Here is a 144,179-nt window from a genome sequence, read left to right on the forward strand (position 1 = left end):
GAAGGACAATATACAGAAATTTGACTGAGGGGCTCAATTGAGCCTATGTGCAGATTGTTTGTCTACATTAGTAGAAAAGAACACAGAAATTAGAGGTCTTAAAACTCCTCCTTGCAAAGCAAAGGTAATGGCTTAAGTTCTCCATCCAAGTGTCTTGTAGAAGCTGAAAGTCTGTTTAAGACCGGATGTAAACATGTGGCATACTTAGGGAACCTGTGAGGTGTATCATTGCACACTCATTTCCTGCCTCCTGGCCTTTCCTTTTCTGCCTCTCTTCTCTGATTGGTACCTGGTCCCAAGGCTTCTAGAAAAAAACAAAAAACAAAAACAAAAACAAAAAAAAATCCCACACAAACGACTCTGTTAAAAGTTACCACATGGACAGAAGATAAAAATCTCTATATTCATCTATTTCCCCAGAGCCTAGAGAGATAGCTCAGTTGGTAACTGCTTGCCTTGCAAACATAATGTACCCACATTAAAAAAAAATGTTGCTAGAGAGACAGAGACAGGTAGATGTATGGGGTTTGCCTGTCAGCCAGCCTAGCCTATTTGGTAGGTTCCAAGTTAGTGAAAGGTCCTGCACCCATCCCCCAAAGGTACACAATGCCCGAACAACATCTATGACTGTCCTTGGCCTTATACTTTATACCTGCAGGTGTACAAACACGAGAGAGAGAGAGAGAGAGAGAGAGAGAGAGAGAGAGAGAGAGAGAGAGAGAGCCTACTCACCCAATCAGATAATTATATCACACTGTTGTTCATTACAGTCATGTCAACCTTTGTCTTTGGTAAGCTCCAGTTGATGGGATGAGCAGACACACGCACCTTGGGTAGATCAAGCATGGTTGAATTAGCCAAAGACTCTAAAAAAAAAAAAAAAATCAACACAATTATAGCATACCTCAGAGAAGAGCAGATTCATCCCCAAAAGTTGGAGGTTCAATCTTCTGAAATTCTTACTACAAAGTTCATATTGACCGTGGACGTGACTGTGTAGAGATTTCAACCAGTCCTCCTGGAGGCAGGAACCTTAGACTTGCGTAACAAGACTGGAAGAGCTCTCCATGAAGATTCATCCTAATCTCTGTCCAGCTCCTCACTGCAGCCAGGAGCTCTCACTAAACCCACCTTTGCACGTCAGAACTAAATGAAGATCAGCAAAATTAACGTATACAAAAATGATTTATTCTGAGCTTTCTGTGCTGAGAGGTAGCCAACGTTGCTTGCATTTGGGCAGAAATTCAAAGGCAGAGGTAAGAGTGGAAAAATAGAAGCTTAAATTATCCCCTGACTGGGGATTGTTAGCATAGGGTGATGCAGACAGGCTAGGACAAAATGAAGCCCTGGCTAGGTGGGATCATTTATTATATGGGGCATTATGTGGCTTCTGAGACTGTCACTGGAGGGAGTATGCAGCCTCCAGTAAGTCTGACTAATAATAGACTGTCTTTTCCCAGGCTGGTAGATTCCCTGAGCAGATTGGTACAGATTGTGGTCGCCAGTTCTACTGTTATATGTGATCTGACCATTGTTCATTTGCATACCCAGTGTTTCAATACAACAGTATGGTTGCAAGGGTACTGTAAAGCCAGGCATGGGCAGTCACATCCATTACCCTTGACCTTACAGACTGCCGCATCCTACTTCAAATAATTTCTTAGACTTAGGCCAGCAGAGCCAGAATAGGTGTTTCCTCAAAGTGCCTGGGAATCACACAACCAAATCTTTAAGTCTGATGTAAAATTTTCTGCAATTGGAGAAATAGATTGAGCCAGAAAAGCAAAAAACAAAACAAAACAAAACAAAACAAAACAAAAAAACAAGTGGTCACTGTTATTTCTACCAAACCACCTTCATGGCCCTCCTATTTTATCTGCAAACCTTAATCTTTGAGACTGCTCTTACTGTGTTCAGGTTCAGGATTGCATCATCCAAATAAAGCTATTAATGCCACTACAGTGATGAGTTGGGCAACTTGCTGAAGGGCTCGATGACATAATGTTCCTACAGGCAAACTGCCCTTATAGAGGACACTATGTGCAGAGCTCAGAGGTAATTCTGGGAATTGTGGAGGTGCTGCTTACATTCTGGGTGTGGGAGTTTATATTTGAAGGATGCTGAAGTCCCTTGAAGGGAAATGAGCCAGTCATTCTCCCTTAGGGTTTGTTAGAACAGGAAGAGATTGTCAATACTGAATTGATTTTCACACATAGTTTGAAACCATCCCTCTTCGATGGCTCTCAGCAACTTTCTCTTGAATAATAAATAAGTGAGTAAACTTTGGAAGTCCTGTCTTCCCATTCAGGTAGAAACACGTCTTCTTGCATCACCTGGGGTCATTTCCTTTCTCCCTGAGATGCCCAAGATAGTCTATGAATTCCATGCCTCAAATAATTTCAAATGAGAATGAAGGCAAACTAGTTTGAACTCAGTCTAGTTAGGTGTCTGTGATATGCCTTCTTCTCAGGACTGCCATCTTCCATAACGTCAAGGAGAACATTTCACTCTTGGTCAATGAATAGGGAACTGTATTATCTTTAGATAATGCTCAAACAACTTCACAAGAGCTATGAAGAAAACAAAACAAAAATATGATGAATATTTTTATTGGTGAAAAGTATAGTGGAGATTAGGCTGAAGTGAGAAGACAGAAAGAAAAGATTATATAAGAGGAGAAAAATAGTTTCATTCTATAAAATATGAATTACAATAACCAAAATAAACAGTTTAATTTCCTTTTATAAAAAGAAATCATTAATCAAATTCTTTCTGTGAATGAACCTCATTCTAAAGAAATCTAGAAGGTTAAATCTAAAAAGGTAAATTTAATACTTAGGGTGGTGATGTCTGCCTGTAATCCCAGCACCAAGGAGGCTGAGGCAGGAGGATTGAGACTAGAGACCATCCTGGGCTACAGGGCATGGTCCTCTCTCAAAAAGCAAACAACAACAACAACAAAAGCAAACAAACCTATGAACACCAAGAGCAAAAGATAAGCAAAAAATACTCCTCCAAACTGAGTAGATATTGTGTGTTAATGTAAAACAAGAAAATTCAGGGTCAAAGCAAATAAAACAGAGCATAGGCTTAAAATCAAAATGCCTCCTGGCAAAGAGGAGAAAGGAAAGGGACTCGCTCACATGGTTGGAGAAAGTAAATTCTTCCAGCCCTCTTCTATTTCAGACACAAAAAGCTCGCCTGGTAGCATACATACTCCTCTTTGCAATGTGATTTCTGCTCACTAGGCATGGCTTCTACACTGCAGGATACAATTCATCATCTTTAGGGATTGCTTTTCCTAAATGATACTTCTAAAAATGTCACTTCTTTTAATTTTTTTATTACTGCAAAACACATTACCATGCATGCAAGGAGCTTCACCAAAACATTTATTAATTCAGTGTTTTGTAAACTGGGACTCTGGCCGGGCTTGGATGGGTTTTCTGGCTAAGGTCTTATAAATCTCATATCAAGGCGTCTTGCTGAATCATCTTCTAATTTGGATGCTGGGAGGTGGGGGGAATCATGGATAGTGGTTGAATTCATTTCCTTGCAGTTGTAGGACAGACACCCTCATTTTCTAGCTAGTAGTCAGCCTTCTGAACCCTTCTTTCAGACTTGGCTTAACCCTTTCATCTTCAGTGCTGGCTAATGCACCTTAAACTCCTCCTCTGGTTTCTTGTGCCACAGCCAAGGAAACTGTTTTCCTGGTAAGACTGGGATGCCTGTGTAATCTCTATTTTGATGAACTCAAAGTCAAACAATTGGTGCTCTTAATCACATCAGAAAAATCTCCTTTGTCGTGTGTGAGGTGAACTAACTAACCATCATCATCGTATCATCCTCATGTTCCCCTAGATTCGGGTACGAAATCTAAAGGTGATTCTGTAGATTTTTAGGAGCCTCCCTGATCCATCAACTAGAGGCTGAAACAGAGAAACTGGTCCTGAAGACGTCAGGCCTGGGATTCATGTGTGCTTAAGTCAGCGGTATCTCTGGAATTCCGAGTTGCATACCGCACTGCATAGATCTGAGAATACCTCTGTTTGCCCTAAGGAGATGGATTGACTCAATGTTCTCTTCTTTGTTGTCAAGAGTGTACTTTGCCCAGTCACCGCCCTCAGTAGAACTTTATCTAGATATTATTGGTATTTCTTGAAGAATTCCTAGACCTAACATTAAAGCAATTGCAGGCATGGGGGAGACTTTTATTTTCTTTGGGGTTTTTTCCTTCTCATCCAGGATCAGGAAGTTTTCCAGCTTCCTATCTGAGCCCTTAAACCCCATGGGCAATACAGAGGCAGCTTCTGGCTCAAATGCACACTTGTCTTCCTAAACAGCCAGGAATCTGGACAGTCAGTCCCTTATCCTATCTTCCAGCATGAGCATCTGTGGGCCGGGCTTGTTGGGAAAAGGAAAAATATCCACCTTCACCAGTAGCAAAAAGGCACCCAATTCCTCCCCCTCCTACTAAACTTCTTACTCAAGGTAAGAGGATTGAAGAACAGGAGGAACAAAACAGCCTCAGCATTGTTTCTTGAATTTTCTGGACTTCTTCCTAAGAACTGTTAACACAGTTAAATTGTCTCACCCTTGCTACTGGCAAGCAACAAGCTTCCAGAAATCAAAGCCACCCTGGGGAGAAAAAGGAGAAATGGAAGGCTCTTTAGACCATTGGTGACAGCGGATATTTAGTCTTTAAATAATTAAAGATATACCATTTGTACGATATTAAGGAAGGCTCTAATCTACATTTATGTTAGAGCATGTCATTACTATTTTACAAAATTAAATTTTTATCATGATAGCGATGGACGTTTCTGCCAAGAAATTTTACTTATTGGGTAGATTAGATATTAAAATAAGGGAAATGATGAATTATGGAATACTAGATGCTGAATATTTAATAAATCAATCCCACGTTGCTAGTGTAAGTTTCTGAAAGAATGCCTGTTGCATCCTAACACTGAATCAATGCTAGTTAATGACAATGGCCTGAGGACAAGTCGATGCCTAACTGGTTCACAGTCCAAGTTAGAAGCTCAGAGGAACCATGCTCAGATTTAAAATCATTCTAAGATAGACTGCTGTAGCTGAACTGCTGGTAATTTTCCTTTTAGAGGAAAGGAAAGAAGATTGACACATTTGCCAGTTGATTCTTTAGTAGTTCCTGGGCCCTAAAATTTCGCTCTAGATCATAGGATTTTTTTTATAGGTCCAGTTGTTTTTCTTTCACGTTTTTATATAACTTTGAATGGTCCCAGTTTTCTCCTGCTCCCCTTGTTCCCCTTCTTCCTCTTCCTCCACTTCTTCTGCGTGCTGCGAAATGATTCTGACTCCCAAATATTTGTACTGCCTCTAACAGGAGGAAGAGGAGGGAAAGAAAACAAAGAGACAGCATGGGCGGGGAATAAATGAAGGGATGAAGAAAACAAGGAATAGGATGTTGAAAAAAGCGAGAAACAAGAAGAGGGAAAGTCAAGAAAGGATGAGGGAGAGAGATAAGAAGGAAGGGGTTGAAGAGATGGAGAGGATCAGAGTGAATAAGAATGTGTTATTTTGAGATAGCAGCTGGGCTCCAACATTTTTACGTCTGATAAGGAATGCATACATGAGTATGTGGTTCATGATGGGAGGCCCTTGTGTTTGGAGAACAGCAATAGAAATGCTATGTAATCCTTGATTAAGCCAGTAATTCTTAGTTCATCAATTATGAGCATGATACAATGTAAGTACAGTTTTAAATTTATTTAAACTAGATTGACATATAGATGAATAAATGAATTTTTAGCCATCTTAAATGCTTGTCTCTTAGCTTTGATAGAGAGAGATTTGATAGGGGCTGGAGAGATGGCTCAGGGGTTAAGAACACTGGCTGCTTTTCCAGAGGACCCAAGTTCAGTGCCCAGCACTCACCATTCTCAGCTGTCTTTAACTCCATTTCCAGGGAAAGGGAGGGGGAGGGGGAAGGAGAGAGAGAGAGAGAGAGAGAGAGAGAGAGAGAGAGAGAGAGGGAGAGAGAGAGAGAGGAGTGTGTGGTGCTGATAGTGCATGCTGTGGCCTTGGAAGATCCTGAGATAGGGCTCTCCTGGGAACTAAGCACAAGCCCCTGGCTATTAGCTAGGATGGGAATGGAAGGATGAGAAGGTGGACCTCTTTCCCATGTATGTAACTGATGTGGAAAGAGCAATCTTAATTATGGGTGGGAACTATTTCTGTCTGTCTGTCTGTCTGTCTGTCTGTCTGTCTCTCTGTGTGTGTGTGTGTGTGTGTGTGTGTGCTGTTTTCCTAGACTGTATAAAACACAGAGGGTAACCTCATGCTTACATTCTTTGCTCTCTGGGATGATGGATGTGATGTAAGCAGATTCCTTAAGTTTTTGTTGCTGTGACTTCCCTGTTATGATGACTGTGACCTGGAACTGTGAGCAGAAATAAACTAAGTGGCTCCTGTCAGGGTGTTTTATCACATCAGTGGGAAGGAACCTAAGACACACTAATTAGTTTTTCCTTGGTTGAAGTTTGCTGTCCCAGTCAATTCTTCCTAGCGGAAGTTTCAGGGGTCTGAAATTTAGGGCTGGGGTGTAGCATGCTTGCCTGGGAGGCCCTGAATTTGATCTTCAGCATGTGCAGAGGGCTGAAGAGGGACTAGTGTACACAGAAGGAGGTACTTTAAGCAGCAGCCTTTGTTGGTATGATGCTGTTTGAGGTAAACTGGAGAAACTAGCGTATTTTGATGACCTGTGACTTCACATTTGTAAACCACTGTAGGCCTCTGCCTGCAAACCATCAAGTTTATTTACAGTCGGAAAGAATTCTGCTGATGGGGAACCTCCTTCAGTCAATGGCCTTTGAGAGGCTGGAGGGCGTGGCTTGGGTACCAAAGAGATGTGGGGCACCTAAAAGCTCTCTCTCTCTCTCTCTCTCTGCTCCCTGCTCTTACACCCGGATGCTGATTTTTGTTCCTGTTCCCCATTGTGATCTGTGAGTCCCCCCTTAAATAAAGAACCCCTTATTATCCCCTATTGAAGCTAGTGTGGGATCACTTCATCTTGCGTGTTCCCCTTCATCTGGCACGACCTCCTTCATTCTGTATGAGTTCCAAACCAAACCATCATCACTGATCACACACAAAACCTCCCTAACAGTTTTCTGATTAAGATTGTTACATTTTGTGTTAAATATGGTTAGAGGTCTTGTCTCAATGGTGCCATTTTGTGATCCTGCATGAGAAGAGACACTTTATAGAACCGGTATGGTTGCACCTTCTTTTTGAGCCTTTTGTAAGGCATTCTGGGAAAGGGAGAAAAAGGAAAACATGATCAAAAGATATTCATCAGAAAGACCTATGGTTTGAAATTTCTCTTGAAAATGGTGTCTTTAGAGAGCTACACACGTTAGATCAACATATTTTTTTTCACACAATAAAGGCAAAGCCCAGTTTCAATAATAATAGCAGTAGTTGAAATTGAAGGGTGAACGCCTGTAATGTGTTCCATCACAAAGACCCGCAAAGCACTGTTCTGTCCTATTTTGTTGATAAATCAAGAAATCAGAATTCTACATAATGTGCTGGTATATATGAGGAGAGAGTAATATAGCTGCACACAAAGACGCATCTCAGCACAAGATGCAGGAAAACATTTAGCAGACAACGAGGACAATATGGCTTAGGAAGGCTAATATAAACAAGAAAAAAATATGGGGCTGGAAAGATCGCTTAGAGGGTAAGAATGAGTACTGTCTGCAAGAACTCCAGCTCCCGAGGATCTTCTGACTCTGTTCCTTGAGCACCTGAATTCATGTGCACCTACCTCCCCCAATTCACACACATATAGTTAAAACTAAGCTAAATCTTTATTTAAAAAGATTATAATAAAAAGCATAATCACTATCTCAAATGGGCAAGTCATTTTGGCTTGAAGAACTCCTAAATCAAACCTGAGTCTGTTTTACTTAACATTTCTATGCTGGACACCTTCCGAACCTCCACCAGAACCCACCAGGCTTCCCTCCTCAACACCTCTTCAACCTTTGCAGCCATCTGCTGCAGAAAGAGTGTGTTTCTGGGTATCTTCCACTCTTGAGTCAAATATTCTGCTGAGACTTGTCATGCTGGCTGCATGCATGTTACCACCATTTGAAACATAAGTAAAATAAACATAAAACTATGGTAGTAATAAGGTGTGGTCTGAGTATGAAAATCCACCATAGGATCATGTGTTTGAACATGCTATTTGAATGCTGAATCACCAGCAAGTAGCAGTATTTGAGAAGGATTAGGAGGTGTAGTCTTGTTGGGAGTAGGTGTGGCCTTGTTAAAGGAAGTGTGTGACAGGAGATGAGTTTTGAAGTTCCAAAAGCCCACAGCTGGCCCAGTCTCACTCTCTTTGCCTCTCTCTCTGCCTATGGGTCAGTATGTAGAACAGTCAGCTACTTCTCCAGTACCATGTCAGCCTGCATGCCACCATGACTCCCACCGTGATGATAATAGACTGACCTCTGAAACTGTAAGTGACTCCCCAACAAAATGCTTTCTTTTATGAAAGCTGTCTTGGTCATGATGTCACTTCATAGAACACTGACCAAGATGCTGGAGAGTTCTGTGTTGCATGAGTCAGTCGAAGAAAGAAGTCGTCTCAAGATGAATTTGCAGGCCTGTGTGGCAGCAGGGAGGTCCAGCCTCTGACGGGCTGAACCTAGAACAGCTGTACAAAGGCGCATTTCTTGATTTGTTACACAAAGTTGTGTTTCGGATAAAGCATTTCCTCTCACCAAGGTTCCTAATCTAATCTATATGTCTCTCTAAAGGAAAGTGTCACGTGCCCTGCCACTTTAGTCCATATTGTGTACATGTGCAGTAGGCAGTGATCCAAGACCTTCAGCTGTGCCAGAAGCATTCTGTGACCATAACCATGCCAAGGCTGTAATGCCCCCGAGAAAGCAACTCTGCACATCGTGCATTTCCCACTGGGAAGACCCAACACAGTAACGACAAGAATTAGCGCCGTCACAGAATGTCAGAAGTTATAAAGGAAGAAATCGTGGTGGTTCTCTGGGAGCTGAATTCCGGGTTCTAACCGCCTAGAAATAGTTTGGCCTCCTAGTGTTCCGAAGGGATTAAGTTCCTCCTCTGCTCCTCCCCTCCCCCACACCGCGCCGGTCCACCCCTGTGCTGTTCGTCATTGGAAGAAGGCGGTGCTCAGCATTTGGGACTGGAACCGGGCCTTTGGCTGCTCAAACTGTTCATTTCATTTGCTGAATGCTCTACTGTTTGCCAGGCAATAGCGGGAGGGCATATTCTAGGACTGGGGTTTTCTCTTGATCTCTTATAGTCAAACTTAACTGTGAGCAGAGGTGTGGTGGTAACACATGGACTTTCAAAACGGCTACCACCGCTATTTCACCTTAACGGATTCTCTGCACTCCCTGCCCTTTCTCCCTTTGCTCAGGTTAGGCTAGCGAGCTAGTGCAACTACAAATCCTTAGCAGGCAGCCCTCCTTCCAAAGTCTGTGCGGACTGTCACTCTCAATGCATCCTGGGAAATGTAATTTAACCAGCAATCAGAAGCCGGAATCAGGTTACTAACAGGGAAGAAACCCCACCTTTCATTGGCTCCTCCTTCTCTATGACCCCTCCTAGGTTGCTTAGGAGACGAGAGACACAGAATCTTGGTCCTTGTTACGCAGAATTGTACCAGTGCTGAGGGAAGTTCAGTCTGCTCTCAACTTGGGCGCAGGTATGGGGACCTTCAAGAGCACCTGTCAGGATTGTTTCGACCGTAAAGAGCAGTGGTATGAGATTGGACCCACGGACTTGCTGGAACGCAAAGGCTCCCTAACCCTCCGCTCTCATCACAAGAAATACTCGAAGCCAGTGCTGGTGTATTCCTGGTGAGCCAAACATTCGCCTCTGTCCAGGGGTCCTAGGGAGGGAGGAGAGAAGGAGGTGGACGAAAAGTAACAGAGAAACAGGAAGCAATAGGGGAGAAGAGAGAATGGGAAAGAGGAGAAGAATATCAAAGAACAGGAGTGTGAAGAGATAAGAAAGATGAACAAGAGAAAAGTGGCACAGAGAAGGGCGGGGAAACAGACCTTCCACGGAACAGTGACCATACCAAAGCGAGCTAGAACCCTCCAGGACTGCTCCCCAGCACACACCAGGACCTGCCCCAGTCAGTACTTTGGCTAAGAGAGAGTTTAGTTGTCTGTCTACACAGTGGAAAGGAATGAGAGTCATTTAATAGGCTTGAAAATCACCCCCTTGACCCAGTGCTTATGTGTAAAGGGAAGTCCTATTAGGAAGTCAGGCCCACTGGCAAGAGGCAAAGGTTCCTGCAAGGACCTGTGCGGCCAGTGCTTGAGGAGGTGGACATAATTGAGAGCAGCCCCTTAGCAACCCACAGGTTATCATTCATGAAGACACTTCCAGCCAGAGGTAGCAACGTTTAGTCTTTTCTTGGGTTAGGCTACTGTAATTTGGCATATACAGTGCTTTTCTCTTTTACTTACTTGATTACACTTAGTTCACATAAAGATACAGGGTTGTGTGTTCTCCTGGAAAACTGAAAGGCCTGGAGAACTTCCCTTTAAGTCCATCGTCCTCTGAAGATGGGGCTCTCAAGACTCCAAGCATTTGACCTTCTTCTGTGCTTTGGGAATTATGCACAGACTAATGCATTTCTGTCTCTGTCTCTCTTTCTCCTCTCTCATTAAAGTGCCCAATAGCTACAATGTCAGCCCTGGAGAAAGGTGGGTATGTTCTCTGGGGGGGGGAGTGGGAGTTTGAATGTAATTGTCCCCCATAGGGAGTGGCACTAGTAGCTGTGGCTTTCCTGTAGTAGAGTAGGAAGTGTGTCACTGTCGGGGGGGGGGGGCTTTGAGGACTCATTTGCTCAAGCTTCACTCAGGGTGACACTCAGTTGACTTTCTGTTGCCTATAAGATATAAAACTCTCAGCTACCTCTTCAGCATCATGTCTGCCGGCATGCCACCATGTCCCACCATGTCCCACCATGTCCCACCATGTCCCACCATGATGATAACAGACTGAACCTCTGAACTATCCATTCACAGTAATTGAACCCTAAGATGGGGCGCTGAGTCAAGTCTCTTACAGTAATTACTTTTGGGATATTTGTAATATTGGGGGGAAGTGGGAAGACAGACATGGAAAGGGGTCACAGGTACTGTCGACTTGATGCTTTTGTCTTTGAAGAGAGATGAATGGTTTTGACTCTAGGCCTGGGTGGACACAACCATTTCCGCACTGTTTGCGACACCTGCCATTTCTGTTCTGCAGACCCTTTGAAGGCCTGTCTACTCACTACGTTTCCAAAGCCCACTCCTTCTTCTTTTATTTCTCATTCCAAACTATACTTTCTGCCTGCACGAAACGCAGCGTGAGAGATTCTATAGGCACAAAATTCAAAGCTACCCAGGGAAACAGTCTCTTTTTCAAAAATAGTTTCTTATGGAAACAGACTTCTTCACCTTGGTAGCGTTCTTGCTTATGGCAGGGGTGGAGTCCTAAGTATTGTCTTTTGGCTTTGCACATATCCTACTTCATGACCCTTAAGCAAAACACTTAACTCTTCCATGGACCTGTTATACCACGAGGATTTGGATCATAATAGACATTGCTTCTGTAAGTTATTGATGAGAAAGGGCATCAAGACAGCACTTCCGCTCCTTTCTGCATTACTGTTGCCTTGAAGTTAGCTTGCAAGCAGCGTGGATATCAATAGCAGAGCAGAGATGTGAAAGGAATGGGGCCTGGTGAGAAAGAAGCCCGGGGAGGACTCTATGAATCCCAGCCATTCCTGAGCATGCATAGAGAATTCCTGTGTTCTCAAGGGAGAAGAATTAAAATCAGCTCAGCAAGTATGAATGTGTCATACACTTTGCTACATATCAGGATGCAGAAAGGGAGACAAAGATCATTGAGATAATTTTTGCAAAGCACTTTGTCCTCCTTAGGGTTTCTTTTGCTAAGAGGAAAAACCATGACCAACGAAACTTGGGGGAGGAAAGGGTTTATTTGGCTTACATTTCCACATTCTGTATCTCCATCACTGAAAGAAGTCAGGACAGGAACTCCAAAAGGGCAAGATCCTGGAGGCAGGAACTGATGTAGAGGCCACAGAGGAGTGCTCTTACTGAATCGCTCCTCATGGCTGCTCAGTCCTCTTTCTTGTAGAACCCAGGACCACCAGCCTAAGGATGGCACCACCCACAATGGACTGGACCCTCCCACAACAATCACTACTTAAGAAAATGCCCTACAGGCTTGTGTACAGCCTGATCTTAGGGAGGCGGTTCTCAATTGAGACTCCTTCCTCTCTGAGTATTATACCTTGTGTCAAGTTGACATAAAATTAGCCAGTACACACGTATGTCTAGAACAGAATAATCAACACTATGTATTATAGCACAAGAAAAAAATCCGTTAGATGAACTTGGGCTCTAGATTTTAATGACAGCCCTGTGGCTAGGTGACAAGTGATTTGATAGGTCCAGGACCAATTCCGCTATTGTAGAATAGTGGTTTTAGGATTGTTGTATGAGCATAGTAGGTGAAACATCCATTAATATTAAACCTGGCATACAGTTAGCATATATATATATATATATATATATATATATATGGACATTGTTGGTGTTCTCAATGGATATTACAGGCTAATGCAGGACTTCCTGTGTTTTTTTTGTGTGTGTATAAATTGACCTACTTGATGATGATTATTTATGAATCAGAATTGTACTCGAGACAGCCCTCTTGTTACGTTCACATGCGCAGAGAGGCCAAACGGTTCAGTGTTTTTTCCCAATGTGTATGTTCACAATTAAGGTGAAATAAGGCAAAAAGCTGCCTTCTTTTTCCTCTCACAGATGTCGGTCTTGTGGTCTGCTTTACGCTACCTTGTCTCTTTTGCATTTCTGTGCTTTTTGTTGATGTTATTGCTAGCATGCCCACAGATACCAGGATGAAGTGCTGCCTGGTGTCTCTAAGCATGAGGAGGCTGTGTATGATGGGTCTTTTAAAGAAAACATGTGTTAGACAAGTTTCGTTGGTGTGTAAGCTCTAGTGTTGACGGTGGCAAGTTCAATATTGATGAAGCACCCACATATATCAAATAAGATGCCTTTAAACAGGTGGACAAAGGGGCTTGGGATGTAAGTTAGTAGTAGAGTGCTTGTCTTGTAAGTGGGAGGCCCTAGCCTCCATCCTCAAGTCACAAGAAGACAAATAGGAACACATATAAAAAAGGCTATACATTGTGTCCAGGAGGCCACAGAAACCAGAGCCTGTTTTCTCTGTGAGAGATGCCTGAGTGTTTTGAGACCTCTTTAGAGCATGCACTATGAGACTCTTCTGTAAAAACTCAGAAAGTGTAGCATCTTCTGAAGCTGGCCACACCCTGCTGCCTTTTCACAAAACCAGCCTGTCATTTAATACCTATGTTAGCCAGGCAGCATAATGTTGAGTGTACACTTACGAATGAACAAGGTCAGCAAACCCAGGATTGTTAGCTTTTGATTGCCTCATTTTATGACACATTTAAACTTTCCTTAAACTATATTTAGTAGTGGTTTTTAAGTTCAATCATTAAACATCTAAGGTCTATGTTTACCTCTTTGGCGACCTCTCTCCATGAAGTTCCATCAGGTTCCTTTAATACTTGCAAGTACAAATGAAGTGTGTAACTGGGGGAAATTCTGATTAACTCTTCATTGCGGTTTAAACTCGGATTTTTCCTGCAGCTCTCTCTTTGGCATGTAATAGAAGTCTGTTTGACCTCACTGAACATATTGAAAATACCTGTATGGGAGATACGGTAAAGGATGGGAGCGGATGGGTACCTCTAGTCCATTGTTAGCCCATGACATTGCCCGAGAGCATCTCCTCGCAGCTAGAGTGCTCATAGATAGAGCCCCTCAGCCTTGTCCTAACCTGCTGTTTTTGAGTTAAGAAATGCCTTCTTTGGAAGTCACCTTTTCTCATTCCTTTCAGTAGATTTATGGAACCGTATCGTAAGATGTTTCCATTAGAAATTGTGAGCTGAGGGAAAATTAACTCCTGGAATCTCTTCCCACTCATTGGAAAAATAAGAAACTGAAGAAAATTATACTTACTTTTAATAAATTCTCTCATGTGAGATGAGTATGTTCATTCATTCATTCATTTTCTTCTGTTCCTTGGCCAAATTGACAATTTGTAACAAATGATAATAATTTAAGGGGAAAAAAATTCATCCAGATCTCCATGGAGACAGATCCTGCTTCCGTCTCCATGGCAATATCTAGTTTTAAGGGCTCAGATTAATTTTATGCATTTGTAATTTTAATTGTTTTTCTTTCTTACCTAAACCACAGACTAAACCACAGACTAAAGATCCTGAGAGTTATACTTTCCCCATGCCATGCCCCTACCTCATAATAGGAAGAAAATGAAAAAGGGGAGAAGGGGAACATCCTCGTTTTAAAGATTTTTTTTTTTTACCAAAGCTAATTTGGGTATAGATAATAAATTAGAGGTAACAGGAAAATTACTATTTCTCTGACACTCTGAGCCCTTTGTACCACTTCGTTCCTGGAGCACGGAGTACCTGTGTATGTAAGGCCCTGCCCTGAAGGCGGAGAGCCATTCCAAAGCACCAGGCCATGATTGTGTGCTTAAATAGAAAACAGAATGCCCCAGATTCCTTCATTTAATGTGCCACTCTTTTTGTGTTTAATCAGTGATGTCCATGGGTGTTGACCTGGAAGAGTTTAGAGTCCTCACAACACTCAGAGCCAAACCAGAGTTACATAAAGCTTCGCCGGCCAACAGTCTCCCACCGCTGCATTTCTGTAACACACGAGGATAAAAAGCAGAGAGAAAAAGCCCTTCCTAACCATGGGCTCCAGCTCGTGTGTCACTGAAACCCACAAGGGCCTCCTCTTCCACGGTGCCTCCAACTTTAAGACAGGTCCAACACCTCAAGAAGAAGCTTATTAACCTTTTCCATGCATGAAGTATATAATTCGAATTCTAGTAAGGAGACATTAAAGGGGCTTTTTGGTCACTGGTACAGACTGAGAAGATCAAGCTCTGGAACATGTGATAAGAACACAGTGAGCGATCACTACATGTTTAATACATAAATTAACAAAGTATTGTGAGACATTCACCTAATTAGACATGGGTTTAAGTCATTTGTAAGTCTTGATTAACCAGTCAGCGACTACATTGGTGTCTGGGACCCCAAGTGTAATCTGGACCCTCTTTCATGGTGAGCTTTAAGAACAAAAAGCACATCCCAGGTTGACACATTAGCAAGAAGAGTTAGCCAGAAGTGAGACTACAGAAGCCTAAAAGCAAGGTTAGCACATTTGGGGACTTTCTCAGAACTATGGACTTGGGTGGATTGGGTTTTAATTCATGTTTTGGCAAGTGTTGCTTCTTATGTGTTGTGTTCCCAGAACTGAATGGTACTTCCATCATGGTGCCAGTTGTGCTAAGGCCTGGGGGCCTGTTACAAAAGGAGCAGGTAGAGGGGAGACAGATGGAAACTCAAACAAGGAATGCTAGCGTTTTAGCATTTTTTTTTAAAAAAAACATGTTTTTATAACCCTATAGGGTTATATGTTTAAGTGTTTGCTTCCCAGAACTCTTTGGGAAGGATCAGAAAGTATAAACTTGTTGTGGGGTAGATTTTGAGGTTTCAAAAGGTCCAGTCTCGCTCTCATTGCTACGTACTTGTGGATAAGATTTATGTTCTCAGGCACTGCTCCCATGCCAAGCCTGTCTGTCTGCTGCCATACTCTCTACCACGATGGTCACATACTCACCTGCTGAAACTGTAAGCAAACCCCTAATCAATGCTTGCTTTTGCATGTTATCTAGGTCATGGTGTCTCTTCACAGCAATAGAAAAGCACCTGATACAAGCCATATATCATTGCTGTAACTTTTTATAACTCTTCCAAAACTCTTCTTTTGAAAAAACTTACCAGAATGTTCTCCTTCCTGAGATAAAGAATAGCAGCCAAACTTTCAATAAATCTGTCCTGCTTAGATCATTGTTGGAGTGTTAGCCTCCTGAGTCATCTAGTTTTGTAAGATCCCGAGGTAAGAGCTAGAGCAGAGCACAAACCCTTAATAAAATGAGTTGATCTTCCTAGTTAATCCAGTTCAATAGGATAAAACTGAAACATGTTGGTCACTTTCCATATAAGTGAATTTGGAAGAACATCACGCACCAAATTTCTGTGATGGTTAACTCTCTAATAATGATTAGATATAGAATCAGCTACAAAGCATGCCCTAGACTGGGCGTGGCTGTCAGGGCTTTTTCAGAGAGTTTTGAGGAAGGGGGAAAAGACAGATCCTGACTTTGAGCCATACCATTTTGTGGGTTGGGGATGGGATGGAATAAAAAGGAAGTGAGCAAAATGCTGGTATTCCTTCTGCTGTCTTCTGATTGTCACACTATGGCTAATTGTCCCGGTTCTTGTGGCCATGTCTTCCCCATCCTGCTGGATCATATCTTCCTAGTTATGGTGATCATGTCTTCTCCATCTTGCTGGACCATATCCTCCCAGTTCTTGTGACCATGTCTTCCAACTCTGCTGGACCGTATCTTTTTCATGGTAGATACCAAAATAAATGTTTCTGGCTTTAAGTTGATTTTTGTCCTGTCTTTTATCACATAGACAAATAAGTAATACAGTGGAGGAGAATTAAAAGATCAGGGGCTGAACTTGTTCCAGTCTCGGTTGCAATACCTGATACACCATCAGGGACTGTTGGATCCTAAGGAGATTTTGAGTTGAGATAAGGACAAGCACTTATACTGTAAAGAACTATTTTTATTTCTTATAAATGTTCTGATTATATCACATGTGCATTTATTATAATGTAGACTGAGGACATGGAAATGAATTAACTATCTAGAGGGTAGGAAAACATAAAATTTGCATACTGGTGGGTACGGTGGCACATGCCTGCAATCCCAGCACCTGGCATTCTGAGGCAGGAAGATCCTGTATGAGTTTGTCGTCATCTCTCTGGGCTACATACAGGGACAACTGGTTCAAAAAAGAAAGTGAAAATTTGCATATGATCCAGATGCATTTGATAAAATTTGTTTTCTACAATTGATCCTCATAACGTTTCAGTGGTTGGCTATTACAGAAGAATTTGAACATGCTGGTGAATGCTCATTTCTACCTTTCTAACTTTAAATGGCTTGTTTTCGGTTAAAATAGTCAATTTCAGAACAGGGCCCACTCTTCCTGGTCCTTCCTCCCCCACATTTTCCTTCCTTCCATTCCATTTGTGTGTGGCAAGGGAGGAGGGTTGGGTGACAGTTGGTGGTGGAGGTGGATTTGCCTTCCAGAACTGTGTAGCCATCCTTGTCCTTGTTCTCCCCATTCTTGTCCCACTCTTCTGCATGCTGCTGCTGGGTTTACTCTTTCCCGAAGACTTGGCATGTCTGCTTGCCATACATTCCCACGTGGCTCGTGCTGGTTCTGCAGATCCCCGTGTCGGGCTCACTCTTTCTGCCTCCACAGTCACTGGGGGGCTACTTTATCCCCCCACATGGTCACTGACAGCCTAGATCCCAAGTACACTGCATATGCTCTACTGTGTTGGCTCTTCTTATCACGGTCACCGTATGTGTGACCGAAGCAAACTAAGGATTTATTTCGTCTGTGGCTCAGTTTGCCATGATGGCGAAGGCATAGAGACTGCAGATGTGAGCTTGAGGCACAGCTTGCTTACTTTTGAGGAAGCCCACCCCACTGTCCTACAACCATCTACTTCCTGCAGTTCTGCTTTATCTAAAATATCCACAACCTCCTACAACTTCTCCAGCAGCTGGGGACCACCTGGTCAAGAACACAAGTCTGTGGGAGACATTTCACATTCAAGCTATAACACCTGATTAGCCCAGGCTAGCCCCATCCTGTTGGTCTACGTGTATCGAAGCCTTTCACTAAACTTCCACAGCGTTTCTCTTCGGAAGGCAAATTTTCAGGTTATGGTGCCTGGGAACTTCCAGCTTAAAGAAATTAGCTTTTATTACTCAACAATGCTGACTTTTAAGTGTCTCACTCAGGACTAAAATTCTTAATTTATTCTGTCAGAAGTTAATCAGCAATGCTTTATTGCTTATCATATTTCTGGGGGAAACAATCCTAATTCATCCCAAGGCAGATGTGGCTGCCTCTGATTTATCAGGAGAGGTTATTTTTTACAATTTTCATTTTTATTAATTTAAAAATAATCTTGTTTTACATATTAAATTAAAAGTATAATTCTAACATAGTATTGTGATATGGTATTTTAGAAGAAATGTACACAGTCAAAACAAAGAATAACATACAATAAAATATCAACAGGGACGATGGGATCACAAGTGAGTTTTCTTGGTGCTCGTCAAAATATACCAGTCTTTATACATAAGAAAAATGTGCTAGTGTGGTTAAGATCTTTCAAAGAATTATCAAGAGGTTTTAAAAATTAGATCTCTACAGTAAATGACTGTAGACTGAGGCTTCTCATTCATTTCCCAGCTGCCCAGACCTGAATAATCACAAAAACTTTATTAATTACAACACTGTTTGGCCTATTAGTTCAGGCTTCTTATTAACTAACTCTTACATCTTTTGTGTGTGTGTTTTATTTTATTTTACTTTTTTAATTTATTAGATTTTTTTTTTAAAAAAATACCAATCCAAATTCCCACTCCTTCCCCTCCTCCCATTCCCTCTGCACACCCTCCCACCCTACCGCCTCTAATCCTAAGAGAGGATAAGGCCCTTTGCTTTGTGGAAGGTCTGAGGCCCTCCCTACTACATCTAGGCTGAGCACAGTATCCATCCAAAGAGAATAGGATCCCCAAAAGTCAGTACAAGCAGTAGGGATAAATCCTGGTGTCACTGCCAGTGGCCCTGCAGTCTGCTCCAGCCACACAACTGTCAACCACATTCAGAGGGACTAGTTTGGTCCTATGCTTGTTCCTTCCCAGTCCAGCTGGAGTTGGTGAGCTCCCATTAGCTCAGGTAAACTGTTTCAGTGGATGAACACTTCATGGTCTTGACCTCTTTGCTCATATTCTCATTCCTTCTACTCTTCAACTGGACCTTGGGAGCTCAGTCCAGTGCTCTGATGTGGGACTCTGCCTCTGTTTCCATCTCTTGTTGGACGAAGAGTCTATGGTGATAATTAAGATAATTATCAGTCTGACTATAGGGCAAGGCCAGATTGGGCCCCCTCTCCTCTATTGCTTGGGGTCTTAGCTGGGGTCATTCTTGTGGATTCCTGGGAATTTCTCTAGAGCCAGGTTTCTTGCTAACCCCATAAAGGCTCCCTCAATCAAGATATCTCTTTCCTTGCTCTCATATCTGTCCTTCCTCCATCTCGACTATCCCATTACCTCAAGTTCTCCTCAACCCTCTCCTTCTCCCCTCTTCTTCCCCTTCTCCCCTTCCTTCTACCCCCTGCCCCCATGCTCCAAATTTTGTCAGACAATCTTGTCTGTTTCCAATTTCCAGGCGGGTCTATATATGTTTTTCTTTGGATTCACCTTATTTCTTAGCTTCTCTAGGATCATGAACTATAGGCTCAATATCCTTTGTTTATATCTAGTATCCACTTATGAGTGAGTACATACCATATTCATTTTTTTGGGGTCTGGGTTACCTCACTCAGGATAGTGTTTTCTAATTCCATCCATTGCATGCAAAATTCAAGATGTCATTGTTTTTTTATCACTGATTAGTACTCTAATGTGTAAATGTGCTTCACTTTCTTTATCCATTCTTTAGTTGAGGGGCATCTAGGTTGTTCCCAGGTTCTGGCTATTACAAATAATGCTGCTATGAGCATAGTTGAACAAACGCTTTTGTAGTATGATTGAGTATCTTTTGGGTGTATTCCCAAGAGTGGTACTGTCGGATCCTGAGGTAGGTTGATTCCCAATTTTCTGAGTAACTGCCATACTAATTTCCAAAGTGGTTGTTCAAGTTTGCATTCTGACCAGTGATGGATAAGTGTTCCCCTTACTCCACATCCTCTCCAGCATAAGCTATCATTAGTGTTTTTTATTTTAACCATTCTGACAGGTGTAAGATGGTATCTCAGAGTTGTTTTGATTTGCATTCCCTGGTAGCTAAGGAAGTTGAACATTTCCTTAAATATCTTTTGACCATCTGAAATTCTTCTGTTGAGAATTCTCCATTTAGTTCAGTACCCCATTTTTAAAATTGGGTTATTTAGAATTTTAATGTCTAATTTCTTGAATTCTTTATATATTTTTGAGATGAGTCATTTGTCTGATGTGGGGTTGGTGAAGATCTTTTCCCATTCACTAGGCTGCCATTTTGTCTTATTGACTGTGTCCTTTGCTTTACAGAGGCTTCTCAGTTTCAGGAGGTCCCATTTATTTATTGTTGCTCTTATTGTCTGTGCTACCAGGGTTATATTTAGAAAGTGGTCTCCTGTGCCCATACTACTTCCCACTTTCTTTTCTATCAGGTTCAGCATGGTCAGATTTATATTGAGGTCTTCAATCCATTGGACTTGAGTTTTGTGCATGGCAATAGATAAGGATCTATTCTCATGACATCCAGTTATGCCAGCACCATTTGTGGAAGATGCTTTCTTTTTTTCCATTGTATGATTTTAGCTTCTTTGTCAAAAATCAGGTGTTCATAGGTGTGTGGATTAATATCTGGGTCTTAATTCTATTCCATTGGCCAACATCTCTGTTTTTATGCCAATACCAAGCTGTTTTTAATTACTGTAGCTCTGTAATAGAGCTTGATGTCAGAGATGGTAATTCCTCTGGAAGTTTCTTTATTGTATAGGATTGTTTTGGCTATCCTGGGTTTTTTATTTTTCCAGATGAAGTTGATTATTGTTCTTTCAAGTCTGTGAAGAATTGTATTGGAATTTTGATGGAGATTGCATTGAATCTACAGATTGCTTTTGGTAGGATTGCCATGTTTACTATGTTGATCCTTCCTATCCAAGAGCATGGGAGATCTTTCCACTTTCTGTTATCTTCTTCAATTTCTTTCTTCAAATACTTAAAGTTCATGTCAAATAGGTCTTTCACTTCCTTGGTTAGTGTTACCCCAAGATGTTTTATGTTATTTTTGGCTATTGTGAAAGGTTATGTTTCTCTGATTTTTCTCTCAGCTTCTTTATCACTTGTGTATATATGGGTTACTGATTTTTTTGAGTTGATCTTGTACAGGAAAAGTTATTTTAAAGGGAACGCAGCAATGCAAGGTCCTTATAAGAAAGTTTTAAGCTGGGTGGTGGTGGCGCACGCCTTTAATCCCAGCACTCGGGAGGCAGAGGCAGGCGGATCTCTGTGAGTTCGAGGCCAGCCTGGTCTACAAGAGCTAGTTCCAGGACAGGAACCAAAAGCTACAGAGAAACCCTGTCTCGAAAAATCAAAAAAAAAAAAAGTTTTAAAAAGATAATGCTCGGGTGGAAATGGAGATGTTATCGTGCTATCCGAAATAAGTCAGAATCAAAAAGTAAATTTTACATTTTCTCACCTTTGTAGAATGCCTTTTAAATAACAACAACAACAAAAAAAAAGAATTGAAAGCAGAAGGGGGGAGATATTTGGAAACGGGAAGAAAATCGATGGGAAGGGAAGGAATGTCCAGAGAAAGAGATGGGAGCATAATGTGATCAAAGTATGTGACATGCATAAATAAAAATGTCATGTGAAAGCCATTATTTTGTACAACAAATGTATTGTAATTAAAAAAACGAACATGCTTTAGAGTCTCTTTCTGTCTAAAATATACATGAATCTTCCTCAGGAGACTATTTGTTACAAACTACAGTGAAGTATGCATTAAAGTCTGTTTGGCCTCTTGTTCCCTTGTCTCTGCTGCTTCGACATTTCCCATAAATGACATACATTGCTTCATAGTAAGAATCGAGTGGGAGTTGAGAGAATTTTCTAGCACTTTCCCTGTAAAGCACACATTCTCCAAGTGATCAAAATGTAGGCATAATACTTTACCTTTTTCAGAATCCAACTCACTCTAAATGGCTTATGAATCTTTTAAAATCTCTTTTTTAATTGCTAGTTTTTGCTGGGTGAGAATCAGGATGCATATTCCTTTGGTTTAGCCACCCTTCCATTCTTGTCTGTGTGCTGCCACGGTAGCTCCTACGCCACAGTTATTTTAAGTCTAATCTGCATTTTTATTCCTCAGTATACGCATGCTGCCTCCAGTTGCTTTTTGAATGAAATAGTTTTTTGAGTGCAAAGTGCTTTTTTCCCCCCCTTTTCTTTCAAATAAAATTCAAGAGGTTCTGCCTTCTTCACTCTGGCTCCTGTCTCTCTGCCTCAATGCTATTATTTTCTTTTATGCAATTCCAATCAAATGCTTTTATTAAAAAAAACCAATGGTTTTGGAGTTGTGCTGGTACCACCTGTGTAAAAGTATGTTTCCTTAGCTGGCATTTATGAAAACACAACAGTTTTGCAAGAAAGATTGTCATGGTTTGCATGTGACATTGTCTGCACCAGCCTTTGGAATCCTGGTTTAAATGCTTCTCCGTAGCACATGGTGGTGCTTTAGGAGGTTTTTGGCATCCCAAGTGAAGCTTACCTGAAGGAAGTAGAACCCTGATGGCTGGCCCTTGGATGATATCTTGTCCCTGCCCCCTCCATGTCTTTTTCTTAGTTTCCTGTCTACAATGAGGGAAATAACCCCCTTCACACAGTGTCTGAATTGCAGCTGGGGCAACCACAGACTGGAGTCTCTGGAACTAAGCAGAACACAGACTCCATTCTCCTTGAGTAGTGCATGTCAGAGATGTTGCTCTAGGGGCAAAGCAAAACAAACAAACAAACACACAAAAGAAACCAATAAGCAACCCTTGAGAGGCAAAGGCAGAGTACAGGCATTTTGCCTTGTGAATACACTTGAAATAATAACGATCATTGCTCTGTAGAGAGACCTCCGCCTCCAGTCAATTCTATCCTCACGATATCCTGCTGCGTTTTCCAAGGCCCCCTCATCATCATCGAACTGATGTAGTCTTTCAGTCTCAGGTCTGATTTCACCAAGCTTTGCTGCCTTTCACATTGATGATCTCTTTCTAGATGAAGGTGTTGGGGCAGAGGAAGGGGGTGAACAGAATGTGGGACTTCGTATTAGCTTGATATAGAGAGGTTTGGACTACAGACACACACACCTAAGTCCAGGTCTAGGCTTTTGAGACACAGTCTCACTATGGAGCTCTGTCTTTCCTCAACACATTCTGCAGACCATGCTGGACTTGAACAGAGAGATCTGCCTGTCTCTGCCTCCAGAGTGCTGAGATTGAAGGCATGTACCACCATTCCAGGCTCAGACATTTTATCTTTCTTTCTTTTATTCTTTAGTTGCTTTCAGTTATTTGAGACAGGGTTTCTCTGTGTATCAGCCCTGGGTGTACTGAAACTCATTCTGTTAGATCAGGTTGGCCTCAAATTCACAGCAGTTCACCTGCCTCTTACTCTCTAGTGCTGGAATTAAGGGTGAGCACCACCGCTGCCTGGCATTCTTTTTTTCTTTCTTTCTTTAAACAGTACTAGAGCTAGTATTTAGCAAATGTCCTGCAAGTTCCCCTTCCTTGATACCATTCCATGTGCTCACCAGTCAGATCTCTTTGGATTATAAATAGCAAATAACTTGCCCTAACTTATGCAAGGTGAATAGATTAACTCATGATATCAAGTATGGTTGACTTAGGATCTTAGGAACACCAGGGGCAAGAGGCACTAATTCCTAACTCATTTCTCTGCTCTTGCTGCCTGTTATTTCTCCTCTCATGGAAGACTAGGGGAAGCATGAAATTGATCGTTTACATCTCTATTTCAAAAAGAAAGTCCAGCTTTAAGGTATTTTCAGCTCCAAATTTAAAGACCCCAAGTCATTTGTATGTCCCTGGATCTGTTTGGGATCCTCTTTTTAAGCAAGATCAATTGAAACTTGATGCCTCTCCAGTTGCCATGGAGACTGGTACACAGGAGAAGGAAGATATGATGGACTTGAGGTACCAGTGACAGCTACTGTTCCAGAGAAGGATGCCATATTCCATGCATTCAGTTTCATAGCAAATGTTCAGAACAAAACACATTAATATATTAGATGTGATGAGCAGAAAAAGAAATCTTGTACATAGATTAGGTCGGAACATTTTTCTGGTGCTTTGAAAAAGTTATGAATAAATTTGAATATTGTGATATTGCTTTTGATAGACATTAATCTTTCTTTTCTGTTTCTTTTAATTCATTTTGAAATACAATTATGCCTTAATTGTTATTAGTCACACTTTATATTTTCTTTTCCTGATTTAAGTTCTGGTACATTAACAAAGATAATTTATTGGCAGGGATACAATACAATTCTTTGGTAATACATTAGATCTCTAATCAGATTGTTAAACCTTCAATAAAATGGAATAACTAATATAAAGCTATTTATCTCTAAATAAATTTTAGTGCAAATAATTTAGTCTTCTTGCATAGAAACTATTCCAAAGATTATTTTGAAATTGAAATGTAAGAGGAAATAACTTGTCATATCTTTTTCAACACAAACTGGGTGTAGTGGTGCAAGCCAGGAACTCTAGTGTTCGGGGTCAGGAGGCGTGAGAGATCAGGGCCAGACTGGGCTACCAAGCAAGACCTTATATGAAGCAAGCAAGCAAATATACAAAACCCATCCCCAAATATAACAACTTTTCACCCCCACCCAAACAAAAACAAAGCAAAAAGCCGTAACCTAAAACAAGTAAAAGTAACTTTTAAACAATTAAGAAAACTCCGATTGCTCACCCAGGATCCAGAAGTATTAAATGAACTCAAAACAAAACAAAAAAACAAACTTAGATAAAGAGCTCTTTTGTGGGTGTCATTTATTTAAAGTATTTTTACTGGGGCTGGGACTGTAACTTGGTGATAGTTTTCCTAACATGTACAAAGGCCTGGATTGGATTTGTAGTGCTTAAAAACAAACAAAAACAAAACACAAACAAAAAAACAGTCAAAATATATTTATTGTTATGTGTGTTAAAGGCAGACTTCTGGTTCAGAACTTCATATGGACCATCTTTGCTATCCATAGGATGCCAAGGACTGTCACCATGAGGCAGCAGTGGGGAGGGCTAAGTTAGTAATTGCAGTGCCTACCACATGTGCCATAGCTAAGGCTAAAATAAGTCAGAGGTCCTGGTTATTAGGCATGGATCAGAATACAGACCCCACCCACTGAGGTTTCTAACAATGAATTCGAACAGAGACTAACAGTGACAGCTATAGACAGTTTATTAAGAAACAAATGTGGTTCTCTTGAGGGTAGAAGTTGGCCAATGAACTGGGAAGATAGATGCTCAAGAAGAGTCCAGGGCCAAATGAATTCGTGTGCTTTGTAGGTAATTTTCATAGTACCCGCCTTGTGTTTGTATACTGGTGTTCTTCTATTTCATACTCTGTTGTAATATAGCCCAGGTAGAGAAGGATTGCTATCTGTGCCAATTGCCTTCTTTCATGTGTTAGTCTCGCTACCTCTCACTCCGTGTAGCCACTCTGCTGTCTGTCACAGTGCGAACATCTAGGAGAAGCATGTATCTTAGGCCTGGTGGGTGAGATAAAGTTTTGCAGTGGAGGTCATCTTGCCCCTGCCATCCACAGAAGAACTAACGTTTGGTATGTTAGTAGTTCTCAACTTAGGCTGGCATTCACTTCTTCCCCGCATATTTGGAAATGCATGCAGGTATTTTTGTTGTGTCTCGACTGCTGTCTTGTGTTGTACATGACGTAAGGCTGAGGATGGCTACGACATCTTACTTTTTATCTATCTATATGATGCTACATATCCTTCGACCTACAGCCTGATGGGTGAAGCAGTACAGCCAGTGAGCATCAAAAGATAGCACATTGAGGTTAACTAGTTTTTATATGGCCATTCTTAGCGTGAGAATAGGGCCATTGTTAATCAATCCAGTAATTCATTCACTCATGAGCAGGTAGTTCCCTCTCCTCATTGTGTAAGAATCTTTCATTTTTAGAACTCCATAGCCACTGGCCTCCTTGTAGGGATGCAAGTCATAAAATAGTCAATTGATCATTGTAGGCTTTCTCCTAGAGGGTAAAATATTGTGGCCTTACACCAAGACCCTGAAAAAAGGTGTTGAATAAATTATTTTGAAATTTTGGGGAGCTAGTGGGGTCGCTAAGCAGACAGAGGTGGGTTTTGCCTTGCTTGGCAGCCTGAACTCAACCCCAGGAATTGGTGTGCTGGAGTTTGACAGCTGAAGCTTGATGAGTTTGACAATTCTTCAAGATCATCCTCTGGCCATAGGCATGTACACTGTGGCATATGTGTATGTGTTCAATAAGTAAAATAAACGTACATGTAATTAATTCAGGGTTGGAGAGATGGTATGAGTGTTGGCTACATAACTGAGAGAAGCAGAATTTGGATCCAAGCACTCACATAAAAAGGGAGGATCTCTTCCAGACTAGCTGAGAAAACGGGAGTCCTGGCTTCAGGGAGAGATCCTGCCTCAAGAGATGCACACGCATGCGTGCACACACCATACACCCCCCCCCCCACACACACATAAGCATTAGGAAAAGAAAAATTGTCTGGAGGGTGTAGTTGGTATAGTGCTTGACTAGCATGCACAAAGTCCTGGGGTTGAGGTCATTCTCTGCTGCATAGCGAGTTTGAGCCTGGCCTGAACTTTCCTGCCTGAAGCCAAAAACTTTAGTGTACATAAATGGCTTCACTTTTGAAATTGGGCCTTTTCTTTGTACCCTTTGAAAAAATAGAAGTGTTCTGGGAGCTATCTTTGGTTGGTATGTACTTATGTCAAAGTCAGGGTGGTGAATTCAGCTTGATTTACTGGCCTTGTTGTGTTAGCTAGCTTTGTGTCAACTTGACGCAGCTAGGGAATCTCAATTGAAAAAATACCTCCATAAGATCCGGTTGTATTCTCTTAATTAGTGATTGATGTGGGAGAGTGTTGTAGACCACTTATTTGTTCCTGGCTGCCCAGACTCCCAAAATAACTACTCAGAAACTGTACTAATTAAATCACCATTTGGCCTATTAGCTCTAGCTTCTTATTGGCTAGCTCTTACATCTTAATAACCCATTTCTATTAATCTGTATATCATCACAAGGTTGTGGCTTACTGGCAAGGTTCCCACTCATCTGTCCCCAGCAGCAGCTACACAGCATCTCCCTCACTCTGCCTTCTTTCTCCCAGCATTCCGTTTAGTTTTCCCTGCCTGTCTCTATTCTGCCATGTTCAGGCTGAAGACAGCTTTTTTATTCATTAACCAATAAAAGCAACACATATGCAGAAGGACTTCCCACATCAGGAGAGGTCAGCACACTGTGGGTGGTGCCTTCTGCAAGCTGGTGGTACTGGGTTCTTTAAGAAAGCAGGCTGAGCAAGCTACAAGGAGCAAGCCAGTAAGCAGCACCCCTCCATTGCCTTGGCATCAGCTTCTACCTCCAGGTTCCTGGCCTGCTCTGGTTCCTGTCCTGAATTCCTTCAATGATGAACTGCTACAATGTAGAAGTAAGTGTAAGCCTCATAAACACTTTCCTTCCCAGCTTACTTTTGGTCATGATCTCATCAGATAAAAACTAGAGCACCCGTCCTCACTGCTCCAGTTTCTGACAGTGCCACTCCATAAATAGGCTGGAGAAGGTGTGTCAAATGCCCTGCCATGTGTCAGGCACAAATATGAAGAATCTTGCCCCTAGAGAACCTCCTGGGACTGATAATGTCCTGAAGGACAAGTATCTGCTTCTTAAACACTTTCTCTACATCTTCCTTAGTAATCATCCATTTTGGGGTTTTGTTTCACTGGGGGAAATTTTGGTAATTTTTTTCTTTTTAATTTCTGTATATCATCTAGTTTTCTAAATATATCCACACAGAATTATGGAAATGTAGGCTCTAAGACTTCTATTTTAAGGAACATATATTCCGTATATACATATATGTAAATATATGTGTGTGTATACATACATGCACATGTGTATGCATCAGACTGTTTATGTAGCTGAGGATGATCTTGTACTCCTGTTCCTCTTCCCTCCGTCCTCTGAGTTCTAGGACTATAGGTGGACACCCCCACACAGTTCTACGCAGTGCTGTGGATTGAACTCAGAGTCTGATGCATATCAGGCAAGTACTTTACCATCTGAGCCATATCTCATCCCCTAAAATGACATGTTAAGCTATAAGTACCATTCACACAGATTACTCCTTGAAAATGCACATCTATGACCATGATCAGCTTCCTGAATCTATGATATGCATGCACTCTGACCCTTCTGGTGCCGTAAGTCACAATAAATCCTTCTTTCTGTAAGTTGACTTGGTCATGGTGTTTTCTCGCAGCAGCAGGAAAATAACTAATACTCTCCCCATTGAAACTCTTTTCCCCCAAACCTTTCCTTCCAGACATTCCCCAGTCTCAGCATGAAGCCCGGCGAGCACTAAGCTATTTTCTGCTTATATGGTTTCCTTTCACTTCACAACAGCAGAACTGTTGAGCTGATGGATTTTTGTGACTTAGTACGTTTCCAAAGTTCATTTTTTTTCCTACTTGATAATATTCTATAGTATGGATAATGTATTGTTCAGGTTCCAATTGTTCTTCCATGTTTTTTTTAATTTGATGTTTTATTTTGAAATTTTCCTATTCATATTTAGTGTTATTAGTACGTACATATTTAAAGCATTGACATTTTCTCTGGGTACTGCCTTAGTTAGATCATATACATTCTTGAATGTTTTTTTGTTGTTTAATTTTTTTAGGCAAGGTCTCATGTAAGTCAAGTAATCTTTGAACTAGCTATGTAGACAAGAAGGCCCTTGAATTTCTGATCCTACTATCTCTACCTACAAAGTTCTTGAACTATAGATATGCCCCCATTACACTTGGCTAATGAGTTGTGTTTTTACTGTCTGAATTTCCAAAGCATTTGATCTTTGACTTAAATTGTTTGATAAACTGTTTGTATCTAGGTCTTTCAAAAATATTAGTTAATTGTGATTTGTCATCTGTTATTTGATACCTAGAGAATATAACATAGTGTTGAAAATAATGAAATATAGCTTCTTCACTGTTAAGAATGTGTACTTGAAATTAAAGCTCTCTAGAAAGGTAATCAGGGAGAGGTTTCAGATTTCTGCACATGTGCAACCGAAGTTTGCCCACTTAACCAAGGAAGGGACCCAAGTTCTAATCATTGATCACATGTCTCCAATCTAATCCTAATCCTAGCTGTTGTTAGTTCTAAACCCAGAGAAAAAAATATTTGGTGATCTCAACTGTTGTGACCTGTCATTTTTCTTTCTTTCTTCTGAGTGAGGCAGCCCAGTGACTTCCTAAAATTCATCTCATTCTCTTTTGAAACTGGCAGAAATGGCTGGCTGTAAATTCATAAAGAGGATCAACACTTTTCTGCTGCCCCTTCTGGTTTCATGAATACATGGTTTGACTTTTTTTTTTTTTCCTGTGACTGTCAAACAGCTGACTTTCCCTTCTTGTCTCCTCTTCCTTGTCAATGCTGTGTGGTTACCACACATTTGCCACTGAAGGTCTTGGCTCCTGGTCTTTGTATTCCCTGAAAAAAGAATTGTACTGGTGAGCACAATGTCTGTTACATAAAGAAATCTGTCTTGTAAAACTCCCATAAGTGGACTCTAGGATAGGCTTGTATCCCCTTAATATTGGTATCTTTGAGCTACTCGCCCTATACTCCATGCTGAAGAGCAGTGCTGAGGGTGGGCTTGACTCAAAGGTTCCTCTTATCTCTCTGACCACAGATTTTCATTAAAAAATTGACCTGGATTTTCAGCTCTTGAGAATTACAAACTAGTGTGTGAGACAAAATTTAAATGTCTTCCATCTAGTGTTTTTTAGTGTTTACAGTGAAAGAGTCCATGGGCACAACTGCGTGGAGCGTGGTCTGGTTCAGTCAATACTCTGCAGCTTCCCACCTATGAGTCACCTCATTATAGAGACCTTGTCTCAGTCAGGGTTACTATTGCATGATGAAAAATCAGGACAGAAAGACGGTTGAGGAGGAAAGGAGCTGATTTGGTTTACTCTTCCACATTGTAACCCATTATTGAAGGGAGTCAAGGCAGGAACACAGGCAGACCAGGAATACAGGAGCTGATGCAGTAGCTATAGAGTGTGCTGCTTGCTGTCTTGGTCCCCATGGCTTGCTTAACCTGCTTTCTTATAGAACTTAGAATCATCAGCTCAGCGATGGCCCCGCCCACCTTGGGCTAGGCACTCCCACATCTATCACTAATTAAGAAAATGTCCTACAGGCTTGCCAGCAGCCTGATCTTATGGAAGCGATTTCTCAGTTGAGGCTCCCTCCTCTCAGATGACTATGACTTATGAAGCTGACATAAAAGTAGCCAGCACAGACACCTTTCCTATGACCTCTTCTCTGCACATCTCCTACTTGGCTTTCACTGGGTTCTGGCTCCTTTTAAGTAGCCCCCACACATGGTATAATCTGGGGCTTACAGTTCCTGCTTCTGCCAGTATTTTAGTTTCACTTTTAACTTTCCCCCCTTTTTCTTCCTTTTGAATGATTTCTCATAAGAAAATGAAAAAAAAGTGCATTCTTTAGCTATGTTTCTGAGGAAACTATTTTAACCCTAGATCCTATTTACAAAGAAAATCCCATTTGTTTTGGTTTTGAGTTTCTAATGTGTTGAGGAATCTAACTGACTCTCCAGGGTAATTTTCTTTTAAAGTCTTGGATAGCAGAGGATTAGAAATAAAAATGAATTGCTCTGAAACCAAATAACCTCCTATTATCTATTCAATGTGGCTAACACATGAAATCACAGAAATACACACTAAAATGGACATTAGACTCTCTTATTTTCTAGAATGCTAGTGAGATTAGAGGGGGGGGAGTTGCACAAAGAAGTAGATGGTGTTTGCTTGTTTGCAGCAGGAAGGGCGACTAATTTTCACGCCAGGTAACACTCCCTAGAGTGATTCTCACCCTTCCTATTGCTGGGACCCTTTAATACAGTCTCTCATGTGGTGCTAACCCCCAACTATAAAATTATTTTCATTGCTACTTCATAATGATAATTTTGCTATTGTTTGGAATCATAATGTAAATATCTGCTATGCAGGCTATGTGACTCCTATGAAAAGGTCATTTGACACCCCCCCCCCCCAAAGGGATCATGACCCACAGGTTGAGAGCCAGTGATCTCGGTGTCCTTTGCACTACAGTGGACTCCACTGAATGTATAATTCATTTTTAAATTCTTTCTTTCCCTTGAGTCCCTTTCCTACACCCAGAACACCTTTTTGGTTTCTCTTGTTTTGCTTTTTGAGCCATGGGCTCTCACTCTGTTTCCCGAGCTGGTCTTGAATTCATGAGAATTCCCTGTCTCAGATGCTGTGATCCCAGGCCTGAACTACCACACTAGGCTCTGAGTGTCTTTGGCCAACTTATACTAGCTATTTTTGGAGGGGAGGTCATAGAAACCCTGAGAAGCATGTTGGAAAGGGAAGATAATTGAGGACTAGCTGTCTTGGTTTGAGCAGGACGACTGTCATTACTTCTACTGGACAACAAATCATGAAATGCGTCCCAGATAGTGTAATCAGTGACCTGTCACCTTGTCTGATATGTGTTTCTTCAGCTGTCCATAAGTCATGTGTTTGGCAGTCAATCAGACTGACATTTCCTTAACTGCTTCCTGTATCCGACTGTTCTATTCATTTCTTTGCTCACAATATTCTCTATGGATTTTCTTGTTTTTGAAGATTGTCTATGTAGGAAATTTATAACAGTGATACAGCTTGATTTGCATGCCACTCAATATATGTTGAATGAGGAAAATACAGCATATCCATCTTCACCAGGTAGTTTTCTCTAGAGCACAGTTTAAGCTGCAGATTTTAAGATCATGGTGCAGAATTGCAAATCACAACATAGGATACACCGAAAAACAAAATCCCTGTTCACCACTCTAAGATGTCATGATTCCTCTCAAAACTGTAAAAGCTCCTTACAATGCCGCAAATATATCTAAGTGTTCTTGTCGGTTTAATGTATAAACTGCTAAATGGCACTAGCTTGGCCTATACATCTTTTTGCCTATGAAATCTTAAAAAGGATCGTCAAATCTCTTTGCAGCATTTGCTTCTGTTGGTTTTAATTTTTGAATGTGTTGGGGAACATAGCCAACTCTCCAGGGTAGTTTTCTTTTAAAGTCTTGGGTAGCTGAAGATTATGAAACTTAATAGAAAAGATATCTCTCTTCTTATTTGTACTACATTTACATCAGAAAATACAATAGCTGACAGCGTAGCTGTGAACTACATCAATAATTCTGAAGCTTAAAGTTAATATATTCTGCCATCTGGAGTCTTAACTAAACATTTTTAACATCTTTGAAATCTGCAAAGGAAATGTGTCTCTTGTCAAGCAACCAGAAGCTGGAATTGGGCTCAGAATTTCATTGTTCTCATGTCAGATACTTCTTATATTCAAAACCCTCTGCAATTGGTGTCATGCACACGTCTAGTGAGAGTGTTCCCATTTAGCAGGTAGGCTTATAATTCCTCTGGAGACTGGCTGGTGTTGCAGAGAGCTAACCTGTCAATATGCATGATCACTGCCTCTTGATGGGTGCTTTTGAAGACTAAGCCAGGATGCTATTTCTCTTTATGGGCACGTTTGAAAGCCCTTGCTTTCAGCATTTATATTAGAGCAGCAGTAACAAAATGTAGGAAGATTCAACCCGTCCATCAATCATAAAAGATCTAATTGTTTATAACGTGTCAGACTATGCAAGTCACCAGATCAAAAAGATGAATCAAAAATAATCTCTGTCTAAGAAGTCCTCAGTCTCATGAGAGCTGAATACATTAATGGATCATTCTAGAACAGTGTGAAATGTGGTACTGAGGGAAAAAAGTTTCTTTGCAAACTTCCACTTCCTCCTCATTCCTTCTACACATAAGACTACAGAAACCCTAGTGTATAACTTGACCTCTTTGCTAGACAGGAACCCTATGCCCTAACTCCACCTTTCTTCTGCAAGCAGGGATTAGGGTTGCTGTGGTGGGGCGGTCTGAAGGGAACTGTGGCTTCTGATCTCATCTGAAGCTGAGAATTACTTTGACTACACAGAGTCTTTTGTGTTTACATGACTTTTTAATGACACATATTGTATTATATTTAGTATTTTTTAAAATAGTTCATTGTTGAAAAAGTCAAAATTTGTTGATTTTTCTGTGAGTGCTTTTATATGTTTTATATAAAATCTTCATAATAACATAGTGAAGTAAAGACAAACATTTCTCATTTATTTTTTTTCTATTTATTTATTTATTTATTAAAGATTTCTGCCTTCTTCTCGCCACCATCTCCCATTTCCCTCCTCCTCCCCCATCAAGTCCCCTTCCCTCATCATCCCTAAGAGTAATCCGGGTTCCCTGCCCTGTGGGAAGTCCAAGGACCACCCTCCTCCATCCAGGTCTAGTAAGGTGAGCATCCAAACTGCCTAGGCTCCCACAAAGCCAGTATGTGAAGTAGGATCAAAAACCTATTGCCATTGTTCTTGAGTTCTCAGTAGTCCTCATTGTCCATTATGTTCAGCAAGTCCGGTTTTATCCCATGCTTTTTCAGACCCAGGCCAGCTGGCCTTGGTGAGTTCCTGATAGAACATCCCCATTGTCTCAGCGTGTGGGTGCACCCCTCGCGGTCCTGAGTTCCTTGCTCGTGCTCCGTCTCCTGCTCTTGATTTGGACCTTGAGATTTCAGTCCAGTGCTCCAATGTGGGTCTTTGTCTCTGTCTCCTTTCATCGCCTAAATGATTTTCTTTGGGTTCACCTTCTTAATTAGCTTCTCTAGGATCACGCATAATAGGCTCAGCGTCCCCTATTCATGGCTAGAAACCAAATATGAGTGAGTACATCCCATCTTCCTCTTTTTGGGTCTGGCTCACCTCACTCAGGATAGTGTTTTCTATTTCCGTCCATTTGCCTGCAAACTTGTGCAACCACTTTGGAAAACAGTGTGGCGGTTTCTCAGGAATTTCGGGATCCACCTACCCCTGGACCCAGCAATACCACTCTTGGGAATATACCCAAGAAATGCCCTATCATACAACAAAAGTATATGCTCAACTATGTTCATAGCAACATTGTTTGTAATAGCCAGAACCTGGAAACAACCTAGATGCCCTTCAATGGAAGAATGGATGAAGAAAGTATGGAATATATACATATTAGAGTACTACTCAGCAGTAAAAAACAATGACATTTCTCATTTATTAAGTTTGAGTTAAAAATGAGTCTAAGAATTTAAAAAAGCTTCTGGTTTTAGAACCAGGACAGCTCCCAGATTTGGAACACTTTCTATTATTTCAAGGTAGTCCAGTCCACGTACCAAAATATGCTGCCCTTATTTCACAACAACATCAGTGTCCTTTGTCTTGACTACAAGATGGATCAAGGTTTTGTAGAGCTTATGCGTTTGAAGCAAAGTGGATAAGGTTTTGATTATGTTCTGCTAGTTTCTGAAATACTCTTCAGAATTTAATATTTACACTGTGAATCAGTTTTATCTAAAAAGAATTTTAATATCATCTGTTAATTAAATTTCTTCTTTGACATTTCCATCATGTATAAAATGCAGTTTAATTCTTCTGCCCCACTCCTGTGAACTTCCCCTGTTCCCAACAAATCTGTTCCCCACATTCATGATTTTTTGTTTTGTTTTGTGATCCATTGAGTTTAAATAAAGCTATTGTTATGACCATGGTTTTGAAATTATCAGCTGCAGCCTAGTGGACTCACCAGTGAGTACGCAATTGCAGACAATGATTCTCTCTGTCATAGACTCTTCAGTAGGGAGAGCTAAGACTCCATGAATACGCTGCCTAGGTTTGTATCAACTTGACACAAGATAGAGTCATCAGAAAGAATGGACCCCCAAGAGAGAAAATGCCTCCCTAAGATTGGGCTATAGGCAAGCCTGGAGGGTATTTTCTTAGTGTTTGATGCCACTCCTTGGGTGGTGGTCCTGGGTTCTATAAAAAAGAAGGCTGAACAAGCCATGGAGAGCAAGCTAGTAAGCAGTACCCCTCCATAGCCTCTGTGTCAGCTCCTGCCTGTTTGAGTTCTGGTTCTGACCTCCTTCAATGAAGAACAGTGATGTGGAAGAGCAAGCCACATAAACCCTTTCCTCTCCAAGTTGTTTTTGGTCATGGCATTTATCACAGTAATAGTAACGCTAATTGAAGCAATGAGTTTCCTATCCTTCCATCATACTATTGACAGGGCCAGTCTTGCTCAGGCTCCAGTGTGAGGAATCACGGCAGCTGTGAATTCGAGATTTCAATGGCTATGTCATGCCCAGATAGTGGCACTGTACTGCTCTTCTCCCTGTTATCCATCTCACATTCTTTTGGTCTTTTTTTTTTCTGTGCTATCCCCTGGCCTGGAATTCAGTGGCATAGAACACCTATATTCAAATGCCTTTGACTTTGAGCTAATTGCAGACCAGCACCTTTCAGATTCATGTCTGAACAGAGACCTGCGAAAGACCCTGGACCTGACCAGGCTGGCCAGTGACAGTCTTTTTGGTAATCCAAGTTGCTGTGTAGTCTACAGTGACAGGGCACCTTTTCAAACACCATTAAATTTACTCAATTTGAAAGAACGTTGGATTGTTTTATTTTATGCTGATTTTTATATTAAAGGTCTTATTCTTAGAGTTGATGGATGACTGTTTTGTTTTGGATGTTCTCTTCAAATACTTGAAATGGGTCCCACCCATTTCCAGGGAAGACTGACTGCTCTGGGAAGCACTTTTGTTTGAGTGAGAGATCCGTCTATTCTCCACAACTGTCTCAACCTCTGTGCTAATGGCGTGTGTTTCCAGTTGTTTCTTTTTGTGGTGGGCATTTACCCAAGCATCATGAGAGTTTAGCAGTGTTATTGGCAGCTTCTTGCTTGATCCTGGCAGCATCCCACTCTACCTAGATTCCACAGCTAAAACTGTGTTTGGTTTTGCTTTGGAGGCAGAGCCTCACTTAGGCTGTCTTCACACACATCAGTCCTCTGCCCTCGGACTCCAGGAGCCAAGATTACAGATGTGTGCCTGATGTGTTGTGAACTCAGCTTAGAGCATCGGTGACACCGGCTCTTTAAAAATGAAATGTGTGGGAAAGGAGGGTGCTTTCAGTGAGGGTGTGTGGGTGAAACTCGTCGAGGCTGGACCCCGACATTAAGGCACTGGGGATATGGGGTGTGCACATCAGAAATATAAAACTGGACCCAATCTCACCAATCACAAAAAAAAAGAACATGCAGACAAACAACAACAAAAAGCAAACAAGCAAACAGAAAACAGCTGCATATGGATGAAAAATCCCAGTGTGGTAGCATGTGCCCGTAGTCCCAGCATGCAGGAGCCTCAACCGAAAGGACCAGGAGTTCGAGACCAGCCTTGTCTCTAAAAACACAAAAACAAAAATACTTTTAAAAAATTAAAGATTTAGTTATAATACGTGAAGTTTTAAACTACTAGAAGAAAAAAAAATCAGAAAAATACTTCAAGACATTGAAATGGGCCAGGAACTTTTTAAAAGGAGGCAACCCACCCCCCAACCTTGAAAAAAGTCACAAAACCAGAAGCAAAAGTAGACAAACTTGATTATATCATTTGAAAAACTTCATCATAGCAGTGGAGACAGCAAAGCAAGAGGAAAATATTAACTATTCATCTGACAGAAGATCTGTGTTCAAAATATACAAGAAACTAAAACCCTCGATAACCAAAAGCAAAACAATGCAACTTAAATAGCAATGGACCTTTACAGACATTTCTCAGTCGTACAGATGGCCAACAGATACACAAGTGCCCAGCCTGCATCATGGATGGATCTGTAATGGGAGGTCATAGGGAGCTGCGGATGCTTCTGCTGATGAAGTGTCAGCAAAGAGGGATTCTGAGTGCCAAAATAATGCAAAACACCCTCACAGCTGGAAGAAATTGGACAAATTGAGGTTTCCCAACTAATTGCTTAGTTATGTCAATTTCTGCAGAAGTGGGGAGTAGCTGAAGGTAGACTCTGTTAGGCTTATTCCCCAATGCAAGTTTGTGCCTGTTGCAAATGCAGCCCAACAAAAGGTAGCACCATTTCAGTCCGCTTTCTGTTGCTCCGACAAAATACTGGTGGCTGGATGCACTCGTTGTTTTCTTTGTGACTTTGGTGGTTTGAATACATTTGGCCCCCGTAGACTCATGTGTTTGAATGTTTGGCCCACAGGGAGTGGCACTATTAGAAATAGTGGCCTTGTTGCAGTAGATGTGGCCTTGGAGGAAGTGTGTCACTATGGAGGCAGGGTTTGAGGTCTTATAAGCTCAAGTCTGACCATTGTAACCCTGTCTTTCCTTCTGCTGCCTGTGGATCGAGATACAGCACTCTCAGCTCTGTCTCTGGCACCATGTCTGCCTGCACACCACCATGTCTTACCATGATGATAATGGACTAAACCTCTGAAATTGTAAGCCAGTCCCAATAAAATGTTTCACTTTATAAAAATTGTCATGGTCATGGTGTCTCTTCACAACAATAGAAACACTAAGTTTCTGTGACCAAAGACCCAGCAAAGGCAACTTAAGGAAGTTTGTTATGTCTCACAGTTCCAGGAGAGGCTGTATATTATACAAGAGGAGGCATGTGACAGGGGGATAAGGGAGTGAGGAGGGGGTTAGAACATGAACTGGCTGGTCATTGCACATCCTCAGCTGGAAATGGAGAAGACAGGAAACAGGGCCTAGATGTCAAACCTTAGGGCCAACTGCAACGACTGTAAGAACCTACCTCCTAAAATGTTCTATAATTTTCCAAACAGTTGAGGACCAAATGTTCAAACACATGATCCTATGGTGGATTTTCATACTCAGACCACAATTATGGGTAATTTATAAAAAGAAAGCTCATAACTCTTAAGGTTGGAAGTTCAAGACCAGGAGATTGCACCTGCCAAGGACCCTAGGCCTCATGGTTAAGCAGGAGGAGCAGATAAGAATAGAAGAGGCAAGTGTAAGGGGCGGTTCCACATAAGTCTGCTCTCAAGGTAGCTAATCCAGTCTCTCAAGAACGAGAGTTCACCTAGTATTACCAAAACTCTCTTCATTATGGTTTTTATTGCTGTGAAGAAGCACCATGACCATGGGAACTCTTATAAAAGAAATCATTTACCTGGGGTGACTTACAGTTCAGAGTTTTAAGCCATTATCATGGTGGGACATGGGGGGGAATGCAGGCAGGCATGATGCTGGAAAAGAAGCTGAGAGTCCTACATCTTGACCCACAGACAACAGGAAGTGAACTGAGAAACCCGACGGAGCTTGAACATAGGCGCCCTAAAGCCCACCTCCACAGTGACACGCTTTCTCTAACAAAGCCGTAGCTCCTGGTAGCGCTACTCCCTATGAGCTTATGAGGGCCAATTACATTCAACCTGCCGCTAACCCAGTAAGGAAAGGTTCTAATACACCCATCTCAAAGACCTAATTGCCTCTTCTCAGGCCGATCTCCCAGCACTGCCACTGAGGGAATCTAATGTGTACCTGAGTTTCAGAGGGGATTATACCATTTTCAAATCTCACCAAGCAGGGCCTTAGGAGTCTCGGCTGAGTAAACCGATGGTTGGATGTGCTTTTGAGTATCCCATGTGCAGTCCCTGCCTTGCATCCCTGAGGGCCCCTTCTGCCAATGCTTGGTCTCAACTTCCTTTACGCAATCTAAAACAGCTATAGGAAAATTTACTTCGCTTGTCAACCGCAGCACTTTCTTGTCATTTATCATACCAAATCTCTCTTTCTCTTCCCCTCTCCTTTTAAAGTTAGCCCTAACCTCCTCTTAGCCAAGATGACTGGAATACTTCTTCCTCTTCCGTGCATACTTTAAGAAGTAAGGCTTTGTGGCTGGAAAGTTGGCTCAGCAGTTAAGAGCACTGGCTGCTCTTACAGAGGTCCTGAGTTCAATTTCCAGCAACCCCATGGTGGCTCACAATTATAGTGAAATCTGATGCTCTCTTCTGGCATGAACTCATACATGAAGATAAAGGACTAGAGCACTCGTGTACATAAATAAATCTCTAATAAAGAAAAGGAAGAGGGTCTTTGTCGCTTGGTTTTTAGATGGTGATTATCAGTTTCCTTGGGTGTTCTTTGGAAACCGGGACCACGCAGGTTATCAATCACGCATCCTGCCTTGTTTGAGAAACAACATAATTAAAATTCACGGTAGAAAGACTTTCTAAAGTGACAAGTTGCTTTTTAAAGCTATTCCCATATCTTATTTTTGAATTTACTGTCAGTAATTAATTTACATTATTAAATAAGATTCAGTTCACTGGAGCTACTGAATAATTACTGTGTTAGTTAAGTAGTGTTTCTGTGACAGTGTAAGTTTTATTGAATGTGCCAAGTTACTTTTAGGGAGTAGTCTCAGAGTTCTTTGAAAATGGGTGAGAAATACATCATCCATCATGGATTTGACAAATTCATGATTAAGAGAATAATGAAATATATCAAATTTAAAGTTTTTAAAAATCAATGCATGGTCAATAAGTATTTTCCTAGTAATGTTTTAATACTTTTTTTCCCTGAAGGCACCGTGACAGAGAAGCTTTCCCCAAAGATTATGACATAGAGGGACCTGAGACAGTGAAAAAACTGTGTAATTCAACATATTGGCGGTTTGGAACTGACTGTCCAGTAAGTAGTTGCTGTTAATTTCTTTGTCTGAAATCTTTGTCATTCTGAAACAGTGAAAAGTATTTTCTCCCAATGCTGTTAGTCATTAGTGACATTAATTCGGTGGCTTGGTTACAGTACACTTAGCAAACCTCTTAAGGTTATTGGCTGAATTAGACGCAACAAAGTGCTTAGCATGCTGCCTGACTGTATTAGTTAGCCTTCTGCTGCTAATAAAAAAATATCTGACACAGGCTACGTTGAAGCAAAGACATTTATTTCCATTCCCAGTTCTGGAGGTTTAAGTCCAAAATCAGGTCATCTCACTGGTCTGATAAGCGTGGCATGTCATTGGGGGGGAATGCATGTCAGGGTAAGTAGCCACATTTTAGGGCAGGAATAAGAGGGAAAGTGAAACTGGGCCACTCAATTTCTTTGGAGAGTTGCTTGCCTCTTAAAGGTCCCCAGTGCTTGGCAGTTCTACCAGCGTGGGAGGATGTGGCGCTATCCTGCAGCCCCAGGATCTTGGTGGGACAGTAGCATCTTGCTGGATACCTTCCGTCTTCCAGAATAATCCTGTGAAACGGGTTTATCTCCATTTTATAGTAGCAGGGAGAGAGTCTCCTGAGAGCTGAGCTGTTCATTCAGAGTCACACAGCCAGGGAGTGGGAAGGTGACATTTGAACCAAGGTCTCTGAATGTTCTCCTTTTTATATACTTTTCTCGTGGTAGGTGTTACAAAAAATTAAACCTGCTATTAATAGGATCACAAAATTTTGGGATCCAGTCACAGAATATGCATTGTCTAAACAATTCCTATTTGAATCGGGCAGAGTGGGTTAATGCTTGTAAGCCTGAGTATCTGTCTAGTCAACATAAACTTAGCAGCCCAAAAACTCCTCACTTGTGCCATGCAATGGCAGTAGCCTTGGGGCTAAATAAAGGCCCATTTCAGGGGATAGAAGAGATGATTGAGTGATTGAGAGCATTTGATGCATGTCGTAAGGACCAGTGTTAAGATCTCACTACCTGTACAACAAGTGGGGCACCTGTCACTCACCTGTAACTCCAGCTCGGGGGGAGACAGAAACAAGATCAGCCTTGCCAGAAAGAAAGAAACAAACTTCAGTATCAGGGAAAGACCTTGTCCCTGTTTTATCCAAAGTTTTGGAAGAGGCCTAAGTCTGGAGTGCTTTTTAGGTTTTTTTTTCCCCCCGAGTTAGTATTACAAGTAGTCCAGGCTGGCCTCACACTTCCTATGTAGCTGAGGATGACCTAGAACCTCAGATCTTTCTTTCCACCTCCCACTATACTCAGCTATGAACGCCCTTGATATTTGTCCAGAAGCACAGAACCTAAGAAGCTGGTCTGCTTAGGCAGGACCATCTGAGACTTCCAAACCAGAGTAAATCACTACTGGCTGTTAAGTTTTTGGAGAGGCTGCCAAACTATTTGAAAGGGGATTTGTTTACCTGAGGATTGCTAGTTCAGAGAGACGTGTGTCCTGACATTTCAAAAATGTAGGACCCTAATCTGCGACACTGGTTTGAGAACTTTAGGGAGGGGTGCTATGCCTGACGCGGCGGAACGGAGGCGAGATGGAGCCAGCTGCCCTCAGAGTTGCCAAGTATCTCTAAATGTGTTGGCCTGGACAAGCCACAAGATAAAACCTGCTGGAGTCCTCTGAGAAAAACTGTAGTACAGGGGGAGAGAGGCAGCAACCTAGCACAGGAGACACACTAAATGCCAAAGCTCGGGAGAGGAATTACCGTTGCTGCAGCGCTAGGCCAGAGGACTGACGGTGTGCTGCGCCATCTTCCTAACTGACCACACTGTCTCCAGAGTCCAGTCAGAGGCGTGTGGTGACAGCAGGAAGAACTGTCGGGTGTTGCCACGCTGGGAAGGAACAGTGAGTCACCCTAAACCCTCACCAGGTAGCAATGGGAACTTCGGGATAATATAGAAGAATAGAAGGAGAGGCCAAGAAATATGCGTAGTCAGTCTTGGTCAAACTGTGTCCTGTTGATCATGATCTCAGGTCTGGCTCCATGAGGTCCTGCTGGCACAAGGGAAATCACTACAGCAGGAAGGGTGGTAGTTCACTTCTAGTCATGAAGTGACCACTTCTGCCTGGAAGTGGGGGCCGGACTGTTATTCATAGCGCGTAGGCAGCAGGGCTACTACTGTGGGGATTTGAGATAAGCTAGGAGAGACTCAGATCATAAGCTGTGGAAGTAAAACATAATCGGTCAAGACAATGTCTGAGTCTTCCCCTCAGGGAAAGAAATGATGAATGAGTCTCTCTCGATTTGGGCTTAAAGGCCATCTTCTAGTAAAGACAGACTAGGTTCATTGCTTTTTATGATTAGACCTCTGTTTCTCAAGCACTGGGCTATGCTACACCTGTAACTCTAACTACAAATGGCTCTGTTCTCCCTGTCTGTTAGTAAACTTGCCAAACCTCCATTTGGAAACCACCTACCCCTGAGCTATAAAAACCTTATCTTCCCCACAGCCAGTGCTGACATCTTGTACTTCTGCCTTAGGGGGAGGCAGTTCATGTACATGGATAAAAACCTTGCTTTAATTCATTGCTTGCTTTAATTTGCCATGGTGATTTGGGTCTTTCTCCTCACATCTTTGGGACTAACCTAAAGAACGTGTTAGAAGGTGCTCTGGCTCTCTTGTTTGAGCCTGGGAAAGAGTGAATAGGAGGCCAGAGGTGGCACTCTGCCCGTCGCCAGCAAGTAGCAACTGGAGATCCTTAGTTAAAGAATGCCCAAAAGCAATCTTAAAAATGTTCTAGGAGAGGAGTTGATTTTGAATGTCAGCCAAATCCATGCACCGTGGCTCTTGTCAGGGGAGTAAGGGCCATTTAACATTACATCTTACCACCCAGTCTCTCCCCTTCAGCTAGACCTGGCCGGCATCCATGAGTAGAGAGGGAGAGGGCAGAGCCCTGTCCTTGTGGTTCTAGTTCTAGGCTCCCAGGCCTGTAGCTCTCAGTTGAGAAAAGGGGGTATTTGGTGTAATAAATAGAAGTGCTGATCTCACTGGACTGGGTACTTTCATAAATGGAATTATAATCTTTTGGAGACTTGAATGTTGGCCAAGGTTTCCCACCAGGTCCCAATGCCTTTCAGCCCCAAAGCAAACACAGAGGTCTACATTAATTATAAACTGATTGGCCTATTAGCTCAGGCTTCTTATTAACTAATTATTATATCTTATACTAGTCCATAATTCTTGTCTGTGTTAACCATGTGGCTTGGTACCTTCCATCAGCAAGGCATTCTTATCTTGTTTCCTCTCTGTCTGGAGGATGACTGCAGACTGCATCTTTCCTCTTCCCAGCATTCCCCTGTTCTCATTGCCTGCCTCTACTTCCTCTCTGGTTGCCCCACCTGTACTTCCTGCCTGGCTACTGGCCAATCGATGTTTTATTAAAAATAATGCAAGTGACCATTGTCCCACAGCACTTGAAGGGCCAGAAATGCTGCAATACTATCCTAAAACTTCTATCAAACTAAAGATGAGAAGGCAGTGGGTGTGGTGGGCTAAAGGGACAGCTTGGCCAAAACAGTTTTGTGATTCATCCTGTCAGTATTCAGTGTGATAGTTCAGTTCAATATGAAAAGCATCTCTGTATGACTCAGGCATGTAGCATCTGTGACCTGTATTTTACCAGAAGAAAACTGAGACCATTGAAATCGATCACTGTTCATGGTCAAATATCTAGACAGTATATTCAAGTTGGCACTAAAGTCTAATGTCTGAAATATTGCTACTGTGAGGAACAACTGTGGGGAATCCATGGAATTGGTGAACTAATCACTCACTTGACTTTTCTATCTGAGGAGGTAAAACTTAATTCTCTGGGGCTAGTGAGAAAGGGAAACACACACACACATACACACACACACATCTCCACCAGGTCAGGATCTCACCTTGGGTGCTGATTCTTGACAAGCCTTCAGCAGGTCAGAGAAACTGAAGAGGAGATGCAGAGCAGGTGAACTGCTGGATAGACAAACAGACACAAGAGGGCTTTTCTGAGGGCAAAGCTTAGCTCCTCACTTTGTCATTTCTGATGCTCGTGCTCTATTCTTCTTCTGTTCTTCAACTCTGATGTTTCCCTTCTGTCTCTCTTGATGTCATTTTTCTAGACGCTTCCTGATGTCTTCCTTCTGCATCTTTCCTCCTGTTTTCCTTCTCTCCTGTCCTTTTTATTCCCCTTACAGCCTATAGATCCCAGGAAAGTCTTTTAAGGAGTATAAAAATTGAAATGTGGTTACATTCTATTTTTTAAGTGAATGATTGCAATTATTATAAGTAAAAGACAGCATGTTTTCCATATGCCTTCCATGATTAAACATTTTACGTATTACAGGTGAAAAGCAAGTTGACTCAAGAACCCACATGCATTCATACCCAAGCAACTTGTTATAGATTTAACAGTGTGTAAGCAAGCAAGGTATTTTTCTCAGCTAGTTCTTTTGCTGGCAGGCTGCATTTTGCAGTTACAAAGAAAGGAACAATTACTTTATTATTTGTCTCAAAGGGTAATCTTATAAAAAAAATCTTAAAAGAATCACAAATCTAAACTTTTAAATACAAAAAACAACCTGTCAGCTCTCTTTTAAATCATCAGGGTGCATACCCGTTCATCGACAGTTTTCTATATCGGGAAGCTGAAGGCAGAAATGGGTGCAAGAAAATAATCATCGCCTTTGATCACCAATCCATCCTAGCAAGAAAGATACATTATCCGGTAATAGTCAGGCTGTCATTGTCCTTGTTTATTAACCTCAACGAGTCCCTCACTCAACTATGTGCCTTTCTAAACCTTAAATTGTTCCCCAAGGTTTTCCACCTCAAAGCCATTAACAAAACACCTCAACCAAACCTAACAATTCTACATGCCTAAATTCTTTCTAAGGGTGGTTGAATCATTAATCTGCTTCAGCAGCAAAACTTAGAAAAAGTCAATCACTATTATTTTAAGTATGAGTAACACTGCCCAGTGAGGGGCTAGAAGTCCCCTGAGAGTTTTCATATGACCCATAGATGATGAGGGATGTGGTGTGTGAAGGGCAACAATCAGAGCTATGCTCAATAATGGCATGATGTCCTCAGGACATGTAGTCCTCAGGGCTTTGCCTGTCCAAGGCTCACCATGAGTTCTAATGCTGCTTGTTGGTGCCCTTGCATGACTCCTGACACAGACTCTTTTAAGCTCTGCCACTTGCATTTGTCCCACTGCTCCACAATGAGTTCGTTAGCTTGCTGATCTCCATATACTGCATCCTGACTGCTCTGTAATCTTGCTTGAAATAATACACATTTCACTGTATATATCAAGTTCTCTGTCTATCTATCTATCTATCTATCTATCTATCTATCTATCTATCTATCTATATCTATCTATCTATCTATCTATCTATCTATCTAGTGATCTATCATCTATCTATCTCATATATACGTATACATGTATGTACATATGTATCACAATGTGTTGGGACTTTGATGTTTTGCACCTGAACTTCAGCTTTGTCCCCTTCTCTCGAGTTATGTGTGCAAACACTCTGGCTAGCTCTTTCCCGTCTGATTTCCCACACACTCCCAACCCAGAAAGCTTTCTTAGCATTTTCCTGTTTTTGCAAGATTTCTGCTGAATGGCTTACTCTTGTGTCCAATGACATTTCTGTTTAGCTAGTTAAAAGTCTGTATGCTTGAATTCCTTGGCTGCACGGATTCCTGTGGGCATCAGTTATCTGCAGGAGTTTCCGACAGGACTCTGTCTATATTTTGGATAAGGCTCCAAGAACAAAACAAGTTTCACAAACTGAAGCTTAGGATCTAAGGTGCCCAAAGAGTAATTTGAGAATTTGGGTAAGACTGTACTCTAGGCTTCATCTGTAAAGCTCCTTATAGACACAGGTTCTAGTGATCTACCCAAAGAAACAGAAGAGGAGGGAGCTGGCTATGTGATTGTTAGGTTAACCAGAGCTCATGAGTCCAGCTCCCAAGATTACCTCCAGGGTTCAGGTCAGAAGCCACAACATACCGAAAGGAACTTAGAATAGTTCTAATCTGAGGGGTTATGGAATAACTCACACACATGTAGCTAGAGTCATGATCTTTATTCTTCTGTTAGCTCTAATTCTTCCCCTGTAGCTTCTAGTTCTCCTTTGTTCCAATTCTCTGTTTCAAATTTCCTCCACTTTTATGTTCACCTAACTTAAATACACTTTTTTTTAAACAGGAGGCTTGAAGCAATAATAAAAAATTTATAAGGGCTGCATCTCATTGGTCAAAAGCACATTCATTTGGGTGGGCGATAAGGGCAGAGTCCTTTACCATGGCAACACAAAGTTTCAAGGTTTCTGGGGTAAGACTGGGTCCAGAGGGCAAGAGCGCAGTGTCCAGTGAGACAAGCTTTGAGACTTGGTCGTTTATCAGTTAAAGAACAAGCATGGTGTTTTTAGGATGCTTTGTGTTAGTAACCTTGGTTAGACACCTGCATATGCACGAATTTAATTGTTCTTAATAATAAAAACCTAGAGTTTGATATTAGCGAGTAAAAGCTGAAATATCAGAGAAGCAGAGCAGCCAGCCACTAAAGTTCTTACCTCTACAAAATCCTCATACTGGAAGGGACTGAGCTCCTGTCTCTATGAATCCTCAGACTGAATGGGCTATCCTGTCTCGACAAGTCCTCAGACTGAATGCTTTGAACTCCTGTTTCCTCTTGTCTTATATTCCTCTCTCTGTCCAGCTATATCCCTTCCTGTCTCTATCTCTTTACTGTTGGGATTAAAGGTGTGTGCCCCCCAAATCCTAGGATTAAAGGTGGGAACCACCACCACTTGACTCTGTTTCTGTTTTAGACTGGATCAATTTAGTGTGGCTGATTGTGGCCTTGAACTCACTGAGATCCATCTGTCTCTGTCTCCCAAATGCTGGGATTAAAGCATTTTTGGCCTCTATGGCTAACTAGTGTGGCTAGCTCAGCATGCTGATCTTCAGGCAAGCTTTATTTGCTATAGCACAAACAAAATATCATCACACCTGGGACTCTGACCGTGTGCACTACTATACAGTTTTAAGCTTATGATCCATTTACAGAAATATCTAATATAATTTGAATTTACCCTGAGGTAAAAATGAGTTAGTTGTGTTCAGTTTGTCTTAGAAGAGAAATTTTTATTTTCTTGTGTTAGTTGGAATGAAAAAAACAAAGTAGGCTATTAAGTGCCTTACAGTCCTCATAGGACAATAGATCTAGTTATGAAGCATATACTAGTATATTTTTACATATCAAAATCATACAGCTTAATGGGACGTCATCTTCCTGACCATCTATGTATATATGTGCCAATGAGACAGAGATGCAATCATGAGATTATCGATCATATCAAATGAACTTGCACACTACAGTGCAGGTATTAGGGAGACACTGTAGCTGCTTAAGCAAATGCAAATTTTTTTTCGAGACAGGGTTTCTCTGTGGTTTTGGAGCCTGTCCTGGAACTAGCTCTTGTAGACCAGGCTGGTCTCGAACTCACAGAGATCTGCCTGCCTCTGCCTCCCGAGTGCTGGGATTAAAGGCGTGCACCACCGCCTGGCAAGCAAATGCAAAATTACAGACAAGAGCTACAGTTTCCAGAGTTGGCGGTCCTGCAGGCCCTGCCTGAGTGGGATTCTCCTCCATCAGAGAATCATTCCTCTGGTGGGTTGACATCTGAATACTAGTTATCACCTGCTGTATGCTTCCATGGCCCTCAACACTAGGAGTGGAGTAAGGATGTTCTTGGGCCAAGAAGTGGCTTTTGTGAGTCAAGTGTGTGCCACAAGGAAGGAAGAGGTGACATGTGGTCATTTCGGAACCTGTCCTCATGTGGGGTGGAAAGAAGACCACCTAGATTTCCAGGGGTAGAAGCAGGATATTATTTCATTTACATTCCTCAGAATTCTGCACATGACTCCTGCACTGGCATAATTTCCATCCTCTCCCCCCCTCCAACTCCTCCTGTTTTTTTCGCACCTCAAATTCATGACCTGTGGAACGGTATTTTAAAATCCTGCCAGAATCATCTTGCATCATGAGATATGAGACCTTTTATTCTTTCCAGAGAGGATCTCAAAGCTACCAAAGAATTCAAAGAAGGTCATCTTTGAATAGTCATAAATGTCAGGAATGGATGGTAAAACATAGACATCCCCAGAGGAAGCAAGAACTTGATCGCACCCTGCACTAATTATTAAGTCTGTCTTTCTTCTGCCCCACATCCTGATACCCTGCCACCAGCACCTCTCGTCCCCATTCTGACAAGGGTGGTCTGGAGAGCAGGGACCAATTCCAGGAGGGCAGGAAGACAACTATGCCCTCCTGCTCCCACTGAAGCAGATTAGGCCAAAGTAACTTTAAGACAAAGATTCTTCAGCTTTAAACAAAGTGTGACCTTTGTATAAAGGACTGAGCATGAAACCTACCCAGCAAGACTTCTTGGGAAAGAAACAGCCAGAACTGGTAACCAGAAAAGTCCTGGGGCTAGTTTTCTATTTCACCACGCACAAGAAAGGACCAGCTCCTCCAAATGAATGAGGAGGGGCAGTGGCTGGAGGAGGAAGGATGCTTGTTTTCCAGTTGTTCCCAGGAAGAAGTCTTGTTTACTCAAGGACCAGTTACAGATTCACATATAAAAGAGGAGCTCAGTCTCTGAACCCTCTCTGTTCTCCATCAGCACTTTGGGTTTCTTTGCAGATCACCAGCCACGTTTCAGACTTAGCTGTAGTCTGTCTTCCTCTACTAGAGTAAAAGCTCTATAAATGTAGGATCATCACTCTGTTTGGTTCCTTTTAGAGTCCCAATTCCTAAAGCAGTGCCCAGCACATTGAGTCTGTACTCAAGTACTCGGAAGGAAGGAAGGAAGGAAGGAAGGAAGGAAGGAAGGAAGGAAGGAAGGAAGGAAGGAAGGAAGGAAGGAAAGACTACATTGATTAACTATGTTTGAGGCATCATCATCATAATTATTTTTATTATTATTATACTTATTAGTGTGTGTGTGTGTGTGTGTGTGTACACACACACAAGGATATGCACACCTACTTTTACCTGGTGAGGCCACTCTGACGTGGAGGTGGGAGTCACTGGATAAATAAAGTCCACTTTCCAAGAAGTGGTCTGTGGTTCCACTTAAACTAAAGATCTTATGTATGTGGAATTAAATTTCAAGAAGAAAGTAAGACACTTTTACCAGAGGGTTGGAGAGGAAGGGTGGGAGTGGGAGAGGGTGGAGAGAGTGAGTAACTTAGTACCAAGTGCCAATAGGTAGGGGAATGAGGGTTTGTGTCCTATTGCACAGAACCAAGTTCATAGCAATGGGCTTTTGCAATAAATAAAAAGAGAAGGTTTTGCAAGTCTTTAAAGATATGGTAAACATTTGAGGCAATGGATATAATAATTACAGAGATTTGGTCATTGTACAATACAATGAGTTGAAACATCACAGCCTATAAATTCATACAATTAGTATTTGTCTGATAAAAATATTAAAGACTTTATTTTTTTTATTTTTATTTTTTGGTTTTTTGAGACAGGGTCTCTCTGTAGCTTTGGAGCCTGTCCTGGAACTAGCTCTTGTAGACCCGGCTGGCCTCGAACTCACAAAGATCCACCTGCCTCTACCTCCCGAGTGCTGGGATTAAAGGCGTGCGCCACCACCACCCGGCTAAAAACTTTAAAAAGAATGACTAATATACTTAAATATGAACTATGTTGGTGGGAAACATGGCATTGAAATTTAATGACTCTAAAGGGGGAATAAGAAGATATAATCGTATCAGATCTCAGACACTTGAGTATAACTCACTTGGTTAGTTCAGATGACTTAGTAGATGGTAATTTACAGTGTGATCTTAAAGATGCCTCTTGTGAGTTAGCAGATGGTAATTTGACACTGCCGTCTTACAGATGCTATAGTCAAACTTTCTTTGAGCCATCAACCCCCAAAATAATGATATGGGGACTTCTTATTAAGAATAAAAGCTGGCCTTAGCTTAGGCTTGTTCCCAATGAGCTCTTTGATTTTTTTAATGACTTAATTTTTTTAATTTTAGGTGTATTGATGTTTTGCCTGCACACATATCTATGTGAGGGTGTTAGATCCCCTGGAACTGGAGTTATAGACACCCAAATAGCTCTTAAAACATAAATTAACCCATTTATATTAATCTGTGTTCTGCACACGGCTCATTACCTCTCCTCAGTACTTATACATCTGATTTCCTCTGTGTCTCTTTGCTAATTCCCCACAGAGTTCCTGCCTCTCTCCAGAAGTCCCACCTCCCCTCTCCTGCCTAACTATTGGCCATTTATCTATTTATGAAACCAATCTGAAGGTGCCTTTCTCCCTACATTGGGCACCTAGTGGTGTTTTTAACTAAGTTTCTATCATTCTATTTACCAATAAAGATTTGGGAGTCAGATGTTGGAGTGAATACCTGTAGCTCAGAGATGTCCAGTAGCAACTAGCTGGCCTTCCTTTTGGGCCAGAGACCCACCAAGAAAGTATCTCTCCTGCCATCCCAACCCCCCCTCCCCAAAAAAAGACCGTGAAACTCTAAGTTCCTCCCCTACTTCTTCCTGTGTGTCTCTCTATCCATATTCCTGGCTCCTCCATACTCTCTAGGGTTAATTCCTGTCAACTAGTTGCTGACTCTGCCCCCTGATCCAGGGTTGATTTTGTTAACTCAGTCTTGGGGTTTCACAATGTGATCAAATATCCTGCAACAAGATGTCTCTTGGCTTCCTGCCTAAATATCTGAAGGAAGCACACAAACCAGAATCTTACAGACAAATCCCTTGAAGTGCCATTATCAAAGGAAGGCATTGGGCAGTGGGCTGCTGAGCCAGGGCCACCTCTTGCTTCCTGACTCTGCATCCTCCTAATGTGAGGTTGATGGCAGCCTTCTGTGCATCCTCTCCTGGAACTCCTTTGGACCATCTTTTCTAGCATCAGTATAACTGCATCTGCCTTTCCTCTTTGAGGAGTTCTATATACATTTTGGCCCATTGAGTGGTCCTCTCCTGATTTCTGCTGCATCTGTGGGTTTAATTCTTTTACCAAATATCTTCTCTGCAATTTCTAAGGATTTGGGACAGGGATGAAAGCAGGGTACCCATCATTTAGATCAGATCACTCGCCTTTGATGTTCCATTTAGGCACCAGTCACCAAGTCTTAATTTAGCACTGGTATGAACTAGTTTTCTTTTTAAACATACATCATTTTGTTTAAGCAGGGATAAGGGTTACAGTTCATTAGTGGGACTTAAATGGTACGGCCACAGACATACATACAAGGTGGAACATGCACACATCTGGAGTCTTTTGCCTCCACTATCTGTTTATATTGCTTCGTGGAAGTATTCTTTCCATTGTGGTTATAAAGTCATTAGTTTTAGAGGTAGGGGTAACATGAGAGGAGCCATAGAGAGGAGAGAGAGGCTTGGAATAATACAAATATAGTATTAATACATGGAATCCTTGAAAATTTAAATTTGAAAATTCAGCTCAGCATTGATTCACCTTCAACTTGCTTTTCCTCCATTGAGTCAGTGCCTACACAGAGTAGGTCATAATTTATTCCTAATACTTATTTCCTTTATTTAAATATTTTATTTGTTTAAAATGATCTTACAGAGCAACATCTGGAGAGATGATAGCTCAGTGGCTAAAAGCCCTTGCTGGAACCAGGTTCAATTCCCAGTACCCACATGACAGCTGACAACTTCCTGGAACTTGAGTTCCAGGAATTCATTGCTCTGACCTCCACAGGCACCAAGCACACACATGGTACACATATAAACATGTAAGCAAAACACTTAAACACATCAAAATAAATAAACAACCAAGCACACACACACACACAGTATACAAACATGTAAGCAAAACACTTACAGACATCAAAATAAACAACCAAGCACACACACGATATACAAACATGTAAGCAAAACACTTACAGACATCAAAATAAACACTTAGGCAAATAAAAACCAAAAGTAACAGGTTTATATATGGTATTTTCATAATCCTTAATTTAGCTATTTCTGTCTCCGCCCCACATTGTCTCCTCATTTCTGTCTCCTTTCTCCACTGTTCCCTTTTGCCTCATTCTTTTCCTTCCCCACAGAGGTCTATTGTCTTCCCTGCACCTTTCCTTGGAGCTACTTCTTTTTTTTCTTTATAATTTCATGGGTTTCTTTCTAGTTTCCTGGCCTTTACATATTTACTCCCACCTAGATATAAATATTTAACAGTTATATGGTAGAATCTGCATATGAGAGCGAGCATATGGCATTTGTCTTTCCGAGCCTGGGTAACATTGATTAATACAATATTTTCCAGTTTCATCCAGTTTCTTACTAGTTCCATTTTTCTTTGTGGCTGAATAAAATTCCACTGTATATACATAAAATAATATTTGGTACAAGTACCATCAGTTTTATGGTCAGATCATAAAAAGCCTATTGGTCATGTTCCAATAATTAGAATATCAGATCGAAGTGATGAATTTCATGTAAGGCCAAAGCTTTTCTCTGCTAAGGTTTGTAGATCAGTCTGGGTCTTGAACAGACTGTGGAAGGGAATGGGAAGGTGAAGTATAGGGTATGACTGATTGATTTTCTATTTTCCTCCCTGCTCTAACCCCCCACACTCTAGACAACTGCACAGCTAGAAGGTGCTTTTGTAATTGTCTACTATTAATCCCTTCACCAAGACTATCTCAGGACAGGAAGTGATTTTTTTTTTATATTTCAGGATGATCAGAGAACAAAAAAGAGATTACCCAGGATTTAGGGGCAAGAAAAACAAAACGAAACAGAACAAACAAAAAACCAAAATATATCTTATAAAAGCCTGCTTGAACAGGTAGCAGGGGAAATGAAATTATTTTTTTCTGATTGTATTCTATGAATATTACTTGTTCAAAGCAGTGTTGGTTTTATTGCTGGGGACCTTTCTAGGGTCCTTTAGGTCCTGAGTTAAACTAGATGTGGAGGCAGAGCTAGGGTCTCTGTGGGCAGCACAGCTGCTGAGAAACAAGAGTGGCCTTCTTGGTGTTCTGTTACCGTTATTAATTAATTAATTAATTACTTTATTTGTTTATTCTTTTGCTCTCTCAAGAGAGAGTTCCTTTGTGTAGCCTTGGCTGTCCTAGAACAGAACTAGGTTTGTAGATCAGGCTGCCCTCGAACTCACAGAGACCCTCCCGCCTCTGCCTCCCGAGAGCTAGGATCAACGGCGTGTGCCACCACCAATGACTTTTTTTTTAAATAGATAAAGCAGGCTGTATTTTTCCATCTTCAACTCTTTAATTAAAAATATTTCATTCAATAGATTTTGACCATGTTTTCCGTTCCCTAACTTCTGCCAGTTCTTCCCACTCCCTCCCCATTCAACTTTGTGTGTGCTCTCTTTCAAAAGCAAGCAAGCAAATGAACAGAAGCAACAAGGAACAAAAATAAAAACACAAGAAAAAACAAAAATTAGCGGATAAATCGTACAAAACACAGAAACTAAAATCAACACAAATAGACAAAAGACCAATATGACAAAAGAATGCCAAAATACAGAAAAGTAAAACATACACAAAAATATCGTTGTATTTCTTTTGCATTGGTCAACTGCTCCTGGGAATGATGAGTCCTGCCCTGAATTGTGGTTATTATACCTAGGGAAACTCTATTGGAGAAAACCAGTTTTCCCTTTGCCAGCTGGTACTGGTTGCAGATATCTTTGTGACTAGCGGTGGGACCCTGTGTCCACTTCCCTCTGTCAGTACTGGGACCCTGTCTGGCTTGGATGTATTCAAGTATCGGGCATGCTGCTATATTTTCTATGCATTCATAAATAGATCAGTCTTGTGCCTAGAAGACACTTTCCTTGGACTCATCTATGACCTCTGGCTTTTACAGTCCTTCTGCCTCCTCTTCCTCATAGATCCCCAACACTTTTAGGGGAGGGAGGAATTTGATGAATAAATCCTATTTATGACTGAGTGCTCCAAAGTCTCGTACTATCTTCACACCGTCTAGTTGTGGATCTCTGTGTTAACCCTAATATACTTCCGAAAGCTTCTCTGACGTAGGCTGAGCAAGACACTTATCTATGGATTTAGTAGTATATCGTTAGGAATCATTTTATTGCTTTGTTCCTGTAGCAGAATTATAGTGGTAGAATTTCCTTAAGTCCTTGACCTATCTAATCTCAGGTTTTTGGCCCCGTTACAGAATGTGTTTTATCTTATGGACTGGGCCTTAAATCCAATGGAAAGATTCTCGGTTACTATCATAACGTTTGTGCCCCTGTTTCACCAGCTTGTTTTGCAGACAGGTCAGTTGTAGGTGTTCGGGTTTGTAGCTGGGTGGATGATCATCTTTTTCCTCCAGTAGTGTGCAGAGTAACTTCCAGTACCATGAATGGTAGTCAGTAAGGGTGAAGCTTCTAGTTAGGCACCAGCTTGATTTCAATGTGTTCAACGGCATGCATATTGTCTTCAGTAATGGGACCTTACCTGCAGTTGTAGAGATCAACCCAAATCCTTGGCAATAGCCTGCGATGTTTGGGGGTTCCATGGGGACTCCTGTAACCCATTCTTAGAAGGGGAGGTTTTACTTGGTGGCATGAGATGTCTTGTTGATGCATTTTCTTCCCTATCATTTGGTGACTCCACTTAGATTCCTTCTAAAGAAGCTTCCACAAGAGTTTTCCATATTATTTTTTTTCAAATGGCCTTTAGTGTTAGTTATCCCTCCTATATTTTCTTCTCTACCCTTCTCTGTCACCCTTCTATTTTCTAATTTCATCTTTATCACTCCATAACATTATATTTCAATTCCCCTTCCTAGAGAGATCCTCTACTCCCACCTGGCTCCTTACTAAGTACCTGACCTCTTTGGTTATTCAGAGTGTAGCACACATAAGAAAAGTTTACAAGTTAGCGTCCACATATAAGAGGAAACATAAATTAAATTGTCTTTTGGGGTTTGAGTCACCTCATTCAAGAAGACTGTTTTTAACTCCACCCATTTTTCTGTAAATTTTATTTTTCATAGCTGAATAATATTCCATCCGCATTCCTGTACCACATTTTTATTGTCTCTATGTCAGTTGATGGGTGTGTAGGCTGTTTCCAATCTCTGGTTATTGTGAATGCAGAATCTCCTTATGATTCTCTGGATTTCCTCAGTTTCTGTTGTAACTCCCCCCCCACTTTCATTTCTAATTGTATTAATTTGGATCTTCACTCTTTGCCTTTTGGTTAATTTGGCTAATGATTTGTCAGTCTTGTTGATTTTCACGGAGAACCAATTCTTCATTTTTATTTGTTTTGTTTTTGCTTATTTGTTTCTATTCCATTTATTTCAGCCCTGAGTCTGATTGTTTCTTTTTTTCTTTCTTTCTTTCTTTCTTTTTTTTTTTTTTTTTGATTTTCGAGACAGGGTTTCTCCATAGCTTTTTGGTTCCTGTCCTGGAACTAGCTCTACTAGACCAGGCTGGCCTCGAACTCACAGAGATCCGCCTGCCTCTGCCTCCTGAGTACTGGGATTAAAGGCGTGCACCACCACCGCCCGGCTTGATTGTTTCTTTTGATCTGCTCCTTTGGGTACCATTTCTTCTTGTTCTAGAGCTTTCAGGTGTGTCATTAGGTGGGTAGTATGAAATCTCTCCAGTTTTTATGTAGGCTTTCAATGCTGTGAACTTGCCTCTTAGAACCGCCTTCATCATCTTCCATAGGTGTGGGTATGTTGTTTTTTAATTTTTATCCAGTTCTAAAACATTTTTAATTTTCTTCTTGATTTCTGTGTTGACCTGATTTTCCTCAATAGTGAGTTGTTCAATTTCCATGAATTTGTAGACTTTTTGTTTCTTTAGTTGTCATAATCTAGCTTTTATGGTAGTCAGAAAGAATGCAGAAAAAAAAAAAGAAAGAATGCAGAGTGTTATTTCAATTTTCTTAGATGTTGATACTTTCTTTGTGCCTAAATATGTGGTCAATTTTGTTGAAAGTTCCATGAGCTACTGAAAAGAAAGAATATTCTTTGGTGTTCGGGTGGAATGTTCCATATGTCTCTGTTAGGTCCGTTTGATTTATGGCATTATTTAATTCTGGTATTTCTCAGTGTAGTTTTTGTCTGGATGACCTGTCCACTGGTGAGAGTGGAATATTAAAGTCTCCCACCTTCACTATGTGACAACCAAGATGTGCTTTCAGCTGTATTGGTGTTTCTTTCATGGACTCAGCTGTCCTTATGTTATAAACATAAATGTTCAGAATTATAATATCCTTTGATAACATTTTTAATGAATATGTAGTATTTTTCCTTATCTCTTCTGAGTAGCTTTAGTTTGAAATCTATTTTGCCAGATGTAAAATGGTGAAATCTGTTTGCCTATTGTATCCATTTGTTTGGACTACCTTTTTCCTTTGTCCTTGAATGAATGACTGAATGAATGGATGGGTGGATGGATGGGTGGATGGATGGATGGATGGATGGATGGATGGATGGATGAAATTTATGCCCTGGCAATGCTGAAGCATGCATGGGCAGCCTGTATATGGCAACTCAGTCGAACTTGTCCATATTGTGTTTAATGGTCTAAGTTAATGAGGATCAGTGATCAGGTCTCTTCCTCAAGAGAGCACCAGCTCTCATTACAGATGGTTATGAGCCACTCTGTGGTTGCTGAGAATTGGACTCAGGTCCTTTAGAAGAGCAGGCAGTGCTCTTAACCGCTGAACCATCTCTTTTTCCTGAAGGTGATGCATATCCTTGATGATGAAGTGTCTTTCTTTGATCAGTAGAAAGATGGGTTCTAGTTTCTAATACAACCTGTGTTAGTCTGTGTCTTTTATTGGGAGAATTGAGACCATTAATACTGAGTTATCAAAGAGCTGTATTTATTGATTTGTTATTTTGTTGTAATGGTATGGATTTCCCCCTTCTCTGTTATTTACTGGAATTATTTATTCCTTGTGTTCTCTTGAATGTAGTTAACTTTTTCAAGCCAAAATTTTCCTTCTAGTGACTTCTGTAGAGATGGATTTGTAGATAAATCCTGCTCAAATTTGTTTTCTAACCATGGGATGTTTTTCTTTTTTCATCTATTGTGATTGACAGTTTTGCTGGATATAGCAGTCTGAGCTGGCATCTGTGGTCTCTTGAGTTTGTTAGAGCATCTGTTCAGGCCCTTCTGGAATTCAGTTTCCTTTGAAAAGCCAGGTGTTATTTTAATGTGACTGCCTTTATATGTAATTTTGTCTTTCTTGCTTTTATAATATCCTTTCTTTGTTTTGAACATTGAATATTTTAGCTGTTATGTGTTGTAGAAAATATTTTTTCTCTTCCTGTCTATGTGGTGTTCATTTGTACCTTGATAGGCAATTTTTACTGTAGATTGAAGAAACTATTTTTCAAAACTATATTCTGTGCTTTCGACCTGCGTTTCTTCTCTTTTTTCTATCCCTATTTATAGGTTTTGTCTTTTTTATAGTGTCCCAGATTTCCTGCATGTTTAGTGCCTGGATTTTTTTTTTTTTGATTTAGCGTTTTCTTTGATTGCAATATCTTTTTCTTCTACCTTGTCTCCAGAACCTGAAATTCGCTCTTCCATGCCTTGTAATATGTTGATGAGCTTATCTCTGAGATTTTTGTTTGACATTCTAAGGTTTTCATTTCCATTTTTATTTCAATTTGGGTTTTCTTTAGTGTTTCTATTTCTTTGTTAAATATACTTTCATGTCTTGGAATATTTTCATTATTTCATTCAGCAGTTTGTGTTTTCATGATCTTCATTAAGGCATTTATTCATATTCTTTTTGAAGTCCTTGAACATATTTGTAATTGCTATTTCAAACTCCTTGTCTTGTGCTTCAAATAAATTGCTTTTCTCCCAGCCTATTGCAATAGGGTTGCTGTATTCTTGAAGACACATGTTGGCTTGGTTGTTCATGTTTGTATTTTTGTGTGCTGGAATCTATGTTCCTGGAGTTATGATAACTGAGGTGTTTCTTGATGTGTAGGTATCTGGTCTTGTCTTTGTCGGGTGGGTGTTCTGTTTGGTTGTCATTGCCCACTCTGGATCCTAGGCAAATGTGATGACTGCCTGTGTGGTAGCTGCTAGAGAGTGTTTCTTCAGGTCTTTAAGTCACACAAAGGAATGGAGATGGGCTAGAAATCAAGACTGAGAGGAGCATCAAGAAAGTGTTTGTGGAATCCTGGGTGCACACCAAGAGGCAGAATCCCCAGGGGAAGGAAATGGAGTGGGAAGTGGGGCTCCTGGAGGAGACAGCAGGATTAAAAGGAATTCTGGAGCTTCTGGAGTGAAATAGCCGGTGATTGTTTTTTTCCTCTCTCTCTCTCTCTCTCTCTCTCTCTCTCTCTCTCTCTCTCTCTCTCTCTCTCTCTCTCTCTCTCTCTTTTGAGATAGGGCATCTCTGTAGCTTTGGAGCCTGTCCTGGAACTAGCTCTGTAGACCAGGCTGCTCTCGAACTCACAGAGACCTGCCTGCCTCTGCCTCCCGAGTGCTGGAATTATAGGCATGTGCCATCACCACCTGGCTCTAGCTGGTGATTTTTAAATAGAGAACTTTTATGATATCTTGGTATTAGCTGGTGATAAAGATGATTTTTTTGGTAATGATGCAAAAATCGTCATCCTTGATTAAAAGTGCTCTTTAACAGGCCCAAATAGAACTTCTTTGTTAACAATCAAAGAGCTCATCCTTATTCCAGAGGTGACATGCATCTCATGGAGACCACACAGAGCATTTGGGAAAGAACTAGATTTCAATGCTTTGGTCTCTTAGAGCTAAATGAACAAGTAATTGAGAAGAAGTGGCCAGAAGTATTTGGAGGGTGGAGGAATTTTCTAGAAAGGTAGTGAGCACAGCTGAAAGGATGAACTCTAAGTTTGGGCCTTGAAGGTATAACTAGGAAACATAAGTGTTCTTTCCCTGAAAGTTGGGGTTTCGCTCATACTTGCCAAGTTTACAGGCTAGAAAGTCCCAGAAGTAGCCTGTGGTATCAGAGGGAAAAACCTGACTTGGGAAGTATTTGTACTTCCTTTAGGAGTCAAGCTTTTCTAGGCCCTAGCAACCAAGAAGGACTCTCAGTGGAGGAGCTTCTGAAGCAACCGAACCACAGGAAGTAAGGCACACTGAGCAGGCAGGCTCCCCTCAGGTGCGCAGCCTGCGGGGAGTCACAAGTAAACCTTTCCATCCCCTCTAACCTGCTATGCAGACGTCGAATCTACTGGGTTTTCTTAAAGGCACCACACATGGGTGAGTTTATTCTGGAAATTTAGAAACTGGTATCCTTAAAAAAATCGACTCTCAATAAAATAGGAAATATTTATGATATTTTGAAATGAGCTTCTTGTAAACATTTGATTTTTTTTTAAAAAAAATCACTTGATTCAAGCTAGGCTTTATTATGCAAATCAAATGGAAATTTTAGTGTTTATCCTGTGAGTTTGTGCTGTGTTAATTTAGCTATCTCATGCACCAAATTGCCAATCTCCACTTTGATAAATATACATATATATCTCAAAAGACTTTCGAACATATGGAAGTGCTTTTATGAATTATGCTTATATCAGATTAAAAGTGATTTTCACATTAAGATGGTTTAGGATTAGGTTTGGTTATGAGCATCCAAACCCAGAAATCAACAAGGGCTGTTCACATAAGGTTTTATTGCCTCGTGTAAAAATCTCGGGATAGAAGACCAGAGCTAGTATGGAAGTTTCACAGATGCTCACAGAGATCTAGCCTCATAACTTTCTGCTCTGCATTCCTTGGGTAAGATCCAGAATGACTGCTGGAAACCCATTACAATTAGCAGGAACAGGAATATAGGAGATTGTCCCAGGAAGCTGTATAAAAGATTTCCACTAATGCTCCATAGTGCAGTGCATACATTGTCTACGTGTGAAGGGAGGCTGGGAAATGTAGTCCAGCATGCTCAGAGTCCAGCTGAAATGAGAGAGTCTTCTGTTGAAGGGGAGGAAGCAAGACCTAGTATCAGTGGGTGACATTTGCCTCACTTACACGGAGACTTTGAGTCGGCTCTGTGGCCAGACAGCATCTTTACCTCTTTCTGTACCACTTGCTGTATTCTGACTCTGGTACAGAGTTGAAAACTTTCCATGTCTGGAAATACCTTCACTTCATACAGCCTTCAGAGGGTTGGGAAAGGAAGCAAAATGATGGCTTCTAACTTAACCCCCACTCCAAGAGACATTTAAATATGTCTTCTTTTTGTTGCAATATACAAGACCTGATCTAGTTTTCCTTGCTCCTGATTTGTGAGCAGGAAAATCCAAGAAGGAGAAAAAAAAAAGAACAAAGATAATGGGGAATGGATTAGAACAGAGAAAGTGATGTGGGGAGGCCATGTGAGTCAGGAGCTTGTGGCTTGTGGTCTTCTGAGATCAGTGATCAGAATAGCCGAGATTCTAGAGAGCCATGGCCTAGATCAGGGGACCATGACCAGAGACACTGGTTAAAATGCCTTGAATTGCTACAGCAGAGCCTGTGCTAACAGCAAACTGTCCTGAAGCCTTTGGCCATAGATGTGATAATCCTGCAGTGGAAGACTTCAGGTTTCCTACGTTCTCCCACTCTTTTTAAAAATTATTTTTATAAACATATTCTTTGGGGTATAATGTATTCTGGAGTTTGACAGGCTGTCTTGGGAAATCTAGTCTTCTGGGATAGGAAAGTATCTATTTTCTTGGTGATAAATTCTGCTTCTCTGTTTTGGATTTCCAAAATCCTGATATCTAAGTTTGTATGGTAATAATAGTGAATCCTAAGCTCACCACAGTCTTCCAGCTCTTGAGAACAAGAACTTCCATTCCTAGGGTCCTCTAGATGTTACCTACCATGCTTCTGCCCATGGTCTAAGTAGATCTTATAATTTTCAGATGATCCCTCATGGTAATAATTGAGAATCCACTGAATTATCCTTTGGTAGAGAATGGACAGCACAGAATACGGTGACATTGGTCTTTGAAGACCTGGAAAACCTTTAGGGTTTTCTTAGGGAAATTAAAAAGTACACCAATCCTGAAAGGGTTAAAAGAGGGGCAACTGGGAAGAATTAGTACCTAATTGAATGATCACTTCCCATTTTATGGGAGAAATGAATTGATTATTATTTCCCAACCACATACAGGAATTGCTAATTTGGATACTTATGGGGAGATAGTCAATAGCTACGAGCTTTTTTTTTTTAAGTTTGAAACGTCAGCTGGAATCAGTAATTAAAATTAGAATATGCTTTAGTAGGGAAATGTTTTAGTGCCTGACCTTGCTGGTGATTAATTAATTTTTCTTGCATGTGGCTTCTATTTCTCCAGAGGTGGATATCAGAAACACATGAACAGATGTCCCAAGCTTTTTTAAACAGAGACTTGGTGCAAAGTAAGAAAAAGGCCTTAGTAAACGATGAAACAACATGCCCCGGGATTCTGGAAAGGTACTCATTGTCTCTTCTGCTTGTAGAACGCACAGTTTCAGGAAGGGTTTATATTCACCAGAAAGAGGCAAGTAGTCCCAGCCGTGTGCCAAGGACTGAGTCACAAATGTTCTGGTTTCTGCTGACTCGCTACGCTGTTTGCCAAAGGATTCTCCACCCGCCATCATTTACCATTGAAGGTTTTCCTTACCCAAGGTTCAACTAAAACTCACATTTTATCGATATCGTTTTCTGGCTCAGGGTTCTTACTGTTTGGGTTTGAACCTTGCTTCTACAATTTACTTATAAAAGTTATTTGGCATCTATGATCTTGTTTGAACACATGTCAAATGGAAGTAATTTAAATGCTTACTTCAGAGGGTTGTTCTGAAGTTTAGGAGAAATAAAGTATGAAACACACCTAGAAGTATTGCTTGTCAGTTGGAATTAGGTAAGTTGTCATTGACTAAGATTAGTTGCTCTGCTGGTCTTGCAGTCTGGGTATTGTTAAGTCTGATTTATAAGAGACTGCAGGTATTTCATTGTATGTATTTCTCCAGAAAGAGTCAGAGTGAGTGCTTGAGGGTAGCATCTATATGTAGATACACCTGCTGTCCTACATTATGCAGAGTGCCCCTCCAGAGAAGTACGTAGAATAATCTTTGTTTTACATTGTAATTATTGGAAAACACAATCAAAGTAATAACAAAAATATTAAACCTCTTGTTGGTTTATTTTAGTTTTCAAAGTATATAAATATCACAAACTTTAAAAAAAATTTTTTTAAAGTCATCAGTTCCAAATTAGTTCTGAATGGTTTTAAAATGTCAAATGTGGAAGTCTGGTGTGTTTCTTAAAAGATACTGTCTTGCTTACAGGGATCCAGAATTGCCTCCAACGGGCTTTCGGGATGTTTTTACGGGATGCCCACCAGATCAGAGAAATCCGTAAGTTGTCCCTAAACTTCTGCTGATTGTACAAGATGTTGAATCAACAGCTTGTCTACTGGGGTGAAGGATGTTCCAAGGTCAACAAAATGTCCTTTACATTTATGGACTTTCCTAACAACAGACTTTTCTCTGTAAAGAGGCATAGTAACAGTTAACAAAAATGACAATCATAACTATAATGACACCAACAAATAAAACCGCACTTATTCATGTATCGTCCTATTCTCTAACAGCCATTTGCAGTCTTTAAACGATGACAGGATGGCACATGCTTACATTGCCAGCGCTTGGGATGCTGTGGTGTGGGTGTTGCGGATCCCAGGCCAGCTTGGGTTACATAGTGAGACCTTCTTCCCAAACAAACCAAACAAACATACACTGCAAAAAAAAAAAAAAAAAAGAAAAAAATCAATTCGTAGGAAGCTGATGAAACCGTTCATGGCCAGAGCTGATAATTGAGTCCCGTGCACACGCACTTCAAGCTGAGGTAATAAAAGATGATCGGTGTTGCTGCTGCAGCTCTCCCACTGCGAACACGTACCCTTTTCACAGTCGCTACGTGTTGTCCTTTGCTAACTTCCATGCTATTTGTCCGTCTCATTAAAATTGCTGCCTATATGTAGAGCTGGAGAGGTCTCTTGTTTTTAAGTGCAAGAGAGTCATGGCTTGCCTTTGACTGGATGGAAATCCCCACATGAAGGAAGCTTCATTCAGGCAAGAGTTACAAAGTAATTGGTGGTTAAATTAACAGTACCTGAACCTTGATGTCTTTAAACAAAGACACTCAAAGTAAGGTTGTGTGTTGATCAAATGTAACCAGAGACTTGTGGGTACTTCATTCACACCTGCGATCTTGGCAGTTATGAGATGAGGCTGAGGCAGGAGGATAACGTGTTTGAGGCCTTCTGGGCTAGACAGTAGGGCTCTTTCTCTGACAATATGGGAACAAACCTAAACCAAAGGACATCGGAGTACGGGAGGCTTGCAGGAATCTAGCCTCCCATTTCCTCCCATCTCTTGTGATGGGTCAGTATTTGCTAACTGGGTGTTTGTGGCAGTGTCCCAGAATGTGGCAGTGAACAAGGCAAATCGACAGTTCAGCAAGCAAGACATGGACATTTTTATGGGTAAAGAAATGTATTTATCTAAGGTTAGCAAGAATTGTCATTGCAAAAATAATTCTGACCCAATCATTTTTCTAAAATAAGATGCCATGTTCATAATGTATAAATAAGTGGAAGTGTACTCATGATCGAATCACGGCATTCAGAGTGTCCGGTGACATATTACAGGGCTCACTATGGTAACCGATGTGGGCCTCGTGTCCACTCTGCTGGATGCTTTCCTCTACAGACTTGCTTGAAGTCAGGAGCATTTCATGGCTTATTTCTCCCTTTCTGTGCTCTAGTCTGCAAAACCTTCATTTGGGGATGGAGTTGCCTGTATGGGCCTTCTGATTTTCTTGGCCTTTTCTCTCTCTCTTACTTTGTTTTGTTTTGTAGCATCTTCTTTCCTTTCTTTTGAATTTACCTTTGTTACCTGAGTTCACACCCACGGGATATTTTTCGTCTGCATCTAGAATATGCATAACTATTTTTCATTGTTTCCTCATGCATATATTCTGCTTTCTCCAAGGTGCTTTTTTTTTTTTATTTCCCGTTTTTCACTTGATAGATAGAGTTGTCTGTCTATCCTGAAGGCATGTTTCTAGACTGGTAATCAGTCTTTGACATTTATAGACTTGATCAATGGTGAGACTCAAAGCCTGTGAGACTTTCTGACCTGGAGCTTCCCTAGAGGGGACCATGCACGTCGTTCTCTCAAAGCAGCAGCATCGTCAGATTCTTAATAGAGGCTCCCAGTCTTCCACACCCCAGTCTTGCAGATGAAGGTTGAAAGGCCTTTGTTGTTGAAGACCAGGGCAATCAATCATGTTGGGACATCATTACCAAGTCTACGTTGGAGCATCTCTTGCTTGTGTTGTTGACCAAGGCCTTTTTTTACCCTTTACCGCCAGTGAGTCTCTCACTAAGGAGGGGTGAGGCAGTTGCTAGGAAGTGGGAGACTTGGGAGGGAGGCAACAATTAAAATTTCACCACTAAGCAAATATTTTCTCTCAGCTCCTTTTGCTGGCTCCAGGATAGCTTTTCCACCATTCCTCTTCTTTCGAGGTCTTGAAGGTTATTTCTCCTTTCTCTCCTTTCTGTGTTCTTGTGGGCTCTAATTTCTAAAATATTCTAAAAGTAAAGTTTTTAAAAGTATTTTTTTTTATTTTTTGAGATTATAATTGCATTATTTCTCCCTTCCCCTTCTGCCCTCCAAACCTTCCTATATACCTCTCCTTGTTCTTTTTCAAATTCATGGCCTCTTTTTTCATTAATTTTGTAATATGTGTGTATACATATATGTGTGTGCATATACACATATTTATACATACATTTATGTATTTAAGAATATATATGAAGTTTTAATGGAGTCTTCGAGGAAGCAGGATTAATGTGCATGCCCAATTCTGAAGTCATGCAGTCTCTCCTGAAAGGTCATCTTCTCCTGAAGATCTTACCTGTACCCCCATTCCCATGACCTGGTTAGGTCCCTCCTTTTGGATATCCACAGCACTGTGCACGTCTTTTGTCTAAACATCACTCATCTTTGTGTGTAATGGTTTGGATCACCATCTTCCTCACTGAGTTCCATGCTCTGAGGAGCAAGGCTGCCACATCTCCATCTGCTATGGGTTCTGGCACGTGGAGAGCCTGATACGCTGTAGCTGTAGCATAGTTATGTCATCAACAAACTATTTCTAACGGTCAACAGCAAATTATGAGGGAAGAGGAATGCCACATTCCTATCTTATTTGATTTAGAGATTTGAGGCATGTAGACACAAATGTTTTAGATTTTAGCTTTTGAAGACAAGTCTTTTAGAAATCAGCACTTACTAGTTTGAATTGAAAGAACTGCTTGCTTGTGTAATTTGATTTGTGAGTATGAGCAAGGAAATAAACATATGGGCAACTCCATCCCTCTTCAACTAATTCCATATGTAATTCTTCCTTTCAGTGAATGTATATTAATTACAGGAGGCCACACGGTAGAATCCTGCGGTAGCCTGAAATCTACTCTCTTGAATATTAAAACTTCTTTCGCTGTTTGCTGCTGTACAGCTGTGGAAGCTAAATGTCAACTTAAAAAGGCAATGAATAAAAATGAGTTTGCTCAATGGACCAAAATAATGTGCTTCAGCTTATAAAAGGAAAGCTGTATTCATAATGGAAATTTAAGCTTCATGTTATCTCTTAAGAAAAAAAATTAGAAAGTGGATATAGCCTTACTATTTAGGGTCCATTGTTACCTTAATTTCTAGATAGCATCATTTATGCCGTAATGGTGTTGGACTGTCTACTTCATTTTCTCATAACTCAGCCCATGGCTGCTACATCACTTTGCACAATATGAAGAGAACACTATTTATTCATAAGCTGGTAACACATACCGCAGTGAAACATTGAATATAAGGACAACTACAATATTTCATGCCACGGTCTTGATGATACCGATTTTAACTATGAAAAGAGGCTCCATTGGCTAATGTCTTCTTCACATGCTATGGACTAAGGAAAAGGGGGGAACTGCACTAGAGAAATACAGTGTCTAGTCTTGATCTGTCAATTTGATGGCATCTGAAGTCAACTAAAATAAACTGCAAAACTCTCCTGTGAGAGATTTTCTTGATCAGATTATTTGAAGCAGGAAGAGCCATACTAAAATGTGAATATCTCCTGCAAGTGGCTGCCCTGTATTGAGGTGAGAACCAGTTTCTATAGGGTGTCAATGTAAACCAAAACCCAGCCTCTCTCTAGGAATCCTCCAGACTTTCCGCTCCATATTGGGACCACCGGGACATCCAGCCTCAGGTACTGAACAACTACCTGATTCTCACCGTCTCCAGTGTGACATAGCCTTTGGTGAAATACCCAGATCACATTCTGTAGGATATTAATAACTCCCCCTTTAACAGACATATTCATTCTGTCAGTTCTGTTGTTTAGAGAACCCCGAGTAATACAAGAAAGTAATACATGAAAGCAGATGGAGATTAAAATTTATATCAAAGACATAAACCTGAAATGACATTTACAGACGTGGAGACTGAATTAGCTAGTGTTTCCCTTGAGATCCAGCATTTTCTTTCTTACCAGTGTTTCCCAAGGCATTGGCCATGGTTGGTGATAGGAGTGTTGAAAATCAAAGATACTCAACAGTCTCTTAGAAACCCACAGTGATCTTTTGCTTCAGGTAGCTGAGACACATCTTGATATATATCACTGTTACTCCATGTATGCAGAAGAGACTGATGAGAGGCACAGTTCCCTAAGACACATAGGGAAGAGGATGGGAGCACGTATCTACGAAGATACTAATTTAAGTTTTTCTTTGCCTTCCCACTTCATTAGCAAGCCTCTAAAGCAAGTTTAACTTAATTTAGATAAACTATTTATGAGGCATGAGAAACTAACTTGTAAGTGGATCCTTGATTATCTGATTATCTAATACGAACTCATTTTATGTGAAGGTCTTAGTTATCAGAAGCCGTATGTGTGTGTTTACATACACATACATATCTACATACACAAAACTGTGTGTGGTATTGTAATGAGGCTATAGGAGAAATCAGGGCTCCCTCCCTCCCTCCCTCTCCCTCTCTCCCTCCCTCCCTTCCTCCCTCCCTTCCTATTTTTTATGGAGTGAGAAGCATGTCCACGGGAGCTAGTGCTGGGTAGAGAAATACCCAAGGAAGACTTTGGACAAGGTCAGCTCTGAGTCCTACATCTTGCCAGTGCTATCAAATTTCACTGCCTCCTGTAGTAGTGACTGGTGCATATTTGTTGAAATTTTATTATAAATGTGTCTTGTTTTCAGAATGCAGATGAAAAAAAAAGTGTATTGGTCACTGGGTAGCTTTTGACACTAATAATCATTCTTTCTTAGAGCGAGTACAATTTGGGCAAATAGGAAACCTGGGACCTACTTCTGGGCTGCCCACCACTGACGAGGTGACCTTGCTCTTGGCTAATAATCCTCCCTCGCTTCCATCTGGAGCAGGAGGGGTTGAACCAAATGATCTGTAACATCCTTTTCCTGTGCTAATTAATGGCTATAAGGGGAAAGGTGTCTAAATGGGCAAATTAAATGAGACCAAAAGGTAGCGGAGGCAGTTAAGTATCCGCTGTTGGCAGAGAGCTCCTCTCTCTGCCTGTGAAGTGGTCTCTTCACGGTAGCAGTAGCAAGTTCAGGCCAGAGTTTAACTGCTCCCTGTTCGCTCCTCTCATGGGGCAGCCGGCATTTCTAAAACCTGCCACACTCTGCAGAGCCAAAAGGGACGGCATATAAATCACAAGAGTGCTTTTGTTTTCTTTGTCTTTCCCCTCTGCCAGTCCTAGGCAAGGCATTTCTTTTCTTTTCTACTTACTGTGATGACTTGTCTCTTGGTGAAATACCATCTAGTTGCTGAACGTATTTCAAGAAGGAAAACACTGTAGAAAAATGTCCCTGTGAGGATGTGGAGTAAATAATAATAAACTGTGACAAGAAGCGGGCTGGGGGAAAGACCACGGAATAGAAAGGAAATAGATCTGAACTCCGTTCTCGTCTCCATCTGCTATAGAACTGTTCACTTTAATGTGTCTAGGCTTGCCTCCATTAGTTGTAATGCAGCTAGGCCATGTGATGGCCAGGCTCATTCTGTCCATTTCCCCCCCCTCCCCACCAGCCCAGGTGTTGGTCACCCGGTCCAGACTTGGACATTTGGAGAACATGCTGTGAAGTAAATGGAGTTTGGGGGCAATGCCTGTTTCAAATCAGCCACTTTGTCATCTCTGATCATTTGTTGGCATGAAGGGGCTCAGCTGGAGTTTCTGTTCCACGTGATGTCAGAACCACAATGCTATCCGAGCCAGCTCACTTCCGCTCTTGGTAGTTATTCCTCTTCTTGTGTAAGAACTCAACCGGAGATGTCAATACAGTATGCTGTCATGACTGCTCTATGCATCTTTAGTTTCACTGTAGATCAGCTGGAGTCTAAGAATCAGAAAGCAGAAACTGCCAGTTTTCTTCAGGTCTGTACTGGAAAGTGTGGGATCTCACTTCTGCTCCCTGTTTGTCATGGCTATGACATAGCCAGCCCAGCTGCAGAAAGGAATCAAAGAACTTCTGCCTCTTCCTGACACCTGCAGAGAGAGGCAGGATTACTACAGCCACCAGGCAGGCTGGCAACCTCAAGAGGTAATCAAGGAAGCCTAACTTGATCATTCCTGATCGCCTCACTGAGCAGGTCTGGAAACCCAATAAGCTCAACTTTGTTGATGGAACTTGAAAAGCTACCGTAATGGACTTGGATGGAGAAGATAAATTGGGGGACAAAGGGCAGAATGAATCAGTCATTGGTCAACTGTTATCTCAAACCCCGAGAGCCAAGAGACAGTATCACACGCTTTGACCTAAATTTTGTTATCAAATTATGTTAATTGCCATGCAGTGATAGCCAATGGGACATGCATGGTATTACTAGGCACTAAAACAATCCTCGCCAAGGCACACAGCCCAAATTCCAGATCAGATCAGGACTTGTACCACTACCCAAATATTGCTATTAGGAAAAGCATCCCGCTGATCTGTCAGCAGCATCCATCAGCTAAGCAGGGGCACACTATCTACAGGAGCAGTGTGAAGAGAAATAGCAGTTAGCTGCCTCTGAACGCATTTCAGCAAATTCAGCCAACTAGAAAGGCACCAAGAAACACACTCCAGGCTGAGAAGGATGTTAGCATGATCCTTGTCTCGCAGGGGAAAATGTCAAGCTAGAGTCTATATGCATGTCTGAATAATCAGTATCCCCATTTGTTTAAAAATGAAAATTTTCATTTGAAGATTCGAAGCTTGGCGCGCACAAAGATCAATTTTATATGCTAATTTGACTAGGCCCATGGATACCCAGAGAGTTAGTAAAACACCATTTCTGTGTATGCAGGTGGGGATGTCTATGAAAGAAATTAGCATTTGAATTAAACCTAGTAAGGCTGTTCCGACCCATGTTGAGTGTGTGCCCTTCAGTTCATGAACAGCCCCAACAGAACAAAAGCAGAAGGATCAGATCTGTTCTCCTAGATCTATTAGGATGTCATGGTCTCCCATCCTCGGATGCCAGAGCTCCTTGTTCTCAGGACTTTGGATTCTGAACTTATATTCCATCCCTACCCCAAGTTCACCTGTCTGCTTATGGGTTATACCATCAGCTTCCCTGTATCTGAATTGCATCAATGGCTTTTCTGGTTCTGTGTCTTGCAGAGAGCAGGTTGTAGACTTCTTGTCCTCCATGTCAGCCAATTCCTGAAATAAATCATCCTCATACAAAAACAGTGGCCCTGGGCTCAGGGCCTGCCCTGCCTAAATATAGCAATTATTATTTCCATGTTTACAAAAATAAAGTGATGTACAACAAACTATATATCAAAATTCTAGTTGTTCTATCATTCTTCTAAATACTAAAACATCTCAGACAATAAGTTTTGGTGTGAATAGATTTTATCAAGTTATTTATTTATTTATTTATTTATTTATTTGTGTGTGTGTGGTGGGTGTGCTCACAAGCCATGGGATGTTTGTGGACGTCTAGTGACAACCTTGGGAAATCAGTTTCCTCTTTCCATTAAGTGCATCCTGGGGATTGAACTCAAATTGTCAGATTAGGAGGCAGGTGTCTTTACTTGCTGAGTCATCTCACCAAATATAAACGTCTTAGCTCAAATCCTGGCCTGCTATTAAGTACCAGCTGTGGGACTTCGGACTATTACTTTAGTCCCTGTGCATATATTTCACCCTATAGAGAATGTAAATGATGAAATCAATTCAGAACGCTCTTAAGAGTAATGAATTATCATATACAAGGTCATTTGAATAGTGTTGATGCATAGTTAGCTATTTGGAAGCATTTGCTTTTATTAGTTTTACTCTCATATTTGCAAGTTATTGGAGCCCAACCTAAGCTCGAATAATAAAGGGGAACACTAGCATATACAACAGGGCGCCTTCAGAATTCCTGTTTTGACTTACAGTTAGCTCTTCCTCTGAAAGAGAACGTTGCAGAAGTGAGATTCCAAACGTTCTATTGCGGACCTTAAGAAGACTGACAGTTTCTGCTTTCTGATTCTTTTTTTTTTTTTTTTTTTTTTTTTTTTTTTTGGTTTTTCGAGACAGGGTTTCTCTGTAGCTTTGGTGCCCGTCCCGGAACTAGCTCTTGTAGACCAGGCTGGCCTCGAACTCCCAGAGATCCGCCTGCCTCTGCCTCCCGAGTGCTGGGATTAAAGGCGTGCGCCACCACCGCCCGGCGCTGCTTTCTGATTCTTGAACTCCAGCAGCTCTACTGTGAAACTAAAGATGCATGGAGCAGTCACGCAGAGGTGACAACACACTCCATTGACATCTCCAGCTGAGTCCTTACTCAATAAGAATAACTATCAACAGTGGAAGTGTGAGCTGTCTTGGATAGATATCACATAGAACAGAAACCCCAGCTGAGCCCATTCACCCCACTGATGATCAGAGATAACATATAAAAGTGGCTATTTTTCACTACTAGCTTTGAATCTACAGAAATAGATAATTGAAATCATCTTCATATCTCCAGGTAACATGTTTATGTAGTTATTTCTTCCCCAATATTAAAAGTATAGCTATAGTTTTATCATTTCTGAGTAGAGATGCAGGTAGACTGAATGTTGGGGACTCATAATCTAGTAAATCTAGTGAGAGAATCTGGAAACTCTGAAAATCCCCCACAAAAAGCACAGGAGAAAAACTCCTTGACCTTGGTCTTGAAGATAACTTAATGAATACAAGGTAAAGGCACAGGCAACTGAGAAAAAAATTTAAGATTCATTGAACAGTTAGCGGTTGTAGTTAATACTTTAGGATTGCAGGTGTGAAATTCGCTGAGGCAACAGTGGGAAGATACTTTTCTGAGTTTGACTGTATTCATTTCACTGTGTTCGAAGAAAGCCAAACATCACATTACACAACACACCAGAAAGGCAAGCCATCGTTATTAAAACAACAACCCCAACAAAGCCCAAGATGGGTAGTGAATATTTTCAAATTGTCATAATGGGGGTGTTCACACATGTCTGTCATTTCTGTATATCCCATGCCTGAGTTCCAGGTAGAGATTACACCCAAGCTGCAGATCAATGGGACAAAAAGATACTCTAATTGGAATATATAGACCCCACTTGCCCTGCCTATGTTGGGTGAACCTAATCATTATCATGTAAGTTACAGTTGTCATTTACAAAGTATTTACAATCACTTGAAGTCTTTAGCTGGTCTCAGTGGATAGTAGTAACATGTTTGAGGTAGAGTTAAAGTTTAAAAAAAATAAGGACTTTCTAGAATTACAGAAACCTTTGCTGCTGTCTATATTTGAGTCTGTACTTTTCATTTACATGAATACTTTAAAAACATAGATGTGGCCAGGCGGTGGTGGCGCACGTCTTTAATCCCATCACTCAGGAGGCAGAGGCAGGTAGATCTCTGTGAATTCGAGGCCAGCCTGGTCTACAAGAGCTAGTTCTAGGACAGGCTCCAAAGCTAGAGAACCCTGCCTCAAAAAACAAACAAAAAACATAGATGATTTATTCTTTCAAATAGCTTCAAAAAATTATTAGGAGCAAGGAAATTCTCCCAACATATATATTTGATGACTGTCTACTTTGCACCAGGAAAAATTCGACATTGGTAGTATAGATGTAAAAGACAGTCTCATTTGTCTGCTATCTGAGGCAGGAAAAGTAACGCATCCTGGTGCATTGGGAAGACAGAGGCTCAACTAGAAGTAATAGAAGACTTAGCTAGCAGTTCCTGAGTAATTAAGGGATGCATTTGGCCACCAGGCATGAACTCTAAGGTCAAGGAATCCAAGACTGGGATGGTGCTAAGCAATGTCTTAAGGGACCCGAGATGAACTCCTTTTCATCTTTATAGTCTCAGGGTGGTTCCCATGCTGCAAAGGCAAAGCTGTTCTAGAAGGAACAACTTGAAGAGCTTAAGGAAATGCCTCTCTAAAATATTTATCCCACACCTCACTACAGACTTGTCTGCAGTATTGTTTTAGGCTTCTAGATGAAGAGATGAGAGAGGGGACTGGCTTGCATAGCATTGAAAGGATCAACCTGCAAGGTGTTGCATGCTGGGAGTGAACCCAAGATACAAAGGAGCGATGTGACTCAAACTGGGAAGTTTAGACGTTTCCAGTTAGAAGAGATACCTGAGCTGTTAGACCAATGGGAGAAAAGGACATTCTTCAGCAGAGGATAGAGGACGTGTAGAGGTAGACTGAGCAAGGCCCATCATGGGGTGAGCCTGCATCCATGACGGCTGAGTGAGTAGGACTTGAAAGCTGTGTGAAGAATTTGGGTTTGATCATGGCAGTGATGGGAAAAGTTTTTAAGCACTGGGGAGACCTCAGATGTTTGTGTTTGAGAAAGCACAAAACTGGTAGACAACCGAGGCGGCCATCAGGAAACTCTTGACTGTATCAAGGGAAGTCAAAATAAAATCCCCACTCTTTGGCAATGACAGTGTGGCAGGAGAAAAGGTTGCGGCTTTTTGATGCACCGAGAAAGAATTGACATTTACTGGATCGCTGGTTAATTATGAGGATAAAGTGGTTTCAGGTTTCTTCCTAGCCTTCCCGCTTAGGCATTCATGGGGCATGAGGGCATTCAGTGAGAGGCCAGGAGACTGACAGAACAGACAGATCCAGGAGACCAGAGAACAGACAGATCCGGGAGACTAGAGAATAGATCCAGCCCCATTTGCTAACATTTGCTGAGGCAGCATCAGAAGCCAGGAGACTGAGACTGGAGAACAGACAGATACAGCCCCAATTGTTAATATCAATATCAAAGCTGGTTCCTCTTTCCCCAGTCCTCCTCCTTTCATCTATCCTCCACCTTAATAGCTGAATACTCTTTTAAGAGTCATGAGATAACAATATCATAGTATTTTTAGATGCTGTAACAATTCTCACTTGATAGGGCTCAGTGGGGTGTGGTAACTTTCCATAGAACAACAGGAAGGGATCTAGAAAGCAGTAGAATTTGGTTTGGATTTTGTCTGCTTCAGTTGATGGCATCATCAACCCACTGTGTTTCATGCTTCGTTCTGCAAACCATACCTTGTCCTTCAAAAATTCCACATGTGTTGTCTGCATTCTGTCCTTCCTAACAATCACCCAAGGTCATTTGGGTAAGATTGCTCTTAACTGTGTAGAGGAAGAAATTCAAGCAGAAGACTAAGGAATCAGCTTCCCCATTAATTAATCCACTTATCAATTTCATAAATATTTATGGAATAAATATGAAGGGGAGGTGTTAAGATGCAGAGTGTTTAAAGGACTGTCTGAATGTTCCAGAATGACTTAAGGGCAGAGCAGAGAGGAGGAAATTCGGGCCATATTACTGTGTTTATGAGAGGAGGGGAAGATGCTTACAAAGATGACAAGGACTTTTAGCTGGTACTGGCCCTTGGATCAGGGTTAACAGTGGATTCCAATTGTCTTGCAGTTCATCTTTGCTCTCTGTCACATACTTATTAACCTTTTAGGGAGTAGTTTCTAAACATCTGCCTGTATTCTGAAGCTGTTGAGCAGCTACTGAATTCCATCTGACTTAATCAGAAGGTAGATGCAGGAAGAAATGACAAGGGCATTCAAATAGTTCAACATAGACTGTCAGCGGAAGTTAGTACCTCATGTGTCAGACTAGGCTCTAAGTTGTCATACTGCCAAGGATGGTCTTGTCCCCCTGATCCTCCTGCTTCTACCGCCCAAGTCTGGTATTATAGATCTGTATCACTGTGTCTAAATTGACATGAGATGTAAAAGCAAAATGATGGTTAAGGACAGGATGCAATTTCCCAGAGTGCAAACGCTTAACCTCTCACCCATAACATGGAGACTGTCAGTGGCTAGACTTGTGTTAATAATAGGTTTCCTAGTTGGGCGGTGGTGGCACACGCCTTTAATCCCAGCACTCGGGAGGCAGAGGCAGGCGGATCTTTGTGAGTTCAAGACCAGCCTGGTCTACAAGAGCTAGTTCCGAGACGGGCTCCAAGGCTACAGGAAAACTCTGACTTGAAAAACAAAAACAAACAAAAAAAAAGTGCTAATTTGAAATTATTTATTTCTTTAAGACACTCATATTTAGAAGACACCATGAGATACAGTAAGTGCATTGTATACTTGTTCTACCTTCTGGGAAAGGAGGAAAGACAACAGCTCTCCTTGCTTCAGACAAGATACGAAAGAAGCAAAATTAAACTTTAAAGTTTTTGCAAGCTAGAAGAACTCTGTGGGTTGGAGCACAGCATCTCATCACACAGTCACATTTCACCTGGTGTTTATGCTCATGTAGATATTTTAACGAATGTCATGGCTCTAATGATAAATATCAGACTTGCTCATCAGAAAATATCTTTAGTTATTCTCTGCACCTGTTAAAGGTCAGTGAGGGTATGTGTGCCGAATCGTGGGAGGTACTGGCTGAAAGCCAGCTGTCCAACTTCCAGATAACCTGACAGCCCAGCATTGTCCTCATGAATCCACCAGCATCTGCTCCTCGGTTTTACATTTCCAGAAAGGTCGTTTTTTATCAGCATTTATCTGACTCATGGAGACTGACTTGAGCTCAATAAACTCTCTCTCTCTCTCTCTCTCTCTCTCTCTCTCTCTCTCTCTCTCTCTCCACACAAACACACACACACACAGAGAGAATTCTAACTAGTTAATTTATAAAAAGAAATGAAAGTTTCTCTTTTATTTTATTTTATTTTTTTTGTATATCCTAATGAAAGCATTCACCCTCTGTGGAAACCATATGGGAAACCAGCTTTTGATCAGAGTGTTTGGACTCAGAGCAAGGGGAATTGGCTATTGATTAATAGCCACACACTCTGGAGTGGGACTCTTGCATTTGTAGGTGACAGAGACAGGAGGTCATCTTAGGCAAAGGCCCCATAGTGCAACTGGAAAGTCTGTGGGGGAGCCTGCAGTCAGGACTCCAATCCTGCAGCTTTGTCTTCCTAATGGCTTCTTCTATGAGGTAGAGACATTACATTCTATGGCTCCTGTCACAGAGGAGTGACTGGCCTTTTTCTGTCAGTTTCTACTAAGGGAAATCCCAAAGGAAACCCTTGATAGCATCAGCATGGGTCTTTGGACTTATCAGCTCTAGTTGGGAAAGGGAGAAGCAGGGCAGACCCACATGGCACAGTTTGCTCCCTGTGATTACCAACATGACTTCAAGTCACCATAGGCTGCCATTGAGTCTGATCAGAATACTAACAATGAGGTCTTCCAGCTCTTCTCTAGACCAGACAAACCTACCTATAACCCCAGGTTCACTGGATTCCTGGGTTTTTGTTAAGGACCAGGAGTATGTGATTACTCATTCTTTCATACCTTCATAAACATTACAGAGGCCTTAAAGTAATAATCTAATGGAGATAAAATGGTATGGTGTTTCTGGGTTCCAACGTCTTCCACACAGACACCTGGAATCAGATGGCAGACTCGTTTATTTAACAACGGGGGAAGGGCGGGGGGAGCAGGGGGCGTGGGGCGTGGGGCGTGGGGCAGGGACTTCTATACCCTCCCAGCACCCAGGCTGGGTGACAATTGACAGCTGACATCTCACGCTCACCTCTCATTGGCTAGGCATGATCAGGACCTCTGACAGCGCCTGTTGCCAGGCACTCAGAAAACACTGCTTGGTTTCATATTATATGAAATAAAATAAAAGAGAAACTTTCATTTCTTTTTATAAATTAACTAGTTAGAATTCTCTCTGTGTGTGTGTGTGTTTGTGTGGAGAGAGAGAGAGAGAGAGAGAGAGAGAGAGAGAGAGAGAGAGTTTATTGACAGCTCCAGGCAGACTCCAGGTTGGCTCCTTTTGGCCTGGCAGACCTTATCTTCCTACAGCATGGCACTGCTCTTTCATTTTACATTTCACCAACTGCTGGATTTATGGATAAATTTATTGTCTAGCATCAATGATCCTTCCCGATTTCTTTTGCAAATTGCCTGTGTGTAGCCTTGGTCAATTTTCCTTTGGGATTTTTTTTTTTTTAACCACTGTTTTACAAGAATTTAAAATTTCTTATTTTGGGTATTCTTTCTTGGTAAAATGTATGAAAACATCTTTTGTAACTTTCTTTATAGCTTTATGTATGATATTGTTTGACCAGTAGAAGTAAAGACATATTATATGAAATGTCAAATTGTTCAACCCTTAGAAGCTACTTCTCTCTCATATAATACCCATGCAGTACTTGCAACATAGGATTAGCTCATTGTTGCCTCATTGCTTTGCTCACTATTTTGTCATTAAGCCCTTTCTCGTATAGCCGCACAGCCATGCTTTAAGCGGCTTGATTTCTGAGCCCTGGAGTCTATCCTGCAGGTTTATTTCTAACTCCTGAAGCAATAGCACTGCCTTAATTACTGTCATACTACTTTGGACCTTTGTGGAGTGAGTTTAACCAGTTCATTCTTCTCTTCCAAACTGTCATCATTCCATTTGGCATTTTACGGAATTCTATTTCTATTAGATTTTTTTCATCAACGTCCATGAGATACCTTGTGTTTTGATTAATGACAATTAGATGGAATAATGATCGTCATCAATGATTCATCTTATTCATACATAAGGAATCATTCTATACCCAAACTGCATTTTATATGTTTCCCTTCATATATGTAGTATAGAGCTTTGGTTATGCGTATTCTTCTAGGCTATTTGGGGAGTTGTTACAGCTGTGAGAGCTTTCCACTTACACGTTGCCACTCTTTGTTCACTAGGACTTCTTCGTATAATGATCTTGTATCTGACAACCTTGTTGGGACTTTCTTGCTACATTTAGTGAATTATCTTGGATTTTTTAATCTTTTCAACCTTGGGAAGTAAAATCTTGCATTCCCACTCAATTATTGTGGGACACTCCTTCTTTTTTTTGTTCCATTTTCTAGTCTCTGCAGTACATCTTTAAACCAAAAGGTTGGTGGAGGGTTCAGTCAGTGGTTGGGAGCGTTTCTGGAGGAAAGGATCTTCATGAGCTTAATTTCTATTCTCACTGTTTTTCTCATAGTAATATTACCTATGTATGCTTCTTTGAGCTGTGTTGGATTTTCCTGGACTGGTGGCAATCACAGGTAATCCCATTCAGTTGGTCTTACTGAGGGAAATGAGAAGTGTGTGACGTTTGCACATTATCTTAGTTCAAGAGTGCCATCTTCTGTCAGACCACTGAAGCAGTGTCTAGTTGGCTCTGGTGAGGGGGTGAGAAGTGGGAGGCCTGCTAGTGCTGATGCTGATGCCGATGCTGGTTCTGATGCTGTGTTACTGTTCCAGGATCCTTAATTTCTGGTGTTTAGTTTATCAATTCCCTTGACTTTCTTAGTTGCCTCTCTCTGTTGCAGAAATAGTGCCTTTCCAGAATTGTCTTTCTGATTATCCCTGCTTGGAACTGTGGTTCAAATCCTCTGATCTCAGTAACTCCCCGATCAGGATAGTATGATGTTTCTGGAGGTGATGCCCATGGTGATCTGTCTAACCACAGGCACTTGTTACCATCTGTCCTTCTGTAAACTCTGCCAGCACTCTGATCTAGTGTGGGCTTTGATCTCACTCTATGGACAGTACCTATCTATACACAAATTGAAACTTACAGAGTCAAAGTCTAAATTATAACAAGATGTAAAGGTTCTGTTCAGTTTTTATTTACAATTCTAGAACCAGAAAATACCTAGTCCTATAAAATAAACTAGAATGTTCTGGTAAGTTGAGTGGGTCAGGCTGTTTTGATAGAGAACGCTGAAGAAAGCAGAAACAAAGGAGCTGAACTCCCTACTACAGTTTTTTTTTTCTTGTAAAAGTAAAATGGGTCGGGTTCTCATCTCCTTGAAATATCATATAAGCAACTTAGTTGGAGCTGGCTGGCATGGAGCTCTTCAGGAGCAGTTCCATTTTGATTTGGTCTGTTTCAAGTAGTACTTTCCATGCTCCATTATGCTCTCCTTAGGGATAAGTGTGTAGCTTAATTCTCTTTGTTGTTAACCTGTCTTTGTGGGTGGTATTGGAGGATTCGGGTATATTTATATTTAAGAAACCATGGGTGGAAGGATGTTTTACAGTTTTCTTCTGTGACTGTAGATTTATCATTTATCTTTGAGAATCCTGCCTTTCTCTGCTTTGCATATCTTAAATATTTAAATTCTTATGAATATTATTGGTGAGTTGCTCTTTTAATCATGAGTAATGGTCCCTATAGCTACTGTTTGTTTTAAGTTTTGTCTTTTACATATGCAATTACCAGAAGAAAATATCTCTTGGCTAATACTTGTACATATGTTTACATATTTTTCACTTTCAGGATTTTTTGAAAATAATTTTAAGTTTTGAAGCATATAGATGGGCCTTTAAGAAGTTGTGTGATATTCAATTTAGGGCCAATAAGTATTAAATCCTTCACTGATAAGTTTTTCCTACTTCCTTAATCCTTCCTTCCTTCCTTTATTTCTTCAAGTTGGTCTTTCAAATTTCATTTACTGATTTGAAAATTAAAAAGTTGAATATCTTGATTCACTGTCATTTTTATTTATCCTTTGACATTTCATGCATGTATTCAGTTTACCTTGATCACATCCAACCTCGTCACTACCCCTGTATCTCTTGGTATATGTCTCCCTTGCACTTCCATTTGCCTTCTGCTTCTACTCCTTCCTCCTCATCATTCTGTTTTTATAACAACCCACTGACCACTGAGTCCAGTTAGTTCAGTCTGCATACTCATTAGTGTGGGGCCATCCATCAAAGCATGGCCACAGCCACGAAGAAGAAAGCTAACCTCCCTTTCCCAGCAGCCCCAGAGCTGGCAGCTCTTCTCCCATTCATGCTGCAATGGTGACTGACTTGTTCTTATGCAGGGCTTTTGCTAGTTACCACAGCTGCTGAGATTGACAACTGCAGCGACTATGTCAGGTCTAGAAGATGGCATTCAACAGAGTTCCTCCACATCTTCAAGGTCTTAATTTTTTTCTACCCCTCTTCTCTGATGTTCTCTGAGCCTCGGGGGAGGGGACTGATATGTAGGCAGTTTAGTCTCTTATTTTCAGCACTTTTGACCAGTTACGAGACTCTGCATTGTCTACTACCCACTGCAGAAAGAAGCTTCTCTGACTAAAGTTGAGAGCCACACTACTTTAGGAGCATAAACATAAATATTTACAAGGCAGTTTGACAGTATACTTATTTAGTAAAACAATAGTAGGTTCCCTCCTAGGGCCTTTGACCTTCACACCCATGGGTTTTTATCAGGTTTATAGTGCCAGGCATGAAGTCCATCCTGTGGAGCAGATCTCAGTCCAACTTGAAAGTAATTGGTTATTCCTATAACAATCATGCCACTATTGCTTCAGTAGGGAGGTTAGTATTTTAGGATGCAGAGTACACCATCAGTAATTTCATTGATGGCTTCCCCCCCCCACACGTGATCTATAGAGCATCTTCTAGGGTCATAAGGGTTATCTAACAGAAATAATATCCATGTCAGTTCTTGTTTGATTTCCTCTGTGTTCTTCAACCAAAATGCATTGTGTCTTCAGCGTTGTGATTTTACCATCTAATTACAGTGGGCAACCAGGAGCAATAGCAGTAATTTGAGATGTTTTGGGGGCCTTGGGACCCCCATGACCAATAAATAACTTCAGAGGGATGTATCCCACACATTGAAATTTTCATTTAATATGCCTTGTCTTCTAGGGGAAGCATTGTTTCCCCTTTAAAGCTATCAATGTTCAAACTTCTTTTTAATTAGTTTTCTAAGCAATAGGTATTCATAAGGGTTCTTAATACAGTCTTAGTTTTAGTTAAGACACTTCTGCACCTTCCTCCTCTTCATCCCTTTATCTTATCTTTGCTTAAACCTTTAACCCTAGCTTGCTCCTCCCCACATACCTCAACTTTCACATCTCGTATGATGTTCTATCCATTTCTCTCTTTCAAGGCTTCACCCCTCTCATGCAAAATTCTATTTTTTTTTTTACTCAAGTGTATATCAGTATATCTAAAGGGATATAAAGTGTATATCTAAAGGGATTGTTAAACTACAGGCTGCTGGGCCCTGACCAGAGAAGTTCTCATTCAGCTGATTTGGAGTAGGACCTAACTAGTATCATATTCATGAGTTTTACATCTGCAGATTCAAACAATCATGGACTGAAAACAATGAAAAGAAAACAACTCTATGTTGAACACATAAAAACTTAAAAAAAATATTATTGCTGAAACCATGCTATTTACTTAGTGTCCAAATTATTTACTGAGCATTTACATTATGTTAAGCATTATAAACAATCTAGAGATGACTTAGAATATATACGAGAATGTACGTGTGCTATACACAAACACAAATTTACAGAGGGGACTTGAGCATCCACAGATTTGGGTATCCATTGGTGTTTTCCTCCAAAACACTGGGAAGACTGTATTCTCTAACTCCCAGGTTCCCAGGTGCTGCACTGTTCAGGAAGCAGCACAGAGAGAGCTGACAGCAATTGGTGGCTATGACCAACTAAATCTACCATCTGTACCCATTCAACTGCTGGAGCTGGATTTTGTTATCTTGAAATCCTTATTGAATACTCTTGCTTTCCAAAGAAGCTAGGTATTTTCTTTGACCACCCATTCCTAGAATATTGGTGGGAACACAAGTGCAGCTTCATTTCTACAGAAGAATATCTCCCTTACCCAAAGCTCTAAACAGAGAAACCCTTGCAAGTTTCTCTGGGCTAAAAATTGGGGTTTCCCTAATCTCTTCCATGTGGAAGTACAATAAACTTTTCTTGTTTGTTACCCATAATTAAAATGCCACACTGTGGGCTTAGGGTACAGCTTTTGTGATTCCCATCGCGTGTGTCTTTTCATTGTCAGCACCCCAAAGGCTTCCTTTTGAGCTTAGCTATTCTTATATATTTGGTGGCGGGCATATGATTCATATAATGCTTCTGTGTGTTTAAGAGGTGGAGGAGGGGCTGGGGATAGTCCATGATTTCAGCAACCTAGGTGTCTTCCACAATTTCTTCAGCCATCATCTGGCAGCGAATGTGGGACATGAGGTCAAAACGATTTTGAGGCAGAAAGTAGGTAATGTAGAGAATCTGGGGAATGCAGAGCACCTAAGATGCTGATGGGACTTGGTAGCTGTAGGTGTTAGAACAAGAACACAGAAGGTTGGAAGGAATTGGAAGGAATTGAAGGAATGCTTGCTAGGGAGAACTAATCCTGTGAAGATGGCCTGGGAAGGCTGGACTCAAACCCTTTGTCAGTACTGCTCTTTCCTGAAATGTGCTTGTTTCATGGCAGTGGTTTTTTTTGTTTGTTTTTGGTGGAGATGTTGGGGGTCATTCCTTTTCTGACATCTTGACTTCTTTTTCTTTAGGTGTGCTTTAACAACATACTCTGAGGATTACACTCCACAGTATAATTATCCGCCACCTGTAAGTACAAGAATCATATTTCAAGTCTACTCACGTAGGTGACTCATCACGTGGAGTGACTAAGTGGAGATCAGGGATTTCTAAGACTTAAAATGTCTCTTACATTAATTAAGAGAATACTTGGTGCTTGTGAGAATCAATAGAATGTTTTATATCTATGATTTAGTTTTGGAAATTAATGGCTTTTTTTAGGGAAGAAAATATCTAAGGTTCTAAATATATAAGATATATTGATCATTTTCTCCCTTGCTTATTTATTATTTCTACCCTGAATAGAACTTGCATGGAATGAAACCACTTTTCTACTTACTTTTATCTTATGAGCACATAGACGTATGGAACTTAATTTAGTTCTGGGAAATTGAGTTTTGATTTCTTTTGAAGTCCAATTTAGATCTTAAATGCATACATATATGTTTTTCTGTGTAACATCCCTGGCTGTCCAGTTCTTGTAGACCAAGCTGGGCCTTGAACTCACAAGATCCACCTTCCTCTGCCTCCTCTGCTTGGATTAAAGATGTGTGCTACCACTGATCTACTTAAACAATTAGGCAGTTGAACTAGAGAGAAAGGCCTCACTTTTAAGGCACTTGAGTAGCCAGTGAAAAGTCCTAAGTTGAAGTCAAGAAGGAAGAGTTAGAGTAACAAAGGGGGTAGAGAGATGGGACGGAGAAAGGAAGAAAATGTACCACAGAAGCTAAATTAAAGTGGCTTCATCCTGGCTTTTCCTTGTGCATCTTAGCCAGTTAAACAGCTTTGAGAGAAAATTAAAATGTTTAACTACTGACAAAGAAGATTTTAAAATGCCATTATTGTCTCAAAGAGTGTGATTATCTACTTAAAAGAACCAAGATATGTTGAACTGTGAAGTAACAAGGATGAATAAGATAAAACTTTTCCAGCTGGGTGTTGGTGGCACACACCTTTAATCCCAGTACTCCTGAGGTAAAGACAAGCAGATCTCTGAGAGTTCAAGGCCAGCCTGGCCTCCAAATTGAGTTCCAGGACAGCCAGATCTGTGACACAGAGAAACCCTGTCTCAAAAAACAAAACAAAACAAAACAAAAAATATTTTCTCCATACAACACAAGTCAGTAAATTATAAAAAGGAAAACATACAAATACAGCAACACAACATAGAATACTTCCTTGGAGAGAATTTCCTCCAAGGCCAATGCAAGAAATGTGACAATTTAGTGCCTCCACAAACACACACACACACACACACACACACACACACACAGAGAGAGAGAGAGAGAGAGAGAGAGAGAGAGAGAGAGAGAGAGAGAAACAAAATAGACTTTCTTATTTGCCGAAGCTCCTCCCTCACCAAGAGGAGATTCGTTCTGTGTCTCTAGAGTCAGGGTTGTCAGGTGACTGATTTGGTCGTCAGAACAGGACAAAAAGGACCTTGTGCTACTACATCACCTTTTGCAGCCTGAGCAAACTGGCTGCTGTTAAAGGGAGGGGTGGGGAAGGAACACTGAAGGTCACAGCTTAAGACAGAGGAAACCACCCTGGGTGTCCATCTTGGTTAAGGCTGGAGTCTGTTTGCAGCTTCTGGTTGGCTGTAGCTCCTGAGAACTCAAGAAGAGGATGCAGTTGTTGAGTTCGTTCATTTGCTTGTTTAAGACAGAAACAAAAGAGCCCAAGAGTTGATACCGGAATCATGAATGAAAGAGACAAGACTGGAAAACTGATTATAAATATGATGTTTAATATAAGTAAAACATCAATGGATTTTTGCTTTTTATCAGAATTTAGGAGTATAAGAATTATTTGAAAGAGTAAACAATACAGATGGAATAAAAAAGAAAGGAGGATTAAAAAAACAGGAATAATATAAATAAAGCTTAAAAAGATATTTTTTCAAAAGAGCCCTGATATGGCATTATGAGACAAGGATGCCCGAAGAATGCCATATGAATTCATTTTCTTCTGTCATCAGGGTAACTGTGGTCTCATAGAATGACTCAGGCAATGTAACTTCTGTTTTGTGGAATAATTTGAGAAGTAATAGACTTCATTGGAAGTCTAGTAGAATTCTGTGCTAAAACCACTTGGCCACAAACTTTCTTTGATTGGGAGACTTTTTATCACTGCTTCTATTTCACTAAGGGTTTATGTCTCTCTCTCTCTCTCTCTTTCTCTCTCTCTCTCTCTCTCTCTCTATATATATATATATATGTATGTATGTATATACATATATACATACATATGTGTGTATACATATGACAATTATATAAAATTTGTCACATTGTCATATGCATGTATATGTCATATGTCATACATGCATATGACAATGTGACAAATTATATACATATGTGTATATATATATATATAATTTTCTTTGATTGGGCTATCCATTTCTTCTATCCTGTCTTTAATGGCTGAGATTCTCTCTTCAGTCTCATATTCTGTTGGTAAGACTTTGCCTATGAGGCTCCTGTGTAAGTTCCTAAATTTTTCATTTACAGATTTTACTCAGTTTTGGTTTTCTTTATTCATTCTATTTCCATGTTTAGGTCTTGTACTGTTTTATCCATTTCCTTCCACGGTTTGTTTATTCGTTTCTCTTTTAAGGACATCCATCTACTATATCCATAAAGGCTATTTTGAGTTCTTTGTCTTGTGCTTAAGCTATGTTGCAATACTCAGGGTCTGTTGTAGTACAGTTTCTGGGCTCTAGTGGAGATGTATTATCCTGCTGTTTTGCTTCACACTAGAATCTAAGCATCTGGGTTTGGGATGATTGTAATTCTAGATGATACCTGGTGGGTGTTTTATTGGGTGGTTGTTTTGTTCCTTAGTTTATGTTGCCCTTTCTGGTTGTGTGTGGCTGTGTGTTGCCTGGCAGGAAAATCTTATGGTATCCTGTTCAGTGTAGTCACTAGAGGTTCTAGATAAAATGTGATTTTAGGTACTGGGAGCTGACACTTAGAAATGGGCATGAACTGGGAGTTGTGAGGGAGGCTGAATTTGGAGGAGAGGAAGGAGAAGGGAAGATCTGCAATTAGCCTACGCATTTCCCTCCAAGTTCGCCAACTCTTAAATTCAACTCTTGATATGATTTGTCTCTGTATCACTGACTTTGTTCTATTATAAAAGAATTTAATTTATGACCAAGTAACCTTTTGGATTAACAACTTTGGCAGACATTTCATTCTGTCAATTTGGAAACTGGATAATGTTTTAATTCGCCATGCATCTGGTGAGTCACTAGTATTGCATGATGGTATTATAGGAAAGCCCAGTTCTGAAGAGCTGCAGAGTTTCCGTAAGAAGATGGCACCACTGTCCTACTTGTCACACCGTCCTGGTTGTCACTTTCCTCCTAAGAGTCGCCATGGGCCACACAGCTTTGCCTCTAGGCAAGGACACAAAGCCCAGTTCCACTTCAGAGAATCTGGGACTGGAAGGGGCTTTACTTTCTTCTTTCCAACGGTTTGATTTCTGCAGAAAACACATGTGTCTTTTATAAAGGAGAAAAATATTTTAAAATAGAGATCCTCAGACTTCAAATTTGCATGTGATATATTATGTCATTTGGCTATAAATATAGTTCATTATCAAAGAAAGATGTCGCCATATAATATGGACGAAGGACTAAGAAAAGAGACGTGTGTGTTTTCTTGTGATTGCAATGCTAGAACTAATGTCCGTGGCTAGTGTTCCATAGGCTGCTGTGAGTGTTACTGCCTGCAACTTAAATGCTCTGATGTTACTTTAAAAAGTCGGTTTATCTTTTGGAGTGTTGGTACACATAGCTGTTCCTATTTTTCCCTATAACGAAACCTTATTAGATTGGCTACATTTGTTAATTGTGTAGCAATTTCTATTGGCACTCACAGCCTCGGCTCCTTTATATGGCTTGTGAAATTTCCTTGTGGTTGAGTGTCTAGAATTACACAAATGATTTTTTCTTTAAAAGATGTATTCATGGCGGTCAATGAAGACTGATGAGAAGCCAAGGACAATGGCACTAGGTTTCGATCCTAATACATGAACTGGCTTTGTGGGAGCTTAGCCTGTTTGGACGCTCACCTTTCTGGACGTAGATAGAAGGACCTTGGTCTTCCCGCAGGGCAGGGAATTTGGACTGCTCTTCAGTATCGAGAGGGAGGGGGAATGGAGTGGGGGGAGGAGAAGAGGAGTGGGGATAGGGGGAGGGAAGTGGGGGGAGGGCAATATTTGGGAGGAGGGGAGGGAAATGGGAAATGGGGAGCAGGTGGAAATTTTAATTAAAAAAGAATAAAAATAAAAGATGTATTCAGAAGAAAAAGAAATAGCAAATTCTACTTAAATATATAATAAAATGCATCCCACTAGTTACATATTTAATTATTGTTATATCAGCTGATTATTATTATTATTCTAATATAGACATTGAGAGGAAATGACATCCAGTAGGAAGCAACTCACTGAAGTTCAGTGAAGAAGTAAGTAAGGTCTGTCACCAGTGTCACCTAGAGTCACCCAGGGTAGATAAGACAGATTCTTTCTCATTTCCTCCCAATCTGCTCTGTATGTGTGCTTAGAAGACTTTACCAGGGGACAGTAGGGTCTTAATTCAGGTGCATAGGAGTCATGGAGTTTTTATACATAATGTATACTAAAAAAAAATCCTTACAGGCAAACTATAACAATATATACTTTGGTTTTGTCCAATGTGACATTCACATCAGTATGCTTGCTGCTTCAAATGCCCTTTAAGAGTAAATGAAGTTCCCCGAATGAGTGTACTTCGGGCATACAAGGGAAGGATAGCCTTTGCCGTACTAATGCCAGGTGGGCGATGGCTGTCATTACAGTGCACACACGGGTAGTCCACAGTGACTGGAAAGAACCCATTATACATGTTTACAGACAAGCTGGGTGGATGGACGGAGACTGCTTTCAAATTAGAGTACAAAATTAGGCAGCTAACAATGTCTCAGAAGCCTGGTCTTAAACTGAAAATGACCTTGAAAAATAAAACTACCAAATAAGAAAGGGACCAAAAAACAGTGAAATCAGTAAAAACAGACCCTTAGAATGGACTGCTGGAAGGTTTGAAAAACTTGGCTGAGGATTAGGTTGACATTGACTAAGAAACAGCAGTGATGATTTGTCAGGAAGGAATGATGCAGGAGGTAACAGTATACAGGGGCCCCCCATGACTTCTGGGAGAGTCAATAGTGGTTTGTTCTTAGAATATAAGTGACTGAATTGTGCTCCTTTATCCTAAAGAATAAGAATGTAGCACCCAGGAAGCATGGTGTGTGGGGGAGAAATGGTCTTGGGCCAACCCATTATGTAAGATACTATAAATACTGTGTGTTAGCCTATATGACAAAAGCTGCCACTTGTCTTTCTTGTAAGTGGAGATCAGTTGGGAAATGTACTAACTAAGAAGACTATTGTAACATCCTAGACTGTCTTGCCATGATCCATAAAACAGGAAGAAGGAAGCAGAACAAAAGGATGGAAAAGAGGAAATCTCCTCAGCCAGTTTTCCCAGGCTAGCCTTCTGTATGCTCTCCCTGCAGGTCGGGGGTTCCCAACATGTAACTGGGCTGTTTAGCCCTCGGCATCCCTTTCTTCTCTGCCTTTTATCAGCATGCTTTTTTTTTTTTTTTTTTTTTTTTGAACTCCCTTAATCCTTTCCTAAGCAGCATATGCTAAGGTGATAGAAATTGATTCATCTCACTGTACTTTGTTAGGGTCCTGCTCTGTTGATTCTTTCCAAGTTAGTGTTATTGGTGCCCACCAAATTCTTCAACCTCTTTGGTCCTCGTAGATCTACAACGCTCTCCTCACTGCTCCTTTCCCGTCTTCCATGGCTTCTCTTTTGATTCAGCCATGGGCACTGCTGACATTTGAGCTCCAGAACACTGCTCCTCCAGTTTTACCCAACCTCAGAGAATTCATCTGCCCCGTTAGCTCTGCAGCCATCATTCTGGATGTACGGTTTTTAATGATATAATTTAAATCTTACAAGAACATTTCAAAAATACATATAACTTCCGTTAGAGTTAGCAGCTGTTTATCCTCTGAAGATGGACAACTCAACCACACTCCTTTGTTCTGCATCAATCAGCATGCAAACCAGAGCAAGGACACACAGCTTCAGTACAGTTTTTCACCGCAGGGAAATTCGTGGAGTACAATGATATAATCCTCAGTCCACAACAGATACCATCCATGGTCGCTGCGATGTTCTCTGCGGCTATTCTCTCCCTGCCGATGATCACTGCTGCATGTAGGGCACTGACATCTCTCCAGGCCATCTGTCCCATCACACCGTCTTCCAAGGAAACATTTTGTACTGATGCCATCTCGAATTAGCAATGTCTAAAGTGTGACTCATAATTTCCCCACAAAAGAAGTCCTCCACCGTCCCTGTGTCTTATTCCTTTTAATGGTGTTGCAACTCTCCCCGCTATGCGGATTTGAAGCCATGAATCATCTTTGATTCTTTGTACCCAATTAGCCATGAATATGTTCTAAGCTCTTTCTGTGAAATGTCCCTTCTCTATATTCTGCAGGATCCTCTCTGCATTAATGCTTATTACATCCACATGAAGCACATACTTCCCAGTTATCCTTATCTATAACGAGCTCAGAAAGATATTTCCAATGCCAGTCCTGCCTCAGAGAAACAGGTAGAAATCCTGGTCTGGATAGCACTGAATACTGGGCCTGCCAATAGTCTGTAGTAATTCAAATGTCTGTTCCTACATAGAATTCTAAACACTCTTCCCACTCCCACTAAGGAAACATTAGGCAAGGATTTTAGTATTCTGTTAGGGTGCTGGACATATGAGAACTGTCTGCCGCTTCGCGTTTGAAGAGGAAGTGGGTCTAACTGGTAGTTAGCCTTCTTCCCAACTCTATCGCAGTGGGAAACAATGCCTCTCTCCAGATCAAACCTCTTTTTGATGCCACAACTTAGTTACTACAAGGAGTATTCAGTCTAAATCACCACCTCTCCCCATTGCTCTCTCTCCTCTCCCCATTGCTCTCTCTCTCTCTCTCTCTCTCTCTCTCTCTCTCTCTCTCTCTCTCCTCTCTCTCTCTTTCTTTGCCTTTCCCCTTTCTGTATCCACTTGAAATTTTTGTAAAGACACTGTAGCCCTGGTTGACCTGAAATCACAGCAGTTCTTATGCCTTAGCCTACAAAGTATGGGTATTACAGGAGGGAGCCACTGTACACAGCTCATGGGTATTACAGGAGTGAGCAACGGTGCCCAGCTCAGTATGACAGAGGTGAGCCACTGTGCCCAGCTCAATCTTTATTGAAAATACTATCACTTTCTCCAAGATCATTTTCCATGCCCTGTGTGCAGTGAAGAACTAACAAATCAGAACCAAGACTACTATCCTGTCAAAGTCTTTGTCCTAAGGTTGGCCTGGCTTGCATGTGGAAACTTCATTTTCAGGATCACAATTCTCTTATCAGAATGGCTTCCGGTGACAAAGCTAGTCATGCAACACACATGGTCTATGCCAAACACCTGTTTTTCTTCTGGAAGTATAAAATTCTGGTGCATGCACACTGGGATTGGATGTGACCAGTGCCCAATAAAAACCCTGGGCTTGCATTTCTTATAAGCTTTCTCTGTAGAGAGGCTTTACCCCTTGTCTGGGATAACAGTCCAGGGGGCTGCACCTGGTATCCTCTGGGCTTCAGCCCATGCACCTGCTCTCGATGCTCATTTTGCTTTATATCCTTCTGAGATAATAAATCACAGTTATATGCAGATACACAACTGTGAGTCTTCCTGGAGAAGCAGCAGACACAAGGGGCACTGGAGGTTCCTGATCCAGCTTCATCTTCTCCATAAGAAAGAGGAGAGAATGAAGTGTATTAAGAATGACTGTAATCTATGCTTGAACTCATGTGGATGGATGCCTTTTGCTTAGAATCTGAGTCTGCTTCCCACTTCCTACCATGGAATCTGGGTGAGCTGCGTCGCCACTGGAAATGGTGCTGCTTGACTTTGGAGGCTAGAAGAGGAAAAGCAAGCACATTCCTCGTGATCCACTTTGCGCTGTGTTCATTCTCAGAACTTGGTCACCACTGAGGAAGCACAAGCAAGTGCACAGAAAGGGCCTGTGTGGCCATTCCAGCCAGGAGCCTGCAGCAGACCCCAGTGGAAACCTACTACCAACCACAGTGAGAAAACATTCCCAGGCTCTGACCCTCAAGGCACCCTCAGTTTTTGGGTCATCCCTGTTGATGCCCTAGACATTGTGTTAAGAGGTGCTGTATTTGCTGTACCTTATCTGAATTCCTGACTCAAAGAATCTAGAGGTATTGTAGGTGTTGGACAATGGCCACTGTGTTATGCAACCAGGACTGGTAAGGTTCCCTAAGGGACATCTAAGGACATCTAACTAGAGTGAGGGGTACATGCTTAGCATCAAGATCCCAGAGAAGAGTGGCGTTTACATGTGCTGTTCTCTATCAGGGTCTGCCTCGGGCAGGTACACTGGCTCACCTGGTGCTCTTTCCTTGTTGTCATTAGTGGCTAACATAAACTCACCACCCGTTTCCTTTCTAATCTTGGAGATGGCTTGACCCCCTTCCCACTCTCACGGGTACTGTAGATGCCACAGAGGCCTCCGTGACTCACGTCTGTCTCTACTCCAGTGCTCAGCTCTGCTGTCTTCATCAACACCTCCTCACGGCTGCAGTTACTTCCAGCTCTTGGCCTCACCACAATACCCAAAGTGGCCCCAGATGGATGATTCTTAGAGCTCCTTTCTGCCTGGCTAGCCAAAGGAAGTGAAAGGCAGTGTGAGAGGTCACCAATTTAAAGAGTTCCCAACTGGATTGGGGCCAGGGGACCTGCATTTTTTCTGTTTTTATTATAATTTCTCTACTACACTACTTTTTGTTCAGAGCAAAGGGGCCCTTCATGGTTAAAGATCAAGCAGGAATGGGGAAAAAATAGACCTTTTTTTGCTGTCCTGACTTTCTTCTCTTTCAGTCTTTCTTCCTAAGGTTCTTTAGACTCTATCTTCTGTCCTCAACTCTTCTGTAAGCCATTGAGGTAAAGAATGCTTTCTGTATACATTTAAGGGAACCCCATGAACTGCTGTTCAGACTTCTCAAACCTGTTCATTTACAACAAGGCTAATATCTTGCTGGGAAAAAAAAATCTTGTTTTGCATGCTGCAAGCCAGCATTACTTTGTTCTTTGACTGGTATTGCTCTGAAACGCATTTTATACTCCCTTTGAGCAAATGAATGGTTCCACACACTGAGGGGAAACACATTAATGATGTTTAAATCATCTCCCCCTGTTTATTGATCTGTGGGCGCTCCAGATTGCTTGCTTATTCAGGACTCTACCCAGCTTTGCCTTTGGGTTGAGCTGCAGTCACCGTGGGTTATCTGCATTTTTTTAATGTTCCATCTCAAGGCTTTTGTATTATACTTTGAAAGGGCTCCTCACTTTACTACACAATAAGGAATTTAATCTTCCCAGTTTCTGATCATTTGTTTTTGTTCCTGATTGCCTGTGTTGTTCACCTGTTCTGTGTTTGGATCTTTCTGACTCCCAGGCATCTCCCTGGCCACCAGTTCATCCACTGTTTGCCTTCACTCTCATTTTCTAGTTTGTGCTCTGTTGTCATGGTTCTGACTCATTTCCTTTGTCCAAGGGCCTCAGTGTTCTCATGATGCATGAGAAATTATGTCAAGATGCTTTTAGCAAGATGTACAAAATCTCGCTTAAACTGAATCAGGCAGTGAAGGCAATCAATTGGCTTAAATTTTTGAAACATTTGAAAGGATCAATACAACGTGTCCTGTTTCCTGTAGACTCTCCCATCTGCTCTTTACAAGTGTTGGCTTGGGGGCCAGAGAGACCCTGAGTTTAATCCCCAGTACTGAAAGTAAATAAAAAGAAAACCAACTTGATCTCATGATATACTGGCTAGAGGGAAGCTTCCAGTCACAATCTGGTCTTGAAGCTTCCTCATTCAGGTTGGCAAGGTCCCTAATGATTTGTTCTAATCTTTGAAGACCTGCTGACTTGAGAATGGGATGAAAATACACCAATTTTCTTAGGTAAATTAGACTCTGCCCCTACTTCTAGACTGAGGCCATCCTGTTTCACACTGTTACCTCCACACTGGGAGAGGGAGCTCGGCAAGAGCTGGGGTGAGCTCTCAATATTTTGTGGGAAAGATTGAGCTTTCTTTAAGTTCTTTTTGGTTTTCTGACCTAGCTCTGGAAATGGGCAACAACGGGTATTTATGCCACGGAAGCTGGCCACTGGTACACACTGGGCCATTTGTTCCACTGGCAGGCGTGTTGTGAGGCATGTAAACAGGCAGCAATCGTGTTGACGGGTGTCTCTGACGTTGGAATCCCACACATCATTGCTCTTGTTGATTTTAAACAATGGTTCTACTGAGATATAGTTCACACGCCACCAAACTCCTGCCCTTTGAGCATTTGGCTTGTTTCACTTAGAGGAATGTTTTCACTCATGCACTCATGCCATAGCGTCCATCAGTGTTTTATTTCTCTTGGTACTAACAATATCTGTTTTCCATCCATCAAGAGATGCCATGTGAGTTACTGACACCCAGTTGCAACCACAGTTCTTCTTTTATTAAGAATTTTTTAAAAATAAATCTTTTCACATTTTACACAGTTATCCCTGTTCCCACTCCCTCCTCTCCTCCTACTCCACCCTAACCCCATCCACTCCTCAGAAAGGGTCAGGCTTCCCATTAGGAGTCAACAAAGTCTGACACTTCACTTGGAGGCAAAACCAAGGCCCTCTCTCCTATATCTAAGCTGAGCAAGGTATCCCTCCAAAAAGAATGTACTCCTAGACACCAGTTCAAGCACTAGGGATAAATGCTGGTACCACCAGGATTTATGTGTCAGTGGTCCCACAGGATGCCCAAGCCTCACAACTGTCCCCCATATTCAGTGGGCCTAGTTTGGTCCTATGATTACCCCGCTATCAGTCCAGAGTCAGTGAACTTTCACTAGCTCAGGTCAGGTGTTTTTGTGGGTATCACCTCATGGTTCTAACCCGTTTGCTCATATTATTGCTCCTCTCTCTCTTGGGCTGGTCTCAACTGAAGAATGGATAAAGAAAATGTGATACATTTTATAAAATGAAGTACTACTCAGCAGTTAAAAAAAAACCAAAAAAAAAAAGAAAGAAAACAATGACATCTTGAAATTTGCATGCAAATAGATGGTACTAGAAAAAAACATCCTGAGGTAACCCAGAACCAGATAGACAAACATGGTATGTACTCACTCATAGTGGATATTAGGCGTAAAGCAAAGGATAACCAGCCTATAGTCTGCAGTCCCAGAAAAGCTAGGTAACAAGGAGACCCTAAGAAAGACATGGATCCTCCTGAGAAGGAGAAGCAGAAAAAGACCTCCTGAGAAAATTAGATGGGGGGGGGGGAGAAGGGAGCATGGAAGAGGAGGGGGAGGGGATAAGGGACGGGAGGAGGAGAACATGAGGGAATGGGATGCTCAAGGGGAAAGTGCAGTGGGGGAGAGAAAGGAAAGAGAAATCTTGATTGAGGGAGCCTTTAAAAGACTAGCGAGAAACATGGCACTAGAGAAATTCCCAGGAATCCACAAGGATGACCCCAGCTAAGACTCTAAGCAGTAGTGGGAAGGACACCTAAACTGGCCTTCCCTGTAATCAGATTGATGACTACCTTAATGGTCATCATCAGCCAGCAACTGATGGAAGCAGATGCAGAGATCTACAGCGAAGCACTGGGCCGAGCTACCAACGACAGTTCTTAAATCCATTCTTGAGATCACCAAATGCAACAATCCGGAGAGAAAGCCCTGCACCTCACTTGGGCTAAACAATAGAGCTGTCCCTGGTTGGTGGTGTGAATGCGGGTGAGCTAGACCAAGGGGGTGAGAATAGGAGAACTGGCCCACTTCCTGGCTGTCTGCTGCATTGAGTGAGCTAGCCAAGGCAGTGCTGAAAAGCTCTCCCTGGTGGTGGAAATGAGGGAAAGGTGGCGGCTGACTAACCCAGCTACCACCCTGTCCCAGAACCAGGTAGCCCACCCCCAACCCACCTCATCTGTGAACTGCTAGAGCATGCAAAGGAGCTGGGTCTGCCATATCCAAAGCTGCAGGATCTCCATGACACAAGGCAACAACAGGAGATCCAAGAGGAGTCCCAGTGAGGGCTCATTATCTTTAGTGTCAGCAGAAACCAAAGGCCTTAAGACTGACCCATGGGTCATTTCAATGAACTCTTGCAAGTAAAGGTATATGGACTAAAGGGTAAACTGTGTGACTCACTGGGACACGCTCTAGCTTCCATGCCAAGATTTTTGTCGTTGTTATTGTTTTCACTTTCAAATTTTGTTTTTGGGGTAGGCTACAGAGGGCAGAAGCAAGGGGACAGAGAGATGAGAGGGATTGGGATGTTTGACATGAAATCCACAAAGAATCAATGAAAAGTTTTGTAAAAATACAGTATTTTCTGTCTCTAGTCTTTTAATACTTATACTGCTAGAATTATTTCTCTAAGATATAACACTCTGACTTATCATTTACCTCAGAAAAATACATCACCCTCTGCCTATGAGATGCCAAAGGGACACACTTCCCTTGCATTTGAAACTCTCTTAAGCTTGACCCCAGTAAGGAAAGGAATGAGAAGATTCTGCTTCCCCTAAATGGACAATTTGGGCCAATAATACAAAATGTCATTTAAAGTACTTGTTTGTGACTGATGGACTGTGTATCCCTCTATTCCCGCAATTAGCCTTTAATCCATCCTTCCAACCAACCAACCAATCAACCAACCAAACAACCAACCAACCAACCAACCAACCAACCAACCAACCAACAAACAGAAAATCCCTCCACCCTGAGAATAGCACCCAGTGGCAAATGCCAAAGTCCAAACCATGTAGAACAGCATCATGGATACATTGTATGGCTCTATGATGTCATAGTTTATGCTTTTGGAATAACACTGGGACTTGAGTCAGACAGATCTGGTTGTAACCAGCCTCATCCGCCTAGCACTGGCTTTCTTTACCCTCTCTCCTGAGGCTTTAAGAAAGTATTTACGTGTAAAATGGGAGTAAGAATCAAACCCCAGTATCCCATTATTGGATCAGAGACATCCACTCTAAAGTACTGTGCTCAGTCTGTAACAGGCACTCAACAGATAAGTGGACACTGTGGTTGAACATATGGTTAAAATGTCAATATAAAAAGAAATCTAAGATGAGAGTGTCTTTGGTGTTCTTAATTGTTTCACAGCTTGAGTGGTTCCATTTCCATCTTGCTCTGGGGTTTTATAATTAGAACTGATTTAAAGCAGAGGTCAGGTGATGGGTTCTTATCAGGCTTTGTGTTGTGGATCTGTCATCACTCCTGGTATGGTCGGAAAGAACCAGTGCTCTCTTGGAAAATGGACAACAATAGCATCATATTTTATCACTACAAATATTTTTAATGAAGTGGCCTAAAGATAAGCTTCTTAAACTATATTGGGCTGATTTGAGTCAAATTTCTCATGGGAATAAACCTTGGAGATTGGCATTTACCATTGTGGGAAGCATGATTTAATAATTATTAAAGACTTAACACAAGATACTGTTCTTCAGAATAATCCTGACTTGTCAATAAAAGATATTGAAAGTAGTTAATCCTAATTACTTTTGTTTTCTTTAGATTATCATAATGCTTAAATTAGCCTCCATGCTTGTACTTAGTTTAGAAAATTTGTACATGCATAGTAAGGTCCATTTTCACAGTCTTATAAATCAAACTGCTGTGAGCTAGTTCTTTCAGGGTTTGAACCACTTATAATTGCCTAATCAGTGTTTGGTTATTCTTCATTGAGACATTTGGTAAAACCAAATTAATCAGCAGCTGAAAATTCACCTTTAGTCATTAGGGCCAATTTTTGGAGCTTGATCCTTTCAATGTATGGTTCATCCACTGAATATTATTTCTTTTTTCTCTTCGTAGGCTTGTCCGCCTCAAGATGAGTACTCCACAGTTTATAGGAAGTGCCGTTCACAGTTCACAGACCTAAATGGCTCCAAAAGATTTGGCATCAACACATGGCATGATGAGAGTGGGATTTATGCCAATTCAGAGGCAAAACAAAGACTCCATTCATTGGTTGACAATCCTATTGTCCCACGTTAAAAGGCAATATGTATGTTATCAGGCTCTCAGGCTAATGAGAAATAACAAATGTAGCAGCTAATAATTTTCTTTAATAAACACAAAGTCTTTCAATCTAAGGAAACATTTATATTCATATTCTCATGAGCAACCCTATATTTTCCCAAATTTAGTATGTGTACTAAAGTGAGGTACACTATTCCAGAATGTATTTTTGACTGCTTTCTTTGTTGTATGGACTATGCATTTCTTTCATTGCTATAAAAATGGTTAGAACTAGCACTATCCAACTTGTGATTGTTTAACATGTAGCTTATTTTACTTATATTTATTTATTTTATTTTTTGTTTTTATACCCCTACCACAGTTTCCCCTCCCCTCCTCCCTTCCCAGTCCCTCTCCCCGCCTCATCCCCATCCACTTCTCCTTCTGTTTATCTTCAGAAAGGGACTCTTCTTCCAAAAATATCAGCCAGCATGGTATATCACCTTGCAGTGAGACTAGGCACCTCCTCTCCTATTAAAGCTGAACAAGACAATCTGGTAAGACGAATGGATCCCAAAAGTAGGTAATGGAGTCACAGAAGGCCCTTGCTCCCACAGTTAGGAGTCCTACAGGAAGACCAAGCTACACAGCTGTAACATACATGCAGAGGGCTTAGGTCAGTCTCATGCAGGCTCCCTGGTTGTCAGTTCTGTCTCTGTGAGCCCTGTGAGCCCAGATTAGTTGATTCAGTGGGTTTGAGGGCAATCTCGTTGTGACATCTGTCACCCCATTGATCGCCAGAGTTTATTCAGCTGATCTGGCTAGCTAGAAATGTATCCCCTTCCTCCCTTACCGTTACATGTATACATCCCTCCTGAAGCCGCAAACTCTATCGAAGAGGATAAAGAGGAGGACAGGTCTTGTCAAGTGTGGACACATAGGTGCTCTCCCCCGCTAGAAACTCCAAACAAGCTATTTTTTTTAAGTGAGTCTGTAAGATAGAAGGGATCAGACAGTGAGACCTTTGGAGGTTGTTGGGAAATCCAATCATGTAAGATTAGATTAAAAGAAATCTTAGGACTGAATTGACCATAGATTAAGTCTTTTATAGAACCAACAACCTGGGGCTGCAGGACAAAGTAGCTTACACAATAGAAGTATTTTTTTTCTTTTCAGTTTTAGAGGCTGAAAAAGCCTCAAATCAAGTTTCTGACAGGCTTTGTTTACAAGGACTCACTCCTGGTGCTTCGCTGTGCCCTCTTATGTGGGCGAAGGATGGGCTTGCTCTCTTCTTACAAGACCACGGATAGTTGGGATAGATTCTACCCTTATGACCTCATTTAACCATCATTACCTCCTAAAAACTATATCTCCCCAACAGTCATGCTTGAAGCTTAGGGTTCTGCATATGAATTTGGGCACGGCATAGAATGGCACACAACCGTTGGCCAGGGTTCATATTCTGGCTGATGCTGTGGGTAAATTTGCATTTTGATTTCCTCTGAGGATGGGTTTATTTTGTCAACTTGATTTTCTTTCCCCTCGCTATTTTATTACTTTATTTTTTTGGTCATCTGTATATGTGGGGGGCATGCACATGCATGTATGTTTGTGTGTATTGGATGGCTTATGCACATGAGTGCAGGTTCTTGCGGAGGTCAGACAAATCAGAGTCCCTGGAGCTGAAGTTATAGGCAGTCATGAGCCACCTGAAGTGGGTGCTATAAATTGAACTGGGATCCTCTGCAAGAGCAGAATATGCTCTTAAAGGTTGATACACAGATTAATAGAAATGGGTTGAATTAAGATGTAAGAGTTAGCCAGTAAGAAGCTAAAGCTAATAGGCCAAATAATGATTTAATTAATACAGTTTCTTTGTGGTTATTTTGGGGCTGAGTAGCTGGAAACAAACAAGCGGTCCACCTACTATAAACATGTAATTTATAAATGTGTACATTATGAATTAATAAAACATCAAGACAGAAATTAAGCTCTCAGTATGGGTGGAGCTTGTGATGGAGCATGCGCTAGTCACATGTGACTACAAGGCCGTTGCTGTGTTAGGCAGATCAAAGAGTTACGTGAAGGACATGGAGACCCCTTCCTGGCTCAACCTGTGATGTAGTCAGCGAGGACCAATCCTAACGAGGATGACCTCAGCCTTCATCTGATTGCTGCCATAATTCCTATAGAACTAATGTAGGGAGCACAGCAACACTTCTCTTCTGTAGCCGTTCTTCCTCCCAGGAGCTTATTACCACGTGTTTTATGCTTAGGTACTTTTCTATCGCTGTGATAAAATACATGAAACTTAGAAAGTATTTAGTTTGGGCCTCATAGTTCTAGAAGGTTAGAATCCATGACCATCATGGTAGGGCATATGACAACAGGCTTAGCACGGGAGCAGAAGCTGAGGGCTCACATCTTGATCCACAAGCAGGCAGAGAAAGCACATTAGGAATGGCATCAACTTTTGAAACTTCAAAGCCTGCCACCAGTGACACATTTCCTCCAACAAAACCATACCTTCTAAACCTTCTCAAACTCTTCAACCACCTGGAGACTAGGTATTCAAATATGGGAGCCTATGAAAGCCATTCTCATTCCAACTCCTACACTTTAATAAACCTTTGTTACCTCTGCTAGCTTCCTTGTCAATGATTCCTTATTTCTGGGAGAGACAATAAACTTAGAGATGACTCAGAGGTTAAGAGCACTGGCTGCTCTTCCAGAGGTCCTGAGTTCAGTTCTCAACAACCACATGGTGGCTCACAACTATCTATAATGAGGTCTGGTGCCTTCTTCTGGTGTGCAAGCATATATGCTGGTAGAACATTGTATACATAATAAATAAATAAATTATTTTTTAAAAAGAAATTACTGCCTGGGGTGGTTTTGGTGAGTATTATCTTTTTTCCAGGTAAAACTTATCAAATCAGAGAATGACTCTATTGTACTCAATAGAGTGTTGCCTATACTGTGCTAACTCTTTTATCTGTTACTCTAGTTCAGCAGTTCTCAACTTGTGGGTCACAACCGCTTTGGGGTTGCATATCAGATATTTACATTATGACTCACTATTATGAAAGAGTCTTTTTGCACAGTGTGAATATTTTCTGCTTTCATTGGTTTAATAAGGAGCTAATGGCCTAGGCAGGAAGGCATTAGATGAGACTTATAGACAGGGGAAAAAGAGAGCATGGGAATGAAGAAGGGTAGAGACATGGAGAGAAGCAAGATGAACTTGCCATGCTGAAAAATGGTACCTAGCCACATGGTAGTACATAGATAAGAAATATAGGCTAATTTAAGTTGTAAGAGCTAGTTAGTAACAAGCCTAAGCTATCAGTCAAGCATTTATAATTAATTATTAGTCTCCATGTCAGTTATTGGGGAGCTGGTGGTTCCTACAAAAGCTCTGCCTACAATTCATAACAGTAGAAGCTTTAGCTTGTGTCGAGTTGACATAAAACTAGCCAGCACAAGAATCTTTATTTAGATCATTTTCCCATACTCTAGTCAGGCTATTTATCTTTTTTAGATTCCCCTTTATATTAAATTCTGTGTAAGTGTCTCTGGGAGTTTGCGTGCACGAGTGAAGATGCTCATGGAGGTCAAGAGGGCATGAGATTCCCTGGAGTTGGACTCAAGGGTAGTTTTGCCCAATGTGGGTCATGGGAACGGAACTCAGGTCCTTTACAAGAACAGTCTGTGCTTATAACCTCTGAGCCATCTCTCTAGCCCTGTTATTTTTTTAAGACCATAACTTTTGTAACATATTTTTTTTTAAAAAAAAAGGGACATCATCTGAAAAAATTATTTGACTCAAGAAGCAGATTAAAGACTTTATTTAGAATTAATCATCTGAATTTCTGTTTAAAAGCAGCAGGAAATTTGAAAGTAGAAGCCTGAACAATCTTAAAGGTAAAGATGCAAAAATGTATACTACATGTGATTATGTCAATATTTCTGATGATGATGTGGGAAGTCAGGAAAGAACTATTAAGATTATGCACAAAATTCTGTAGAAAAATTATTTTCCATCACATTCCTATATGGCTTCTTTGCCAGTAACTTTCAGCCTGATAAACTTACCAGTATTTCTGTTGTGACGGAGCCCTAAGAAATTCCCAATCACTATGTAATGAAAGCTTGCCTTTCATTTTAGAAGAAGTGTGAATACTAAGCAAGTTGATATAAATGTGTTCGCTTCTAGAGATAATATGCATGTATTATTTTCATGTCTCTCTGTATACATTTATAAATATGCATTAATTTACATACTGTATAACATGATTTATATTGTGCAGAAAAAGAGGAATTGTAATTTTTCTGTTAGCTTTCTCTAAGCACCTCAAAACATACAGACTTAGAATAGCAAATGGTATTTCTTGTTTTGGGAGTCCACTAGGTGGGTTCTCTAGTCTTGTCTCACTGGGTTGGAGCTAGAATGTTCTCGTTCTGATATCAGGCTGCTGGCTGAAGGCTGACAAAGCCAGGGGTGCCCTGGCCATGTGTAACCATGCAGCAGAAGAGACAGGTCTTGATGACACAGCAGTGATGACAGAGTTCCCAAGAATAGTGGGTAGGGAAGTCTCTGCGCCTAAGGACTTTTTAGGCATCTGTTTGTGCCAAGTTCACTGAGTCCGGGTCAGAAAATGTCCTGAGACCAGCCAGTCAGCGGCGACTGGCTTTGCAAGGATGCTCTCTAGAAGGAGGGGCCGTGTGAATTTTTTCAGTTGATCACCGCATCGTTGCACATTTCCCAGGATGGAAGGATGATTCTTTCTATATAATATTTCAGTCAAAGACGAAAAGACAGACTGTCCCTCATTATCTTAAATTAGTGACATGATTTGGTTCTTTTGGGTGACTTCAGGCTCACTGATCTTGCTCTAACTACATTGAAACTTTGGTTAGAGTCAAGACAGTGCGTGAAGAATGTTTGCCACGATCTTATGCGGCTACGAGTGAATCTATAAAGAGGGAAGTCTGGGACTCTGTTGCCTTTTATTAATATCAAAATCCATGCACAATGATTCCAAGAAAGAATGAGGAATCCAGGCCTGTGACCAGATGCTCCCTTGTTCCCGCTGGGGAACCAGATCTCCGCCTTGTTCCCAAAAGGCGATGGGGAAGCTTCAGTCCATGGCTTGCTGACAGCTCAACCACCATCCAAAAGACCCCCAGACCCCTAACCCCCGGTTCTTACTGGGTCAGGTATTCCCAGAGAAGACCACGCCCATAGGGTCAAGCTGCCCAATACAATTGGTTATCAGACCGAATTCCCACAACACGCTCAGGTACTGAATGAAAACACAATCGTTATGATTTGTTTAAAACAACTGGTTAAGTAATATGTTTAGCCTATCAAGGATTTAATGATCTTGCAAAAAAGGGAGGAGCTGTAAAGTTACCTTAAGATGACCTTACTTCCTGTCCAGCAAGCCTGACTTTTCCAGAACTGTCAGTCTGCTGAGATCGTATATAAAGTAAAGTGTGGATGCCGTGTTAGGGATGGATATATTTTGCGCTACACTTTGCCTCCGGAATTTCTCCCTGACATTCCCTCAGCAGATACACGGAACTGTAAGGGCTCCGAAGGCTGCGGGCGAGGGCTCATCTCGTCTGTACTTGTGGTGTATCAGCTTGAAAAGTGTTTATGAACGAAAGACAGAATTTTGTCAGCGTGTATGTGCAGTCTTTCACGCTTAAATTCTTTACATTATTCTTACAAGTTACTTTCTTGCCACAAATAAACAGTGTACCTTAGCTGAACCAATGAAGCGAAACAGCCAATATAAGATGTGGAGCTAGATGTAAATTTGATTTGCCCAAGATATTTATAGCTATAACTCCATAGATGGCTCAAGGTTAATATAGAATTGGGTGCTCTGCATGGCTGCAATGGAATAACGGTGCTTTCGGTTTTGCTTTGCAGCTGTTGCACCTTCCTGCCATCTCCAGCGCCCTCTGCAACTTAGGCTTCACCGGCAAAGCATCACCGTACCTCCCCACCCTGGGCTTTCTGTGGGGCACTGGATCTGCTACACGTGGCCTGTTCAAACAGCCTTTTCGCTGGAACCTTTAGGCCTCTCTCTCTCTCTTGCATTCTGCCTGCCTGTAAAGTCAGTTGGAGTGACAGCCAGGGTGCCTTGAACCATGACTGCAGTGACCTCTGGTTACTGTGTAGCTTAACCTTGGAAAACAGTTCCCAGGCTGGCCCCTTTCCAGTAGGGCACCCTTTCAGCTCTGCCTGAACTATATTTTCAGGCACTCTCCTTTTGCATGAAAGTCTTTAAACTGTGTTTGCCTTTTTGCATTCTGGAGCCAATTTTGAACGAGGTCTTGGCATCCACGCACTTTTCCTATTGTCCCACTGCAAAGCATAAAGTTCTAATGACATTAATCTAACAATTACAGTCGCCTTGTCTGCAGCATAATGTGCTTACTCTTTTCTTCACAGTTTACTGCACATTTTTTATTTTTTTCTGTTCCATTTTTTTTTACCCAACTCTGTGAAAAGCTGACTAAAATAACAAACATGCCATAGCCTGAATGTTATACTGTCTTTAAATTTATTTGCCAAATAAATTACTCCATTGTTTTGGAATTCAGTCTTACTAGTGAAACTTACTGTGAAACAGTCAGTAGTTACCCGCCCACTGGGGCGTGGCCTCTTATACCATTTATGTCCATGTAGAGCACGCATCCGGCCTCTTTTCCAGCTGTGGGATTTGGTTTCTGATCTCTGTTCCAGCAGAGGATTCTGATTTGTGAGTCTACCCCTAAATAAATAATCATCTATTTCTCAATTCTGAGCTAGTGTGGGATTTCTTTTAAGCATCCTTCTTCAGAAACAAAGCCGGATTCTTGGCCGAATAGGAAGACAAAGAGCCTCTACTTACTCTAGTTACCAAATAGTCTTTGTTTCCGCCCGGGTCCTCATGAGTAAGGTCTTTGTGGGATTCATTCTCTCAGTATTCTGGTCTTCTGGATCTCACCGTAACAGGATGGTCCATGAGTTCTACCTACAACTCCAAACCTTTCCAACCCCCCCCCCCACACACACACAGGCCAGCCTAAAGACGTAAAATCACATGTTCAATGGCATGTTTATCACAGCAATGACTCCACTGCTGGTGACAATTTTCTTACTACTTTTTGTCGTGGCAAAATACTTGACAAAGCAAGTTAAGAAGAGAAAGATTCATCTTGGCTTATGGATCTCAAGGACCACAGTCCATCATGGGATTTACCTTGGCTTGTGGATGTCAAGGACCACAGTCCATCATGGAGGGAGGTGAAAGAGAGTGCCCTGATCCTTGCTGGTGTGAGTGTGGCGCCTCGGCATGCTCACATGGCCATGAACCATATGGTGATTTGAGTGGGAAGTATTTCCTATAGGCTCATGTATTTGAACACTTGTTCCCTGTTGCTGGTGCGGTTTAGGAAGGTATACAACTTTTAAGAGATGGAGCCTTGCTGGAGGAAATGTATCACTGGGGGAGGTCTTTAATGTCTTATAAGTCGGCTCCACTTCCAAGTCTCTCCCTGCGACTGGGGTGTGGCTACTGTGTGATCAGCTGGCCAGATTCCTGTTCCCACCACTCTGCCTTCCCTGTTTGTCACCACACTTTCCCCATCATGATAGACTGTATCCTTTCTGGAATCATAATCTAAAATAAATCATTTTCTACTTTAAGTTGCCTTTTGTCAGCTGTTTTATCCAACAAACGAAAAGAACCTAATAAATACCAGGAGGCAAAGAACAAAGAAATGAACTAAGGCTTAGACAGAATTTCAAAAGCCTTGTCTGGGATAACTGCAAACCAGGGCACAACTCCTAAAGGCTCCATCGCCTTCACATCGTACCGCAAGTTGTAGGTGGAGAAAAAGCCCGAGGCTGCAGTGGGGTTGTTTCCGATTAAAGCCACAGCATCCTGAATCTCAGAGTGGTTTGAACAGTACTGAGGCTATAGGATATTTGGAGAATGAGAGGCTGGTTACGAGAGGGATATGGACCCTTTGAAGATCAGGGACAGAACAGTTTAAAAAGATGTGTTTGGATATCAAGTGACAAGGGGTGGGCTTGTGATTCTTAATCTTCATTGTCAGGTTGACTGAGAGGTGTCTGGAAAATAAATTAAGCAAACCTCAGGGGCTTGTGTGGATCACAGGAGGAACTAGGAAGCTTTGTAAATGTGGGTCTTGCTATCTGATTGCATGAGAAAGAGCAAAGAGTTACTTGTGCAAACATTCTCATTCTGCTTGCCTGCTACCATGGGGTGAGTTTTTCTCCATGCCATCCCTACAACAATGGGTTGAAAGCTTTGAAACTCTGAGGTCAAATACACAATGCCCCTTTTGGTTTGTACATAAGCCATGCTATCACAGTGATGTGCCTAACATAGACACTAGCCCATTCTGGAGGACCGACTACTCTGATGACAGTTTCATTATCTTAAGGATGCCGACTTTTAATATTATGCCAATAACTATTAAACTCCAACATAAATTTGGGAGGGGACAGTCAAAGAGAAAAGGCAAATAGTCTGGAATCTTAGTGTGCACCATTTAAAAAGATGAATTTATGGGGGAAAATAATAACTCAACTTTGACGATTCTAGAAGATAAGAAAGTTAATTTATCCTCCCGAGTTTGTTAATACTAATGAACAGTGTAGTTAAAAGTTAATTATGACATCTTAAAATATCATATAGTTCACTTTTTAAAAAATCTTTATTGTCCTAGAATCCTTTGTAGAGTTTCCAGGGCACTTACTAGAACAACAACAAAAAAAGTAGGTCAGTTTTGTTGGAAGAGAACATCTAAGTTTCATGAGTCAAGAGAGAAAGAATTCTGGCTGCTTCCAAATATGCTCATGAGTGGTCCCTTCTGACCTTGATGGTGCTTAAAGGCTCTTGTGTGGGTTCAGCAAGTAAAAATGAGGGATGCCTAGTTACATTTGAATTGCAAATAAATGTAGCTTCTTGAGGCAGGTATGACTTGTGTGTATATAATATAAATACACACGCTTATCTGAATTCATGTTCAACTGGGTGTCTTGTATTTTATCTGGTAGTCTCACTCTGGCTGGCTTCCCTCGGCATGATGAGAGAGAACCAGCAGGAGACATTGGAAGTGGACTGAGAACGGTTTTCCAGCATGTTCCCTTCTGGCTGATTGCATCCCTTGGCCGGTTACACCTGTCTTTCAGGCCTCTGCCTTTCGTGTGGTGGAAGCCTCTTTTTCTGCATGTTTCTTGCGATCCAGGGGAAACTCATCTAGCTTGCAGGCTCTGGGTCTCATCTTGTTTCAAGGCAGCATTAACTGCTATTTCTCTACTTGGTTGCATTTCCCGTACTACTTCTACGCCCTATTAAATACTTCTTAAATAGCATGAGTAGGCGTGCTATTTCCTACCTGCATGCAGAAACAGATGCTCTTGTAGAGACCCAGTCTCTGGGTGTCTTTCTGGTGTCGACAACTTCAATTTCTCGGGCTTGCATGACCTACCGTGCGCTGCTCTTCCCGCCCCAGCATCAATACCACTGGTTTCTTTACCATACCTTAATTTTCCAGCAGTTGCCTAGGGCTGGCTTTTTTTTTCTTTTGCTCCCTTTACACGATGACCTAGTTTCAGCTATTACAAAATTTATGCGAAACTGTGATTTTGTTCGTTTAGTTAACATGACACCAATGAGACAAGAATGTGTCTATATGACGACACAAAAGCTTTACACATTTCAGAGTGTGATGAGGTCTCAAGAAGTTGGTTAGGAAGCTCTACAGTGGTTATGATGGCAATCTTATATGTCAGATTTCTAAGCTATGGTGCCTATACAGCCAAACATCATTCTAAATGTTTTTGCGAGGGTGTTTAAGATGAGACATATTTAAACTTGTGGAGTTTGTGTGAAGCAGATTGGTCTCCTACGTGTGGCTAAGGCTCAGTCAGTGTGCTGATTTGCATCTGTCAGCTTGGCACAAACTGGAGTCACCTGGAGAGAGCAAACCACACTCTTTCAAGAGATAAGCCAGAGGGCACTTCTGTGGTGGCACTTTCTTGATTAACAGAGGGCCCAGACCCCTGTGGAGATTGTCCTTTTTGGGTAGGTGGTCCTGAGCTGTCTAGGAATGCAAGCCGAGCAGGTCATGGGGAGCCATCATAGTTTCTGCTTCAGTCCCTGCTTCTAGGTTCCTTCTTCAGTTCCTTGTCTTGGCTTCCTGTGATGTACACCATATGCTGAAATGAACCCATTCCTACACAAGATTGTTCCCATCAGTGTTTTATTACATAACAGAAAACTAGGACAACCATCTCGCCGACAGCTTGAATAGAACAAACACCAGACCTGCAAGCAAGAAGGAATTCTTCCTGAAGTGGTCTTTGGATTTGGACTCCAATCTTGGCTTTCGCAGATCTCAAACCCTCTAATCTGCCTGCTGGTTTTGGTCTTGTCATCACATACTACTATATGATACACCTGTTTACAAACTCTTTTTTTTTTTTTTCCTGCAATAGGTAAACTTCTTCTCCTGGGTTAAATAATGTCTCTCTCGTGATCTCGTGCCACAAGGAATCTAAGAGCAAGGCCTGTTTCTACCTAGTGCACTGTCCAGGTCCTGGAGTTTTCTTGCTTCTTCCTTCAGATTGGCTTGTAACAGTTGAAGATGTTTCAGGTGTCACAATCAGGCCCAAAATATTCAGAGAAAAAAAAGTAAGACTGAGTTTGTTTCTTCCATCTGGGAATCTTTCCCCAGGAGCTTCCTTAGTGTGTTCTCCACCTCACGGTCTTTGTGTGGGTTGACCTAACAGGACTGGAGTTTTCTTACCTAGGGCCAAGGTCAGCTTCTTCTGGATTCTATTAGGTGGTCTCTTGAGGGGAAGCAACGTACTCTTGATAGGAGAGAGAAGAGCAAGCAGATTTTGGAAAAGCAGTCGCAAAAGCCTTCTAAGGGCTCACCTAGATGTTGAACATGGCTTGATCAACATCTAGGGTTGAGAGGAACAGAGGCAATCAGAAGGAAGGTCTGGAAGAGTTTTAGAAAGGACATACCCAAGTGCGTACATGGGCGCCTCAAAATCATTCAAATACAGTTTTAATGTAGGCGAAACAGAGGGCTTGCAGGTTATACTTATTTTATTCTATTTGCTTACAGTAGTGTAATGATTTAATAAGACATTTTTATGTTAATATTTAATGGTCTGGATTCATATAAGTAACTAGTAAGTGTGCCATTATTGGAAATGTGAAAAATACGGATAAATTCCCAACTGAATGTCAGGCACTGTAAGAAAAAATAATGCATCTTTAATGCACCTTGAACCAACAAGGGTAACTGGCAAGTAAATGAGGCACAGATGAATGGCAGTAAGTGTTTTTACAGCATTGTGTTCTTTAGAAGGACTTGATTCACAGTCAGGCAGTGGCAACACACACCTTTAATCCCAGCATTCAGGAGGCAGAGGTAGGCAGATCTCTGTGAGTTTGAGGCCAACCTGTCTCCAAGAGCAAGTTCCAGGACAGGCTGCAAAGCTACAGAGAAACCCTGTCTTGAAAATCAAAATAAAAAAAGAAAAGGACTTGATTCATATCTTTAATGAAATTTTTCACAAAAGGTCCAGTTCAAATGGTACTTCCCATGGGAAGGGATAAGATATCAATAGTCAAGGGATGTTTATATTAGCTAAGAGTTGCCCCCATAAAAGCCCTTAGTCACTGCTTAAGGGTCTGTTAGTGGAACTTGATTTCATCCTGTGTCAGTTCTGAGCGATAAGGAGAAGTTCGAAGAGGGTGGGAGCATTTCACTTCTGTATCCCCAGAATGCTCATGCAGGTATACTTAGTAACTATTTAGCAACTGAGTAGGTAATGTATTGCCGAGGTAGACTAGGAAGTTAATGAGATGGATGAGGTGAAGGTAGTCTTAAGATTTTGGAAAACCTGAATAAACAATTTGACGTTTAAGAGTTTCATGTCTTAGGGTTTTCTGCATGGAAAGTAAATTGATAATTCAGAAAGTGTATGTTTCCTGAATAATGGACAAACACAGAAGGCATCTTTTACTATTCTGTACCACAGAGAGAGGGAATTTCTATAATACAAACGTCTATGGGATGTGAGAGTCAAAAGTATTCTATTTTGAGGACTTCATCAGACCTACATTTAAAGCTGTTTGCTGTGAAATATGTACTATCACCTGTGATGTGCTCTAGCTAAATATTTAACTCGAACACATAAGCTGTTGCTTCTATTTTAGTTTATTGGAGATACAAAGGATAGAAAAGCAAACATAAATGATATCACATAAAAATAACCAGATAAATATAGAAGATGGGACATTCTGTAAAACAGTTGGCCCAGTTTATTTAACAAGTGGCTGAGATGTAAAAGAAAAAAAGGCGGGCGATTCTGCTACATCAGAGCAGAATTTGGGCTGGATGACTGTTTTGACTAAACAATTTCCAAGAGCATTTTGCGACATTCAAAGGCACTGGGCTATATACTGGGCATGAGAAAAAAATATTTTTGTGGAAGTTGTGGATTATTTAGCAAATAAATCAGTATTTAAAGATTTTTTGGTAAAAATGTTATATATGCTTATAATCATATAAAAATATCTAGAGTGATAAACTCTTCATAAAGGTTAGGTCTAGTTTGTGTGAGCAGATGTTTTATTTTCTCAGTTTTGTCTATTCATGTTTCCTAGTACTGAAACTGCATTTATATTTCTTTGGCATATTAAAAACTTTTTTGTTTGACTAATTAAAATGAAAAGCATCTAAAGGCGCCACTTAAGAAGATACTTCTGTCCTTAATGCCACCAAACAATGAAATAACAGCTGGTGTTTCTGGGGTTGCGGTTAGATACTACAACCTCAGAACAAGTGTGTGTGTGTGTATGTGTGTACATGTGTGTACTACACAGTGTGGTGTGTAAACAATGTCAGGACAGGTGTGTGTGTGTACTATGAGGTGTGTAAACAATGTCAGGACAGGTGTGTGTGTGTGTGTGTGTACTATAAGGTGTGTAAACAGCAAGAGGACAGCTGTGTGTGCGTGTGTATGTGTGTGTGTGTGTGTGTGAAGGATGAGTCTGTGTGTCTGGTTCCTTCTGAAGGCTATGAGAAAATCTATGCTATGCCTCTCTCTGGCTTCTAGTAGCTTCCTGGCCTAACCCTTGGCTCTGTGTCTGTCTCTACACCAGTGTTACACAGTCTGCGTCTAAATTCTGCTGTTCATAAGACCCCAGCACTGCTGAATTCGAGGCTCTCCTACTACAACATGGCCCATAAGCCTAAGTACAAATAAACCCACCATAGATTCACTGCCATAGAAATGTATGCTTTATTTCAATCTAGACTCAGAAACCCATAGGCTAAACTTTACATACCTGTCTTTCTTATAAAAATCTTCCCCACCCCTTCTGATGACCTCTATACTAAGGGATATGCTTCTTTGCTTTGTTTTTTTAGCATATCTGTCACTGGGGGGGGGGGAGCCTAACCTTTGAGGAATTAGTATTGATCGTATAAACAGTTTTTGCTTGTTATATAGGAGCCAGATAGGAGGATTCCGTATCAAATGTTAACTTTTAACTCCGTCCCTGGTTAACATTTAAGTCTGGCTCCCTCTACTGGACGATATGTTAACTTCCCTCCCTACTCATTCCCCACCCCCTTCTCTGAACTGGAGTTGAAAGAGCAAACTACAGATGGGGATGCAGAGATCAGGCGGGGTTTCCCACTCTTCCTTCACTCATCTGTCCATTCCACTTCACTGACCAGCTTGTGGCTTGTAACGGTGGGAAACTTACTTCAATAAACAACCCATCTCTTATCCATCACAATCTACCTGAAGCAGGGCTAACATTTAACTCCGTCCCTAAGGTCAACACTTGCCGGCATGACCGCGACATCTTCCCTTCCCTTCAGTGCAACAGAGGCTGCTGGTCTGAACAGGACAATTTCAGAAATAGAGATTTGCCTGGCCTACCTTTCCATTTTCCTAGCAAGGAAGCACAGCTGCAGAGAGAGGTGATTTCCTCCCATTGTGAAGCTTCAAGATTTTCAACTCACATGTATCACAAACGTAGCACACATTTCTCAAACACTTTACAGAGTCTAATTAGAGAATCCGTTCAAGTAATCATAATGTTTTGACTGCCTCTCTATGTCGGGCTCTCAGAGATACGCAAAGGCTTGTGAGAGGCAACCTCTGCTCCTCAGAGGGCTTACTGCTAATTAAATTGTTTAAATGATGGTTTTAGGTTAAACAGAGCTGCCGGGTCTGCAACAACAAATGGCCAATTACGTGATATTTTGGGGTTAATAAATACTAACTCTTGACAGATGATTGATAATTTATTCGCGTAATTTCCTCCATTGGTCTTAGCCCTGATACAACAGGTTTTTGATTTTGACCATTTTTTTTCCTGCACTAGAAATTGATGGCTTTTGAATAGGGCAGTACTGTCATATGCACACTGGAGTGGGCTTTCAATATTTTTATCTTGCTGTTGGGTAGTGATGGTATATGCCTTTAATCCCAGCACTTGGGAGGCAGAGGCAGGTGGATCTCTGTGAGTTTGAGGTCAACCTGGTCTATAGAGTGAGTTCCAGGACAGCCGGGGCTGGTACACAATGAAACCCTGTCTTGAAAAAGCAAAAAAAAAATTGTCTTATTAAAATGTTAAATGACTTTAGACTGTCCTGGTGAGTGATCTAAAAGTTGCTTTTGGGTGGAGCTACTAGAATCTCCTTATATTCACTTCTTTCCCAGAAAACATATCTGAATATCTAGTTGCTATCTAATTGGTCTACTTGTCTCTGCCTCAATCCATCACACAAGGCTAAGAATCTATGCAGGTGTTTTGCAGTCATAGTATTAACTTTATTTGCCTATCATAGTGACCGAATTCTTATACCCTTGTACTCATATATAGACCTTCATAAAGAATGCACTTGTAAGTACAAAGACGAAGCTCAGAAGCAATTCTGACTTTGTTTGGATCTCTCTACTGAACACTCATACTGCTGCTCAAAGAAATAGTAATAGTTGTTATTCATATGGGCGCAGTGCACACCAGCAATTGCCAAGCCTCAGACCCCATCAGGCTCTTCTGGTCGGCAGCCCCGTTACCTTGGACAATAACTTGATCCCTTGGTGTGTTTAAGTCCTGCTGGGATTCTTGTGATGGATGATGAAGGAGCATGCTTGAGACCATGAGCTGGTCCAGACGACGGCATGTTTATGTGTTCATGAACACTGTTATTGCTTAATTTGTATGTGCAAAGAAGACAGGTGTATGCATAGATCTTAAGGAGGAATTTAAAGATGATTTACACAGTGAGAGGTGGCTAGGTAAATGCCATTGCCTGCTGGGTTTGGATCCATAGGAGGGGGGAGGGTATTCACCAAGGAGAACGTACTTTGGTAACCATAGGCACCAGGCTGAGAAATCTTAATTCTAAAATAATGAGCTCAATGTCGGGCTCCCGCTGTCCCCATATCTTCTGCTTAAAAGATACAGAACGTATTATGGGAAGAAATCCAAGTCCGTCATGAGAGGAAAGAAACGAAACACCCTAGTGTCAAGAGTTAAAGAAGATGTATTTGAACAACCTGAATCTATTCCTTCCGCTACATCTTTAGAAATCACAGGTGTCTCTGTTTCAAACTCATTTACAATTCTTGGATGTTAGCATCAAAGGCGGGAGCAAGCGCAACAAAAGGACTCGGTTCTTACTATTCACCTTGTGAGCACAGGTGCTTGCATCCGCTCTGCACCTAGCTACAGACGGCGCCATGTGAGATTCCCGCGTCCCACATCACCCCGAGACTCCGCAGTAATTCGTTTTCATCAAGGTAGATGGAAATGTGATTATTGCAAGGGACGAGGATTTTTATAAGCATTATGCTTTGAAAACTCAGGCGAGACTTAATCAACCGTTTCTCATTTTACGTCGCTGATGCCTCTTTTTCCACAGAGCCCAGAAGTCAAGCTGAGCTTGAATTAAAATCCATTTTCTAGGCTGCTTCTGAAAGATAAAAAATGCTAATTGGCTTGCAGCTTCTTCAAAGCCCAGCCAACAGGTTGAGTCTTAGATGTTTAATCAGGTGTGGTCTGGAATAGGGTCTACCCGATTATGACAAATCCAGGCCTTTGATGAGCTGTTTTCGCTTCCCGCCTGTGATCTCACCAGAGCAGCTCACTGGCTTGCCAGAAGTACCTTGACACTATTAATTGGGGATCTTACCCCATGTCACCATTGCTGCCACCCCATTTAGCATTAATGAAGCAAGTGACGCAGGTGCCACAGCTCTTTTGCTGTGCGCCAGCAATGAATCAGCCCGTCAGATGAAGTGGCACTGGTTTCCTGGACTGCTCTGAATTCTTCTGACCCACCACAGAGAAATGCTAAAAATAATTACATGTCATGGTCCTAAGGGCAAACAGCAAGTGAAATGCATAGTCAAGAATAACTATAAAACTCAAGAAAAAAAAAAGTGAGCCTCTATGGCATCCAAATGAAGACCACACTCTCCTTCCCACAGTCAGCTAAGTGAAGCAGAAGCATCTAAAAGTGGGAATGCAAAGCGGGTTTCTCAGCCTGAAAAGGGTGCCGTGCAAAGGCTAGCTGGCTCACCTCTTTCCTGGTGAAGGAGCAGTTGAGAGTTTGTCAAGAATTCCAACCCTCACCCCTCCCACCTCACGCTATACTAGAAATTCTATTTAGGGACATTAGGCAAGAAAAGGAACTGGAAAGGAAGAAGTAAAATGTCTCTATTCGCAAATAGCATGGTCTTACAGACAGACAAATTTAGAGAATCCTTCAAAAGCTGTTAGGACTAAAACAAAGTCCATCAATTTTCAGAACACAAACTGTATTCAAAAATGCATGTGTGTTTGTGCGTGTTGTGTTGATATGTGTATCTGAGTGCAGACAAACGTGTGACACTGGAAGGCTGTGGGAATTCAGAATTTGCTCCTCTCCTTCCATGGTACCAGGTCTTCTAGGCCACCAACCAGCTCCCAAATCATGACACAGAGACTGATTATTAGTTTTGAACGTTTGGCCTAGCTTAGACACGTTTCTTGCTCTTTTAAATTAACCTGTTTCTCTTTATCTACCTTTTGCCTTGGGTTTTTTTTTTTTTTTAACCTTTTCTTACTTTCTTATTGTCTCTATGTCTGACTGGTTGGTAGCTGCCTGGCTTCTGGCCCTGGGCATCTGCTCTCTCCTTCTCTCGAGCCTAGAGGCTGATTATTCGCTCTGCCTGCTAGCCCCACCCATCCTCTCCTCCTGCCCAGCTAGTGACCGTGCAGCTTTATTAGACCAATCAGGCGCCTTAGGCAGCCAAGGTGAAACAAATGCAACACATCTTTTCATAAATAAACAAATGCAGCACAAAAAAATAACACATCTTTACACAGTTAAATTCATTTTCTGCGGCATAAACACATGTAACACATTTTTACATAGTTAAAGTAATATACCACAACACTTCACTGCAGGATTCAGGGTCAGACCTTTATCCCCTGAGCCATCTCACTGGCCCTCAGTTTTATTTTTATACAAGTGCAATGAACAACCTGAAAAAGAAAGGTTTTATTTTTAAATCTATTCATGACTGACTGTATCAGAAGAATAAAATATTTATGGACAAAATGAACAAAAGAATTTCAGAATTTCTACTGTAAAAACCATAGCACATATTTGAAAGGAATTTGAGAAGGTCTGAGGGGCTGGAAAACAATAATCCCATGCTCTTACAGCAGATGGCCTGCACCCATTGTAAAAAGACAGTCTTCTTCAAACCATCTACAGATTCAGCACCATTACCATCAGTGTCACAGAAAACATTTTTACATAAAACCAGATAGAGTTTCAAGGAACCAAAACCAGCCCAAGAAATTCTAGCAAAGAATACAACTGGAAGATGCATACTTCTTGCTTTAAGATGTACTGTATAGGAAGGATACAAGCACTGTATGACGCTGAAACACACATAGACACCCCATACACACACACCACATACGCACACACGTATACTCACACCATGGCCACATATGCACATACATACACATACACACATACGCATACACACATATGCACACCAGGTAACATACATACATACAACCCCCCCACACACACATACTCTCAGGAGAAAATTAGGGGTCCAAGCTGGACAGTGGTGGCACACGCCTTTAATCATAGCACTCAGAAGGCAGAGGCAGGTGGATCTCTGTGAGTTCAAGGCCAGGCTCCGTGGTCTACAAGAGTTAGTTCCAGGACAGGCTCCAAAGCTACAAAGAAACCCTGTCTTGAAAAAAAAATAGAAATAAATACATATGTCTCTGGTCAACTGATTTGTGACAGGTGTGCACTGACCACTCACTGAGTATAGAATTGTCTTCTTGGCAAATGATGCCGGCATCCAACAGCATAGTCACATGCTGAAATGTAAATTTGGACCCTTATTTCAACGTATGTATAAAAACCAGTTTAGAACAAATAAAAGGCATGGGTTCAATGTCTAAAAGTATGGAGGGAACCTTTAGAAGAAAATATAGGGATAAATTTTATGATCTTCCTATTCATGGCATCAAAACGATGAATGGCAAAAGTCAGGATGGATGAATTGGGCTTGGTTTTACTCTCTTTCAAATTCACAGTCACATTATCTTTAGTTGCTGTTACATACATAAATTTGTGTGTTTACATAAATATAACCCTCTTAGCTGGTATAATGTCACTTGTACATATGTATTTTCAGACTGACCATTGGTTATTGGAAACCAATATGCTCTTATCTGGAGAGACCCTTTGTCCCACCCTCAGCATCCCTTAGTTACCTGTAGATCTTTGTCCAGGGTTGAGGCGTCGTGAGCTTTCCTCCAACCACAGACTTCCTGCTTAGGATGTAATTGTTGTAAGATTTACTTTGGAGAGAGTTGCACACACTTGTGTATATATTGAAGACTGGGGTGTAGCATGAATTTACATAAGAGAATTGTGCTGGCTCATTTACAGAACTGGATAAGTATTTGGTACAGGGATTCATGCCTCCCTCAGAGCAAGGAGCATTTAGTGGATCAAAGATACTCACTTCATAACAGCAAAAAGAGACAAAGTAAGGAGATGGTTACAGGATACACCCCCAAGGCTACACCCCAGTGACCTATTCCTTGAACTAAATCCCACTTCTGGGAGTTTCTATCCACTTCCAGTAATCCCATCAGCAGGCAATCAAGTCTTTAGTTCAGGACCTTGGTGGGTGGGTTTATGACACTCCAATAATGTAATTTTCAAACAACAAAAGAAAAACCCACTGAAAGAGAAGAAACAAATTAAAATATATCCAGTAAGGCAGCATACAGGAAGATGTTGGCCTCTGCATTCTGAGGAGCCATGAGAGAGGGTGCATGGCTATCAGGTTACTCATGACAGGTATTGATGTGCTCAATTCACACAGAAAATGATAAATATACCTCTATTTTTTTCTCCTTAATATTTTGAAATAAAAGATACTCAAAGCCAGAGGCCATAAAGCATTATGGTTTTATTGAATTTTTTTCATTCAATATACTCTGATCATGCCTTTTCCCCTATCCCAACTTCTCCCAGATCCTCCCCACATACCCACCCAATTTCATACTTTTTTTCCCTCTCCACAAAGGATTCTTAAGAGAGCACATTCTCCTTAACATTTTTTTTTGTGTGTGTGTTCTTCTAATCCTAGTAGCAAAGAGTAATGATCACTTTGTGTTTAGAGAAAAGAAACACCGGAAATGTATGATTGTACCTTACCTATGTTCCTAATTTCATTTTAAAATCTTACTGTGTCTCCCACTAGAGAGAAAGCTCCACACCCCATTTATTCCACCAAAATCTATTGGATCTTTGCAATATTCCAAGCACTGTACTGGGAACAAACTGCAACACTTCACATCTTTGTAGGATTTATATTCTGCTCAGAGGAAGCAGATCAGCACACTTAAATAAATCATGGGGTGCGCTTGAAAGGGGGGCAATCACAAGGAGAAAACAAGTCACGAGGCAATGACCTGCTCCAGCCCTGGTGCCTGGAAGAGCTTCTGGCTCAGAGAAGCAATAAATGAATGAGTTGGTGCATAAGCAGGGTCCAAGCTGCATGTCTTCTAAGACCTTGTGGTTTGCATTTGGGGCTGATTTGCTTTCCTTTTCTTCACAGCTATAGAAAGAGTTTAATATCTGTCTCCCTCTCTGCTTGGGTTTTACTCTCTCAGAGGAGGGATAATGGATTGCTTAAGCCCAAATGTCTCTACAATGTCTGCATATTCTGTCTTCACATGTCAGCTTTGCATATTGTTTCTGAAAACCCGAGTCATATTTGCCTTTCTTTAGAATGACTTTAATTACACTATCTTCTTGCACTATAGCTTGAGGCCTTGTGCTCTAAAGAGTTCCCTACTACAGCTAATTCTGATGCTGTTTATTAACTCCATCCTGATGGTTTCTAGTGCTCTTATATTCAGCCGAGATTTATTACATGCCAGTTGTTTTCAGAGAACTGTGCTGATCCTAAGGGTATTAAATAATGATGGGCCCATCACGGGTGAGGTTAGTGATCTTTCTCTACTGTCAATGGGAAATTTGATATCTAGGTCCTATACAAGATTCATATCTTTGGCAGCTAAAATTGTTTCATTCATATCCAACATCCTCAGAACCTTCCCAGTGGTTGGCACATGAATATGTATAGCTTGTTCACTGAATAAATAAAAATGTTGTTATCTAGTAATGTTAATCAATTATACATGCAAATAGCTTGCCATTGTAATGAATTGTATGTACAGTTTAGAATATCTTTGTATTGCTAGAGATTGGCTCACATTTTCTGGATTCTTTCAGAATGAACGTATCATTATGGAGGTTGACCAGATGACCCAAAGCTTGACAACAGATCAGGAACATGTTTCTCTCCTCAGGTATCAGCCAACAAGATCAGTTAGGGCTGGAAGCACTTCCTTTCTTCCTCAGAACCTTACAACCACTCTTTCACATACCACTCTATAAGCTCTATAAGCTGGTTTTTTATTTTTTATGCCTTGATTAGATACTCCTATTTCTTCCTTTTGTCATCCCATTTTAAAGGAAAACCAGCAGCAGGGTTTGTTAAGACATCTCACACAGACAGTAATTTATTAGGCATGATATCAGGGTATCAGGCAACAGTAAGTTCTTTGGCTTTTTATTTCCCTCGTTGTGGATGGAAAGAGAAAGTGTGGTGATGTGTCTTGTTGCTATGGATACCGGGCATTTCAGCTAGTAAAATCCAGTTCAGTTAGATGACTTTTCTCTTCAATGTTCTATCTACAGAATAAATCATAAGCCACATTAGATGCCATTATTTACAAACATTATTTACAAATATTCTCAGATTTTTCCCTGCAGCTTTACATTGCTGATGCAGGAAGGTCATTTGTCAATAAACAAACTGCCTTGGCCCATTTGATAGGCTACCCCTTAGGTGGGTGGAGTGAACAGAATAGAATGCTGGGAGGAAGAGGAAGTGAGCTCAGACTCGACAGCTCTGCTCTCTGGAGCAGACGCCATGCGCCATGCTCCCCTCTCCCCGGCAGACACGATGAAGCTCTGACCCAGGATGGACGTAGGCTAGAATCTTCCCGGTAAGCGCACCTTGGGGTGCTACATACATGAACAGAAATGGGCCAAGCAGTGTTTAAAAGAATAGAGTTTGTGTGTCATTATTTTGGGGCATAAACTAGCCAGGCAACCATGAGCCGGGCTGTGGGAAGAGGCCCGCAGCCCCAACTACAGATGGCGCCCACGTGGATAACTGCATCCACAGAAAGCCTGAGAAAGCTTGGGAAAGAATAGAGTAAAGCGTGTTTTCTTGGTAGCAGCAATTTCTTGGGTCTGCTCTGCTTGCTAGAGGCAAGCAAGCGCTCTCATCTAAGAGAGGCTTCCTGACTCAGCTTCAGCTGTGAAACCTTGCAGCTCATTTAAGAGGTCCTGCCACGAAATACTTAAAACGGTGTTGGTGAAAAGCTGAAGGCATGCTTTTCGGTTTTCAGCCGTAGCAGGAAAAAAGTTGTGCTGTTTTAAAATGCCGGCTTTCTGGGCCATCCTGCCAGGGCAAACCCTTGACTGTTTGAGGCAGGAGGGCCGACTACAGAGAGAGGACTTGATTGTTGTCTGTGGATGTAATGCTGCAGTTTGCTTGTTGGCAAAGACCTTGAGAGTTGTGATAAACATGGCTACAGCCGCTATCTCCGCCATGAGGCTGGAAAGCTAAGGAATGGCACGGCTTTCGTCCTACTGATATTGCTTGGTAAATTAAAGACTCATGTGGTCAGAAAAAGAGAGAGAGATACAGTAAAGAGAGATTCAAAGACAAAAGAAAACTTTAAATGATTTACAGTGTGTTTAAAAATATATGCAGGCTGAAAGTTAAAGTTCTTAAAAGTAAAATAAGGAAGAAAGAGAGTAGTTGGGTGTGGTAGTACACACCTTTAATCCCCAACACTTGGAAGGCAGAGGGAGATTGACCTCTGAGACTTCAAGGTGTGGTAGCACACGCCTTTAATCCCACTGCCTGGGAGGCAGAGACAGACAGATCTCTGAATTCAAGGACAGCCTTGTCTAAAGAGTTATTCCAGGACGAAGATATACAGAAAATATAAAGTAAAAGTAAAAGTAAACAAAATAGAGTTAAAATAAAGCTGCACAAAGATGGAAATTACACAGAGAATCTTGATACTGTATGCTATTATGCTCTCTTTGAATTGTTTGAATGCTGAGGAAGGAGCAACAGATGCTAAAAGATATTTGTTTATAAATGCTGCTGAACTAATCCAAGATAGATATTTTCAAAATACCTTGACTTCAGAATTTGGATCTAAGGATATGATACTTTGGAAAAGAGTTTCTTCTTTTGTTTTCACAGAGGATGAGACTCTTTGGATTGCTTCTTCGATCCCAATATGGTATGATAGACCACGTCCTCCTGAAGGGTTGCTGTGAACACCTTCAAAAAATTACTTTGCTCAACTGCCGACTGAGAGGAACCTAGCACACAGGTTATACCATGAAAGACTTGATTAACAGCGCCCCCATTCAGCAGGAAGCAGTTTGGAGAGAAAAAACTGCGCCCATGTTCCCATATATTGTTTATAAATGTTCTTTTACATTTAAAGGGGGAGATGATATAGATGTGAATAATTTGCATTGATATGAATCTTGGTTTACTGATATTAATTTAAGGTCAATTTTATTATATGTGTATGTATTTCTGATATTGATTAAGGTATTGTGATTGTATAGTTCATTTCAAAATGTAATGTATATAGGTTGTTAATGGATAATTATTAATAATAGTCAAGTTTGTAGTCATGTTAGTTAGATTTTCTAGATGTGCATGCATATATTTCAGATAGGCATTCATCATATCTTTCAAAGACTAGAGAATATGGTATTTTAAATGTTTTAATAACTTAGGGTTTTTCATGACAATGAGACACTCTGCTCCTGGCAGCACCAATCTACTTCAAGAAGAAGATGGGCATCGAAGAGGATCCTTATGGAGTTTGATAGCCATTTGGGCAAGAAACTGCTCTTGCCTGGACTATTTTATAAACTGGACACAAAGAACCCGCAGAGAGAGGACTGCTGAACTTGCCTAAAGGTGAGATGATCTTTCGGGGTTCCTGATTCATGAAAGAGTCTGCGAGACATTCTGCAGGACACAGCAGATAGTGACTGAACTGCCTTTAAATTTCCTGCTTCATGGAAACGTCTCTGGATACTATGGACCTTTAGGCCGAAGATGGATGCCCCAACGGTACAGAGGAACTTTGGGTGACTGTCCAGGCAGTGAGATGTCTCTGTCATTTCTAGAGTTTAGAAGTTGCTTACTTTTTGTTTGCTTAGGTAATATTGTATTCTTCTGGAGTCTTTGATGGAATTGAATAATAGATAGATAGTTATAGTTATAGTTTTCCTTAGTTATGATAAAGATAAAATAGATGTAAATATTGTAATTTTTACTTGATAACTGTTTTGTTATATGTAATTTTGCTATGTTAATGTTAAAGCCTTCCTTTTTTTTTTGTTTAAACAGAAAAAAGGGAAATGATGCAGGAAGGTCATTTGTCAATAAACAAACTGCCTTGGCCCATTTGATAGGCTACCCCTTAGGTGGGTGGAGTGAACAGAATAGAATGCTGGGAGGAAGAGGAAGTGAGCTCAGACTCGACAGCTCTGCTCTCTGGAGCAGACGCCATGCGCCATGCTCCCCTCTCCCCGGCAGACACGATGAAGCTCTGACCCAGGATGGACGTAGGCTAGAATCTTCCCGGTAAGCGCACCTTGGGGTGCTACATACATGAACAGAAATGGGCCAAGCAGTGTTTAAAAGAATAGAGTTTGTGTGTCATTATTTTGGGGCATAAACTAGCCAGGCAACCATGAGCCGGGCTGTGGGAAGAGGCCCGCAGCCCCAACTACACATTGCCTCAATCTCCTCCATTCATCCCCCCTCCACATCCAAGATAAAATGAAGAAAATAAAGACAGTTCTATTTTTCTTCCTATCAGAGAAGGAAACCAACATAGTTAATTCTATACAATTCTATGTAAGGGTCACAACAGGTTTGGCCCAATTGTGATAATTGGCTTTAAAAAAAACTTCAAAATCCTACTTAATGATAAAAAGCTATATAGCCACCTTTTCAGCATTCCATTGGCTCGTTAAGAGTATCTTTCAGGTATATGAAATGGAACATAGAGCACTCAGGAAATTGGGAAAATAATCACAAAGGCTTCAAGGGTAGAAGAAATATCTGTCCCCATGTGTGAAAGCAGTTAGACTCTTTCTAAGAACATACATTTTCAAAGTTTAAAATGCTAGCTAATCTTCATGCATACATTGTAGATGAATGATTATAGTGGATTTGTAACAACAAAATCAGACACTGGGTCAGTGACGTGGTTCAACATGTTACGGTGCTTGCCTCCAAGTCTAAGAACCTGAGTTCAGTCCGTGGAGCCTATACAGTAAAAGGAGAGAACTGATTCTGGCAAAGTTTCTCTTGACTTCCACATGTACACATGCACACACGCACACATGCGTGCACACACACAGACGTATGCACACACACATCATGTTTGAAACTCTTGCTTTGGTCCCTCATTCCTTTTAACTTACTAGTCTTTAAAAGGGATTAGGTTCATTGCACAAATTGAAAATTCTGCACAATAAACATTTTCTGGTTTGTTTTTCTGGAGGCTGCTATGTTGGAGATGAAAGGGCCAACTTATGTCTCACCAGAACTGGATTTTAGCCACAGCTGCGCCTCCAGCTGCGTGGCTTCCGATGAATCGTTTAACCTCTGTGGTCTTCATTTCATCATCTGGAATTAGAGGTCAGACTATATTATTTTCTAAAGCCCCCTGACATCTTCAAATACCCACGCTGCTTTGAAATATATATACACATCTCCATTTTTATCCAATTGACACCCAGCACCAAGGCTAGAAACTATTCTTAAATAGGCTTACTAAGTTCAAAACCAAATTTGAAAAATAAGTTTCAGGAGTACAAGCCTGCCAATAACTTTATTTTCATCTTACACAGCATTTAAAATACTTTCACATTTACAGTGGAAAATGGGAATTAACCCACACTGAGGAGGATGGTTTCAAAACATCCAGTATTCAAGACACTTTCCCCGCTGTGAAGCATGCCATCTTAACCCTGGGCCTTCATCATTCCTTAGGACACACCAGATCCTTGTTAAGTGTTTATGTGGTTCAAGTCAGTGAACAGTTTTCCAGGGAGTTCTGGCTTGGTTTTGTTTTTTGTTTTTCTTCAGGAAATGACAGTGACTACAGAATGGATGTTAGGTTCATCCCTTGGAAGAGGACGTTACCATTTTGGATGACACCTGGTGGGAGGGTGGTGGAGATTTCTCTGTGATGTTGAAAGATATCCAGTCTTGCTTCTGCTGTTGGGCACCAGGCTTGTTGTCATGGCCTTGCTTTTCAAACTTCTTAGGACCACTGGACTAAGTCAGAAAAACAGAAGTCTCTTCAATTATTTCAAGTATGAATCTTTTAATAAGGAGAGGCCATGGTGGAATTCCATAACCCACATTCAGGTATCAACATTCTCACTTTTTAGTGAGTAGTCAAGTTCATACACATACCTGTGGTTGTAGGACTTGGTAAACTGAGGAAGAAGGATCCTTGAGGAAAGAGTTTGAGACCAGCCTGAGCAACATAGCAAGTCCATCCTCAATGATAATAGCATCCTCAATGATAATCGGAAAGTCCATCAAATTATCTTTTGAGTCAATAATAGATATGTATAGCAAACAAGTAAATGGCTTTACCCAGGATATCTACCAGTTACACAATTCTAGGCTTATAAGATTAGAAAGACATTTACAGGCTAATGGTAATGCATTGTTAAAGCCCCCAAGTGGAAGATCATTGTCATTAAACTGAGTCACATAAATGATGACTTAGGATCAAAGAGTCCAGCTCTCACCCATCCTAAATACCTGTCTTAATTGTTCCCAACAATTTTAGAGCAGATTGTTCACTCTTTTGTGAATTCTGTTAGACCTAACAAGAAATAATTCTATTTACTAGGAGATGTTTTTCCCTTAGATACGTAAACCTGTCCCCTGATCACTTTGGATGGTAAGTCTGTTTCTCCTACCAGTTAGCAATCCATCCCGAGAGTCAACGATGAAAGGGGCTGTCTTAGTGTCTCTCACCTTCTGTGGAATGCCAGGCTAGCTTCCTCAGCTCCATGGTATCATCTATGGCTGCTGTCATCTGGAGATTTGTCCGGATTCAGACACCCATATACTTGGAGGGTCAACACCAACCTAATGGGCATTCTGAAGGGGTGTCAAACAGTGTCTCCTTAGATTCTTTCCCACATTAGCCACTTGGTTCTAGAGGTTAAGGGTGGCTATTTTGCTCTATTCCCACTACCCTCTGAGCAGTCTGAATGATATTTCATGTTATCATCAATGGTCAATGCCTGAAGCCTTGATGTATTAGTGAAGGGAACTCATGTCAACTTTATAAGGAACAAATGCCTTCTGACTAGAGAGTAGAAAACAAATAGGAAAGATCCAAGTGTCTCCTCCCCCAATTGATCTTTCTGTTTCCAGAACAAACCTAGAGAAATCACTTCAGTTCAAAAGACTGTGTTCTTACTGGAAACATCAGACTATAGTGGTTGTTGTTTAGAAAAGATTGAGATAATAAATGCCAATTGGATAACACAGAATACCCGAGACAATTTTAAAAATTTTAACTTCATAGTCCTATTACTATTATTGTCATTAGTAGTATAAAGAATTGTACTCTTTTTAAAAGGTCAATTTCACAACATTTTTATTTGGGGTGTCTAGAATTAATTTTATTAGTTATTTTATACCATATTATGTACCTGCAGAAGGATAAACACAATGTACCTCATACAGTACATTTGAAATGTATTTGAAAGCTAGTCATAATGAAGGTTGGGTGTGACAGCTTATGCCTATAGTCTCAGCCCTTGGAGGTTTAAGACAGGAGAATTCTATGAGTTTGAGGAATCAGCCTGAGCTACAAAGTAATGTCCAGGCCAGCCTGGGCTACTGTCTTTAAAGGAAGTTAGTCTTAGTGCATACAAAGTGACTGGCGGGTACCAACACTCACAGACAACCATGTTGCTATAGTAAGTTAGCAAGCAAGAATTCGAACCCAGGGCTTCTGATGTGTGTTCCATTGTTTTCTTTTCCATGGCTTCACTCAGCAGAAAAATTTTGATCACAACTTTGCCTGCATCTCCCCCTTATTTGCTGTAGTTGCTCTTCTCAACGAATGTGCAAATTGGAAAATAAATTCTCAAGTCCTGAAGCATTCAGGTTTTTTAAAAGAGCCATGATGATAAGAAGTAGTAAGATGGAATTTTTCAAAATACGTTAAGGTTCTGGTTTAGAGCTAAAGGAGGAATTTTAAGAGAATAAACAGAGATCAAATGCAATGTTTGTCTCCGTGCAGTCAGAAATTCCGAGAGATTGACACTGGGTCTTTAAACAGGGACACCAACTGCAGCTTTAGTGACTCTCCAAGTACCCACAGTCTTTCTGGGACTTAAGATGCATTCGTAGGTTCAAATGCTCTTTAATAAATATGCTGTGCCCATGCTGTGGCCAATACAGTCAAGAAAACCTGTGAAGGTTCATAAATGCACAGAACAAGGGATTTGTCTCTTTAGTCTTTAGGAGCCACAAAACCCTCTAATTAAAGGTTTTTAAGTTTTAAAATTATATTATTTATTATTCATTTATCTACTGTATTTGTAGGCATGTATATGTGTGTGCATGCCTTGGCACACCTTGATGGTCAGAGGTCAACTTGGGAGACTCAGTTCTTTCTTTCCAGCAGGTGGTTCCTGCTGTCAGGCTTGGTGGCAGGTGTCTTTACCAGCTGAACCACCCCGCTACCCTGACCATTCAGAGAGTTTAAAGAATGGTTTGTATAGTTGAGTCTAGGGAATTCAAAAAGAAAAATGGGTTTTAAATAGTAAAATCATTGAATAATGGATATATATTCTGCTGGAGAAAAGGGAATGTCAGGTATAAGTCTGAGTTATATAAGAATAAAATTTTATTATTTTTAAGTTTCTGGAGGCACAAAAGTTCCCCGTTGGTACTATCTTAGAGGATCTATAGGTTCGCCTGCTCCTTTTTAACACATTGTCTGAATATATGTATGTGTCACCTGGATACAAATGTTCCCTGCAGTGTTCTTGGTAGAGGAGAACTGGTCTCCACCTTTGAAGTGGACGAACACCCTTGATGAGCATACTTAAAACCATTGTCCCTGCATCCAAGAACTAGGGCTTTCTCCTATCTGTAAAATGATCCGTGTTTTGTGTGGTTGGCAGCTCAAGGAGTTGTCTTTTTCTCCCTTCAGATATTCCGCTTTTCCAGCTGGGGTTCGTCTCAGAGCTCATTCAGTTCTGGGCCTGGTAGCCTGCCTGGCAGTCACAACCCCAGAGCCACTGCTTTCTCACAAAACTGACTTTGTAACGGGGCTCCTTGACTGCAGGGAAAGCCGCTGGAGCCAGAAATTTCTTTCATCAGCTCTTGGGAGCTGTGACAAGGCTTCTGGGAACTCATACCAGGCATTGTGATTGTCCAGTAAGGTTTCTATGGCTACGCGGTCCACACTTTCCAATACCGACTTTGGAATGCTTGGGGAAAGCTCCAAGAAATAATAACTTCTCATGAAAAAAAAATGTCATTTCAGAATTGATGGTAAATCACTTATATCTGAGAACTCAGTGAAATGTCGCATGCCATGGGAGAGTTCCTGGCTTAGTGGGGAGGTGCCGCGTGGTCAAGGTCACACTCACTGATGAAACGGCCTGGGGATAGATGATGCCCACCACATCAGAGCTTCCAATTAAATTCATCCCAGAGGGCCCAAGGCAGGGGCCAAGACTACTTGAAGTATAAGACCTATCCTGAAAATTTTGGAAAGGGCCACAGAGATGGCGCCATGGTTAACAGAACTCACTATTCTTCCAGAGGACCCATACTTGGGTTTCAGTCACCCACATTTAGCAGCCAGAACCTCCTACAACTTCAGCTCCAGGGGGATCCAATGCCCTCTGCTGGCATCTGTGGGCATCTGAACATACATGGCATGCACACACACACACACACACACACGAGAGAGAGAGAGAGAGAGAGAGAGAGAGAGAGAGAGAGAGAGAGAGAGAACAACAAAAACAGTTTGAAAGAGCTGTTAAGGGTTAAAGTACAGACACTCAAGAGCCATATTCTGGGTGTTACCGCCTTAAGCTCTGGACAATAGACTTCTGCCTTGAGCACACAGGGAAGGAAGCCTCTGGTTTTAGAACCAGGAGCTATTCCTGAAGACTGGGAAGTATAAACCTGTGGGCTTAGCAGCCCATCAATGAGCCTCAGGGCTACCAACACAAAGGAAGCTGCTGTGTGCCCACCAGGAACAGACACCTGGTTAGACCAGATGAGTCCCCAGCCCAGTTTGTTCCACACCTAGGACTGTACTCCTCTGGCTCTGTAGGTTTCACCCCCAGGCACAAGGTTGGGAGTCTGTTTCCTGCCCTGGAAACAGCCTTAGAAGAACCACTAGCTTCCTTTCTCCTACAGTTATATTCCACTCGCTCCGGAAGTTAGACTAGGATAACTCAAACTGATGGACTGTGGGGGACCCTTCCTTCGACATTTAGTGACACCATTTTCTAAAAGAGGTCAGGCCCTAGGGAGAATTAGGAAATAAGATAGTGTGTCCTGTCACACACTGATCTACCTTCCAGTTAAGTAACCGGAGAAACGCTTGATGTGTTGCCTGAGCCATAGCTGGAATCTCTAAGGAACCTCAGCCTCACAGAGCTGCAGTTCCTCACACTGCAGCCAGCTCCTCAGAGTACCGCCTCTCTGGCTCTCCCTCAGACAACCCTCGTCTTCCAGGAAAAAACGGGATTCCAAGCATTACCATCTCTAACCAGATAAGATACTGACTGGGTTTGTGTCTCCTAGCAGATTGTTGTCCATATTCCCATTTACTAACATCTCCTTTTCCCCACATTATTTGAATTGTTTTTAATGTCTCGCTGTTTATACATTAATAAGCTACTGTTCCGCACATGTTAATCTTATGCTGTTTGAAAACACATAATGTTTTAAACTTTTTGAGCTATTATATTTAAGTTTAAGATGCTAAGTTTGGGACTCTTGGCTGTGACGTTCCTATTAAAGGGTTGCCTAGTTCACTAGGACCTAATCAAAATTCTAGGGCTATACAAGCAACTTTCAAATGCTCCTTCTGGGACCGGAGTGGTTTTATGCCCTTCAAAACACATGAGAATGCTGCACACAGTTGCTTTAGAGATGAGATGAAACAGAAAATAGCTTTGCGTGTAGAGAAGAAGGACTGGGGGATGGTGGTACCAGAAACCTCAAATAGTATGTGGCAAACTCAATGAAATCTGTGTCCCCAATGGCCAGACCTGAAGGAAGATCCCTGTGCAGAGGCCAAGGGGTTGGACCTCCCTACTCTGATCCTTGTCTTTCTGTCATCGCTCCTTCAAGAATATTCTGTTGTTCTCTATGATGACCACCATTCTGCTTGGGTCCCTTTGCTTTGCTCAGATTTTAATAGTCATTCTTGAGAACACATGATTTCCTGGACATTTTCAGAGCTACGTCTGGGAGTTAAAGCTGCTGAGCTGGTACTAGATGTCAAGAGAATAATGAAACTCACAAAATATGGCTTCCCTCATGAGCCTCGGAGGGACCAGGCTTTCCGTACATTGTTGCTTTGTATTTCTGCCCTGTGTTCACACTGCTGGATATCCTGATGCAAGGATGCTGGCATTAGGCAATGGAAGGGCAGTTTGTCACCAGAAAATGGCAGCATAGAGGACCCTACCTCTCCCACATGGTCTCTGCCATCAAGGATGCTATTTCTTCAGTCTCCACTGAGCAGCTCACTTGTGTCATTAGCTGCTGCAGCAAATAAACAGGAACTCTGATTTGAAACAACACAGGTTTATTATCTCACCGTGCTGGGGGTCAGAAGCCAGCACAGGGCTCACTGGCAGAAACTCACAGTTTGAACAGGGCTGCATTCCTGAGGCTCTGGGAGAAAATACCTCTCTCCCTTTCTGCATTTTCAAGACTTCCAGCCTTTCTTGTTTCTCTGTCTTGGATCATCAGAGCTAGTGATGCCATTCATTGCCCTCTTAAGTGTGGTCACCTCTCCATCTGACCACAGTGGGGAAAGGTTCTCAGACTTTACTAATGTCAGTGCATGGGGTCCATCTGGGCAACCTTGGGTGAGTACCTCATCTTGGAATCGGGAATCACACCTGAAAGGTCCCTTTTGTCACTTGAGGTAACATTGATAGGTTCTGAAGATCTTTGGAAGGTTATTTTACTTATCATGGTCTGTTAATCCTGAGATTCGACAGAAAAAAAAACTAATTCCACCACTCTGGGTCAAATTTGGAACAAGCTTTATTTAAATATTAAATACTGACCAAGATGGACTTTGGTCAGAACCACTCCCAGGAATACCCAGCTGAGTGACTTGGCAAACCCATAGGCCACTATACTTTCCCATGAGGCTTTGCTGTTTTTCAAGAACTACAACTCCCAACATCTCAGAAACTTGCCTGGTTTTGGGTTATCTTTCAAGAACTACAACTCTCAACATCCCAGGGAGTTACCTGGTCCTTGGGCAGGTGGGGCTTACAGGTTAATTTCTGGTCATACAAATGGTATTTGAAGGGAAAAATATTCTACCTAAAATATGAGATGATTTTTGTCTTTCAAGGATATGATATAACTCTTCCAGAGTAAGGCTTCTTGTTTTATTTTTACGTAGGCATTTGTTCTTACTATGAAGATTTCAGAAAAGAAGAACTGTGTTCTAGTACCTAAGAATACACATGAAATGCCTCTCATAATCCTTGACAACTTACTTACACATTTAAGGTTTCTTTTATTTCTTTGTTGACAGGGTCTCACTATGTACCCTTGTCAAGCCTGGAACTCATCATTTAAAACAGACTGACCTCAAATTCACAGGGATTTGTCTGTCTCTGCCTCAAGTACTGGAATTTAAAGACTTTACATGCTGGAATTTTAAATGCTCTAATTTAGGCTTTCCAATGTGACTGAAACCCCACAGTCATTCTTTCTGGCTGTTTACTGCAGGTATGCATTCATGTGTGTGTGTGTGTGTGTTTTTCTGTGTTAGTGGTTGTGTGTGTTTCTATTGTGCTTCCCTGATTTCTTTTTCAGTATGTTTGTCATTGGTATATAAGGTTCCTACTTTGTGTATGTATCTTAGTTGGGTTTTCTATTGCTGTGAAAATACATCATGATCACAGCAACTCTTACAAAGAAAACATTTAATTGAGGTGGCTTGCTTACAGTTTCAGAGGTTCAGTCAATTATCGTCATGGCAGGGAGCATGGTGGTGTGCAGGCAGATGTGGTGCTCGAACTGAGAGTTCTTATATCTTGACTCAGAGGCAACAGGAAGTTGACTGACTCACTGGGCGATATCCTGAGCACAGAAAACCTCAAATCCCACCCCCACAGTGACACACTTCCTCTAACAACAAAGATATACCTCCTAATAATGCCACTTTCTATGAGATCAAGGGGGCCAAATACATTGTGTGCTAATACTATCATAGTGTGTTAATGTTATATAGACTGCCACATTGCTGAAAACATTTAATAGCTCTAAGCCTTTTGTGGTGATGTCATAGGGTTTCCTACACATAGAATCAAAACATCTGCAGTTAGAGATACTTTAACAGATTTTCCTATTTTTATCCTTTTTTTTTCTTCCCTTTTATTATAGCTAAGACTCCAAGTTCTATATGGACCAGAAGTAGAGAGTGGATTCCTTTTATCTGGTTTTGTATCTGTAATACTTACTTCATAAAAATAGCTTAGAAGTTTTCCTCCTTTATATATTTTATAGGATAAATTAGGTATTTTGGGTGTTAATTCCTTGAAGGTTTGGTAAAATTCTGGTCACAAACCCTTTGAAGTGGGGGACTTTTTCTTAAATACCTCAGTGTTATTGCTAGTTATAGAGGTATTTCAATTATTTGTTTAATCATTCTACCTTGTCTTAATTTGGTGTTTCATAAACATCTAGAAATTCATCCACTTCTTTTGAGTTTTCCAACTTATTGAGGTTTAAGTTTTTAAGGTATGTTCTTATTATTCCCTGAATTTTAGTGTTACCTTTAGTAATGTCATGCCTTTCTCCTCTAATTTTACTAATGTGAGTCTTTTCACTCTTTGTTTTGGTTAATTTGTCCAAGTGTTTACCAATATTCTTTATTATCATTGATATTTAGCTTTTTCTATTGTGACCAAATAGAATACAAGATATTATTTTAATTTTCCTGTATACTACAACACATTATTTGTATCCTAATATGTGATCAATGTTGGAGTAAGTTCCATAGGCTGTTGATAAGAACGTATACTCTGAAGTGTTTGCATGGGATGATACATAAATGCTTATGAGATTTATTTAATTGATAGTGTCAACTAACTTCAATGTTCCTTTGTTCAATTTTTGCCCAACTGACCTGCCTATGGATAAGAGTCACCCACTATCACTGCATTGGGATTAATCTATGGCTTTACATATTTAATATTTCTTTTATGAAGTTGAACATACCCATGTTTCATGGGAATATTTTTAAACTATAATCTCCTTTGGTGGATTGTTCTTGTACTCAGCATGGAGTGATCTTTCTTATCTCTTTTGACTAATTTTGATTTGAAATACAGTTTTTAAACACTAAAATAGCTAAGCTTGCTTGTTTCTTAGTTACATTTTTTTTTTATAATAACTTCTTCAATACTTTTACCCTACAGTGGTCTCTATTGCTGATAGTGTTTTGGAAGCAAAAACATGGGTCCCATTTTCTAATCTATTCTGCTAGTGAGCATTTTATTGGAGAATTGAGATCATTAAGATCAACCGTTTTTATTACCCTGTCATTTTCCTTTTTGATGTTTTCTTGGACCTCTTTTGATGAACTGACCTGCTATTGCTTATTAATCCCCTGTGTCCTCTTTGGTATGCTTATCTTTCTCTTCAGTCCTATTTCTTCAATTATCCTCTTTAGAGAATCTTAGGTGTAATAAATTTCTTTAGTCTGTTTTTATCATTTTAAATTTTGATTTAATTGTAATGCATACTTTTCTGGGTATAATACTCCTTGAACTTGGAATAACCTTTCCAAGTCTTTGGCTTTAAATGCCATTAAATGTTTCCTGGAGGGCCTTCTTCATAAGTGACGTGACATTTCTCTCATGCAGCTTTTGATATCTTCCACTGTTCTGTGTGTTTGCTGTTTTAACTATAAAATACTATAGGGAGTGTCTTGTGTTGTCTTATATTTGCTGCCTCTGGATAGGCATCTCCTTCAGGTTCGGTAACATTTTCATTTATGATTTTATTGGAAATGTTATCTATGCCTTTAGTGTGATTCTCATCTCTCATTTGGTCTCACTCACACACACACACACACACACACACAGTGAGAGAGAGAGAGAGAGAGAGAGAGAGAGAGAGAGAGAGAGAGTTTTATCTTGACCTTCACTGAGAGATTCAATTCCTCTGTCTTGTTTTAAAGCCCTGATCTTATTTTAAACAAGCCCCCACTCTATTGGCGAAGCTTCCCACTAAGGTTTATTGACTTTTTTACTTTCAGCATCATTTTAGTTCAGCTTCTCAATTCTATCTTTATATTGAATTTTGTTTTCATATCAAGTTGTCATTCACACTTCATTCAGCTCTTTGTTTTTGCTCTTTTGAGTACATTTATATATTCTTTGAATTGTCAAACAGAATCATCCTTCTGAAATCTTTGTCTGGTGTTGTAGAATGTTAATTTAACTAGGCAAAGATATGTTACATGTGTTCATGCTGCAGAATATTAGTTTAACTGTATAAAGGGGTTACTTTTGTTTATGCTGCAGACTATTAGTTTAACTGTATAAAGGGGTTACTTTTGTTTATGTTGCAATTGCTTAACTATGTAAGGACATGTGTCTAATTATGTAAAGATGTGTTTTCATCTGTTTCACCCTGCCTGCCTAAGACACTTGGTTGGTCTAATGAAAAGAGAAATAGCCAATGGCTAGGCAGGAGAGAGAGAGTTAGGGATGCCAGGTTGAGAGAATAAATAAGAGGAGAATTCTAGGCTCAGTAGAAGGAGGAAGAATAAGAGAAAAGAAAGAAAAGGAGAAAATGAGAGATACACTCAGGGCCAGAATCCAGGCAGCTGTCAGACAGACAGACATAAAGACAGCAAGAAAGCATGAAAAGGTAAAAATCCCCAAGGCAAAAGGTAAATAAAGAAAAACAGGATAATTTGAGTTAAAAGAACTAGCCAGAAGTGTGCCTAAGCTAGGCCGGGTATTCAAAACTAATAATAAGTCTCTGTGTCATGGTTTGACATGCTATTTGGGGCCCCAAAGAAATAACCTGATACAGTCTAAAAGTTCTCCCATGTCATAATTGGGGGTTACAGATTTAGTAATTCTTGGAGAAGTTGTGTTGTTTGCTGTTTTGTTTCTGCACTGGAACTTGTGTATTTAGAAGTAGCTTGTTAGTTGGAATCCTTTCTTTCTTTCTTTCTTTCTTTCTTTCTTTCTTTCTTTCTTTCTTTCTTTTTTCTTCCTTCCTTTCTTTCTTTTTCTTTCCTTCTTTATTTCTTCTTTTGCTCATGTCAGCTTTCTTCTTGCAGTGAAAGCATCTACAGTGTTCAAAAGAAGACACAATCACAACTAGCAGAGAGGTCATTTTCCTCTCTGAAACTGCTATTCTGGGCTTCAGGCTCTATCCCTAGCTATCTTTTGAAAGTCAGCTACTGTCTGCACTAACAGTTGTTATCCAGGGGTTAAAACCCCTACATGGTCCCTGCTTCTACTGCTATCTGGTGTGGCTCTCCGCATCTGAATGCCCTACTTTGGTTTAACTCTGACCCAATCTTCATTTCCACAGCCCCTATATGTAGTGTGGAATTCTGTGTACTAGAAGCTTTCCCTGGGTCATCCCCTACCTCCTCCCTGAGTTCACAGCATGAGCTTCCAGCATGAGTTGTGAACCTTGTCTGGACATGAATTACCTGCCCTGTGTCTCGCCTTGTATTTATAACTCCATTCACAAGGGCTCCACCCTCAGGACCTAACCGCTTCTCAAAGGCCCTGGCTCTTAATAGCATCCTATTGGGGATTGGGGTTCAATATGTAAATCGGTGGACATCAACTTTCAGTCTATAATGAAATGTATTATTTAGTCTCATCTCTGGTTTTCATGTGACTTAATTAATGCTAAGCAGATGCCCCTGAAGGTTCGGAAGACAGAAGTTCATATCATGGGGCTGTTCATGGGCAAACATGGTAGGCAGATGTTTGGACTCTGTAGCAATTGCAGCTGAGGGCTTGATGGCTTTGTGGGTGACATGAAGCAGAATGTGGAACACCTGCTTTCACAGACAGCAGCAGAGGTAGTGGGCGGCCTTCTGATTGAAGCAGAAGCTACAAAGTGTGACTCTGGAAGCTGATCCTGAAAGCTCAGCCTAGTGCTTCATTCTCAGAGAAAAGGAAGGATCACGGGTCACGTGGTAAAATATGACAAGTTGTGTGCTTTTTGCTTGGATTTGCAGGGGAGGTTTCTAGACTGTACTACTGTGTTCTGGTGTGTGTGTGTGTGTGTGTGTGTGTGTATCCACCCCCTCTGGAAATAGTCATAGCCAAAACTATGAAAATGTTCAACGGTTTTGTTTCTTCCTACATGGGAATGTTTACACAGACATCCTTATGTCAACAGCTACATGGATAGGAATTGAGGCGGACCATACAAGTCACATAATGATGCCCACTATCCATGAAGTCCCATGACACACATTATTTTTTCTTACTCTTGGAACACACCATACTCTTGATCATGAGATTCTTCAAAATCTTGACCATGCGCCCTGCCCCCGCCTTTTGCTTAAACTAATTTAAAGTGGATATTTGCCAGTAGCCGATGGAAGGTTTCTTTGAAACAGATCAAAACATGATCCTAGAGAAATAAATTCTGGGGCGTAAATTTTAAATAATTAGTTCACTTAGTGTAATTTCCCCCTCCCCTAATCAATTTGTGGTAATGATTTTTGCCATTCAGATCTTGCGGTAAGGTCAAACTTAAGGCTCTGACTCACAGCCACACTTTCATTCTCTCAAATCCTCCAGTGCTCTGAAATCAACTCAAGCTAGCAGCCTGCAGTCGGCTGGTCAGAAATAATTAAAAATAGAAATTCCAGAGACAAGAACATTTATTCTTTGCTGGTGGGAGTACAAACTGGTACAGCCACTGTGGAAATCAGTATGGAGATTCCTCAAAAAAGCTGAAAGTATATATAACAAAAAATTTCTGCTATAGTACTCTTGGGCATATATCCAAAGAACTCCATATCTTACCACAGAGTTATTTTCTCATCCTGTTCACTGACTCATAATAGGCAGAAACTAGAATAGGCCTGGCTAACAACCGTCATGGTACCCCTCTGTCATTTCCATGTCCACCACTGGGTGGCAGCCAGTTGCCAGGTGTCAGATGGGCTGGGCAATTTTCTTGGGGCTGTGGGTGGCTTCCTGTGCATCACTTTCTGGACGTCAGCTCTTTCTATCTTAGCCTTGCTGAAAGCATGAATTAGGGGCTGTTGTTGAGCCATGTGACATCTTCTTTCTCAGGCACTTTTGCTCTTCAAATCCTTTCTTTTGTCCTTAGAGGACTCAGTCACCGACTAGCCAAGGGCTGACTAGATTTGTTCTCCAAAAAGTAAAGTGGCAAAGAAACCACACATCTGGTCATGAGAACTGGAGTCCAGATAGCCAAAGCCCAAGTCACCAAAGGAGGAAAAGAAGACAGATTTGACTCCATTCTAAGAACACTACCAAGAAAGTAAAAGAGAATCTTAGAGCAGAAAGTAAATGTGCAAATCACACATAAGGGAGGGTCAAGAATGAAGAAGTATTATGATATGACAGCAAATAGGCTGGAATTAACTAGAATTATTAATTTGCTAATTTAAATATAGGGGGTGGGTCAGACAAGGCCTTTGTCCATAAGACATGGCAGGGAGCATGGAGTCAGCATTGGATAATATTTGTAGTCAAGCATTATATAGAGTCATTCTTATAAATGAGCTTCTGCTGAAAGTTTGCTATGTGTGCCAGGCATCAAGGACACACAGAACAGCAGGGCACAGCCCCCACCCATAGTGGGGCAAGAAACTGGCGTGGGTTACACAGGCAGAGAGAAGTGTGCGAGGCAGAGAGATATGGCTCATGCCTGGAGAGGCTCTTACTCTGGTGGGGAAAGGCTGTAGGACAGATAAACACAAACAGAACATTAGATGTGAGCAGAAGCCGAGTTGAAATGAAGGTGGGTTTTATACAAGTGATGACTCTTAAGGCAAGTTTGTTTGAAGGAAGAGTGGGTTGAGAGATGCAGAGATGAAGAAGCCCTCGGGCTGTGGAGGGACAGATTCTGGGTGAGGGCACAGGGTAGTGCACTGCTCTTACCTGCTTGGTCTCTGGCTGACTGCCCGTCTATTTCCCTCAGCCTCAGTTTCCCCAGTTTTAGACATGAGGAAACCATTTGGATCATCTCTGGAGATATTTAAGATTTTTTGCAAGTTGCTTTTCTCGCTGTCATAGAAGATAGGATTTATTTAAATAAGGTGGGAAAGACGTGGGAGAAAGAATATAAACCGAGTTTCTGTTTTATTTGGAGCCATTATTGGCATCTGAAAAGGTGTGTTTCCTAGGCTTATCTTTAGGGGGTTGTATGACTGACAGGATTTTAATGAGCAGTCGGGACAGGAGGAGGGAGAGGAAGCTCCACATAATTACCGGTTCTGACAAGAGGCTTCCAGACTGTCTAACTCCTTGGCATGACACACATGTGACTCAGTCTGAGGAGAAAGAGTCATCCTGAGGACAGACAACGTTTCCATGATTTGTTTTGAGACAGGGTCTTACTCTGTAGATCGCGCAGATCTCTATCCCCGAACAGTTTGCCGCTGTTTGAATGCTGAGATAGAACACATGCGCTGCCTTGCCTGGGTGACACACCCAGAAGACACCAGCTGGTTTTTCTTGCTGTTGCATGCACACAGGCAAGAGGGGAAGATGAAAATGCCTGCAGGGGGCCAAAGTTCAGAGCGCATCCTCTAGTCAGCTGCTGTCCTCTTTGCCTCTCTAGACCTTTCTCCTGCACTTGCTTTCTTGCCAATAGCAAAAGAACAAGCAAACAACACATATTGTAACGTTCAATTGGAAATTAGGAAAAGGAGGCCCAAGACAAGGAACAGAAAAGCCGAAGGAAGGCTTGGCTTCACAGCTGTCAGCAATGCCCTCAATAACCTGAGTTCTTTTCATTCCATTTCCACAGCGTCAGCTTCTCAAATGAGCTCTGCTTGGAGTCTCAAGATGGCTGCAAGCCCCTCTCTGTGGGCTCCCTGTCCACCTCTAGAGCCTAGAAACGTTTCAGCCCAGCATCCCCTATGGAAGCCCTGAGCTTACTCTGCTAATCTCGCTGAGGTCATGTGCTCGCTGTGAATCTAGTGGAAGCTGCAGTGAGGTGGAGGCAATGATCCACAGCCATGGTCACAGGCTGCGTGCCTATGGGTGCGATAGATCTTCCGTTTCTAAAACAATGCAGCCCTCCTGAATTAATTCAGGGGTCTGTCCTTTACTCATGTATTTCTAAGAACAACACATTGCTTCGGGCCCCACCTCCAGGCACACCGTAGGTTTACTTCTAGCTGTTATTCTAATTTTTCTAAGCTTAAGCACTCTGACTTATGTCAGAGTACTAGCTATAAACAAGAACTACGTGGAAGAGCCCAGAACTGCGTGGAAACATGTGGTCAGAGACACATGGTCACGGAGAAGTGGGCAGTGGTAAATTCTGCTTGTTCCTGAAGTAGTGATGAGGTGATGTCATGAGTCCAACTCTCAGAGCATCTGTTGGGAGGCTCTTGTTACTAAAAGTGGACTGGCTGATTAGAGGACAAAGACCTTGGAGCTTCCACTCACTTCTAACCAAAGGGGAAAGCCAGTTGGTGCCACAGAAGGTATGGTGACCACGGGAGGAAGTGACTGAATCAGCTCGGAATTCATAATGGCAGGGAAGAGGAACAAACGGGCATGTTCAGACACACCCGCTGGCTTCTTTTTTTAATCTGAGCCCAGTAAAGTGAGTTTGTAGTGTGTTTCTAAAAGGAACCATCATTTAAGAAGAATGTGTAGCTTAAAAAAATGAAAACTCACTTTGTAATCTTGGGTTACCCTAATGAGAAGGATGCAGGGAGTGTCCACTTGGAAGCTTCCAAAGGAGATTTAGAAAGAACAGAAACAGAATTTTGAAGGAAGGGCACACAGTCAAGGTTGAGTGTGAAACCCAGCAGGGCACATAGTCGAGGCTGAGCATGGGACCTGAGAGGACACAGATTTTGTATCAGAGAAACAAACTGAAAGGTGAGCTGGGAATAAGTTGACACTTGAAAATATTAAGACCAAAAAGGCTCCTTCCTACATTTTTTTTTCTTTAAAAAAAAAATGAGATGGTCAAAGTGAGGGAAGGTTGTCAGAGCAGGCTGTATCAAGTTAGATGACAAAAACAAAGTAGAAGCACCCAGCTGCTGCCTTGCTTGCCTCTCCCCCTTTTAGAAAAAGATTTTCAACATGGAAAGACTAGCGTTGCAGAGAAAACTATTCCAGAAGAACAGCTATCCCCAGCAAGAACGTTAGCCCATCAGAATTCATTTCTGCAGCAAAGACAAATAAATGACATCCCAAGATAGGGAAGCAACTATCTTGAATTGTGGGTGGGTCTTGGGATGTGTAGGAGGCAGAACAATGGTCTCTTTCAAAGATATCCACATCGTAATCCCTGCAACCTGTGACTTTGTGACCTCATGTGGCAAATAGGACTTACAGATGTGATTAAGGCTCTTGAGATGGAAGGACCCAACTGTCTCAACGGGTCCATTATAATCACAAACATTCTTATGAGGGCAAGGTTGGAGGGTCAAAGAAGGAAAGGATGGTGTGAGGATGGTAACAAAGATTGGGGTCATGCCTCTGATGGCTGGGGGCATGAGCCAGGGAATGTGAGCAGCATCTAGAAACTGGAAAAGGCAAGGGCAGGGCTGTCCTATAAGTTCATCTAGGAGGAATCAGTCCTGCCCACACCTTCATTTTAGCTCAGTGAAACTGGGTTTTGATTTTTCGCTCCTCATAGCTCAGTACAACAAATCTGTGTTGTTTGAAGCCAGAATGTCTATGGCAACATGTTTCAGCAGCAATAGGAAACTAATACAGTCTCGGTGCTTCAGAACTAGAAAGCCAGTGTGAACAGGAATGGTAGAGAAAGACAGTGATGGGCACATCCCACGATTATGAGGTGTTATAGCAAACAAACAGTGTTCTTCGTTGGTGAAATTTTGGATTTGCTTACTAAAGAAGAGGCCTGAAAAAACTTAGAAAATTAGGTTAACACCAGAAACAAGCATATAAAATGCATCCATTGTCCTCAAACATGGTGATTCTGATTTTTAAAGTGATTAGGCTTATCTCAAGGACATATCTGTATCGAGCAAATAAAAGACTCAAAAAAGCTTCTGATAAAATTTCCAATGATAATAATTTACAAGACAAACAAATGAAGACCTAGTCATGAAAACTTTAGGGAGATTCATAGTTGATGGATCAGATGTACCAGGGTACGTTGATTAATGGGATCAGAGCCATTTTGGAAAAAACAAAAGCAAAAGGCACAGCAGTCTTCTCCGCTATCCTTCATCAACAGTACTCATGGCTCTGTGAAGTACATCCTTACGACATGGGTGATTCTGTAAATTACATCCTTTCTATGTTTTGTGGATAAAAGTAATGTTAAAACTGTGACTAAAAAGAATTCTTATTTAATATGTCTTCCTAGATTAGGAAAAGTAAACAGAAGCTAAATGTGAGACAGAAAGGGAAGGACCATAAACTCTGGCATTGGGTTTCAAGGTTGTGAAAGTACAGACCTGGGATGGCAGGAACTCCTGTTTCAGAACAGCACACACACTGATTTGAGCTGATGATGAATGGAATTTAGGAAAAATAGGATCTAATTATAGCTTCATCACTGAGGCAGATTGGGAAGCTCTGCCCTGGACTCACGGCTTCTGCAGGAAGTACCGAGCTTGGCTTACCACACAAACAGAATGTGATGGGAAGGCTCTGAAGAAGTAAGAATGTAGAGTGTGTGCTTGGGCTAAAGAGACCAGCTTGGCCATTATGAAGGTCTGTCACTGGAGAGATGAGAAGAACCACAGCTCCAATGACTGGGCTCTTCAAGTCTAAGCCTGCAGTGTGAGTCTCGTCTTGATGACAGAGATATGTTATATTTGGTTATATAATGTTCCCTATAGGCCCAAGATTTTTTTGTTTGTTTGTTTGTTTTTCGAGACAGGGTTTCTCTGTAGTTTTGGAGCCTGTCCTGGAACTAGTTCTTGTAGACCAGGCTGGTCTCGAACTCACAGAGATCCACCTGCCTCTGCCTCCCAAGTGCTGGGATTAAAGGTGTGCGCCACCACTGCCCATAGGCCCAAGATTATACTCAATGTTTATTCCCCAGAATGTGGCACTATGGAGCCCTTGTATAAATTCAGAAAGTAGGGCTGAGCTGGAGGAAATAGATCTCTAGCCAGTTCCTGCTGCTCTCCTCTGTTTACTGCCCACTACAGTGTAAACCAATGTTGTTGTGGAACATTAGCTAAAGATGTCTTACATTTGTTTAGGCTGTGGAACATTTGTTTAATGTTGCAAAGATGTGTTGCATTCTTTTATGTTTAACTCTGTGAAGCTGTGTTACTTTGCCTGTCTAAAACACCTGATTGGTCTAATAAAAAATCAGAATGGCCAATAGTGAGTCAGGAGAAAGGATAAGCAGGGCTGGCAGGCAGAGAGAATAAATAGAAGGAGAAATCTGGAAGGAGAGGGGAAGGAGCAAGGGGACAAAGAGAGGAGGATGCTACGGGTTAGCCACCCAGCCACCCAGCCACCCAGCCACCCAGCCGCACAGCCGCACAGCCGCACAGCCACACAGCCACCCAGCCACACAGCCACCCAGCCGCACAGCCACCCAGCCACCCAGCCACCCAGCCACCCAGCCGCACAGCCAGCAAGGAGTAGGAGTGAAAGTAAGATTACAGAAGTAAGAAAAGGAAAAATTCTAGAGGCAAAAGGTAGTTGGAATGATTTAAGTTAAGAAAAGCTGATAGAAAGAAGCCAAGCTAAGGTCTGGAATTTATAAGAAATAATAAGACTCTGTGTGTGGCTTATTTGAGAGCTGGGTGGTGGGCGCCTCCCAAAAAGTCAAAAGAGTAAAAGAACCAGCAGCAAAGTGTCCTCCATCACACCATCATGCTTCCATCATGTTCCTCTTTGCACGTGGGACCAGGCAGCTAAGGCTTGAACCCTATGAAACCAAAGCCCAAATACATCATTCTCTCTTCAAGCAGTTCTTGGGTCCCAGTGACAAAGAGTAGCTAATACGACAGCCTAAGTACTAAAAAGTAGAAGACGGTGGGTAGAATTGTGTGTTCGAGGTTAGACCTGACTTACCACACTTGATGGACAAGGGGTCCTGCAATGGAGAACAGATGATAGAACGCTGGTTTTCAATGTCCTCGTGTCTAACTACGGGCAGAGTTCTATGAATCTCTGTGTCAGTTCCTTCATCTTTAAGATGTACCTAAGGACAGTGTCTACATATACAATTATTAGAAGACTTAAGTAGATTAAAATTTATAAAGCGCATACAGAGGACTTAAGTAAATTAAAATGTACGAAGGGCATGCAATTGTTCCGGGCATGTAGCGGATCTCAGCAAAAACTCGCAAGTAGCTATCACTATTCAAACTCTGGGTGCATGGGCAATAAGAACTTGGAAAGGAAGGAAAAGTCAGGCAGAGTGCATTGGAGGCAAAAATCCAGGGGCTCTGCCGTGGCTGCAGGGTGGAGTCTGCAAGGTCCTCATTGTCTCGTGCCTCCCCCTTCACAAAGGCCCAGAGTGATGTTCACAACCTTTGGCTTCTACATCACATCTCCTATTTCCTCATGTGTGCACCTATCTCACCCTATCAAGTATGGGTACTGTTTTATATATGAACTTCTATCTCCTACAACATCTGGCCAAGTTGCATACAGATAGTGCTATTCCAAACTGAATATAGCTCTCTGCTGTGCACAGGGAATGGTTTTCTGGGCTTCCCCTCCACCATGGGTGTCAAACTGCAGATGCTCAATCCCTTTTAGAGAATGGTATAGCATCTGCAATTAACTGATACACACCTTCCCCTACACTTTAAATCATTTGGACAGTCCTTATAAAACCCATTGAAATGTAAATGCTATACAAAGAGCCACTGTTCTATATTGTTTAAGAAACAATTAAAAGAAAAATATTCGTTCAGGTTCGGTTTAGACACCTATTTCCCCCACATATTTTTGGTCTCCAGTTGGTCGAATTCTTAGAAGTGAAGTCTACACAACTGAGAACAGGAATTAGGCTAAGCTGACGATTTGGAGTTTTGTAGCTCGTCTTGGGGAAGCAGCGGCACCTGTAATGGTGGCAGAGATGTATACAAAGAACAGGGTGTGTCGCCTCAGAAGTTCATGAGTTCAAATTTGGGGTACAGTGAAGTCAGAACTTACTTTGGTTTAAGTTGCAAAAGCACTAAGACAGAACTCAATTCTTTGGTTTCTTATGCCAGTCCTCTTGTGTCAAGCACAGATGAAATTATTCCATATCTTGCAGGAATATCCCCTATGAAAAAAAATAAGTTTGTTGGCCATGTGAGGTGACGGTGGTGCCATTTGTGTTTTCCCCAAGAGAGTATGGTGAAATTATTAAAAATTCTCATGGTTGGGTTGGCGTATGATTACATGGAATCTAGTCAGAGATGTGCACTGAACTTAGTGTGACGTTTGATGCTTGTGGTTTCCCGTGGGGCAGTTCTTTTCTTGGTGATAATCTTTTGATGTAACCTTTGGGAGACATGCCCATCAGTGGGCAATCATGAATACATGAAACTGCCTTTTATTACAGTTGGGCTTTGAAGACAGCTCAGGAGGAGAGGGCAGGGTGAGCCCTCACTCTCTTCTAAATCCCCTCTTGCCCACAATGCTGTCTATGCTATCTGTACATTCCCAAATACTCACACAGGGAGAGAAACAAGAATACTGTGAAGATGCCCTTTATTATTTTAGTAAATGTGGACTCCACAATCAACCCCCAGATTTAGAGACGGGGGTAAAAAGAGGTCCATCACTTCGACACAGTGTGCAATTATCATGGCTATAAATCAGAAGAGACTTTTCTAAAAACATCAGTTTGGCTTGGGAGGAAAAAGTGGAAACCAAAATGCAGTGTTTCACTTTTCTAGATGTAAGGGATGTTTTTTGTGATTCTGAGGAACATAGAGGCCAGCCACGGAAATAGCCAATTAGGCAGAAAATGGAAGTCTCATCACAGGAACAGTCTGGCCATGTGGAAAGAGTCAACAGACATCAGATGGCTGATAGAAAGGAAACAAGAGCGGAGCTCAGAGAGGAATGCCATGGGGCCCTTCACCTCAACTGCCTGAGTCAGGCTGCCTTGTTTTGTTGACACTGGTGTTAAGGAAAATGGAGGTCAGGAATCTGGACATCATTTCTGCTAATATCAACCATCTGCCCAAAGGTTACCTATTTAGTTCCTGGCTCACATTCAGCTTGTGTGGCTCTTTCCTTCACAGTGATTATGAAGCATCCCTACCAGGGACCGGGACTCATGAACATCACAGAACAGTAGTTTGGAGGCTGGTTTGCCATTCTTTAATGACAGGTCTTCCTCCCTGTCATGAGAACTTAGATACCGACAATCCAAGAGGGTGGTCCGGCAAGCCCACGTTCCTTGAGGAAGTCTCCCAAAGGAGACCTGTTTTTGAAAACTATTTTTAGGAGATTAGAATGAAGAGTTGAACAAAAGGGTAAAAGGCCAAGGTCAAATACCTCTCTGGCTTAAAGGGAAAAGGGACTGAAGGTTGTTTGTTCGGGATTCCCCCACCTCCAGGAGCTGGGAGGACTCACGGTCCACTAATGCACCACAGCTGTTCAAACAGAGGTGCTACCCTCAACTGTCTTAACCAAAAGTGGTGGGAAATGGTGTTTGGAAGAAGCGGCAAGGTGCTGTCTTGAAGGGCTGTGCAGTGAAGGCAGATTAGATGAGCAGGAGACTCTCAAAGATACTTCTTGAACTGTAGCTATTTTGCTTAAATTTTGACTTTTCTTTGATTTGTTGCTCACAGTGGGTTATTCCCTTCTGAGCCTATGAGATTAAATGTGCATTGCATAGCTAATTCTAAGGAGATTCTAAGAGATTTGGGGGCAAATCCACAATTAACCAGACTCTCAGTTTTAACTTATAACTAAAATTGGACTAATCCTTAAACCCTTAAATAGAAAAGAAGTATTCGTTTTGGTCAGTTCTTTCTCCACAACCGTAAATAAATGCAATGTAAGGCTTGGTTAGGGTTCTCTCTTAATTTACACATGTGCTTGTTTATGTATGTAGATGCATGTTATATGTAATCACAAAGACAACCCTGGATGTGATCCTTAGGATCAACTCACACATCCTTTCATACAGGGTCTTTGCAGCCCAGAGCTCACAAATTACACTAGACTGAGTGGCCAGTGAGCCCCAAGGGTCATCCTGTCTCTCCCTCTTCAGCACTGGGAGGACAAACTCATCATGCCAAGCCACCACACCCCACTTTGTCCATGGATGCTGGGGACTGGGATCCCCATACATGTGAGATTAGTTCTTTACTGACTGAGCTACCTATGTAGTCCTTGCTGGGGGGTTCTTGCTGCACAGTCCTCAGGACAGGGATGCATTTGTTTTTCTTCTTTCTCCGACAGCATTTTCCTATCATCCCTAACTTTTTAAGGGTCAGTTCAAAGTGTGCTACAGGCAGCATCCTGGGGCTGAGTCTCTGGCATCTGCCTTAGTGTTTTCTCTGTCCCTACCTTTTCTGTTGTGTTCAGTTTACAAGCATTTATAGGTCCATGGCAGAAGAGTCGATGAAGTCAGAGGATGTGGAGTGATGGGCTTCGTCTCTCACTTTCGAGGTTACTGCAGCTTGGGGATGGATGTGGAGGCCAATTCAGCAGGGAGGATGCAGCTCACTCTAGAGTTCTACTCTCTTTCCTTGTAACCACTGTGAGATGTACAGATGGCTGATGAAGGCAGAAATTTGCTTCTTCCAAGGTTTCTGGCTTTTGTCCTCAAATCTCAGCTGTAATTTCAAGCCAGCTGAGATGAACACTGCTATTGGGGTTTGCATTGCAGAACTTCAAATGTATTTCCTTTTCCACGTGGCCTTGAGCAATGTGTTTTTTTGTTTTCACCTCTTCCTCTTCAAAT

At 41.3% G+C, this 144,179-nt stretch overlaps 1 protein-coding gene across 1 annotated transcript; it reads left to right on the top strand.

Annotated features, from left to right (window-relative positions):
* The first annotated feature begins 9,706 nt into the window (after nucleotides 1-9,706).
* Nucleotides 9,707-96,204, top strand: Cfap95 (cilia and flagella associated protein 95). The gene is made up of 6 exons (XM_057779424.1): nucleotides 9,707-9,896; nucleotides 39,736-39,841; nucleotides 61,251-61,369; nucleotides 62,227-62,295; nucleotides 81,849-81,906; nucleotides 95,897-96,204. The coding sequence occupies exons 1-6, from the start codon at nucleotides 9,745-9,747 to the stop codon at nucleotides 96,077-96,079; spliced, it is 687 nt and encodes a 228-aa protein (XP_057635407.1). The 5' UTR covers nucleotides 9,707-9,744; the 3' UTR covers nucleotides 96,080-96,204.
* The last annotated feature ends 47,975 nt before the right edge of the window (nucleotides 96,205-144,179 follow it).

The sequence above is a fragment of the Chionomys nivalis genome, chromosome 8 (assembly GCF_950005125.1).
Source record: "Chionomys nivalis chromosome 8, mChiNiv1.1, whole genome shotgun sequence".
Classification (NCBI taxonomy): domain Eukaryota; kingdom Metazoa; phylum Chordata; class Mammalia; order Rodentia; family Cricetidae; genus Chionomys; species Chionomys nivalis.

Excerpts from the sequence above, each read along its gene's own strand:
- Cfap95 (XM_057779424.1), top strand. The coding sequence starts at position 9,745 with ATGGGGACCTTCAAGAGCACCTGTCAGGATTGTTTCGACCGTAAAGAG. Across the intron at positions 9,897-39,735 it reads CCAGTGCTGGTGTATTCCTG|GCACCGTGACAGAGAAGCTT; the intron begins GTGAGCCAAACA and ends TTTTCCCTGAAG. Across the intron at positions 61,370-62,226 it reads TGCCCCGGGATTCTGGAAAG|GGATCCAGAATTGCCTCCAA; the intron begins GTACTCATTGTC and ends TCTTGCTTACAG.